At 37.6% G+C, this 144,179-nt stretch overlaps 8 protein-coding genes and 1 long non-coding RNA gene across 12 annotated transcripts; 5 read left to right on the top strand and 4 right to left on the bottom strand.

Annotated features, from left to right (window-relative positions):
• The first annotated feature begins 1,329 nt into the window (after nucleotides 1–1,329).
• On the top strand, nucleotides 1,330–40,641 carry pkn1b (protein kinase N1b). Of its 3 annotated transcripts, none has more exons than XM_051886665.1 (22): nucleotides 1,330–1,853; nucleotides 20,044–20,341; nucleotides 20,598–20,743; nucleotides 20,835–20,955; nucleotides 25,451–25,599; nucleotides 25,706–25,919; nucleotides 28,616–28,801; nucleotides 28,904–29,013; nucleotides 31,252–31,395; nucleotides 31,612–31,687; nucleotides 31,864–31,993; nucleotides 32,077–32,158; nucleotides 32,946–33,040; nucleotides 33,218–33,290; nucleotides 34,255–34,346; nucleotides 34,814–34,990; nucleotides 35,245–35,307; nucleotides 35,398–35,474; nucleotides 36,073–36,215; nucleotides 36,822–36,929; nucleotides 37,074–37,154; nucleotides 38,045–40,641. In XM_051886665.1, the coding sequence occupies exons 1-22, from the start codon at nucleotides 1,824–1,826 to the stop codon at nucleotides 38,246–38,248; spliced, it is 2,799 nt and encodes a 932-aa protein (XP_051742625.1). In that variant the 5' UTR covers nucleotides 1,330–1,823; the 3' UTR covers nucleotides 38,249–40,641. The 3 variants fall into 3 exon arrangements, with proteins under 3 accessions (XP_051742625.1, XP_051742624.1, XP_051742623.1); XM_051886664.1 differs by lacking the exon at nucleotides 1,330–1,853 and adding an exon at nucleotides 15,393–15,668 and having other exon boundaries at nucleotides 25,454–25,599; XM_051886663.1 differs by lacking the exon at nucleotides 1,330–1,853 and adding an exon at nucleotides 15,394–15,668.
• Nucleotides 40,642–48,386: 7,745 nt separating this feature from the next.
• On the top strand, nucleotides 48,387–65,828 carry engl (endoglin, like). The gene is given in 18 exon segments (XM_051886666.1): nucleotides 48,387–49,505; nucleotides 50,699–50,809; nucleotides 52,237–52,319; nucleotides 52,321–52,398; nucleotides 52,469–52,606; nucleotides 53,114–53,288; nucleotides 53,366–53,534; nucleotides 54,805–54,949; nucleotides 55,039–55,234; nucleotides 56,208–56,338; nucleotides 57,361–57,510; nucleotides 57,920–58,009; nucleotides 59,530–59,754; nucleotides 62,235–62,798; nucleotides 63,153–63,222; nucleotides 63,327–63,368; nucleotides 65,084–65,179; nucleotides 65,271–65,828. Coding segments are annotated over 17 exon segments (2,529 nt in total). The 5' UTR covers nucleotides 48,387–49,505; nucleotides 50,699–50,748; the 3' UTR covers nucleotides 65,387–65,828.
• Nucleotides 65,829–67,496: 1,668 nt separating this feature from the next.
• On the bottom strand, nucleotides 67,497–75,835 carry LOC127508580 (uncharacterized). 2 transcript variants are annotated; one of them, XR_007928842.1, is made up of 7 exons: nucleotides 75,748–75,835; nucleotides 70,140–70,251; nucleotides 69,600–69,742; nucleotides 69,331–69,487; nucleotides 68,227–68,341; nucleotides 68,060–68,133; nucleotides 67,497–67,894 (listed from the first exon to the last, which is right to left on the bottom strand). It is a non-coding gene; the product is annotated as an uncharacterized LOC127508580 (long non-coding RNA). The 2 variants fall into 2 exon arrangements; XR_007928841.1 differs by lacking the exon at nucleotides 75,748–75,835 and adding an exon at nucleotides 72,689–73,074.
• Nucleotides 75,836–80,092: 4,257 nt separating this feature from the next.
• LOC127509123 (zinc finger protein Gfi-1b-like) lies at nucleotides 80,093–88,633 on the bottom strand. The gene is made up of 7 exons (XM_051887618.1): nucleotides 88,445–88,633; nucleotides 86,771–86,926; nucleotides 84,614–84,816; nucleotides 82,830–82,981; nucleotides 81,760–81,894; nucleotides 81,129–81,294; nucleotides 80,093–80,606 (listed from the first exon to the last, which is right to left on the bottom strand). The coding sequence occupies exons 3-7, from the start codon at nucleotides 84,801–84,803 to the stop codon at nucleotides 80,407–80,409; spliced, it is 843 nt and encodes a 280-aa protein (XP_051743578.1). The 5' UTR covers nucleotides 84,804–84,816; nucleotides 86,771–86,926; nucleotides 88,445–88,633; the 3' UTR covers nucleotides 80,093–80,406.
• A 1,335-nt stretch (nucleotides 88,634–89,968) lies between these two features.
• Nucleotides 89,969–105,913, top strand: LOC127509826 (volume-regulated anion channel subunit LRRC8D-like). Its single transcript, XM_051888831.1, has 4 exons — nucleotides 89,969–90,180; nucleotides 100,175–100,353; nucleotides 103,158–104,024; nucleotides 104,548–105,913. Exons 3-4 carry the CDS (start codon nucleotides 103,158–103,160, stop codon nucleotides 104,881–104,883), a joined length of 1,203 nt encoding a protein of 400 aa, XP_051744791.1. The 5' UTR covers nucleotides 89,969–90,180; nucleotides 100,175–100,353; the 3' UTR covers nucleotides 104,884–105,913.
• si:ch211-106h11.1 (volume-regulated anion channel subunit LRRC8D) lies at nucleotides 105,897–108,431 on the top strand (the record flags this gene model as incomplete). The annotated part of the gene is made up of 2 exons (XM_051889675.1): nucleotides 105,897–106,291; nucleotides 107,016–108,431. Coding segments are annotated over 2 exons (1,503 nt in total), but the record flags the coding sequence as incomplete, so codon positions are not given.
• A 2,055-nt stretch (nucleotides 108,432–110,486) lies between these two features.
• ddx39ab (DEAD (Asp-Glu-Ala-Asp) box polypeptide 39Ab) lies at nucleotides 110,487–116,641 on the top strand. The gene is made up of 10 exons (XM_051887626.1): nucleotides 110,487–110,654; nucleotides 111,567–111,775; nucleotides 111,863–111,990; nucleotides 113,373–113,649; nucleotides 113,732–113,850; nucleotides 114,151–114,282; nucleotides 114,562–114,671; nucleotides 115,702–115,846; nucleotides 115,924–116,071; nucleotides 116,437–116,641. The coding sequence occupies exons 2-10, from the start codon at nucleotides 111,568–111,570 to the stop codon at nucleotides 116,451–116,453; spliced, it is 1,284 nt and encodes a 427-aa protein (XP_051743586.1). The 5' UTR covers nucleotides 110,487–110,654; nucleotide 111,567; the 3' UTR covers nucleotides 116,454–116,641.
• A 409-nt stretch (nucleotides 116,642–117,050) lies between these two features.
• Nucleotides 117,051–127,953, bottom strand: si:ch211-106h11.3 (CCN family member 1). Its single transcript, XM_051887627.1, has 5 exons — nucleotides 127,730–127,953; nucleotides 125,464–125,677; nucleotides 123,973–124,377; nucleotides 122,091–122,269; nucleotides 117,051–119,113 (listed from the first exon to the last, which is right to left on the bottom strand). Exons 1-5 carry the CDS (start codon nucleotides 127,778–127,780, stop codon nucleotides 118,808–118,810), a joined length of 1,155 nt encoding a protein of 384 aa, XP_051743587.1. The 5' UTR covers nucleotides 127,781–127,953; the 3' UTR covers nucleotides 117,051–118,807.
• Nucleotides 127,954–136,922: 8,969 nt separating this feature from the next.
• Nucleotides 136,923–142,258, bottom strand: LOC127509259 (von Willebrand factor A domain-containing protein 7-like). Its single transcript, XM_051887843.1, has 6 exons — nucleotides 142,047–142,258; nucleotides 141,027–141,299; nucleotides 140,793–140,886; nucleotides 140,408–140,530; nucleotides 140,079–140,262; nucleotides 136,923–137,153 (listed from the first exon to the last, which is right to left on the bottom strand). Exons 1-6 carry the CDS (start codon nucleotides 142,200–142,202, stop codon nucleotides 137,033–137,035), a joined length of 951 nt encoding a protein of 316 aa, XP_051743803.1. The 5' UTR covers nucleotides 142,203–142,258; the 3' UTR covers nucleotides 136,923–137,032.
• Between the last annotated feature and the right edge of the window lie 1,921 nt (nucleotides 142,259–144,179).

Genomic DNA, 144,179 nt, shown 5'->3' with positions numbered 1-144,179 from the left:
ATTCTGCTAAATCAGCCACAGCTGTGCTAAAATTACCTTTCTCGAGCGTCTTGACTTTGCTGGTCGGTGTAATAGTCACACTAGATATGAATAACCCAAAACTGTACTTTCTTTGAACAAACATAAAGCATAACCGATTTTCACACAATTGTTTCAGTGGGTCAGACGTCTCTGCAGCGTGTAGACCTACTTACAAGCCCGCGCGCGCCAAACTGCACTTGACAAGAACGGTTAACCAATCAGCTGCGCCTCTGTCTGATGTATTTTATTTAGCCTACTGATTATCCTATTTAATATATTTTAAACAGCTGCATTAACACGTATGCTTCTTTAATTTTTTTTTTTTTTTTCAAATACATTGTATTATCTCTTACATTGATAAAATGCACGAATTTGGATATTTGACTTTCAGTTTGAGCTACATATTTATAATAAAAAAATAAATAAATAAAAATGTTTAACCGTTTTAAACGGTCAGTTTTATATCTGACTGACCAAAGGATGAATTTTGTTTGGATAGTGGTGTCAATAATTAACACATGCTAATAAAATGCATAGAAACGTTCACCCATATTCTGAAGATGTGATTAATGTACCTGAAAAAATATTAACGGCACCTTCTTATGTGGGAATTTTAAAGCGCTTTAAATAAATAAATAAATAAAATAAAATTTTACGACGATGGTGTCGTCATTGTGATCCACAGGGGGGCGCATTTTCCAACTTTAACTCAAAGTAAATGCTCATCAGTGTGTAAGATTAAAACGTTAGCGAGTAGCATACCATCTCTGTTCTAATCCTGGATTGTACTTCAGCACTACATCTGACTGGGAGTTGCGTATAAAACCATTGCAAAGGGACATTCAATGCGTCAAGGCCTTATGACTGACCTTATAATCTGATCTAGTGTTTATTCAACCACGATAGTACAGGTGTATTTCAACCAGATTTTATTGGACAATATGTAATGTTGTGAAATGTTGAGTTTGAACGAATAAATACAATGACATAAAGGCTATAAAGGCCTATAAGTAAAACAATATTTTGTAGGCTACTGCAGTAATGTTATGGCGAGTGACATGTCGAGTCATTGTTTACAAAAAAAAAAAAAAATGTAATTAATTGTAGGGTTTTATATTTCTAGAGCATGTGAATTTCACTTTGCCCAAAGCTCAACACGTGTTTTAAAACGATTAGCGTGAAAACGAAAGCGCTCTCTTCTATGGCGGACACAAACGTCCATCACATGACCGCGCTCTGGTGCGCGCAGGCGGCTGGTCGGGCACCAGAGCGCGCACCATCAGAGCGCGAGATCACCGGGTGACGGTTACTGCGCGTGCTTTAGTCTCATCACAGAATGACAGCGGCAGGACGGATAATTGTGCGCTCCTGGTGACTCTCTATTAATCCGGACTGGGAGTCTGCGGAGTCCGAAGATGCACTTTAGGGTCTAATTTTGGACTTCATTTAGCCTACCCAGTGTACCAGTGATGAATATCTGTCCCAAACGCATGGAAAATAACTTCCCTTTATTCATTTGTATGCTGCACGTTTATGAATACGATCCAATCTAAACTGAACGACTAAAAAAACTTGTATCTTTGCCTCATCAAAAGGGAGTTCACGCGGGTTTTCGCAGAAATGGCTCCGTGGATTTGATCTTTATGACCGAACAGGGCAGCGCAACAGGACGCAGTTCATCGCATCTGCTTCATCACAATATCGAGTGTTTAACGCTTCATTGCCGTTATGATGTGACTCGTTAGTGAAACTGAAGCTGCTCAGGTGAGAAGCATCGGCATCTCCGCTCCCTGTCACCTGAGATGGCCATCAACATCACCGGCTCCATGCGTGTAAGTTTAGACCATCTGTCGCTCCTGTGAATGAGCTGTGGTGCTCTAATGCACTTCACATAATCCATATTTTATTTGTGTGCGTGCGTGTGTGTGCTATCTTAAAAGCTACTCGAATACGCATGTAAAATGATACTCAACAAATAGAATGAACATATTTCTCTTAAAACCTTAAGACAGGCAATCGAGATTCACTTCATTCAGTTTTTTTTTTTTCTCTCTTGCAAACGGTCTACCAAAGCTTTTCCATCACTATTGGCCAGAAAACTATATATATATATATATATAGGTATTATGGCAGAAAACACATTTGTGTGACTGGACTGACCAGAGTTATTTTAATAGTTTTTACAATTATAGTATGTACTAGTATTTTGAATTTGCTTTTCTTTTTATATTTGCAGTTTTCAGTTTAGTTTACGTTTTAGTAATTTTATGTGCTTTTTATTTCTTTTTAAACATTCTATTTAGCTTTCGTTTATTTATTTTTAGTACTTCAGCTCAAACCTATGTCAGTTTGTTGCCAATGCAACATTTCTCACTTTTGTTTAAGTTTTTCATCTAATTTTTATATTCTGTTTTAATTCAGTGGACGAAAACTTTTACCCTAGTCTTCCATATAACAGAAAATAAGTATACAATTTAACATTTAGTGTTTATAGTGACTTTTTAGTGCGTAGTATTAAACATTATTGTGATATGTTTGCATTAACCCTTATTTTTGCTGGATTATAGACTGTAAATAAGCACAAACATGAGTAGGTGAATGTCAGGCTATCAGGGTTTATCTGTGTTTGCTTTGGTTTTGTTCATGTTTAGTTTCCTTGGTTTTTCATTGTTTAATTTGGCACACCTAGTATTCATTGCGTTGATTGGTTTGGTCTGTGTATTTAAGTTCTGTGTTTTTTTTCAGTTCATTGTCTGTCTTTGTTAGATATTATTGTGTTGTTCTGTTCTAGTTTTAATAGTTCCTGTATTCAGAGTATGAATGCATCCCAGAGTATGAACTTGTTATTTTGAGTTTTTGCTGTATTAAAGAATGGCTGCACCTAGATCTTGACTTTTTCATCATTACCTGCAACCAGCGCTTACAAACAAGAGAACTCTTCTTTGCCCTCATTTAACCTCTTGAGGATTTACTACAGAGTTGCAGTTATATAATGAGCTCTGTGAAAAATGATTTCTTTATTTAGCATTTGGATTGGAGTATAATCCTGTTGCTGGCGTAATTTAGGATAAATTACCTGGATTTACTCTTTTTGTAATCTTTGTTCTAGATTAGGATGTTTCAGCAGGTTTGTCATTTGAAGTGAAGGTGGTCAACAGCTGTTTCAGTCCTCTGTCACTTTTTTGTACATGAAACCTGTAAATATGGTGCATAATGATAATGATAATCTTGTCAACAAATTCAGAGTTTCAAGAGAATCTCTCAGGAATAATTAAACTGGTTTTTCAGGTGGTCATCAGTTTTGCAGAAAGCTTTGGATTTTGCATGTTTGGGGTGATGTAGAGTTTGGACTGTCTGTTGTGTTCTTTGTGATGTTCACTGTAGGAAAAATACAGGCTGAATTATACAAACCACAATAATGAAGCGTTAGATTGGGGGGAAGGTCTCATATGCCAACTAATTATTTCTTTAAATTAACAGACCTCATGTTTTGTGTCTTTTTTTCCATCTTTGTTGTATTTGAGGTCAACTATATGTAATACATTTAAAAGAATAGCAGAGTCCACACCACACATATAACAATAATGGCACAGAAAAACAATATAATTGGAATCGCTTTCAGAATGATGTTTTCCAGCTGACGAATGATTAAAACATTGGCAGCCAATCAGAATCCACCAGACTTTAAAGAGTTTGAGCATTTAAAACAGCAGACGACAAAACCGCAGTGTGTGCTTAATAAACAGTCCATTGGTGTGGACACTAAAAGTTTTTGTTCATGGTGTGAACCTTTGCTGCTTTATGCAGCAAAAAAAAATCAGAGAGGCTCTCTGTCGCATCGATGTTTCAGCTTCGTCCAGGGAAGAATTAAAAATTAAACAGCTTTTCTTACAGAACTGAGCCTGTCTTGCTGTACTGTGGACGAGAAACTGCCTCAGCTGTTTTTTGTCAATACGGTACGTCTGCCAGTGAGATCTCAGACTCGTTTGTAATGTTTCAACACAAACTGAACTAATGGTCACAGGCAAAATTAGGCCCAGAACATACAAAATTGGAGTAGGATGTACTTGAAAAAGCTATTTTCACTCTGTAAGTGCTTCAATGCTTAAAATTGAAATTTTAAAGTAGAAAGACTCAAAAAGTTAACTTATGCTATTGGGTATGTAGGCATTATTTAAAGGGGTGGTTGATTATGATTTCACTTTTTTAACTTTAGTTAGTGTGTAATTAGTTGCTGTTTGAGCATAAACAACATCTGCAAAGTTACGACACTCAAAGTTCAATGCAAAGGGAGATATTTTCTTTTATAGAATTTGCTGTTTAAGGACTACAACAAATGGCTGGTAGGGACTACAACAAGCTTCTTCCCGGGTTGGTGACGTCACAAACCCTAAAATTTACATAAACCCTGCCCCCGAGAACACGCAACAAATGGGGTGAGGCCATGTTGGGCTGCTTTAGAGAAGAGGAAGAGTTGTTGTAATAGAGTGTTGTTGCCATCCCGTCATTTTACGCCGGACTGCTTCACAAACGAGGATCAATTCAACACTGGATTTGCACAAAAGATTAACATGACGGCACATGCTAGTCGATGAGTTGAATCAACTCCAGAGCAACTACATAAATTTATCCACTAACCATTCAGAAACATCCAGTTGAGTTCTAAAAGTTGTAACTTCTTCCTGAGTCTCTCCATCAGTGTCCGACTCCGGTTTGAACAATGTAAGGCTTTTGTTTTGGCTGCGTGAGATTCTCCAGCTTTGTTGTTGTTGAGCAACTGAAGCACAAGCTGTTAAAGACCCACCCTCTTCTGGAAAGGGGGCCGGGAACAGCAGCTCATTTGCATTTAAAGGGACACACACAAAAACAGCGTGTTTTTGCTCACACCCAAATAGGGGCAAATTTGTCAAGCTGTAATAAATGATCTGTGGAGTATTTTGAGATGAAACTTCACAGACACATTCTGGGGACACCAGAGACTTATATTACATCTGTGAAAGGGGCATTATAGGTCCCCATTAAAGTTTAAATTTTTGAGCGCATTTCATTAGATGCAATATGGTAAATACCTCGCTATAAATAGACTCAGGTGTGATATTGTCTATTGTGACACTAATGACGATGTGAATCAAAAATGTTTCGTGTTTGCACTGAGCACATTGCACTTTTTTGGCCTCCGAATAAAAGCATTTTGTTAGAAATTTTCTACGCTTATGTGTGCAAGCTTCTGCCCTTGTTGGACTTGGTTGTTATTTTTTGAGCTTACGCAAGAAAGTATTTCCCATTTACAAATTTCTTCAGTACTATGTTTGTTGCATTCTGAAATTTCATAGTGCAATCTGAAATGCAGGTACACGTGACTTTTTTTCCACATTGTGGTCATGCATTCAGTTATGCTTTCATATACTTGCACAGTATGTTTATTCCAATGAGATTTGTCTGCAAGGTGTTTGTGTAACTGTCCCGCTCGCTGGAGAAAGATCCATCCCATGATACTTTTAGCCTGGCCGTGTCCCCCTTCACCCCCTGCTTTTGCAGCCCATTAGATGCATTAAAGCTCATTGCACAAAATCAATAACCTGCTGCGGGTCGTTTGCTAAAACAATTGTCTAAATGTTTTTCTTCTGTGAGGAGAGCAGAAACCAGCCCTAAAGTGTCACAGCTGGTAATGTGAGCGCTCCAGTTATGAGCTTTCTGTCCATCGTGACTAGAGCGAAACGCCTTCAGACGGCTTGAAGGGCCCTTGTGGTGAAATTCACCAGCATCTGTTTACATAAAAGAGAACATGAGCGCCATCAAAACATAATGTGAGACGGGGATGTTTTGACAACACTAGAAGACATTTTGACCACCTCATTTGGAAGATTTGTGCATGAAAGCTTGATGCAAATGTCCTCGTCTGTAACCTCACCCTAGTGTAGTGTTTATGACAGATGAAAACGTTGTGACAAAATAGACTCCTGCTTTTTAATGCAAGGCACCACAGGTGAATAGGGTAAAAATCATACTTTCCAAGTTTCCAAGTTATTGTAATTGAAATCTACAGACGCAAATATATAAAGTGCAAAATAATAAACACTTGTATGTGTATTTTGGATGTTTTCTTTCCATTAGTCTAAACGAAATAAAAGCAAAATAGACCAAAATCTCAATGTTTGGCTTCTAGAGTCTTGCCTTAAAGGGATAGTTCACCCAAAAATGAAAATTCGGTCATCATTTACTCACCCTCAAGTAGTTCCAAACCTGTATGAATTTCTTTGTTCTGCTGAACACAAAGGATGATATTTGGAAAATTTGTCAGTAACCAAACAGATCTCACCCCCATTTACTACCATAGTATTTATTTTTCCTACTATGGTAGTAAATAGGGGGCGAGATCTGTTAGGTGCAACATAAAGGTGAGTAAATGACAGAATTGTAATTTTGGGGTGAACTACGCCTTTAAAACAATCTCAGTAGTGACTATAACTCAACCAAAAAGGAAAAGCATCATTTAAAACAAATATTCATCATGAACTGGGTCAGAGATGATGTAAATCTAATCAGCTTTTCTTTTAATAGAATTCAGTGAATTATTATCCCTTCCTGTTCTGCAGTAAATCCTGACAAATTCCAGAAATATACAGACAGTCTTTCAGTGAGTGATCCATCATTAGGACTAAATGTGAAAAACCATTAGAATATTTATAACGGCAGGATAGGCGCTATACGCACAGGAAGTGATGTCAGTATAGATGCTGTACACACAGGAAGTGATGTCAGGTCCTGCACCACCTCATTGTTTCACCCCAATGTTGTTGAACCCATTTTTATTCACTAGCTATGTTTCCATCCCCATATTTTTGTGCAAATTTTATGTAACATATTAAAATAGGCATAAAAAGATTTTAAAATGCAATCAATTGAGATGGATATTGTTTTTATTCGGTAAGCTAACATACGCATAAATTATGATGGAAACTACAACTTTTTTAATTATTATATTAACCGATACTTTGCAAGTTTCACAGGAAGTGAAAATTTTGTTCCCTTGTACACATGGGATAGAAACGGTTTAGTCGCAAATATAATAGAAATATTCAAATTTTTCTCACAAGTTTTGCAATATAGCTACTGTCTGCCCTCCTGTTTATCCACAGATTCCAGAACTTTTTAAAAAGAGCTCAACATAAAATAAGTTAGGGAAAAGCTTAGTCTATGGCTATTTTTGAGTCTTTGCTGTACTCACAGTTTAATGTTTAAAGCACATGACATCCTCAAGAATTATATCAGGAAGGAATTCGGCAAATGAGACACAGAGAGCCAATATATGAGCAATTAATCTGCAGATGTTTTCTACACTAAAAAAGAATTGTTGGTTTAACTTAAAATAGTAAGGTTACCTGGTTGCCTTAAAATTTTGAGTTCATTCACATTAAAAATTTGAGTTAATACAATGAAGATGATTGTTTTAATCAACAGAAACTCAAAATATTATATTATCTGAAACACATTAATTAATGAGGTGTTACAAACTGTGTTGCTGCAGCAGGGATGAGTCAGAAATGGACTTCTATGAAAATAGGGTATTTATTCAACAAGGGATCAGAACAGCGAACACGTTAAACAACCATACAAACAACAAGAACGGACCAGGAGTGCAAGGAGTGAGTCCAACATAAAGGGTGTGCTTATGACGATGAACAGGTGCAGGGAATCCAGGGAGAGCGGGAGAGATGATGAGGAAGTGCATTCAGGTGTGGAACAAGGAGGAACATGGGAAATGGAGTCCGGGACAGGTGTGACTGTAACATTACCTCCCCCTCCCTGGTAGGCGCGTCCTCGCGCCGTAGGGGGGGTGGGCACCCTGGAGACCTACACGCAGGTGCGGGGGGCGGGGTGCAGATGGGTACGGAGATCTCCAGGGCGGGTCTGGGAGCTCGGGCAGTCATGGCAGGTCAGGAGCCTTGGGTGGCCATGGCGGGTCAGGAGCCGTGGGCGGCCATGGTGGTTCTAGAGCCCCACCCACATGTGTTTCACCCACATGTTCCCCACCCATGGGTACATATCCCCCCCAAAAAAAATTTTTTCGGGGGTTTTAGGGATGGCAGGAAGGGCTCATGGATTGGAGCGGGCTCGCGGGCTGCTGGAGCGGGCTCGGGGGCTGCTGGAGAGGGCTCAGGGGCTGCTGGAGAGGGCTCGGGGGCTACTGGAGCAGGCTCGTGGAGGACTGGAGCGGGCTCGTGGAGGACTGGAGCTGGCTCTTGAAAACTTGGAGTGGATTCTGGGAAACTTGGAGCGGACTCTGGGAAACTTGGAGCGGGTTCGAGGAGAAACGAAACGGGCTCATGAAGGACTGGATCAGGCTCTTGGAGACTTGGAGCGGCAAGCTCAGTCCAAAAGTCAATCAACCACTCTTTCTCCTCTGGTGAGGGTTGATGGCCTCTTCCGCCATGCACTGGAGGTCTGGGCGGTTCAGCGGCAGGCTTCACTGGAAGCTTGGGCAGCTCGGTGGCAGGCGTCACTGGAAGCTTGGGCAGCTCGGCGGCAGGCTTCACTGGAGGCTCTGCCGCGGCAGCGGCCATTTTCTTCGGCCGTTTGGGCTTCACGGTGGCCATCCTCTTGGGCGGTTTGGGCTCTGGGAAAGGCAGGACAACATGGGCAGACCCACTGGAGGGATACGTGGAGGAAACAGGTAATTGGCGAACTGGCCAGGCCGCCCATGTTTCTGAGGGGACCGGACGAGGAAGATACGATTTTTCTTGAACCTCTTCAATTTAGAAATCAGAACCATTTAGAAAGAGAATCAGATTATTAGACTCGACTAGGGAAAAGAAACTGGCAGGTTCACTATAACGAATCGTATCCTCGTCCAGGCCCTTCAGAAAACAGGCGTTAAGTGGAGCATCTGGCCAGTTCACCAGGCAAGAAAGCTCAGAAAATCCACGTACCTCTCCAGCGGGCGACCGTCCTGTTGAAGGGACCAGGAATAATCCCATGCTGTAGAAGTCCTTGTAGTTTGGTCCGTTCTTCTGTTACAAACTGTGTTGCTGCAGCAGGGATGAGTCAGAAACGGACTTCTACGAAAATAGGGTATTTATTCAACAAGGGATCAGAACAGCGAATACGTTAAAGATTTTTTTGAGGTATTTTTTTCTAGTTTTTATTTTTCTAAATTTAAATGAATTTAACAGTGTGACGTGCTATACTCCATTTAAAATATAAAAAACTACATTTTTATAACCCTTGTATAATTCTTATACAAGCAGGTTCTATAACATCATTAGCTGAGTCACTAATAACTAATCTGCAGGACTATTTAAGTCTGCAGTATGTATATTTGCAAAAATGGAAGATGTCTGTTAGCCGGGTGACGGTGGCCGCACAAAGATGATTCTGAAGTGACTCTTAAAGTGACTCTCACATGGCTGAATAATACATCTGTGTGTGGCAGAGATTCATCTGAAATGTCAGTGTGATTTCACAGACAGTCGTGATTGTGTCTGATTGCTTACTGAACGCTGATATTCTGTGTCAGAGATATATGTGTCAGAGATAACCATAGAGTTCAGGACTCAGATCTTAAAACTCTAGAGATGATTGGAGATGTGTGCTCAAACGTAACATCAAAATTGTCGACATTAAAATAATTAAAAGGTTTGAAGCTTCATGGTGAGCTTAGACAAACACACATCTGTATTGATCTGCGTTTCTAAGCTCATGTATGAATTGAATGATAGTGTTTCCTCACAATGATCTCTGTCTCCTGGAGTCTGTTTAAACAGAGCTGCATGACTGTTAAAGAAAACGCATAACGACTGGTGTAAGAAGTGCTTCAGAAGTGCGCGGTGAGGGTGATTTGGTTTGTTTTCTGAGATCCGTTCACAAGATTTTTGTCTTTCTCAGGAGTCTTGCAGCAGCATGAATCCCTCTGCTAATTCAATTTTTATTAGTGCTCGTTTTTTCTGCCAAAGCACTAAGAGAAATGGATCAGTCCACTCAAAGCTCACTAATGACTTCCTGTCTCTCTCTCTCTCTCTCTCTCTCTCTCTCTGTCTCACGTCCATAAGCGTCTGTGCGGGTCTGTCATTGATCAGTTGTGGAGATGTTTAGAGCGCTCAGGTGTAGTTTTCACTCAGTGTCAGTGAGACAGAGACTTGTGGACTGGTAATCGCTCAGATCTCTTGAAATATGATCTCACGCAAAACCCAAGATACATGATATAATAAACGGTAAAATAAACACTGATATATGATATATGCATGTAAGTCACTTCTGCTCATCAAGGCTGTATTTATTTGATCAAAATACAGCAAAACAGTAATATTGTGAAACATTTTACATTTTAAAATCATAGCAGCAAGCGCAGTTACTACAAATAATCGTATCAAACCTTCATAGACATGCTCTACGTGTTGCATCTCTTAATAATTTAATAGCGATGTCTTCAGGAATCTGTTCAATAACGTGACAGTCTCATACATATAAAACTCTGATGTGTGTGTGTGTGTGTGTGTGGTCCTGGTATTTTTTTGTTCCCCATGAGGAAACAAGCTTATAAATCATACAGAATGGTCTTCTTTGAAAATCTAAAATAGCATAAAGTTTTTTTGTGATAGGTAGGTTTAGGGGTAGGGTTAGTGTAAGGGGGGATAAAAGTTTGTACAGTATAAAAACCATTACATCTATGAAATGTCCCCATAAAACATGGAAACCTAACATTGTGTGTGTGTGTGTGTGTGTATGTGTGTGTGCTTGTTTATATGATTTATGAGGACACAAATTTGTATAATGACATGGGTATTACACTGGTATTACAACATAAATGTGGTTTATGATGACACTATAAGTCCTTGTAATTAAAATAGCTTAAAAAACATACTAAACAATGTTTTATTAAAAATGTAAAAATGCAGAATGTTTTCTGTGACGGGTAGGTTTAGGGGTAGGGGTAGTGTAGATGGATAAAATATATAGTTTGTACAGTATAAAAACCATTACGCCTATGGAATGTGTGTGTGCTTGTGTGTGTTCTCAAACTCAATCTACTAAACTAAAGACCTACTTTAGTTCTTCTGTAAGTTTGTTATGTAACTAAAAAACGTCTCACAGACATGATTGAACTCTTGCTAACATACAGTAAGGCCATTAGAGCAAAGATAAGCCAAAACACACGCTCAGTGTTTCCAGTGCTCTAGTTTATGTTCACACACACACGCACACATGCTAGCTGATGTAACTGAGGATAATGATCATGTTTATCAGGCCGCCTCTCAGAACCATTTATAATCCGCTTTCAATCTCCATTAATATCTGTTGGACATTTATTTATATATTTCTGTGAGTTCCCTGTTGTGTGTGAAGATGACCATCATATAGAAGCATTTAAAGCCTGGACCACACCAACCCGACTTCAAAGAACTAATGGCGTCGAAAACCAATGGTGTTTCTTTATTTTAAGTGGCTCATGTTGTTATGAAAATATTCACATTTTGTAACACTTGGGTAGGATAACATAACATTAGACCAGCCTTCTGTCTGTGCCGTCTTGGCTTACTTGCTCTTTCATCTCTTTCACTTTAATTCTTGTGCACTGACTCATTCTATAAACTGAACATCCAATCAGAGTTTCCACTCTCACCAACAGACCGACGCTTATTCAACATGCTGAATAGGGCAAACTGCCGGCATCGTGAACCCGACGAGAGCCAACGTGTGGAAAATACCGCAAAAACAAGCCAAACAGATGCTCGCCGAAGGCCCAACGTTGGCTTGGTGTGTCCCAGCCTTAAGAGCCAAGCAATATAACAGAATGCATGCATATATATATATATATATATATATATATATATATATATATATATATACACACTACATTGCCAAGTATTGGGACAAATCATTGAATTCAGGTGTTCCAATCACTTCCATGGCCACAGGTGTATAAAATCAAGCACCTAGGCATGCAGACTGCTTCTAAGAACATTTATGAAAGAATGGGTCGCTCTCAGGAGCTCAGTGAATTCAAGCGTGGTACCGTGATAGGTTGCCACCTGTGCAATAAGTCCATTCGTGAAATTTCCTCACTACTAAATATTCCACGGTCAACTGTTAGTGGTGTCATAACAAAGTGGAAGCAATTGGGAACAACAGCAACTCAGCCACAAAGTGGTAGGCCACGTAAAATCACAGAGTGGGGTCAGCGCATGCTGAGGCGCACAGTGTACAGAAGTCACCAACTTTCTGCAGAGTCAATAGCTACAGACCTCCAAACTTTGTGTGGCCTTCAGATTAGCTCAAGAACAGTGCGTAGAGAGCTTCATGGAATGGGTTTCCAAGGCCGAGCAGGTGCATCCAAGCCTTACATCACCAAGTGCAATGCAAAGCGTCGGATGCAGTGGTGTAAAGCACGCCGCCACTGGACTCTAGAGCAGTGGAGACGTGTTCTCTGGAGTGACGAATCACGTTTCTCTGTCTGGCAATCCGATGGATGAGTCTGGGTTTGGCGGTTGCCAGGAGAACGGCACTTGTCTGACTGCATTGTGCCAAGTATAAAGTTTGGTGGAGGGGGGATTATGGTGTGGGGTTGTTTTTCAGGGGTTGGGCTTGGCTTAGAGCGGAGACTGCGAGCCAGGCCTTCTCGCCAACATCACTGTCTGACCTCACAAATGCGCTTCTAGAAGAATGGTCAAAAATTCCCATAAACACACTCCTAAACCTTGTGGAAAGCCTTCCCAGAAGAGCTGAAGCTGTTATAGCTGCAAAGGGTGGGCCAAATCCATATTAAACCCTACAGATTAAGAATGGGATGTCATTAAAGTTCATGTGCACATAAAGGCAGGCGTCCCAAAACTTTTGGCAATATAGTGTGTATATTTATATATATAGTTTCACAAATGAGGGGCAGCATAACTAAAAGCCCTAGACCCCATACTGTTCAGGCGGATGTGTGGTAAGACTGAAAAGATTGATTAAGAGGATCTGAGGGTACAAGCAAGAATATAAATTTGAAGAAGATCAGAGAAATATGAAGGAGCAAGATTATTAAGAGCCTTGTAGGTAAGGATCAAGATTTTGAAATCAATTTGATATTTCACCGGAAACCAGTGCAAGTGTTGAAGAACAGGAGAAATGTGCTCTATGGGAGAGGTTCTAGAAAGAATTTGTGCAGCTGAATTCTTGACCAGTTTTAGTTTACAGGTATGTACAGTAGAAATTTAGAAGGAAGACCAAAGAGTAGAGAAGTGCAATAATCTATATGCAGGGTAACTAGGGCATGTACAAGGATAGCAATAATGTTCGTTGTCAGAGAAGGACGAATACAGTTTTTTTCATAAATGAAAATATGCAGAAAGAATAATATTATTAATGTGGCTTCAAAAAGATAGAGCGCTATCAAGGACGACACCCAGACTTTTAACCTGCATGGACGAAAAAACTATGGACTGGTCAATAGTCACAGAGAAGCTATCAGATTTTGTCAGAGTAGATTTTGTACCTACCAGGAGAATCTCAGTTTTACCACTATTGAGTTTAAGGAAATTAGATGAAAACCAGTTTTTAATTTCAGCTAAACAGCTGAACAGAGAAAGTGGAGGAAAGAGGTAGGCATGGAAGACAGGTAAAGCTTGGCATAGTAGTGGAAATGAATATTGTACTTCCTAAAAATATGTCCAAGGGACAGTAAATAAATAATAAATAAGACTGAGCCTTGGGAAACACCAGTGGTAACTTGCGATGGCTTAGAGTTGTACGAACTGAGTGCGACCAGAAAGATACGATCTAAACAAAGACAGACAGGTGCCCATAACTCCAGGCCAGCCTGTCTAGGAGGATGATATTAATATTAATAGAATAACTTTAAACTTTAAAGAAATATTTAGAATTATAATGGAAGTTTAAAAGAATATTTTACAAAAAAAAAGTTTCTAGGGTGTTCTAGGTGGTTGCTAAGGCATTGCTAGGGTGTTCTGTGTGGTTGCTTGGGTGTTTTTGGGGGTAGCTAGGCAGTTGGTAGGTGTTACAGGTGGTTGCTAGGGCATTGCTAGTGTGGTCAGGTGGTTTCTAAGGCATTGCTGTGTGGCTGCTAGGCAGTTCCCAGGGTGTTCTTGTGGCTGCTAGACACTTGATAGGTTTATAGATGGTTGATAGGGCATTGCTAGGTGGTTGTTAAAATGGCCAAGGTTTCTAAAGAATTGTTATATAGTTGCTACGCATTTGATAAGGTATTCTTATGGTTGCTAGGTGTTACAGATTATTGCTATGGCATTGCTTGGGTGCCCCATGTCTTTCACTCAGATATTAAGGCTCAATTTTGTGAGGTAGCTGTAGTTCTGGGTAACACTTTAGTTTACAGTGTCCTTGTTATTTAGATTACTATAATAATAACTATAAATTATGCATAATTACATGCAACTAACCCTAAACCAAACTTAATCTTAATACTAACCCTGTAGTAAGTACATGTAGTTAATATTACTCAGTACTTAAATGTATAATTACACTGTAACAAGAACACCTTAAAATAAAGTGTAACCTAGTTCTGTAATAATTTTCTTTGGTTAAACTTTTTTAGTTTTACAGTTGCAGAAACAGTTAAAAATATAGTGAAGTGTTAAATTGTTTGAATAGATGCTTTTAAGACCATGTACCTTAGTGGCTTTGCATCACTCAATGTGTGATTCAGAGATGTGAACTTGTCATTCAGGTTTTGTGTGAAATGTTGTCTGTAAACACAGTGGTCAGATGGCTGAGCTTTATGCTGTCAGTCTGAGTTGTGGGTGGGGCGTAACGAGTGGGATGTGTTGTGGGCGGGGCGTCAGGGATGGGGTGGAGTTTTGGGCGTGGTATCAAGGGTGGGGTGGGGCATCAAGGGCAAGTCTTATAGACCCTGTGAAACATCACAGGAAGGTTTCCACTGTCATTTAGGAATGTAGTCGCTCTGTTTAACCTGGTCAAATTTGGACCTGAGATGAAAGATGCATGACGTTATAAATCAGATCATGTTTAGATTCAGCACATACACCATTCTTTCTTTAGACTAGCTTGATACAGTAATAACTCACTTCTCTGCTTTGCATCACTAGATCTTGTCTGAGGACAGCAGAGACCACGACTCCTGTGCCTTTATATGGACAAACACACAATTTAAGAACATTATTCTTTGTTATTTATTCTAGAAACCCAATTTTAGTTGCTGTTAAGCCTTACAGAGCATTTAAGTCAATGTTGCACTTGTGTAAATGTGTTTTTTTTTTTTTGGACAGTTTCATTTCCTCTTTGGCAATCAAAAGAGTTCAAGAATGCCACACACATGTAATGGTGCCTCACTGAAATGCTCGTCTCTGAACCGGAAGTTGGTTGAGAGATTTCAAAAGCCATCCATCCACGTGCCAGTGTATAAGTGTGTGTGTGTGTGTGTGTGTATTTCTGTGCAAACGGCAAACGTTTCTCTTGTGTGTCGCGTCGACATGAACAGGAAGCTCTTGCTGTCGTTCTCTCTATGAGCGGAAGCTGATGCTGTTTATGGTGTCAGAGGTTTTGATAGCAGACCGAACAGCGTTCCATCAGAGGAGAGCGGGAGAGGAGCGGAGGCGATGGACAGTGAAGGAGATGTGGGAGATTGTTCTCTGGAGGACTTTCCTTCCAGCCCGGTGGAGGCCGAACATGTGGTAGGATCTCAAAACCTGCTCAATGTCACTGTTCTTCAGTCTGGCCCAAAACTCACCTTTATGTCGTTCCAAACCTCTATGACTTTCTTTTTCTGTGAAACAGAAGAGAAGATATTTTGAAGAACGTTGGGGTTATTTTAGTATCATTAATATACTATTGTAGTATTTATTCGAATTTTTAATGTTTTAGTTTTTAAACTTTCCATTATATGCTAATTTTAGTTTGTTTTAGCAATTTTGTTGTGTGTTTTTTTTTTTTTTACTGTTATTACTTTTACTAAGAACAAATTAAGCTTTTATGGAAACACTTTACATTAAGGTTCCTATACTAGTTAACATGAACTAACAATAATACAATACTTCTAAAGCTTTTATTAATCTTAGTTTGTTAATTTGGTAACCCTTTCCAGTAAGGTTCATTTGTTAACATTAGTTAATGTATTAACTAACATGAACTAACCATGAGCAATACATTAGTTACTGTATTTGTTAATCTTTGTTAACATTAGTTGATGAAAATACAGTTGTTCATAGTTTGTTCTTGTTAGTTCACAGTGCATTAACTAATGTTAACAAGATTTTAATAATGTATTAGTAAATGTTGAAATTAACATTAACAAAGATTAATAAATGCTGTAGAAGTGCAGTTCATTATTAGTTCATGTTAACTAATGAAGTTAACTAATGTTAATTGTAAATTTCAACATTTACTAATACATTATTAAAATCAAACTTTATATGTGTTAATATTATTTAAGGAAACAGTTGTATTTTTATTAACTGAAGTTCACAAAGATTAATAAATACTGTAACAAATGAATTGCTCATTGTTAGTAAATGCATTAACTGATGATAACAAATGGATCCTTATTGTAAATTGTTACAATTTTTGTTCATTATTTTACTATTTTATTTAAATTAAATGGAAATTTTAATTGTTGCCTTGGTAGCTGAAATAAAATCTTTAAGATTCCTTTTATATTTTATTTCAATTAACTTGTTTAAATAACTATGTTTCTTAACATTTTTAGTTTTAGTTAACAGTTACCACACTGGGCCAAACATCATTGTACCCCATTGACTTGACATTGAAAAACAAATTTATCAAAATATCTTCTTTTATGTAATTTAAGTCATACAACTTTGAAATGACATGAGTTAATGATTTTAAATTTTCAGCTGAGCTACCCCTTCAAGGCCTGAACTAAACCCTTGTGAGCTAAAGATGATGATGATAATGGTTTACAGGTGTCATGTTTTGTTTCTGATGTTTCTGAACTGTGATTGTAGTGAAACTAATGCAGCTCAGAGCTTTAGTTTCAACCCATCTTACTTCCGTGATGTGACGTGTTTCTGAGTAAACTGGATATGCAGTGAGATCAAATGAGGACGGGGCCTGAATTGATTGGATAGTGAAAGTGTCTCTGTGTGAAGGTGTTTGATGAATAAGAGGGATTGATGAATTCAGAAAAATGTGCAGTGCATGAATCATTTGCAAGCGACCATGAAATGTGTATTTAAAAACATAATTCATTTATAATTTCTTTTGAGAAGAATAAAGACCCAAATGTATAGTATACACTAAGAAAACGGTGTTGGATTTACTTTGAAACTCAAGAAATTGCTTGTAAATTTCACAAATAATTACAAAGAATCGACAATTAACACATTGAAATGTGACATTTTCTCAAACATTTTCTTATTTGATGAAGTTTACATTGAGATCTCTGACTTTGATGTCTTGGCAAGTTGGAGACATTGTTGAGATCTGATCTGAAACTCTAGAGGAGACAGATGTGAGATTTCTTGGGCTTTTATAAAAGGAGAAACCATTTCAGAGAAACAATTGAGACTTTAAAGAGATTTCTTTGAGATTCCTCTTTCCTACAGGTTGTTGTGATATATGTATATGTGTTGCTTTTCCTGTGTGTTTTTTTCTTGTGTGCTCACAGCAGAACTTCCTTATTGAGTCACAATGTTCATGTGTGCCTGTTTGCTCTAAAATATAATGTAGCTGAATGTTCCTGTGGCGTCTTGAGTTTGGTACCTGCTCTATTTACACTGTCAGACGTGTGTTTATTCTTTAAATGGCTGTGTGAAGTGTTATATTTCAACTCGGGGATGTCTGACTGCAGTTTAGCTCAGTCGCTTGTGTCAGTATCTGAACAAAAACAAAAGGCAAAAGAGAAGTTCTGCAAGTTGACGATCAGTTTACAGTTCATATCCATGATTATAAAGTTTCTCTTGATGTTGTTGACTTCCTCTGCATGAGCGCTGAACCGCAGAGCTGCCCTTTGCTTCTGCTGACTCATTTCAGATCATTGACAAACAAGTGATAGAATAGATCGAATTAGACTAAATTTAAGCTTGTTGTACTTAATTGACTCAAACTATAATATATCCTCTGTAGAGCTGTTTTGTTCTACTTGTACTTGATGATATACTAGAAATTGAAAAGCTGCTTTGAAGCAATTTGTATTGTATAAAGTGCTATATAAATTAAAAAAAAAAAGACTTCATATACATGCACTTAAAATCACAGATAGACCCTTGATCTAATGAATGATCTTCACAACTCAAACACACTCAGAAACCAGTCTGGTCTGTCAGGTTGAGACATCCGTTTGCTTGTTCTAAGAACAGGTGGCGTGTTTCTGTCCTGCTGTGGTGAAGTTATTTATGGTCGTACTGAATCAATGTACAGCAGAGCACCGTCACTGACCCTGGATCTGTTGAGATGTCTCAGACTCTTCATTTTAGTCTTAAGCAATCAATGTGGACTGTTTTATATCAGTCCACCAGGAAAAACGTTTTGTTTACTGCTACTGTGAGTTTGCGAGATTCAAGTCATTAATATGTGTTTTCTTTAGTAACTTAGTAGCAAGTAAACTAGATAATCACAAGCAGAACTGTTTATTCCACATTTGAAATCATTGTTATCATTGGATGGAAATTCAGATTACGAAGACAGTCTATCATTCTGTCTGTTCTGTCATTCTTTCTCTCGTTCTGTCCATCATTCTATCTATCATTCTATCTGTCATAGGGCTACACCATTATGACAAAAATCATAATTGATGATCATTCCCTTGAAATTGTAATTGCGATTATTGATTGTTTGAAGCAACTGCATGCCATATTTTTATATAAAAATAACAAACAAGCTGAAAATACTCTTCCAGAATTTTTTTATTGCTTTTCTAATAATAATAGGGGCTTTCGCGCCATGTTGTTCAAGGAACTTAGTTATAGGAACTAGCCACCAGGGTGGTTCCCCGAGAATTAAGGTCCCCCTAGGGCCATTTTCCTGGTTGCATTTGCACCACCAGTAGGAACTCTGAAATGACGTAAACTGTGCTTGTTGTTGTGACTTTTATTTTGATGGCGCAGCGGACTTTTATTTTGACGGCGCAGAGGATAGCTTAGCCAGAGGCTGAGCACACAGCGCTCACATTCTCTGTCTTCATTAGTTTATGATCTGTTTAACAGTCCTGTCCAATACATTACAGGGTATATGAAAAGTATTAGCTTTTGTTTGCTTGTTTCGCTTGGTTCGCTCAAAGTCGCACTGGATTTTCTCCTTAGCATACGGTTGAGAGGTCCATCTATCAAAACCATCCATCACAGTTTTCCATGTTTGTAGAGTTAGTTTGTGGAGTAAATATATAGGCTGTGTACGCGGCTTTTTAAAAATGGCGGGTGCTGATGTTTCGTGTGCGTTCGACCAATCAGCGTACAATTACATCACTGGTACTGTAGTTCCTATTGTTCTGGGTTATGGTGCGTTCAAGTCCTCTTGGGAAGTTCGTATTTACGAGGTGGGAAGTTGCGTTTATGACAGCTGGTGTGTTCAAGTCCCTTTCATCGGAGTACGATGGCGGTGCCTTCTCTTAATTAATTACACAAAAATACAGCGCATCTACTTCTAGAAAATTAAGAACAAAGAATGTGCATGAGGTGTATTTTGCTTTTTTTATGTTTTTAATTAATATATGAAGCCACTGGTAAACTTTATCGTTACATATTATATTGTTATATTATAATGCTACCATATTTTGTGCAGGAAATTTGCTTACTTCGTTGTAAATAGAAAAGCCTGACTATGTCACTGCTAAAGACATAAGTATTGTGGTATTCCTCCATAATTCTCACTGACACACCCCCAACTCATACAGATCGGGGTTTAAAGCAAATCCTGAACTTCCCACTCGTATTTACCACATTGTGGTGGCGTTCTCTCTCTGTCTGTCTGTCGTTCTATCTATCTATCTGACTATCTGTCATTCTGTCTGCCATTATATCTATCCATCCATCCATCAATCTATCTGTCTGTCTATCTATCCCGAGCTGACCCTTGACGACCTCTTTCTTGTAGGATTCAGATGGTTTGTCCGTCCTGGAGCAGCTGGGTCTGGACCAGAACTCAGATTTCTCAGACTCCAGCGTGCAGCAGCGGTTGGACGAGCAGCGCGAGAAGATCCGGAGGGAGATCCGGAAAGAGCTGAAGATAAAAGCGGGTGCGGAGAACCTGCGGCGGGCCACAACTGACAAACGCAATGCCCATCAGGTGGAGAGCCAATTACGCAGCTCCAGCCGCAAGCTGGACTCACTCCACACTCAGCTGCAAGAGCTGGACGCCCACATCGTGATCAAGGGTCACGATGACAGCAAAGGTCAGGGGTCACCATTATTATCTAACCTTTAAACGGCCAGTACTCCAGTTTTATCAAAGCACTATGTTATTTCACTTTGAATGTTTAAGAATTATGAGTTTAGTATAAAATTAATCATTATTAATGAGTGAATATGAATCTTCAGGGATGATGTGATTGGTTGTGAACATACTGCAAACTGTACATATTTAGAGTCCTCATAATCCTGTTAGACCATGACCCCATTTGAATGTTTGACCCTGTCTTTGACCCCCAGATGACCTTCAGTCTGTCAGGACACCAAGTCGCTCCTCAGCCAATCAGGACAGGATTAAGGCTTTGGAGCGACAGCTCAACATCGAACTGAAGGTCAAACAGGGGGCAGAGAACATGATCCCCATCTACGCCAATGGGGTTACCAAGGTAAAGAACATCCATTCAGCCATCTTTCTATCTATCTGTCTGTCTATCTATCCAACTATCTATCTCATCTGTCCATCTCTCGGTCCTCCAGGATAAGAAGCTGCTTCAGTCGGCTCAGCAGATGCTGCAGGACAGTAAGACGAAAATCGACATTATCCGTATGCAGATCCGTAAAGCCATACAGGCCACCGAACAGACAGATGACACACAAGGTACTTTATGTGTTAGTGCTACAAAGATATTTTGTCTTATTTCTCACTCAGAGAAATGAGCGTTTACACATTTAACATCATCATAGAGATCCTTTGACATCACTTTTCTCTGTTTGACTCTATGGAAGAAGTCTTCATCAGAAGTCTTTAAGACTTCATCAGCATTAGTCTTGTCCACACTGCAGCTCAGGTTCCCTTAAAGGAACACGCCACTATTTTTGAAAATAGGCTCATTTTCCAACTGCCCTAGAGTTAAACAGTTGAGTTTTACCGTTTTCGAAACAATTCAGCCGATCTCCGGGTCAGTCGGTACCACTTTTAGCTGCAGCTTAGCATAGATCATTGAATCTGATTAGACCGTTAGCATCTCCCGCAAAAATGACCAAAGAGTTTCGATATTTTCCCTATTTAAAACTTGACTCTTCTGTAGTTACATTGTGTACTAAGACCGACAGAAAATGAAAAGATGCGATTTTCTAGGCCGATATGGCTAGAAACTATACTCTCATTCCGGCGTAATAATCAAGGAACTTTGCTGCTGTACCATGGGTGCAGCAGGCGCAATGATATTACGCAGCGTCTGAAAATATGCTAACTTCTGTCAACATAACCAACGTGGTTATTTTAAATAGGAAATGTTTTAAATAGGAAAAATATTGAAACTCTTTGGTCATTTTTGAGCAAGATGCTAACGGTCTAATCAGATTCAATGATCTATGCTAAGCTGCAGCTAAAAGTGGTACCGTAGTGGTAGTGGCATGTTCCTTTAATAGTGATGTTGTGATATAAGACAACTAATATGATTTCCATCCTCACAAATTGTAAGTATAATATTTCATATAGGGTGAGGACATGAACTCGTGGAATGTTTGGCATACCAGGAATGGTGCAATTGTGGATGTTTGTGTGAAATGGTTGGTTCATAAACAGAACTGCCTGACTGCTGTCTTTTCATCAGACAGTCTAATTCTGGCGAGTGACACAATCGTCTGTCTTTCCTGACTGCTGCTGTTTGTCTGTTTAAAAGTCAGAGCGTCTCAGAGACATCAACATTAATACATTAACATGCTCAACATTATTAAAGGAATAGTTCACAAAAACAAAAATGTTCATTATTTATTTCAATCCTGTACGACTTTCCAATGGAGCGCAAAAGGACACATTGTGGAGAATGTTTAAACTCGTCTATACTGCCCTACAAAGGCAAAGTGCAGTAACTACGCAATACCAGCCAGTCAAACATGTTGTGGGTAGATTAGTGGTAATGCATTCATGTAATGCCTTCTTAGGAAGAAATTTTTTATAGATAAAAACCATGACCACTAATGTGACCTTTGACCCCCGAAAATGTAGATACTGCACTCAGCCTTTGGATGACCTTAAACAACTAAAACACTATTGCAAAAGCAAAGTGCAGTATCTACAAACTAAATGTGTTCATCCAACTTTCTTGTTGTGTTTCTTGACAACTGACATTTTATGGAATAGAGGTCCAATTGTGGAAAAGAGTGTAAAAATTCTTATGTTTATGAAAAATACAGCATAATAGAATGATTTCTGAAGGATCACGTGACTGAGGACTGGAGTAATGATGCTGAAAATTCAGCTTTGATCAGATGAATAAATTACATTTTACAATAAATCCACATAGAAAACAGCTATTTGACTGTATTTTCGATCAAATAAATTCCGCCTTCCTCTTTCAAAAACATTAAAGAAGTCTTATTTCAAACTTTTGATCACTAGTGTGTAAAATAATGCATGTGAACTAATTAGAAAATTATATATTTTAGACACTTTCCTAACACAGGACATAGGCTACTTGAATATGAAAGTTGCCGGTTTTGCCATGTTTAGTATAAGTTTGAGAATGATATTTCGAGTTTTATGAATAATTTTCAAATGATTGTTAAATTACTGAAGAAATCCTGACAACAGATACACAAACATTCACTCTTATCTGACGTGCTGAAAACTATAGACTACGTTAATGTTTCTTTGTGCATTGTGTGACGAATAACGTCATTAAAATATGAAAAATCCAAAAAGGTCAGAAGTGCATACCTGGAAATGAATGTCCGTCGTTTAACTTTTTTTTTTTTTCAATCAAACAGTAGGCAAATATTGCTGTAAATTGTCTCGTCATGTTCTGCTGCCCATCTTACCTCTGCTCGCATTCTTCAAGCATTACAAAGTGCCGCGCTGCTCGGTTTCTGTGGACAGTAAATTAAACATTTTGACGAGCGCTAGACAGACGGAGCACACTAAGTTTTTTGCCTGAAGTGGGCCGCGCCCGCGGGAACAATTCGTCTGGGCTGACGGAGGATACAGACTACGTAAATTTGCTTTAATTTATTCTTCACATATATTTACATTGTAACGGGCCAGCCCACATTGTCCAGCGGCCCACCGGGAAAACTCCCGGTACTCCCGATGGCCAGTCCTCCTGATGGCCAGTAACATCACTTACTGCGGTTTGCCTTGGTATTAGCTTCGATTTTGTAGTTACTGCAATTTTGACACCCTCGTTTCTCAGAAACGGGACAAATTTGAACCAGGAGACTTTGTCACAAGAAAGAACAGATGTCACAAAGCCCATTTCAAGCCTTTAACTCAATTTTGATCAAATGTGTAGTTACTGCGCTTTGCCTTTGGGCAGTATACAGTGATGACATCTATCATAATGGATGAAAAGTATCATAAAGTATACTATAATCCAAGTCTTGAGATCTTTGTCAAGTCACATTTATTTATATTTATCTATATATAATATAGATTGTTTCAAAGCAGCTTTACAGTAATAACAGAAAATGTTGCAAATGTTGTTAATGTTGCAAAATTCATTAAATATGAAACAAATACATTTTCAGCTGTAAAGCAGCTCAACAGAAAACTATAGTGACAAAAGGAAAAATGCTGCACAAAATCAAATCAGATTATATTTGAATAGGATTGCAAACCACATAGCTTGAAACAGATTTATAAAAATCAGATTTAATGCGATTTTTTATTTATTTATTTTTTTCTTTTTGCAATTTACACATTCCAAATGGATATACACAAATCTTCCATCCATCCATCCATCCATCCATCGTATTACGAAGCGACTTATATGATGCAATTAACAGCAAGCACATTTGGATTTGGATGAATGAGAGAGTTTATTTGTATAGCGCATTTCCCACACACCAGTAGTTTCAGTTTCACTTTAAATAAATTCGTTTAGGCTTGCCATTTATAATAATTATTAACCTCAAACAAAGCATCAAAAGACTTCAGAAGACTTATACATATGCACTGCTTTATGGTACTTTTACAGTGTTTCCTTTGGTTTTTGGAGCTTGATATTTGGAGTTCTTTTTGGCTGTTGTATAGAAAAGATCTGTGCGAAAAATCTCCTTTTGTGTTCCACAAAAAATAGCAGCAAGTGTGTTTGGTACGATATGAGGGGGGTGAGTAAGTAATGACAGAATTTAAACTTTTGGATAAACTATCCTTTAGCAAAACTATATCTGAATGCTGTTATATTGACGGAGAGCAAAAAATTTAAAGACAGACATGAGGAAAAGGTAATCGGAAAGATGAGCGCTGCAGAAGGTTTGTAGAGGGAGGAAATGGGCGGCGAGCTGAAGCTGCGTCTCTAATGGACTCTAATGGCGTGTTTCGGCGCTGATGTCTCATGTGTCCTGAGGCTGGATGGCAGCGGCTGGTTAAGAATAGATTTATTAATGCTGCTCCGCCCTCGGCCATCACTGAGCTTCACAGGACGCTCGGGGAATGACGTCTGACGTCCCGTGAGGGGATTTAAGGACGAGTTTCTCCATTAGCAGGAACTGCAATTACACTTTTTTACGTTTTAGTAATTTTAGTTCTTGTCTACAGTTGTTTTTATATCTTATTTAATTTCAGTTAATGTGTATTTTAATTTTAATTTGTTTTAGTAATTTTATTGTAATTTTTTTAGTTTTTGTTTTTCAAGGGTATTTTTTTTATTTCAGTTTGTTTAGTTTTAGTGATTTTTGTTCTTTGGTTCTGTATTTTGTTTTAATTTCAGTAAATGTTAATTTAAATTTTAGTTTTAGTATTATTTTTTTTTAATTAATTTTAATTTTTAATTTTCATTTTTACTTAAACCAAATGAAAATTAAAAATGTTGCCTAGATATCTAACTGAAATAAAATAAGTTTAGGTTTTATATATATATATATATATATATAATTTCAGTTAATGTTTATTATATTCCAAATAATGTAAATGTTTATTTTACCAATGTTAGTTCATGTTCACTGGTCTAGTGAGATGATTGTGTCTTCAGAACATTCATGTTTAAAAGTCAAAGGTGTTAAATATTCCTAATTACAATCAAACAAACATAAACTTATCACAGATTTTCATTTAGTGATAGAGGACTTGTAAATAGTATGTATGTGTGTGTGTGTGTCTATGTATAGCATCGCCCAGAAGGATCTAACCTGTGTGTGTGTCTGTGTCTCAGCAGGTAAGCCGGATCTGTGCGGGATGGAGCTGCGTATCGAGGAGCTCTGGCATCATTACCGAGTGGAGCACGCCATGGCCGAGGGCGCCAAAAACATGATGAGACTTCTAGGAGCTGGAAAAGCACAGGACAAGAAAGCCATCGCTGAGGTGTGAGAAACATATGTGCACATCATAAAACTCTTTAGGAGAAATCAAAATGGACATTTGTTTGCGTCCTGTCGTAGGTTCGTTAAGTGTTTGTTTGTGTATCTAGGCTCAGAGTCGTCTGAGTGAAGCGTCCCAGCGGTTGGATCTTCTGCGAGTGTCGTTGGAGCAGCGGTTGGTGGATCTACCGGAAGAACATCCGAAAGCGTGCCTGATTAAAGAGGAGTTGGTGTTGGCGTCGTCCTCGGCCTTCAGCTCCCATCACAGCGCCCCCTACGTTCACAATCAGTACAGCACCCTCAGCAAACCCTCGCCGCTCACCGGTACGTCAGTAACAACGACACAAGTGTTGAATGCTGCTGGGTGAATTTTACAGAACATGTCAATAAAATAATTTATGTAATTTAAAATGTAATTTAAAATCACAAAAATAATCATTTTTACTATAATTTTAAATAATTAATCCTAATAATGATTGTAGTAATGGTGATATTTTAAGTAATAATAATAATTATTATTATTAAAAACTATTAAAATTATTACAATTGGCAATACGATTAATTATTTAGGAAAAAATAATTGCTTGCGTCTAATATAGTATTATTAAAGGTGGGGTATCCATTTTTTCAACTACACTGTTGGACATTGTTGATATTTGAAATCAACCCACCCCTCTCTTCATTGCTCCGACCTCCAAAACTCACACTCCAATCCTAACCACCCTGCTCCGAGTCGGTTTCAAACCCCGGCCCGATCACTACTGGCATGCGAGGCGAGTGCGTTAACAATGACGCTACACACCGCATTCTCTAGCATCTATATGCAGTATGCAGTGGTTTACCTGCACAACTCTCACTATCTGGCCTCTGTTACACATGCAATACAAGAGTGGATGTCTGTTTATAACAGCTGATGTGCAACAAAATGCTTCATGAAAAATAAGGCGCAGTTGATGAACGAATGACAAGGAAGCACAAAAAATGAACGTACAGTACACAAGAGTCTAAATACAAACAAGAGTTTGTTGTTAATCGCCAACAGCACAGTAGCTCCAGACAATCAAAACCCAGTGTTACTTACATGAGAAGGAATTTTAGGCCTTCCCGCGTAGTTCTCTCCAGCGCTGGAAAGCTTTTCTAATATAAGCGCGGGTCCTAAAGCACTTGCCCATTCATAAACCTTCATTCCAGTGATATTCTTTTGAGATGTTTTGTATTGTGTCTCATCATTTCTCTTTCTGCGTTTTTTCTTTTTTTTCTTTTTCAAATCTCCCTCTTGCTCGTTCTGTCTCCACGACCGTCATACGCCCCCTAATGCAGATTGGTTAGACGTTTGTTGTTGGTATCGCCCGACTAACTTCCAAACAGTGTAGTTGAAAAAACGGATACCCCACCTTTAATATAATTTAATAATATTCTTAAATATTACAATTATTAGTAGAATAATTATTATTTAGGACAAAATATATGTGTTAAAAATATTAATTATTATTAGTATTATTATTAAAATATTAGGTAACACTTTACAATAAGGTTTCATTAGTTAATATTAGTAAACTAAATTAGTTAACATAAACTATGAAACATTTCTAAAGCATTAAGTAATCTTAGTTAATGTTAATTTCAGAACATTATTTAAATCAAAAGCTGTATCTTTTAATATTATTTAAGGACCTGAGCTGAACTAACACTGAACAGCTGTATTTTTAACAAAGATTAATAAATACTGTAACAAATGAATTGCTTATTGTTAGTTAACGTTAGCCAATGGGGCCTTATCATAAAGTGTTACCAATTATTATTATTATTAGCTTTTTTTATTATTAATTTTAGAATTTTTTTGCATTGTGATATTATAGATAATTATGATAATTGTATCATAATAATGATAATTAAAGGATTAGTTCACTTTTAAATAAACTTTTGCTGATAATTTACTCACCCCCATGTCATCCAAGATGTCCATGTCTTTCTTTCTTCAGTCGAAAAAAAATTAAGGTTTTTGATGAAAACATTCCAGGATTTTTCTCCATATAATGGACTTCAATGGTCTCCAAACGGTTGAAGGTCAAAATTACAGTTTCAGTGCAGCTTCAAATGGCGTTAAACGATACCAGACGAGGAATAAGTGTCTTATCTAGCGAAACGATAAAAATACAACTGTATATGCTTTATATAAACAAACGTTCGCCTTCTAATTGCTTCCGCAAAAACCGCATTTCTGTATTCTCCAAAAAGCTTACGCTGCATGTCCTACGCCTTCCCTATTCTACTTACGGAAAAAAATTTAACTGCGTTCGTTCCGTAAGTTGAATAGGGAAGGCGTAGGACATACAGCGTAAGCTTTTTGGAGAATACAGAAATGCGGTTTTGGCGGAGGCACTTAGAAGGCGAACGTTTGTCTATATAAAGCATATACAATTGTATTTTTTTCAAAAAAGGCCTATCGTTTCGCTAGATAAGACCCTTAATCATCGTCTGGTATCGTTTAAAGCCCTTTGAAGCTGCACTGAAACTGTCATTTGGACCTTGAACCGTTTGGTGTCCTTTGAAGTCCATTATATGGAGAAAAATCCTGGAATGTTTTCATCAAAAACATTTTTTTTTTTCGACTAAAGAAAGAAAGACATGGGCATCTTGGATGACATGGGGGTGAGTAAATTAACAGCAAAAGTTTATTTAAAAGTGAACTAATCCTTTAAGTTTTACCTGTAATTATCATCACTGCATAATGTTAAAAAGTCAGTTGTAAAAACAATGATATAATGATTAAACTGTTAAGTATTTATACATCATGGTACTATTTTAATTCTTATTAAAATCAAAAGAAAGAAATATTATTACGGAAATGAGAATTAGGAGTAAAATCTCACAATGCAACAGGCTCCTAATGTTCCATTTTTTAATGCTGTGTAGATTTTATTTTGGGTGAAATGTTACTGTAAATGTTTTTGAGATTTTTAGTTTTAGTGTGTCATCACCTAGACAAATAGAAATGTTGTTGTGTCCGTCCCGTGCAGGGACGCTGCAGGTGCGTCTGCTGGGGTGTGTGGGGCTGCTGGAGGTCGTCCCGGGTCGTAATCGTACGTCTCCTGTCGCCCTGCCTCACTTCAATCCAGGAGACGGACGACCGTTCAAACTCACTCTGAGCAGCAGAAGCACCAGCTTCAGCCTGAAGAGTCCCAGCAAGTGCGAAGATCTGTCCTGTGAGTTTATTCTTTTAATGAACTCTGTATTTAGGGTCAGGATGTTTTTTAGTTTACTAATTGAATCTACATGATGGTCTGATGTTGTGTTGGTGTTTGTAGCGGAGGTGAGCGCTGTGTTGAAGCTGGAGAACTGTGTGGTGGGTCAGACGTGTTGGAAAAGTGTTGGTGAACAGACGTGGAATCAGAGCTTCACTTTGGAGCTGGAGAGGGTGAGTAACACATGATATAAGCAAAAACAAAGAACGAACTGGTGTGACGTCATTTTGAACAAAATCAGGTCAAAGCTGTTAGTCAATGTGGCCTTTAATCTTACACCTTTAACCCTAGAATTATTAGTCAAATCTAACCTAGTACTCACCTGCCCGCAGGTTGAAATTCTTCAGTAATGACGTAGAAGACTCCTTGTGCTTGTTCTTTTTTGAGGCTCGGTTAGTAAAGTCTCAAGGGAGGCAAAGCAGTTAATGCAAAATAAAAATTAAAATCAGCTAGACTAAAAGCTCTAAACAACAATATTGGAGATGCTGTTAAGTGTCTCTCATTAGGGTATCAGGTTTCCTTATTCACTGATGAGGCCTTTACTCAGACTTTTTATATAGCTTTTTGGGAAATACTAATCATCAATGTCTTGTATGACCCAGACTTCCTGTTGTAATCGTATCAGTCTCTGCAACTCTTGCTTAATAAGCCAACGCTGTTGTCTTTTTCTAGCACTCTTCCTCTTCCTCACTGAAGCCTTTGTCTGACTCACCTCCGCTTGAGGTTGAAACATGCTCTCTTCACCCGTGTACCCTCTTGTTAACCTATGTGGTTGGTTACAAAAGTACCAAACTCAAGAACCTAATTTTCCCAACTGTTGCTTATTCATCCTATCTTATAATAAACAAAGGAAGTATTGCAGGTACTTTCCAATTTCATAATCATTCAACATTGAAACAGGTTAACAGCAATATCAATATCCAAAACAAAGCGAAGTTCGTTTGGAAGCTTGTTTCTTCCAGGGAATTAATGTTATTAAGACTTTTTATTTCACAATTCAGACTTTTTTTGACTGATTCAGAATTCTGAGATATAAACATAGGCACATATTTTCTTTTAAAGGATTCTATTTAAGGACTACAACAAGCTTCGTCCCGGGTTGGTGACATCACAAACCCTAAAATTTACATAAACCCTGCCCCCAAGAACACGCAACAAAGGGGGTGAGGCCATGTTGGGCTGCTTTAGAGAAGAGGAAGAGTTGTTGTAGTAGAGTGTTGTTGCCATCCCGTCATTTTACGCCGGACTGCTTCACAAACGAGGGTCAATTCAACGCTGGATTTACACAAAAGATTAACATGATGGCACATGCTAGTCGATGAGTTTAATCAACTCCAGAGCAACTACATAAATTTATCCACTAACCATTCAGAAGCATCCAGATGCATTCTAAAAGTTCTAACTACTTCCTGAGTCTCTCCATCAGTGTCCGACTCCGGTTTGACCAATGTAAGGCTGAGCACCATTACTGACAATCCTCATTTTGGCTGCGTGAGATTCTCCAGCTTTGTTGTTATTGAGCAATCGAAGCGCGAGCTGTTAAAGCTCCGCCCTCTTCTGGAAAGCAGCTCATTTGGATTTTAAGGGACACACACAAAAACAGCGTGTTTTTGCTCACACCCAAATAGGGGCAAATTTGACAAGCTATAATAAATGATCTGTGGGGTATTTTGAGATGAAACTTCACAGACACATTTCTGGTGTCAAAAACACTGTCAAAAACAGTTTCAGTACTTCTTTCAATTAGAAATAAAAATTCACACGCTATGGGAATTATTATAAATACAGAGCATGAACGTCCTCTCAGGTCGTATTTACCACTGGAAAACTCCAAGATAATTTTGATACCCGAGTTTCCAAGTTGGGCGTGCCAAAAACTTTAAACATGGCTGAGGGGAGAACGATAGCTGCTGTGACTGCTATTCTTTATTATTTTTTTCCACAACAGCTACATCGCCTTGTCTTGTCGTTAGAGTAGTGCATATTCACATACATGAATAATCATTTGAAGCATACTGTGGAAAAATAGCATGTATTTGACAAAAATTCCAGAATCGTCAGCAAACTGACTATTTAGATAAACTCATAATTACGACTTCAGAAGCGAGAAGGAGGACATTTCTGATAGGCAGCATTAGTCACGGACACCTATCGTTTACAAAACAGAACAGATAAAAAAAATAAACCGGACACACAGACTAATGTTAGTTCGAAGGTGTTTACAAGATTTTTCTGGAAACTTCGCTTTAAAATGCTCTTTTGAAGTCTCGAAACAAAGTCCAAACGAACATTGGTTTGGCTTGATTTTTTATTTGAAATGACGTCACACCAGTTTGTTCTTTGATTTTGTTGAAGTAAATATCGGGTCCTTAAGTACATACTCAGGTGTTTGTCTAATGTACTGCGTTCAGTCCAGAGAGATGGAGATCGCGGTGTACTGGAGGGACTATCGCTCGCTCTGCGCTCTGAAGTATTTGAAGCTGGAGGACTTTCTGGACAATCAGAGACACCGAATACAGCTAGAGCTGGAACCGCAGGGACTGCTGCTGGCCGAGGTACACAAAAACACCCCTAAAGTGTTGTTTATTTGCACACCGTGTTGTTTTAGCATCCGTCTAACTAGTAATTTTGAATATTAGGCACAAATATGACACGTAAATGTGTTTTGGTTTGCACCAAAACAATGACAGTCAAAATTGATCCTATTTACTTTGTTATCACACATTTACTAGCCTGTTACTAAGCAGTTTGTGTTGGCGTGTTTGTTACAGGTGATGTTCATCAACCCTGTGATAGAGAGAGGCCCACGTTTACAGCGCCAGAGGAAGGTGTTTTCTAAACAGCAGGGTAAAAATGAAGCCAATCACATTCACTGGGAAAGAAAACACAGCACACAAGAGCTGAATCTCATGCTATATGCACTTGTGAACTCTTTCTAAATGGCATGAGTATGTATAATATGATATAATATTGTGAAGTAGTTTTTACAGTATTTAACTTCTGTTCCATTTGTTGTGACTCAGGGAAAGCATTCCTGCGCGCTAAACAGTTGAACGTTGACATGGCGACTTGGGTTCGTCTGCTGAAGAACGCCATTCCCATGAGCTCCTCCACACACAGCTACACACAACACACCGGCACACACAACAGCAGGTAACACACATCACACACACACACACCTGTTCAGCTGTGATTTATCCTGACCAACATGACGAACTTCGAACTTTCCTCCGCAGCGAGATTTCCATTCAGAAGATCCAACTGGACGGCGACTCTCCTCCGTCTGTGACGAGGAGAAACACACAGACGTCTGAAACGGTAAATAAGAAAGAAAGACACAGAATATGACTGTTCACAAACGGTGTTATATATATATGGATCTTTAACTGAAGTGGTTCAGTAACATTTTCTGGACTCACTACATAATTTAAAGGAAAATCGATGAAGTAACTCATATCAGTGATATGATGAAGTAACATACATCATATCAGTGAATATCTGAGCGGCGCTTGTAACAAAAAGGACAATATGATCCTCAATATTTCAATCCCAAAAATTGTGTAATTGTAGCCATAGACATATTCTTCATAATTAATCCAGCTTAATTAATTCTGGGTGCTAGTCATAGTAGGATTACAGCTTACAAATGGTTTGTTGAAGCTTCTGCTTGGTCCTAATGTTTTATGCATCGATTTATGCAGCTGACTTTTTTTTGTACAACCAAGTAAAACTGAAAATCTTAAAATATACAATATTTTAAGTTTATTTGGCAAACCATTTTTTTAATATAGAATTTTATATTTTATCTTCTATATTTTATGTGTAGCAGCACAATAAGACTTAACATTTGTAAACATCGTAACAGCACTTTTTTAAATTTATTTATTCATTTATTTATTTGAGTGAAAATCATTTACAATGAATATAAACCCTCTCTCAAATCTAACTGCAATGTGCTTTATTGGCATAAATTATTATGCAAATTATGCAATGTGCAAAATAAAGTAAAAAAGTTGAAAAATTACATGAAAAAATGTAAACTAAGATAATAGCGATGAATACCTTTTATAAACGAATAATAATGTTAATACTAATAATTTGTCAGGTGGACATTGGCCCAGCGATGGAGCCGGCCTCTCTTCCTGATCCTGCTCCTCCTGAGAAGGCTGTCAGGATCAGTTCCCATAATTCCCAGCGCAGGTACATGTCCTACCAGCACACAATATGTTTTCCAGTCCAGGCCAAGAGACAGCATGAAACACACACACACACTCATGTACACGATGCCAGTGATGTAGTTTCTGACCTCACACCAGCTTTTACCTTCAGTTTAATTACATCCGGCCTTTGTGTGTGTGTGTGTGTGTGTGTGTGCAGGTCGTCCAAAAGCTCTCTGTGTCTTCAGGATTTCCGAATGATCGCAGTGCTCGGCCGGGGACATTTTGGCAAGGTAACTGGAATATGTTCAGTCTCAAAAGTATTAACTGCAGCCAGCTAGTCAGCAGAATCGCCACACACAGAAAAATCCTACATATTATACTGTATTTGTATTAGTATTTGGATTAGTTAACTTCAGAATTAAAATTTCCTGATGATTTACTTACCCTCATCCAAGATGTTTATGTCTTTCTTTCTTCAGTCGAAAAGAAAAGGTTTTTGAGGAAAACATTCTAGGATTTTTCTCCATATAGTGGACTTCAACGGCTACCAACGGGTTGAAAGTCCAAACTGCAGTTTCAATGCAGCTTCAAAGGGCTCTACATGATCCCAGACAAGGAATAAGGGTCTTATCTAGCAAACAATTGGTCATTTTCTAAAAAAAATTAAAATGTATATAATTTTTAACCACAAATGCTCGTCTTGCACTAGCTCTGCGATGCGCCACGCATTACTTAATCACTTTGGAAAGGTCACACGTGACATAGGCAGAAGTACCGATCCAGTGTCTACAAAGTGAACGTCAAAGACTAGTCAAAAAAAAGGTAAAACAACAATGTCAGATGATTTTGAAGTTGGAGGAGATAATGAGATGGAGTTTTTCACCAACATGATTACGTAATGTGTGGCGCATTGCAGAGCAGTGCAAGATGAGCATTTGTGGTTAAAAAGTATATAATTTTTATTTTTTTAGAAAATGACCGATTTTTTTCACTAGATAAGACTCTTACTCCTCATCTGGGATCGTGTAGAGCACTCTGAAGCTGCACTGAAACTGCAATTTGGACCTTCCACCCGTTGAACCCCAGTGAAGTCCACTATATGGAGAAAAATCCTGGAATGTTTTCCTCAAAAACCTTAATTTCTTTTCAAATGAAGAAAGACATAAACATCTTGGATGACATGGGGGAACACAGTTGAGAAACACTGTTTTTTTTTTTTTTTTTACAGCATCTGATATGTGTATGTGTTTCCAGGTACTTCTGTCTGAATACAGACGCTCAGGAAAGATGTACGCCATCAAGGCTCTGAAGAAAGGGGACATTGTGGCGCGGGATGAGGTAGAGAGGTGAGCGTTCAATTTAGGATGTACACACTTCATGAAAATACATTTTGTCACTGGGTTGACTTGTATTTTTATTGAAATCCTTTTCCATAGAGCTGCATATTAAACATCGCATTAATCATGCACAGAATTTTTGGCAACCGAAATTATTAGTCTGAAAATGAATTTTCGGTTTTGGCCGAACAGTAAGATAAGCAGTGACGTTTTATTAGCACTTCTCCAATGGTGCATTTTAAATGTGTCAGAGATTTTGAGTGTTGATTATTAAATAAACTTTATTTTCAGTTTCACTTTTGGCTGAATGAAAACTTTCAGTTTCGTTATAAAATGAATTTCAGTGCATCACTAGATTACATGTTTTCTGACTGTCTTCACAGCACATAGAATCTTTGTTTTCATAAAGACAAAAAATAGCTTGATCTGGTTAAGACACATATTACAGTCAGATTCATTTTCAACTTCTCTCCCAGTTTGATGTGTGAAAAGCGAATCTTCGAGACGGTGAACAGCGCGCAGCATCCGTTCCTGGTGAACCTGTTTGCATGTTTTCAGACACCAGAACATGTGTGTTTTGTCATGGAGTACACGGCCGGCGGTGACCTGATGATGCACATACACGCCGACGTCTTCTCTGAAACTCGCTCCGTGTAAGTGTGTTTAATTAGTCTAGTTTATGTACAACACTAGTAGTTGTTAAGTGTGCGCTTTGGATGTGTTGTTCCTGGAATTGTGTTTACACTCCTAAAAATGAATGTTCCAAATGGGGGTTCTCACAGTGATGCAATAGAAGAACCCTTTTTGGAAATATCAATCCCAATAAAGAGCCTTTATTTTTAAGAATGTTTTTCATTAGGATTTACTGTAGTCTTCATATATGTGTGTGTGTTTGTGTGTGATGCAGGTTTTATTCTGCCTGTGTTGTTTCGGGGCTTCAGTTTCTTCATGATAATAAGATTGTTTATCGGTGAGTACACACAAATATAACATAAAATTATATACTAGCACTGTTTTCAAAAACTATTCAAATTAATGTTTGCGTCTATGTATGTGTTAGAGATCTGAAGCTGGATAACCTGCTGCTGGATACTGAAGGTTACGTGAAAATTGCAGACTTCGGTCTCTGTAAAGAGGGTGAGTCACAGACTGTACCTACTGTACTGATATTAATGGAGTTAATGGAGTAAGAGCATGATGTTTGTTCACTGCTGGATCAGAGCAATCTGGAAATGACAGTAGGTAGAACAGATTACAAGCATACTGCTAACTGCATACCATTTTTAATAGAAGTTTGGGGTCGGTAAGATTTTTTTAATGTTTTTAAAAGAAGTGTCCTCTGCTCACCAAGACTGCATTTATTTGATCAAAATACAGTAAAAAAAATTGTGAAATATTATAATTCAAAAATGACTGTTTTCTATATTTTAAAATGTAGTTTATTCCTGTGATCAAAGCTGAATTTTCAGCATCATTACTCCAGTCTTCAATGTCACACGATCCTTCAGAAATCATTCTAATATGATTTGATGATCAAGAAACATTTATGATTATTATCAATGTTGAAAACATTTGTGCTGCTTCATATTTCTCAGGATTCTTTGATGAATAGAAGGTTCAAAAGAACAGCATTTATTTAAAGTGATAAATGTCTTTACTGTAACTTTTGATCAATTTAATGCATCCTTGCTGAATAAAAATGCCTTGTTTTTTTCCCACTCTCTCTGTCCTGTAGGAATGGGTCATGGGGACAGAACCAGCACATTTTGTGGGACTCCAGAGTTTCTTGCTCCTGAGGTTTTGACGGACACGTCCTACACAAGAGCCGTGGACTGGTGGGGTCTCGGCGTGCTCATTTACGAGATGCTGGTCGGAGAGGTGTGTGTTTGCGCACTTTTTGCTTAGTATTTTTATATTGTTTCCCAGTAAAATTATTTTTTTCTTGCTTTAAGCATAAATCCAACAAGTTCACCACAAAATGTGATTTTCCTCCTCAGTATTTTTGTCTTGTTTTCTAGACATTCTTAAATAAAGGTATATTTACTTGATGCAAAATGGCATAAGATGTAAAGTCTTGTTTTTTGAGAAGCGGATAAAAATTGAGTTTGTTTAAAATAAGGAAAAAATGTGCCAATTAAATTTTGAATTGTTTATTTTACTGACTCCAAAGGCATTGGTATTTTTTCTAATTTTAAGCAGAAACTCAAGCAGAAAACAAGACGTCATATTCTGTCATTTTGCATCTCAAGTAAATGTATCTTGATTTAAGAATGTTTAGATATTTGTACTGGAAACAAGACCAAAATACTAAGAAAGAGCATCATTTTCTACAGTGTTTGCTAAAACAAGAAACCAATTTGCCAGAAAAATAAGCTACATTCAAACTGTATTCTCTGAAAACAAACTTTAATACCTTGTGCAGTTTTGCTTCTTAAGTAAAGACTTAAGGATTAGACAAAAACCTGATACATAATCTGTGTTCAGTCACCGTTCCCAGGTGACGATGAAGAGGAGGTGTTCGACAGCATTGTAAATGATGAAGTACGTTACCCAAGATTCCTCTCCACCGAGGCTATTGGCATCATGAGACGGGTAAGTCCCTGCCTTTTCACACAAAAAATTAAAAATATTCAGGCCTTAATTTAAGATTTATCTATTTGAATTTCATATAAAATTTCCCATACACGGTTTTAACATAAACTATAATGTAAATGTTTTCTTGTTTTCCATTGGTAGCTGCTGAGGCGCAATCCTGAGAGACGGCTGGGCTCCGGTGAAAGAGATGCAGAGGAAATAAAGAAACAACCATTCTTTAGAGTATGAAGAATTCTTTGTCTTTTTGGCTCAACTTGCCACAATAATATGGAGACAAAAAAAAATGAAATGAGAGAAAAAATTATATTTCTATACTTTTGTGTTCGCTCACAAAACTATTGCGTTCCCCAGAGAAACTTTGCGTTGACTTTCGAAACATTTGCATTCTCTTGCAATACATTTGTTTTCTCAAAAAAACATTTGAGTTCTCTCACAAAACATTTGCATTTGCTTGCAAAATTGTTGTGTTCCCCCAATCATTTTTTGTTTGCTCGCACAACATATGCATTCTCTCGTAAAACTACCGCATTCCCCAGAAGAACTTTGCATTAGTTCAAGAAATATTTGCATTCAATAACCAAACATTTGTGTTCACCGATTGTGTTTCTTCACAAAACTATTGCAGTCCCCAAAGAAACTTTGCGGTCGCTTTTAAATCAGTTGTGTTCGCTCACAAAACGATTGCATTTTTCCCCAAAAACTTTACATTCGCTCACAAATCATGTTCTTTTGCAAAACATTGTCCCTCTTTCGCAAAACTATTGCATTTCCCAGAGAAACTTTGCGTTTGCTCACAAAGCTTTTGTAATGGAAATAATATGAGATCGGAGGAAAAACTGTATTTCAGTGCTTTTCAAAAACTTTTTCAAACTGTATTTCAGTGCAAGTTTCTCGGAGGAAAGCGATACTTTTATGAGAGATCGCAAATGCTTTGCAAGAGAATGCAGTGTTTCTCGGGGAACGGAAATGTTTTGAGAGAACACAAATGCATTAAAATGTAATTTTTCCTCCCATCTCTTATTTTTCTCCATAACCATGTCCCTTTAGGGGCTCCATACAATAAAGCCAAAGTTGCGATCTTAGTGACAATGTGACTCTCTTTTTCTCTGTAGAATATGGACTGGGATGCGCTTTTGCAGCGGAAAGTTCCACCTCCATTTGTTCCCGCTTTGACAGGAAAAGAAGACGTCAGTAACTTCGACGCCGAGTTCACAAATGAGGCTCCAACACTGACACCTCCTCGTGAGCGCCGGACCCTCTCACGCAAAGACCAAGACTACTTCAGGGACTTCGACTATGTCTCGGACTTCTGCTAGGGTACAAGGGTGCATATTGAAGCTGCTAGGTGTGGGAGATGTGGACCATTGTAACGTCCTAGCATGGTTCTCGCACCCTAGTTCCCATCTAGGGTGATAATCATGAGGATTCACGCACCTCCCAGTGAAACAGGGAATGCTGACAGGCTATACGCCTCTGATGACTGTAGAAGGTACATCAAACATGAAGAGATTCAAGAATCCAGATAATGTGAAGCTCTGTGGTGTATCTGAAAGCTGGTGGTCAAGAAGTTTTCTTGTCCTATTTGGCAGGATTTTCAATCAGACTTGTTCATGACATGACCCAAAATCCTTAGCACCAGACGTCCAAGTAGTCAACTGGAATCTCATGAATAGAGTGCTGCAGGGATAATGTATTTTTGGAGGCCAAAACCCAGAAATGAGCATTTTAGCACTTTCAGTTCCATCACCTTGAAGTCAATGGGTTTTTTGAATGGGTTTTTGGTTAAATGCCTGAAATAAGGTCTGTGCACAGTAAACTCCCCGGTGTTAAATTAACTCTGTGTTCATATGGGAACCACCAGCAGGGTGTTAAAAGTAACATCGAAGCAGAGTTAATTAGATAGTTAAGTGATTGACTGAGTGATGATTGTTTGATTATTGAACACACCTGATGAAAACGAGCAGAATCACTTTGTAAACACTGATACAAAGACTACAAACTGACATAAAAACACCAATCACCATAATGGTGACCAAATATTTTCAATAAAACATCAACATCTAAATCTATCAATTCACAAAAAGAACTGTAGACAAATGACAGAAATAAAGTCAGTCTGGTTTGTAATAAGAGAGATTTAATGTGTTTTCAGTTGATTTCGTCTAAGGCTGTGGCTGGAAGTCAGTTGTAGTGCTTGTGTTTCTCTTTCCTTCAGTGATTGTGCTCATTATCATCAGGTGTCCTCAATAATCAAACAATCATCACTCAATTAATCACTTAAGTATCTAATTAACTGCTTCGGTGGTTCCCATATGAACACCGAACAGTGTTAATTTAACACAGGGTAATTTACTGTGTGGTAAATACAAGCCCAATATTTTCAAAGATACTTTCACTTTTTATGCTGCAATATAAAATACATCAATAATACCCCCTTGTGATTTTTTAAAAAGCTTTTACTTGTCTTGAAAAAGGCAGTTGCTAACAAGTGTCTAGAGGTTGTCGTGACATTAAACGGCATAACATTAAACAGGTAATCTCATCTACTCGCTAATCCGCGCTCTTGCAAACTATTCTAACCAAACTTTCAAGGACAATGTTTTTAAATAAACCTGAAAAAGTTGTCGGAAGCTTAACTCTTTTCCCGCTAGCGTTTTTTTAAAAAGTTGCCAGCCAGTGCTAGCTATTTTGATCATTTTCACAAAATTTTCATGCCCCCCAGAATATTTTGTTGTAGGAATATCTGAACATACAATATATAAAAATAAATAACAGAGCCTCTGCTTTTAAACAAAAAAAAGCATTTTATTCTACCTTTATGCATTTAAGTTTCATGTACCGTTAAGTTTCATTTAAAAAAAAAAAAAAAAGCAAAAAAGCTTTTGTCAAAGACTACGTCCAGAACGGATTCAGAACGGATCGAAATGTAGATGGAGGAAATCGATCACCCCCAAAGCTTCACAGTCCTAAACCTCTTCATGGGTCGACATTTCATTCGGTAACATCAGGCAGTTTTGATTAATATGCCGTTTAATGTTTGATGATTGCGTTAGCTTACTTGTGAGTAAGCAATGCTTCTATCACTTGTTTCTGCTTCTTTGTCACTTGTGTTTTGTTCTGGAGATTCTGTACTCTTTCAAAGTTGCGTAAAAGCGTATAACCGTGAAAACGTGGATTGCCGGAAAAACTTGTCAATGGTGGGTAAGCGTTGTGTCATAAATGATGGCAAATCCAAAAGCCAATGGAACCAGGGTGATGCAAACTACAAAAATATGTCATCACTGCAGTGCTCTGTGGGAGCTTGTTGACTAGTGGAGTCATTTCATGGTACTGACCCCAGTAAAATGTCTTACTGAATTCTCCCTTCATCTCTCTCTCTCTGTCTTTTTTTTCTACCAGTGTTTCTGACTAACACACATGACTCAGTGAATGTTTACTTATGTAATACACTTATTTAACCACACAAGGGCGCCAGAGAGTTTGAAAGAAATGTGGAAACACTGTTGTGTCAGGTGGGATCTTTGAGTTTGTATGAGTTCACTCTGTTATGAGCATGCCCATTAATGAAATGAGAGTCTGCAGCATCATTGACTTCTAGATTTGTATTTTTAGAGATTATTTAGTTGTTGTTTTTTTCTTTGTCACTGAAACTTGACTAATTATGAAAATGCTACGCCTGAAAATTACTATATTAAACAACTCAACTCTTTTGGATTTTTGGGATTAATATTCCACTACACATGCACACATTCATGTAAAAGAGTAGATGAGATGAGGTTTAATTTTAATGTGAAGAAAAAATTTACATTCTGGGATTTAATTTACAATGGAGGTTGCACAATTAATTTTTCTGATAGTTTCTTTTATATAATTAAACAGAAAAGAGAGAGGAAAGAATTAACAAATTAGTGACCCGAGAAAGGTAATTCAATTAAGGGAAACCTCAATTAAGCAGGACAAAACCTGAAGTTTATGAGTGTTGCAAGATGAAAATTAATGAAAGCTGAAAGAGACCAGTCTCGCAAAGGCATCTACATAAGAAAGGTAAGATCTGAAACTGTATTACTAGCACTTCTTGGGTTTATTGCCTCTTTAAGATGAATCGCGTTTGTATTCCTTATTTGTAAGTCACCTTAAAAGTGTCTGCTAAATAAATAAATGTAAATGTAAAAGAGATATGTACACACCCCAACGCACACGCTCACATTTGCATGAACTGTCAAGTAATTCACTCCAACTCCATTAATTTATTTCCAAAACGGCAATGTGAACATGGCAGTACCATCAGCAAGAATAAACCAGAGAGTACTGAAACTGTGCTGTGACGAACTTCACTGCTTAAAACATGATAAAGGGATGGTTTGAGATAATGTCTTATTATTGCCAAACGAGAAAGGGAGAAAGTATCCATGGAGACCAAAATATGGAGCTGTAAACAAGAAGGTCATGATGTCCTGTGGAACAAACTACACTTCTATATCTTATTCTCTCGGATGGACTATGGCTATTATCAGACTGCAGGCATATCAGGTTTTTCTCAAATCAGATCTTTTCAGGCAGACTGTCCGCACTATTAATTGCAAGTGTTACGGAATTGTGTAATTCTGTATATTATGTTTTGATTCTGTATATTGCGTTTATTTGGTTTATTTTGTTTGTTTTCTGTTATTGCTATTTCTGTGTGTGTGTGTGTGTGTGTGTTCTCTTTGCTCAGCTGGTGTTAAGTAGGATATCCTGTAATCAGTTGCGCCTCTCTCTGCCGGGATTGGATTATGACGATTGATTGAGGGTTTAAAACCATCTTTTCCGCTTCCTGAAGTAGGAGCTGTTGCAATTCCGGGCCGGTCGCACTTCTCCTGTCTCCTCTCCAGCCGCCAGACCACCATAACACGTGCATTATTTTCGATTCCGTTAAATTCTTTTCTTTACAGTGATGGTGTTCTGTAGGGTTGACCTGCCCTTTTCTTTGAAATTACGTTCACTCTGTTTTTGTTAGTGTAGTTAGAGTAATTTGTTGTATTTTGATTTTGATATTTTGAGGGAAGTTATTTTGCATATTTTTTTGTTTATTACCCGTTTTGTTTGTTATTTTGGGCCTTGGGTCTTCCTGAAGTTTATGCACCCACTGGTTTATGTTATCCTGGAAATTCTCAAATGTTTATTTACTTAATATCTTCTTTTCTTTAATCTTAATAAAACGTTAATCATTTTTCTTGAACCTTGAATTCAGTGGTTTATTTTTGGTCTGACGACTGGGCGGGGGGAGGCATTTTTCTTTCTTTTTTTATTTATTGCGATTTAACCTAGACGGATCGTAATACAAGTGATCAAATTAGATTTGTGTGTCCAGACATAACCAACCTATCTGCATGGGTTGCTTTGGTAATGACGTAGGCATACCCACATATGTGATGAGGCTTTCAAAACGGATGCAGAAAAAATGGAGGTGCATCATCTCGTTCTCCAAATTAGCGCCTTGTTGAGTTGTGATGCAGAACTCCTTCATCACAAGGGAAAATGCTGAAATCTTTGGACCATTTAATTTTTTTGTGTCACGTTAAAAGTGACGCAAAAGACAGTTCTGATTTCAAGCAGCCAATGTCCAGCAGCCACTGGAATTGCATTTTAATCTACATCCGTATGTGGTTTGAAACAGATTTTAAATAAAATAAGATTTCATGTGTTTATTTTTGTTTGTTTGTTTGCTCTTCAGACTTTTAAAAGACCATATTGACAGATTTTTTCTGGCAGTCTGAACATGGCCTAAATGACTAATTGTTTATCTGATCTTGATATTGCTCCTGTTCTTTGTGTTTCCATAATTTGGCTTTTTCCAAGCAAGTCACGTTTCATTAAACTCTAGTAACATGGCATTTTTATGGCCAACAGTGCATTAATTTCAGTTGCTTTGGGGTTAAGTATCTTGCTCTGGTGCAATGGCCCCTTTTTACACCTGGTTTTAACAAGATAAATACAGTAAAAAGCAGTTTCCAGTTCATCTTGAAGGTCCTTTTTGATTTGATTACTCAAACACAAGGGGTCATGAAGGATACCCTTCAAAAAAGTTTGAGAAATCTTATAGAGAATGTGAGAGTAGAAAGAGAGTAGGGAACATTTATCTTTCAACTTTCCACTCGCTGTTTTTCCAGGTAGTTTACAATGAATCAATGCAGAGAAGCCACTCAGACAGAATGAAAAAGCACAGTTCAAATGATCTCGCTCCAGACTAGCCAAAACATCTGACATGCGATAATTGAACATCATCAGACAGACTATTTTACCGCAGAAGTAATTAAATTGCATGCTTTTTTAAAATATCTCTCAATGATTGCAACAGCTGGTTCAGATTCCCGCATTGGGTCATGTGGGTCGGATTCGTTCACAAGGCTCAGGTGTGTTTTGGTCTCATCACATAAAATGTTTTGTGGAGTTTGTAGAGTTTTTCCAAACAGTTGATCCCTGATTTGATGGGAGTGTCTTTGCAGAACTCATAACAAATATTGTACTCTTTGTCTGAACATCTTCTTGAACTTTAAATGTTTGAAAATATGCTCTTGTTTTCACAGCATTGCCATAGGACAGGGGTACTCAAGTTCGGAGGCCAAGAGGGCTGCATTTAAACCACATAAAATGCAAAGGGCCACAAACTACAACTTGGATCGCAAAACTTTTATTTAGGCCTAGTTAAGACAATATTTGTAGTATTTACAAGTACTTACAAGTACTTACTTGTCCTTTAATGGTTGCCCTACTTATAGTGTCACTGAACATGAAAAAAAATGTCATTAAAAAGGATTAATAGTTTGTCTTGCTGTACTCTTAATGCAACAATGCATTCACTCTGAGTATGAAAAAAAGGCTCAAATGCATAAGGAAAAACATTACTGAGCAAATAAACTTAAGAACTGATGAAAAGAAGTCCTTTTTCCTAGTGAAAAGTCTGCATTGTTATCACAAGTAATTTCAGGTCTGGCTGTTGCTCAATTTTTTGATACTTTTTATACTCCATTGCACCGTTTGAATACTTTTTATAGTGCCTATTTATACTCAGGCTCGCTTTACAAAAGTTTCATTATTATTATTATTATTAATTTAAACTAAGACAGAATCCAGAATCCTTTTTTGTTCAGAACAGTCTCGCAAATGAGAATGGGAGCGCTTGCTTTACATTGACATTACGTTTTACATGACATTAAGAATAAAAGTTTCTTTTTTCATGCTGCTAAGAAGACCATCGGGCACTTACACATTGCAAAGATTCAGGAGTGTCAACCGCATTAAATGATGCAGAAATAAAGTTATTTATTTTGTTGTTGTTTTTTAAGAACACGCACAGTCTCAAGCATTTGATAGCGTGCGCGAAAACAGGTGTTCAACACGTGCGCACTAGAAAGATTCATTCTTGTCCAGTCTCTGAGCTTTTTCGCTCCAAAAACATATATAAAATGTCTTTGTAGAGTTGCTGGTATCTTTAATTCCCTCACACGAGCGCTCATCAACACGGGTGGCTATTGTGTTTGTTGTAGTTCCGTTTTCTCCGTTTCTTTTCACACTGTGAAACAATGGCCTGTTTCAGTGTTGACACCTTGTGGACAACTAAATTAGTGCACAAACTATTCAAAGCGCACGTGCAAAATGCATCATGTGCAGTGTACACGGAAGAACCGAAGTAATATTAACGGTCAGTTTGAATGGTTTGAATGCAAATTATAATAACAATACATTAATATTTAGCATGACGTGGGCCAAAAATTTAATGCTGACGGGCCGGATGTGGCCCGTGGGCCGCCTGTTGAGTACCCTTGCCATAGAAGAACCATTTTTGGTTCCCCAAAGAACCTTTCAGTGAAGGTCACCATTTTAATAATATAAAGAACCATTTTCCACTATAAAGAACCTTTTGTGCATTTGAAAGGTTCCATAGTTGTTAAAGGTTCTTCGTAGAACCATCAAAGGGAATAAAGATCTTTATTTTTAAGAGTGTAGATTTTTACAATCCCAAGTTAAAACAATTCGGCTTAAGTGTTTGTTCATATACTTAACCCTAAGTAAGAGCAACAGTAATATCAATGCTTGTTTTAGCAAACACTGTGAATGAGAAACAGTTTTTCCTTGAGATGCTTTTCAAAACAATGTGTGTTTGAGTTTTTGACAATCAAGATGTTTAACTTGTGACAGTAATAATCTGTTCATCTGCAAATGGGAGCTCACTGTTCCACCATGTTTTTGCTCAAGGTGAAGATAACAACCATGTCTGTCTTTTGCTGACTCCAAAAAAAAATGACCACTTTGTTATATCTGGTAAAGCTGTTTACAATCCTCACAATATCTCTTGTTGTTTGTGTCTTTTTTTGTGTGTGTTTACATCATTTATGTCTTTAACTTTTAGACTGAGTCCTCCAAAGCCAATCAGCAATCAGATTCCCTCAGAGTGTTGACTTTAGGGAGAAACTGTGGCCATGATCCTAAATGACTGCTGCTTAATCTAATGGTAAAACACACTTTTTGGAAACTAATACTAATTTTCGGCAGTAACAGTTTCTTGTCTTTACATTGTAAAATCTCTGTGATTATGCGTAAGTAGAAAACTGGGTTTATAATTCAGTTTTCATATTTCTTTTAATTAATGAATGTGACTAAATTGTTTTCTTATCCAGAAACAATATAACAGAATTCCATTAAGAATAAAAATAAAGGTTCTTTATTGGCATTGATGGTTTCATGAAGAACTTTTAACTAACTCCACAAAAGGTTCTTTATTGGGGAAAAGTTTCTTTAGATTATTAAAATGTTCTTCACACTGAGAAAAAAACGGTTCTTTTAAAGGGGACCTATTATGCCCTATTTCACAAGATGTAATATAAATCTTTGGTGTCCCCAGAATGTGTCTGTGAAGTTTCAGCTCAAAATACCCCACAGATCATTTATTATAGCTTGTCAAATTTGCCCCTATTTGGGTGTGAGCAAAAACACGCAGTTTTTGCATGTGTCCCTTTAAATGCAAATGAGCTGCTGCTCCTGGCCGCTTTCCAGAAGAGGGCAGAGCTTTAACAGCTCGCGCTTCGGTTTCTCAACAACAACAAAGCTGGAGAATCTCACGCAGCCAAAATGATGATTGTCAGTAACGGTGTTTAGCCTTACATTGTTGACTCAGGAAGAAGCTACAACTTTTAGAATGCAACTGGAAGTTTCTGAATGGTTAGTGGATAAATTTATGTAATTGATGTGGAGTTGATTAAACTCATCGACTAGCATGGGCCGTCATGTTAATCTTTTGTGCAAATCCAGTGTTGAATTGACCCTTGTTTGTGAAGCAGTCCGGCGTAAAATGACGGCATGATAACAACACTCTACTACAACAAATCTTCCTCTTTTCTAAAGCAGCCCAACATGGCCTCACCCCCTTTTTTTTGCATGTTCCCGGCGGCAGGGTTTATGTAAATTTTGGGGTTTGTGATGTCACCCGGGAAGAAGCTTGTTGTAGTCCCTACCAGCCATTTGTTGTAGTCCTTAAAAAGAGATTTCTGTAAAAGAAAATATCTCCCTTTGCATTGAACTTTGAGTGTCGTAACTTTGCAGATGTTGTTTATGCTCAAACTCTAACTAAAGTTAAAAAAGTGAAATTATAATCAAGGACCCCTTTAAGAACTGTTCACTTATACCCCTTTTCCACCAGCACAAACCGGGTGCTAGTTCAGAGCTAGTGCTAGTGCCAGTTCGGAGTTGGTTCAACTGACGAGCCTTTTAAGAACCGGTTTGCTTTTCCACGGGCTAGAGAGCCAGCACAGAGCCAGGTCTTTTGCCACTGTATACGTCTCATTTTTCACAGCAAAGCTAGCGTGCCAGCGCCAAACACACCAAGCTTGTTCGAGATGCATCAGCTTCTCGCAGAGCGATCGGCGCATGACATCAAAGCACCGCGAGAACAATCCAAAAGCACAAGGAATCGTATGCTCTACAAACGCTCCCGCAGACCCGCGGCACTCAGATGTCACCCGCCAATGGGTCCACGCTGCTCCGATGCATCTCGAACAAGCCTTCCATCAACAATGGCGGACGTTTCGCTACTATTGACGCTCATGGCTTTGCGAACCTACATCGGCATCCAAACACGGCTCGCCGTAATTTGTATATAGGCAGAGATTACAATCAAGCTGCTATTAGCCCCTGACACAAACAGTTCTTACTTCTAGACCAGCAATGTTATGGTGCTACTTACGAACCACTTTTCCTGGTTTGGAGCTGGTGCTTTGGGTGTCAAAAGACAAGAAAAACTGATTTGAAACTAGGCTCTGGCTCCGAACCAGCACTTAAACTGCCTTGGTGGAAAAGGGGTATTAAAGGTTCTTTGAGGAACTCAAAAAGGTTCTTCTATTGCATCACTGTGAAATCCCCCCCCCCTTTTATAACCTTTTATTTTAAGAGTGCAGCAACAAGCAATGGCCGTTTCCATTGAACAAGAAAATGCTGCGTTACGAAATGCAATCAATCGCAAATCACAGGCAATTAGAATCAGTTTGGATGAGATCTCTGAAAACACGTAAAACACTGACAGTAGGCTACCTTATATTTTCATGACGTCCGTGATGCTTTTCCAGAATGAAACCCACAGTGTTGTTTTTTCTGCATGCAGAGACATGAAAAAAAACAAAGAGACAGAAAGAGGTGTTAAAATCCACGAACTTTTTTTTTCTTTTTTTTTTATGCATCATAGAGATTTGTGTGTGTAAAATGAACACCAGTGTTTATGTCTATAAATAACTGAAAACAAAGAAGACTTTCTTCACACAACTTTACTCATTCAGTATGAGTATTGGTTCAGAATTACCATTTCTGTTCTTAAGAAACCATATAATACAGAAGTCATAATCTATCTCTGATTCTATATTCAGTATTGTCTAATAATTTCAACGACTTATAAGATGGAATTACCTTGTCTGGTGGCATTTTTTCATTTTTTTCATGTTGGAAAGACTCCTAGGGACAAAAAAAAAAAAGATGATTCACTTTAGTTCTACTTTATAACAAGCAATTTAACTTTAACTATAAAACTTACTGTTTTATTTGTTTCAGGTCCCAGAATCTCAGAGTAAAAAGTAAAAATAGTAATAGTCATTTTAAATAAATCTCTTATCTTCCCCTCAGATTCTTTTAATTTGTTCCTCTGATATAACCCAAACCCTGTAGGCAGATATTATTAAAACTTTAGCCATCTGTTTCTCTCACAAAGTAGATGAACTTTTCAGAAATCTGATTATTCAGTTTAGTAAGGTGGTTTTGTGTATTTCTACAGTGTTCATTCAAACTTAGCATGTAAAAATGAAAACAATGCATTATATTTATGTTGATGTCTGAAAACCCCAAACAGAATTAAACATTTTCATGGAGGACATTTGATGCATGTTATCAAGTTTAAAACTTTTTTTATATAATCTGTTGCCATACGATTAGGAAAAATCATGAAGCATCAATCTGACACATCAGTGTTAAGTGTTTTAAACTACTAAAAGGGGTCTTGAGAGGGGTCAAACAGAACAGACGTTTGGTGTTATTTTCAATGACGGACATAGTTGGTTGTGATTACATTTATTTGACTAATGCATTTATCGAAGTTACTGATAACGTGGTGCTTCAGTTTTATACAGTTGCCATGGAGATAAGGGCAGGCAGTATTGTGGTAAAAGGTTCACTTTTGGAAATTTTAGCGGCGCCCAAACCTCACCTGCTCTTCTGTGAAACAAATATTTAATCCAAAGAAATGGTCACTATGACCAAAAACAAAATAATAACTAAAAACACTGGTTTAATTTTAAAAAAAGTACATTGCTAAATGCAGTCAATATATTTCTTTCTGTCAGCATCAAACCAAGTTGATTAAGCCAAGTGTTTAGCTGTATTATTATGAACACCTTGAGCATCAACAAAATTGTTTCCATCAGTGTGTGGATAAACAATTAGCCAAATTAATGGTTCGTAGATTTAACAAAATACCAAGGCCTACCATTACCATAATGTTTTGGATATGGTACAACAGTAATGATTTGGCATAGACCTATATCAAAATACGCCGTTACCATCTGACACTCTATTACTGTACTGTGCGGTACAGCACTTTTTGTCAGGGAAAAAAACGTTATTGTCTTACGACTTTTCTCTCACTTTTGGTTTCTAAGTTGTCCTGTTCAAAAGTTTTCTGGTTTTATTTAAAATCTCGCCAAATTTAATCGCTCTGTGTCTTTGTCTACCTGTTCTTCGACGCTCGCATCTTCTTAATCTTTCGCTCCCTCAGACAGTTCAGCGCGCGGGAACTCTCTCCTCCCGCCTCCAGCACGCGCGTCTCCCCACCGCTCGGCCCCGCCCCCCTCCGCACTACATCAGCTGACCCGAACTTTTCTCACCCGATCAGAAGACAACGGATCAACCTATACGAACTCTTCCGCGGGTCTAAACTGTCCATTCAAGGGTCCCTCCTCGAGCTGATACCGCTGTCCTGTCCTCTAGCTGCTGGGGGTTTCGGGTGAGCGAGCAAACGGGCGCGTCGGTGATGTCATTTAGGTCCAAGACTTGCTGCAGGTGGGTTTTTGGAGAAACCAGTAATGCATTTATTAGCGAAAATATATAAAGCTATGAGTCAAAAAGAAGTTAAATTAAAATGTATTTTGCTGGCGTATTCAGATTATTTTATAGTGTTGTGTGTAGAATTGTTTTGTTTACAAAAACAATAAATTATTAAAGCCCACACCTCAATTTTTTAATGACTTAAAGGGTTAGTTCACCCAAAAATGAAAATTCTGTCATCATTTACTCACCCTCAAGTTGTTCCAAACCTGTATGAATTTCTGTCTTCTGCTGAACACAAAATACGATATTTTGAAGAATACGGGTTACAAAACAATACCCATTGACCTCCATTGAAAAAAAGAAAAGAAAAAGGAAATTAATACAGGTTTTGGAACAACTTGAGGGTGAGGAAATGATGACAGAATTTTAATTTTCATGTGAACTAACCCTTTAAGTCGTTAAAAAAAATTGAAGTGTGGGCTTTAATAATTTATTGTTTTTGTATCTGTCTCACTTGGTCTTGCTATACTGAAAATGCTTTAAGCTACTTTATGACTATTATGAGCTTATGAGTTTAAAAAAAATGAAAAGCTGAAATCGTTAAAAAAAAAAAAAAATCTGAATATTGCACTCTAAAAAATGCTGGGTTAAAAACAACCCAAGTTGGGTTGAAAATGGACAAACCCAGCAATTGGGTTGTTTTAAGCCAGCGGTTGGGTTAAATGTTTGACAAACCTGCTGGGTAGTTTTATTTAACTCAACTATTTTTCAAAAATTACTGTACTGTACAAAGTGTGTTGGAAATGAACATTTATTAATAGGCTATGTTTAATAAATGAACATTTTATTAATACATTTAATGAATAATAATTAAACAATAAGCATTTTTTAAATTGCTTATTAATAAATGTTCACCTTTTGATTATTATTGTTGCCTCTAGTAACTATGTATCTGATTTTTAATTTCCAACCTATTTTAGGTTCATTTTAAGCCATCCATATAGTAATTTTTAAACAGTAGTTGGGTTAAATAAAACTGCCCAGCAAACATTTGGTCAAACATTTAACCCAACCGCTGGGTTAAAACAACCCAATTGCTGGGTTTGTCCATTTTCAATCCAACGTGGTTTGTTTTTAACCCAGCAGTTTTTAGAGTTTTCTTCCCTGTCTTTCTCTCTCTTCACATCCCTCCATTTATCTCTTAGTATGTCGGTGTAAGACTCTTCTGTGTCTAAAATCTGTCAAGTGCTGAAGGATGATGCCCTCGACGGTCGGTGTTCTACTCTGCCTCCTTCTGGCTGTGGTCAGAACTGCAGGTAAAACCCTCTTGAAAATGTCCACTGGGTAACACAGAGTACAAAAGATTATAAAGCTGTGATTATTTCAGTTGTTTCTGTAATGCAGGTGAAAGAGAGAGCAGCCAGACACATTTCTCAAGGGTGCATGTGAAAGATTGAGTAGACGTGTGGTGATTGTGTGTGTGAGTGTGTGAATGCATTAACAGTGTCCTGCGCTGTGTATGACAGGACTGTGAGTTTCATTTGCGTCTCTGAGTTGGACGTAAGCTGTTACGTTAAATAAGTGTGAGTGAGTATTAGCATGAGTGTGTTTTGGTGTACAGTGGTGGTACCATGGTACAGTATCAGAGGTAATACCATGCTACTGTATAATTATCATTTTAATAATTACATATCATTGTACTGTAACGATATTGTAAGAATGGTACTAGTATAATAGTATATAAAATAACACTGCTGTTACCAATGATACCAAATTCTCTGGTTTCAATGAAAGAAAATACATCACCAGAATATTTATCTGAAACTTTTTGCAGACATGCAGGGGAAAAAAGTAGGCTAAATTGTGCTCACAATCTACTAATTCATTCCCTCGATTTGCTAAATCATGCGCACGATTTAGCAAATCGAGGGAACTAAATAGTAAATCATGCGCACGATTTAGCAAATCCAGAGAATGAAATAGTAAATCATGCACATGATTTTGTAAATAGAGGGAATGAATTAGTAAAACGTGTGCACTATTTAGCAAAACGAGGGAACAAAATAGTAAATTGTGCACACGATTTAGTAAATCGAGGTAACGAAATAGTAAATCATGCACACGATTTAGCAAATCGAGGGAACGAAATAGTAAATCGTGTGCATGATTTAGTAAATAGAGGGAAGGAAATAGTAAATCATGCGCACGATTTAGCAAATCCAGAGAATGAAATAGTAAATCATGCACACGATTTTGTAAATAGAGGGAACGAATTAGTAAAACGTGTGTACTATTTAGCAAAACGAGGGAACAAAATAGTAAATTGTGCACATGATTTAGTAAATCGAGGGAACGAAATAGTAAATCATGCGCGTGATTTAGCAAATCGAGGGAACAAAATAGTAAATCGTGTGCAGAATTTAGCAAACCGAGGGAACGAAATAGTAAATCGTGCGCACGATTTAGCAAATCCAGAGAACGAATTAGTAAAACGTGCACACGATTTAGCAAATCGATGGAAATAAGTAGTAAATCGTGCGCACGATTTAGTAAATAGAAGGAACGTATTAGTAGAACGTGCTCACGATTTAGCAAATCGAGGGAACAAAACAGTAAATAGTGCGCACGATTTAGCAAATCTAGGGAATGAAATAGTAAATTGTGTGCACGACGTAGTAAAAAATTATTAAAACATACACACAATTTAGCAAATCGAGTATCTTCAGTAATCTGTGTGTGTCAGTGTCCAGCAGGGAGTTGCAGTGCTCCATGTGGCCTGTGGGGGCGCTGCATCCTGTGAAGGCTCATCTGGAGCGCTTTGAGGCAGGGAACGGGCTGTGCGGCCAGAGAGGGCGGAGCTAAAGAGACCCATGTGATTTCCGTAGGAGAAGCCTCCAATAAACAGGTATAAGACGTCTGTCCGCTCATTGCTCCTGTTGATGTGCACACGTCCCGCTCAGGTGTCCTGTCTACAGGTGACGGTGGTGTTGAGACCTTTGACCGTCTCTCAGCCCATCAACCGGCCGGTGATCCTGGTGCTGAGCTCCCAGCATGCCATGCGCTGGGTGTTGGAAAATGAGGGACTGCCTCACAACATCAATGTACTGGTGCAGGTGTGTGTCAATTCACTTGATCACATGACTATTATAGTTTTTTTAATTAATATTTAATACTAATACTATTTATTATTAATGCTATTTGTATTAATACTTTTACTGTTTATTAATTTTTTTAATGTAAAACAATTTACAAGAAAATGCTATTGCAGTCTTTCTACTTTTTTAAAACAGAATGGCAGCACAGCTGAAAGGTTTGTTTGAGCTGCGCCCTCTACTGTACAGGCGTAAATATGCATTTCCTTCAGAGTGAGGCTTATTCATTTCACTATTGTTGTGAAAGGGACTTTATATTTGCCAAAAACAGAATTTTTTTTATTAAAAAACAAATAAGCAAGCCCAGCCCAGGTGAGAAAAAGTAATGCAAAAGTAACGTAACACATTACTTTCCATAGAAAGTAACTAAGTAACACAATTAGTTTCTTTTTTAGGGAGTAACAATATTGTAACACATTACTTTAACAGTAACTTTTCCCAACACTAGATGTTTACCTGCTCTCCCAGGTGTCTCTCAACTCCACGGCCGAGTCTTCGAGTATGTCCATCCGCGTGACGCAGGTTCCGTCTCTGCCGCGGCGGCCTCGAGTCCTGCTGCGCTGGATTCTCCAGCGACAAGCCACCGTCTCGTCGCTCACGCACACTGTACGCGCAAACCGTGTTTACCTTCGTCTGGGAGAGGGTGAGAACAAACACAGACATGCAGGATGATACTTTGCGATAATATTCATCCTAATGCTGTTCCCAAACCGTCTGCAGATCCCAGCATGCCGAGCGAGTGCCGCCTGCGATCTCTCTTTCTGTCGCAGAACTATTTGGCCTCAGAGATGCAGGAGCAGGACGTTCATGGCTGCACGTTGTCACACGAGCCCGCAGAGATTGAGGTCCACATCATCCGGCTGTGGTCGTCAGGCTCCAGTCTGTGCGGGTGAGTTCAGATCTCAAGCCTGTGTGGAAAAACTCTCAAAATGAGATGAGAAGCAGAAACTAAAAGAGTGCAGGAGGTTCATGGGAAAGATTTTTCTTAAATAAAATAATAGTAGAAGTAGTAAAAAAAATAAATAAATAAATAAATAAAGTGAAATATAAATAATAATAATAAAGTGACTAATAATAATATAATAAAATTGTTTTAATAAAATACAATTGTATATATGTATATATATATATAGGTAATTCAATGTTCTTTACATAAATATTTACATACAATTATTTTATGTATTCTCTTATTTAAATTGTACTTAATTTATACGTAAAATTTCCATAAAATTAAAAAATAGTAGTCATAAAAAGGTACATAAGAAAAAAAAAACAATAAAATAAGGAAAATTATAATAAAACAAATGTTTTATAAAATAATATATAAATAATAATAATAATATAGTATTTCATACATAATGATTTTATGTAGTTTACATACATTTTTTATGTACATTTATTATTTCAAATTTATGTAAAATGTACATAAAATTAGTATTGACAAAGTACATACAAAATAAAAATAACAATAAAAAGTAAGAAATACAATTGGAAGTAATTGATAAATTAATTAAAATTAAATAAAGGTATACACTAAAAGAAAATTAACAGGCATACATAAAAAGGACAATAATAAATAAATAAAAATAAATGTTTTAATAAGATAATATATAAAAATTAATAATATAACACATTTGGACATGATGGCAATTCAAAGTACTTTACATAAAAAAATTGACAAAATTATGTGATTAACATAATTGATTGATTAGCATAAAATATATAAAAATTGTATGTAAAATAAAATATTGTAAACAAATTTGTACTCATAAAAGGGTACATAAGAAATAAATAACAATTAAAATTTAATAAATACAAATTAAAGGAATTGATAAATGTATTAAAATTAAATAAGGGTATACTCTGAAAGGAAAATAAGAAGCATATATAAAAATGACAATAATAATAACTTGTATGTTTTATTATAATAATCCAAATAATGCATTGCATTTCTATTCATTTGAATACAAATGCAAGCTTCTTTTTTCTACATTTAAACCTTTTGATTCCCTACCAACGCTCCATCATAACAGCATTGCTGTTTTCTTATTATTTATCAAACTCACAATGATTCTCTGTCATAATCGTCATCCCGTCACAGATGCTGTGAAAAATAAATCGATGATCAAAGCCTGAAAACAATGTCATCTCTGTCTCAGCTCTTTGCAGGTGGAGGTGTCCATCTCTCTGCTGCCCCCAGTGGCTTGTTCAGGTTACCACAGGATTGTTCTGATCCTCAGCAGTGCGGTTTCAGTCAACTGGGCTTTGGTTGCTTCAGAGGTCAGAGGTCACGTCAGGGTCTATGTAAGGCAGGACTCAGAACTTCATCAATGTGTATTTCTAAACTGTACGCTTTTCCAAACACTATCTTAAGTTGTGTCTCTCTCTTTCAGTCATCCAACAGCGTTAGTCTACCGTACCGAACTCAAGCCCCCGACCTCAGCATGACCAGCACCGTGACCTCTGACCTCCACAGCACCCCCGACCTTCTAGAATGGGCCAATCAAAATGGCTTTCCCAAAGTGACCTCATACTCCGAGGCTGATCTGGCCAATCGCTTCGTGATCAAGTTAAGAGGAGATGGAAAAAGTGGGTGACATTTTTTTTGTGCAGTATAAATGTGCACTGTGTGAGATGTTGTATCCCGCAATGCAATGCATGAAGGTGATTTTGTGCTATTTGGCTTTTCATGATGTGTTGTTTCAGACTAGTAGAAAGAAAACACTTACAATGCTTACACTTTTTTTAAATGTTTATTTTATTAGATTTTTCAATTTCAATACATATCTTTAAAGCCTGTGAGTTTTTTTCCCCCACTTCAGCATCACTCACACACACCAAAACTTACAGTTTTATTCATATCTATATTCTGAAGGTTTTTACTGAGGGGTTTGTTCATATATCATTCCCACTGATTTATAGAACATTTTATTCCTAAAAACTTGGAGAAAATGTGTTTTACTGTCTGTTGACAGTATTTTCTGATTTATAGAGTGATGAAAAGAGATATCAAAAATCCCTTCTGTAAAAACCTTTAACTCTAATATGTCAACAAAATCAAACAAGAATTTTGAACCAGGCTTTTTCCAGTGTTCAGATTTATCTTTCTGGAAATGTGTGCAAATCGGTGCATAGGTATTTGCATATTTAAACATAACATTTCAGAAAACTTGTAATACAAATTTTTTTTGCAATTCTTAATAGAATCAATCAACTGCAGATATATAGTGATGTCTAATAGCTATTTAAATGACCCTATTCACCTGTGATTTCTTTAATTTAATATTTTATTTCCAGTGTGATGCATGAACCAGCCTTTTTCTTGACTCAGATTATTTGATCAAAGTTTCCAGACAAAATCACATTCAAATGCAAAATAACTATTTCTGACATGATAACTGGACTCCACTTGCACAACATAATGAGCTCATGTGACAAGAATGGTACATACTGCTGTTTTAAATGTTTATCAAATATTGTTTAAAAGAAAGTATTCAGCTGCCTATGTAGACAGTGAGGTCGCTCACTGAGGTTTGTGACAAAGCATTTTTGTGATGCTCAGGCCCTGAGGTGAGGCCTTCAGATGAGCGGCAGCAGGACAATGTCATCAGGATGGACAGAAGCAGAGAGGCGCTCAGCTGGCAGTGTGAGGACGGAGCTCTTTCTGTTACCGTGGATACACAGATGCTGCAGGTAACCATGTTCTAAAGCGGTGAAAAAATTCCTTCTTTCTTTCTTTATGCTTATAAAAGTGAAAAAAAAGTGCTTGTTCCACAAAACATGTTAAAGCTATTTAAGGTCAGTAAGATTTGTTTTTTACTTTTATTCATCAAGGATGCATTAAATTGATAAAAAGTGACAGGAAACTATGGAAACTTGTTTCCGCTATGGAATACAAAAATAAAAAAAGGCTCTTTATCCCACAATTCTGACATATTATTCTCACAGTTCTCACAGTCTTTTTTCTCTGAATTCTTTTTTGTTGTTGTTTGAAACCATGGAACATAAAAATAAGAAAGTTTATTATTAGGTTTTTTATTTGTATTAAAAAATAATTGTATTTTAATAATGAGATTTTACTTCGTAATTGCCTAGTGCATATCTTGCAATTCTATGTTTATATCTCAAAATTCTTTTATATATATTTTATATCTGGAATTTCTGAAAAAATATCAATTACTTTTTTTATTTTTTTTATTCCATATTGGAAACAAGCTTCCATAGTAAAGACATCTAAAATGTATAGATTTCTATTTCAAATAAATGAACTTTCTATTCATCAAAGAATCCTGAACAAGTGTATCACTGTTTCTACAAAAATATAAAGCAGCCCAACTGTTTTCAACATTGATAATAATCAGAAATGTTTCTTGAGCAGCAAATCAGCATATTAGAATGATTTCTGAAGGATCATGTGACACTGAAGACTGGAGTAATGATGCTGAAATTCAGCTTTGATCACAGGAATAAATTACATTTTAAATTATATTCACATAGAAAACAGCTATTTTAAATTGTAAAACTATTTCACTGTTTTTACTTGTTTGTTTTTTTTTTGCTTTTTTTTTTGTTAAAATAAATGCAGCCTTGGTGAGGATGAGATACTTCTTTCAAAAATATTAGAATCTTTTATTGAGCTAAAACTTTATAACTGGTGTGTATTACTCATATTTTATATCACCAAGTTTGACTAATTGAATTGTTCGAATACACAGATTTCGCCAGTGACGACAGTGACCCTTCGAGATCGTGACTGCAAGGCTGAATTTAACGGAAGCCATTTCCTGTTGGTTTTCCCGGTCATTTCCTGTGGGACGGAAGGAGAAATGGATGGAGTGAATGGAAGAGTTCATTACACAAACACGGTGAGAGAGAGACATTATTAAACTTAATAATAATAAATATGATTATATAAATTTTAAAATTACAGGAAAAACTAATTCAGTTTAATCCAGCGTCAGTTCATAGTTACTACTGATTTGTCAAGATCCATAAAATGATCATAAAATGGCACTTCAGTATGATTTTTATGATTGTTTCTGTAACTAAAACTGACCTGGGTCACACCGTCTCGCTGTCTCTTGTTAGTTTGTGTGGTTGTATATGAAGGCATCAACGTGTCAGCTGTAACCACAAACCAAAAACAGATGACCCAGGTCACACCGTACCTAATCCAGCAAAGCATTATCAGATTTGGAGATGGGAACATCTTCAAAAGAAAAAGGGAAGAAAGGTGCATTTCTTACTTGTATATACTTGAATTGTGTTTTTAAGGTGTTCCTGTGGAAACAAAAACCATCTGAGGGCTTGAACAATGAGACGGACTGGGAGGGTTTGGATGTGACAAGTCCGCTGACTGTTCATGTGAGTGTGTTTCAAACCCTAGTGCACAGCCTCTCTGTCTAAATGAGGAGCATTCAAACTGTGATGGAAACTGGAAGCTCATAATTGACTAAATTGTAACATTAGATGGACAGAGTGTTTTGGGTTACTTTTATCAAATGTTTGGGGTTGATAAGATTTTTTTATGTTTTTGAAGGAAGCCTCTTCTGCTCAGCAAAGCAAAGCATTTATTCAAAAAATACAGTAAAAACAGTAATATTGTGAAATAGTTTTCAGTGTCACATGATCCTTCAGAAATAATTCTAATATGCTGATTTGATTATCAAGAAATAGTTTTGATTATTAGTGATGCAATAACAGGTTAACCTAGTGATGAACAGGTTAAGTAAAAATATAATGCTTATGTAAAACAATGCAATGTGCTGCTTAAAATTGATCACATTCCACAAAAATATATTTATTAGAAATGTTTCCCTTTTTTATTTTCTTAATATTTTGGTCTTGTCTTCCAGTACAAATATCTAAACATTCTTACATAAAGATACATGAACTTGAGAAGAAAAATGACTTAAGATATTAAAGGGTTAGTTCACTCAAAAATGAAATTTCTGTCATTAATTACTCACCCTCATGTCGTTCCAAACCCGTAAGACCTTCGCAACCATTGAAACAATGTTAAATCAATGGTAATGTGTCAGTGTTAACCGCATTAAATCAACATCACTTTTGCACCCGCAATTAATGTTGAAATGTCAACAAAAACTCAATGGTAATGGCATTGAATCAATGTTACAATGTTACATCATGCTTGCACCTGAAATCAACTGAAAATAAAAGAAGACATAAATCTCTCAGGATCTCAGCAGAGGATGATTAAACAACTCCAAAAACAGCATTACCAGCTTCACTTCTATTTCTGTCATTCATCTACAGAAATTCTTTTTGAGAATTAACAGATTAGATGTTTAGATGTTTATGTTTTTTTTTTTTTATTTAGTGTTTCATTTAGTTAGGCAGTTCAACTATTGGCTTTTTATGTGAGTGTTTACCAAAACACATAAATTGTTGCAAAGAAAGCCAGAAACAAAGATGATCAGGTAAAAAATTTAGAAAGAAAAAAATCTGAAAGCTTTTTAAATTAAGTTTATTTTTCTGACCCTACTGGTAGATATTTGTTGTCTTAAGCTTAAACTCACTTTTTTTTTCTTTTTTTTTTCAGAAAACAAGACTTAATATCTTATGTCATTTTGCTTTTGAAGTAAATTTATGTTGATTCAACAATGTTTAGATATCTGTACTCGAATCAAGACAAAAATTCTTAGGAAGAAAATCACAACTTTTGTAGTGTTTGTGACATTATAAATGTCTTTACTGTCACTTTTGATTAATTTAAGGCATCCTTGCTGAATAAAAGTATTAATTTCTTTCAAGACCAGTTTGTATTTCATTTTGATTGGCTGATTTGTACATTTCTTTTCCTAAAAGCCGCTGCACTAAATGTGTGTGTATCATGATGTTTCCTCTGGTGTGTTTCTGCTCAGATCAGCTGTGATTTGTCTCTGTCCATTCACACGAGTCCAGCAGACATGACTCCGTCTGTCAGGCCCGAGGAAGCACTGCGTCTTAGTCCGGCAGCGGCCCCTCCCTGGCTGCCGAGAGCCCATGCATCTCCGCTGCTGTCCATGGAGCTGTTTGTGAGCGAGGCCTACGAGAAGAGACCCGTGGGGCCCTGCGTGATCAGCGCGTACGACCGGCTCTATGTGCAGGTCAGTGCTTTCAGCTGCGGCACTTCTTGAAGGTCAGAGCAGATGATAGATGGCACTGGAGTTGATAACGTGATTAAACCAACTCAAGGACCCCAGACTGCTGTCGCCATGTGGAGCTTCCTCTCGTTTATATGTGAATGAAGGCCACCAATGGACAACTGCAAACATTCCTGGAATAACAAACTGTTTGTGTGCAGCTGAGTTTCTGTGAAAAAAACTCATATAAAGTCAAATGATAACAAATAATGCCAACAAATCAAAAATATTAGTTCAGAGTCGGCTAAGACTGTAGACAACCAGCACTTAGCAACTAAAAATTATGAAGTTACAGACAATAATTAAATATGAGTAATTAAGAATAGTAAAGATAAAAACTAAACCTAAAAATGATGTACCGATAGTGTTTTATTTTTAAATTTTCTATGGAAAAAGTGAGATTGACAAGGTGGGTTTTAGCACGTTGCTATGTGGTTGCTAGGGTGTTGTGGGAGGTTGTTAGGCTGTTACTCTGGGGTTTCTAGGGTGTTGTGGAAGATTGCTGGGCTGTTGTTATGTGATTGTTCTGGGTGGTTGTAAGGCTGTTTTCTATTATTTCTAAAATTTTTGTCTGAAGAATAAGTGAGGTTTCTAAGATTGCTAAGGTGGGTTTTAGCATATTGCTATGTGGTTGCTAGGGTGTTGTGGGAGGTTGTTTGGCTGTTGCTATGTGGTTGCTGGAGTGTTCTTGGTGGTTGCTAGGCTGTTGCTATGTGGTTGCTGGGATGTTCCTGGTGGTCGCTAGGCTACTATGTCGTTGCTAGGGTGTTGTGGGGGGTTGCTAGGCTGTTTCTTTGTGGTTGCTAGGGTGTTACTGGAGGTTGCTGGGCTGTTGCTATGTGATTGTTCTCGGTGGTTGCAAGGCTGTATTCTATAATTTCTACATTTTTTTCTGAAGAAAAAGTGAGGTTTCTAAGATCGCTAAATGTGGGTTTTGCATGTTGCACTGTGGTTGCTAGGGTATTCTGGGTGATTGCTAGTCTGTTGTTATGTGGTTTCTAGGCTGTTACTATGTGTTTGCTAGCGTGCTGTGGATGGTTGCTGCTAGTCTCTTGCTATGTGGTTGCTAGGCATTTGGTATATGATTTCTGAGTGTTTGGGTGGTTGCTAGGCTGTTGTGGGAGGTTGCTAGGGTAATAGGGGAGGTTGCTCAGCTGTTGCTATGTTGTTTCTATGTGATATCTGGGGTGTTCTGGGTGGTTTCCAGTTTTCTATTATTAAGTAGTATTTTCTGAAGAAGTGAGGTTCCTGAGATTGTTAAGGTAGGTTTTAACATGTTGTCATGTGGTTGCTAGGCTGTTCTGGGTAATTAAGAATGATAAAGAAAAAACTAAAACCAAAAACTAAAAATAATAAAAATACTACAAATAATAATGTTTGATTTGTACTATTTCCTGAGTACTAGTGTGGTTTCTAAGATAGCTAAGGTGGGTTTTCGCATGTTACTATGTAGTTGCTAGGGTATTCTGTGTGATTGGTAGACTGTTGCTATGTGGCAGCTGGGGTGTTCTGAGTGGTTTCTAGGTTGCTGCTATTTGGTTGCTAGGGTGTTCTGGCGGTTTCTAGGCTGTTGCTATGTGGTTGCTAGGGTGTTCTGAGTGGTTTCTAGGCTGTTGCTGGGATGTTCTGGGGGGGTTTCTAGACTGTTGCTATGTGGCTGCTAGGGTGTTCTGGGGGGTTTCTAGTAGGGCTGCGCGATTTATCGCACAATACGAAAAATAACATTGAACTTTAATGCGATTATCGCTTAAACACGATTTTTAGTGCGATTATGAAATCGCAAAGGCTGCGATTATTTATTTATTTTTATGCGCAGCTTGTCAATGAAGTATGGCTCCAAATGCTAATCCATCTGAAAGCACTGCGAGTTTGAATCGCTTATAATGTACATTTGAAAAAGCAACACGCGTCAAACATCTTTCCAGACATGAGAAGCATTTATTAACATCTTGTCCAACAAAAGACAGCATTTAATAACATGTTTTTACTCCAAACTCACTTCATAACGACAGTTGAGCGTCCTTCTGTGAGATGATGTGGCTTCTTACACAGAATAAGGCAGTCGTGTGTTTATTAGTCATGTTTAATCAATCAAAGCGTTTAAATCTTCTGTCTATTCAGCTACAGCAACATGATGCTTATCTTCTTCTGCGGCAGGGCATATTTTGAGTTTCTGCGCAAGAGCACCCTCCAGCTTTCAGATCGAGAAGCATTTACTACTGATCAAAGAGCCGTACAGATCTTACAAGCTGCGCATTAAATAATCGCAGCCTTTGCCAAATCACGTGCGATTTAATCGCGATAAATCGCACAGCCCTAGTTTCTAGGCTGTTGCTATGTGGTTGCTAGGGTGTTCTGGGCAGTTTCAAGTTGCTTTCTTCCTGTCTAGTGTAAAAACAGTCCTGCAGTGTTTGATTAACATCATTTCTCTGTCTCTCTGTCAGATCTCAGTGGGTTCTGGTGCTGCAGAGGCTGTGGAGCTCCAGTCGTGTCTGGTCTCTCCTCTCTCAGATCCACAGGCTCACAACGGCTGGTCCATCATCAAAGACTCCTGCCCGTCCGACCCCTCCTTCACACTTCCCGACAATGAAGCCCAGGAAACAACAGACAGCCCAGAAACTGACCAAGAAGAGAGCGATGGAGATGAAGATGAAAAGACAGACAGGAAAGACGTCAGAAGACAGTCTCGGCCGCTCTCTCGCTGGAGACAGACAGGGAGCCGCAGCGGAGACGAGAGAGCGAGACGGTTTAAAGACAAGAGACCCGACAGATTCAGAGCCAGGAAACCTGAGGAACGCAGACGGAGGAGAAGGGATGATGAACGCGAGAGCGCAAACACGCTGCGCTTCAGTTTCGTCCTGCGGCCGGTCTATAATAACTCCATTCAGTTCCTGCACTGCCGGCTGCGTCTGTGTGCGGCAGTCGAGGGGCCCTCAGGGGCCGCTGCTCGGATCTGTGCACAGGGGCCTCAGATACCTGCTCTGACACACACACATGCTTCTCAACAGGTACTGTTTGTGTCATTACTTTATATGGGACATGACTGTAATACAAGACAGTCTGCTGTGAATAATTGCTAGTCTGATTCATGAATAAATGACTCTCATGACTCTTTTCTTTTAATGACTCCCGAAACAGTCTAATAACCCATGAGATTTGAATCACCAAACTACTCTCTTAAAACTCACTGAAAATAAATCAATACTGACGGGTTGTTCATATGACAATGTTTTATTATACAAATTCAGAAGTTTTGTTGTATTCAATTATACAAATAAAATATGTTACCAATTTGGTATTGTTTAGTACATAATTAGACCAATAGACCAATGAAATTAGACCAATTTCTCTTTCTCCTACAGTGTGAGTACAGAAATCTGTCTCGGCCCGTATTGGTCACGTATCCTGTTGGGTTTCTGGCTCCCCCTGCTGGTTTGTGGACATCAATGCAGCACTGTATTTTCATTCACACAAACCTTTTGCATTAATTGAAGTAACACTTGTGTTTGTTCTATTTGTGTGTGTGTGTGTTTCAGGTAAACTCGCTGAGATGTCGAGACAGACTCCCACACACAGCGGTGCGTTACACTTGCTTCATTCTGTTACTTATGTCACATTTACACTGCAAAGGTGGTACAGAAGCACTTCAAAAATGGCATTTAGGTTTCTTTACACAGGTTGTTTAATGATGCTCAGAGGTGCCAAAAATGCATTTACACAGCAATTGTAACTGTATACTTTGGTACTAGGAGCTGGGGTGGGTCAGAGCAGGCATAATTTAGTCTGACTTTTATGCAGCATTGCATCTTTAACTTTAACTTAAGCAGCCTTAACTTGGCTGTGTAAAGATGCCTTTACACTCTTCAAATAAAAGTTCTTTATGGCATAATTTCTCTAAAAACGTTCTTTGGGGAACCAAAAATTGTTATTCTATGGCACTGCTGTGAAAAAAATTCATTTATATATTTTAAGTCAATTCTGAGAATTGTTTCTAAACATATTCTAAATGTTAGAAATGTATTGCTGAAACACATTACAAAGACTGTGAGCTAAGCAGTACTGAATTGTGGAGTTAGACTGTTAAACAGTTTTTCACCAATTCTGTGTTCAGGATTTTTTGGGCAGGGCTAAAACGGTGGTTCGATGACGCACTGGAGCCACCGAGCATGGCCCCGCCCCTAACACGATAATAATTACAGTGTATTAGCATCAGTGGCTCGCCTGTTCAGTCACGAGTTACTGTCATTACCCTTAGTTACTACAGCCTACATTTTGCGATCTTTAGCCTCCTTGTTAGAGCGCCCGCCTCCCATGGCAGCGGACCCGGGTTTGAGTCCTGCTTAGAGTGAGCAGTTCAAAAAGGAGGGGTTAAATATGCATCAGTATGTTGTTCGACTCAGACAAGTAAGTTGAGAGAGACGGCATTTTTCTCGCGAGTGGGCGTGGTTTCAGCGCCAACAGCGGACATGCCCCCAGCATTTGAGAGCAAAGAATACTGCTTATTTTTTTAAGATTTTAATAAATTATTTCATTTATTTGGCCTTTTTTTTATCATTCAAATTTGGCTGGGTGGTTAATAACACATTTTTCTGTAACAAACTCAGAACACATTTTAATATTGCTTTTCACAAACTTTAAAGAGTATTATAATTTGTCATTTTGGCTAATAATTCCCTCTTCAATTAAATTGTCATAGACTATATTATCCACTTTATTTCGCAAAGCGTATATTTCCTGTGAATATGCAAGACTTCTGATTAATTTGCTGCTATCGTTAACTAAAGCTTGGTCCACATGTACACAGGTATTTTTATAATAACGTTTTTCCTCTGTTTAAAAAAAAAATCACGTCCATATGAGAATGCAAAAACACGCTATGAAATGCTGTCAAGAGCATTCTAACCAACAGGTGGCAGTATAACCCTAACTGTAAAGCCATGCTGACCAATCAGAAGCCTGGAAAAAAGGATATTACTGGTTCTGGTTCCGACGTCACAAGCCAAAATATCTGGTTTCACCGTCTACACGTCAACACTGCAACCGGAGTTTCTAAAAATCATGTGGACGAACGGTTAAACCGCATAGAAAAGGCTGTGGTTTTGATACCCGTGTTTGTGTGGACAGGGCCTAAGAATAACAGTAGACAACTATTTGAGTACCAAACCAGTGTATTTAGCCTATACATTGAAATAATGTGATAACAAACAGTAGTTTGAAGTATCAAGCAGTATAACAGACAGATGAAAAATGTCTTTATACAGAACGTTTTACATTGTGGTTTGTTTGTGTTAAGGAGCAGACGAGGGTCCTGTGCTGGTGGTCATGTTCGCGGCGTTTGTGCTGGGTTTGTTCCTGATGGGGGGGCTGTGGTGTATCTACAGTCAGACTGGTACAAATGTGCAAACCCTAACATGAAATGATTGTCTAACGTTTTTCTACATGATATCTGGTTATTAAAAAACATGTTTGTTGGTTGTCAGGGAGGCGTGATTTGACCCAGAGAGATGGTATTGTAGAGACCACGGGACAGAACACCAGCTTCGGAAACCGTCCGACACTGACGAAGCAAACCAGCAGTTTCCACGAGGCGAACTAAAGATACAATACAATTGTCAATGTGACAGAATGAACTATCATGTGATTTCTGCTTTTGTTTAAAGCTGAATTTGTGTATCACTGTTCTGAGGTGCTTGTAGCCTAACTATGGGACCTTGTTTTGGCCACGGAATAAAATAATAAAAAGGTAATTGCGACTCACAATCTGTAGATAAATAAACTCTGAATTGATATAAACGCACAATTACATTTTTTATTTCGTGGCAGAAACAAGTTTCCATTTGTAGGCCTAATGATTTTTACTTGCTGCTTTTGTTTTGCTGCTAATGTAACAAGTTATGTAAAACAAAGATCTTATAGATTTGTGCTCCTTAAATGTTCTTTATTTAATTTTCACTCCTTTAATTGTTTTAATGTAGTGTATTGTAGTCCTTACGTAAGTGTCAGTATTAAAGAAATAAACTCGGACACGCAGACAGTAAGGGTTGGGAAGGATCTTAATTATCATTTGTACTTGGACAGTTCTGGACATCACTTAAAAACAAAATATAAACTTCTGCTGAGATCTTGAGAATACAGAAAAACCTGTTGAAGTACTGTCACAAAGCTGAAATTTTACAGTTGATTTTCTCATAAACCTGTTGCATTACTGTATTTGTTATTGAAAGTCATATCATGAATATCAGGACGATTCTTGATCATTTGAAATCAGTTTGAGTTCTGTGTGACATACTTGAATTTAAAACTATATATACAGTGGTGGTCAGAATTATTTGCACCCTTGGTAAATATGATCAAAGATGACTATAAAAATAAATCTGCATTGTTTATCCTTTTGATCTTTAATTCATAAAATTAGCAAAAATCTAACCTTTTATTGAAGGAAAAGAATTTAAAGTGGGGGGAAAATCACATTATGAAATAAATGTTTTTCTCCAAAACACAATGGCCACAATTATTGGCACCCCTAGAATTTTCTATGAGTAAAATATCTCTGAAGTATATTCCCATTCATATTTACATTTTTTTTAGCACACCAGGGTGATCATGAACATGAAATTGTCCAGCCATGATTTCTTGTTCCACAGCAGTATAAACATGAGGAAACACAGAGGCCAAATTCGTGTAATCATTCATTACAATGATAAAAACCAAAGAATATAGTTCTGATGTGCAGCAAAAGATTGTTGAGCTTCACAAAATAGAAAATGGCTGTAAGAAAATAGCTGAAGCATTGAAAATCCCCATTTCCACCATCAGGGCAATAATTAAGACGTTCCAATCAACTAAAGATGTTACAAATCTGCCTGGAAGAGGACGTGTGTCTAAATCGTCCTAATGCGCGGTGAGGAGGAAAGTTTGAGTGGCCAAAGACTCCAAGGATCGCAGCTGGAGAATTGCAGAGATTAGTTGAGCCTTGAGTCTCAGCCTAAAAAAAAATTATCAAACAGCACCTACATCCCCACAAGTTGTTCAGGAGGGTTTCAAGAAAAATCCCCTGCTCTCATCCAGAAACAATCTCCAGCATATCCAGTTGTCAGACACGACTGGAACTTCAAACATGACCAGCTTCTATGTTCAGATGAAACTAAAAAAAGAGCTTTTTGGCAGCAAACCCACCAGATGGGTTTGGTGCACACATGGATAAAAAGTACCCCATGCCCACGGTTAAATATGCTGCTAGATCTTTAATGTTGTGGGCCTATTTTTCTGCTGGAGGTCCTGGACATCTTATTCAGATACATGGCATCATGGATTCTATCAAATACCAACAGATAAAAAATCAAAACCTGACCGCTTCTGCTAGAAATCCAATAAGGGGCCATGATTAGATCTTCCATCAGGACAATGATCCAAAACAAACATCAAAACCAACACAAAAATGTGTCACTGAACACAAAATGAAGCTTCTGCCATGGTCGTCCCAGACTCCTGACCTGAACCCTAAAGAAAATGAGTTTATTATTAATTTTATTATTTAAAGATCAAAAGGATAAATAATGCAGATTTATTTCTATAGTCATCTTTGATCATATTTACCAAGGTGCCAATAATTCTGACCACCACTGTATATATATATATATATATGTATATGTATATAAACAAAGTCCATTATGCATCAACTATGGAGGGTCCAACAAAAACTGCTCTGCAATAGAAGAACCATTTTTATTTCACCAAAACAACAAGGGTACAGTTCATAAAAAAACATTATTTTTTCCTTAGTTTGAAGAACGTTTTTTTTTTTTTTTTTTTTAAGTCTAAAAAAACCTTTTTCCACTATAAAGAACCTTTTGTGCAATGGAAAGGTTAAAGGTTATTGGTATCAATGCCAATACAGAAACTTTATTTTTAAGAGTGCACCCACTCAAATAAGCTGAAAAATCACTCTTGTCACCTTCGGATCAGATAGCTGTATGATGGCAGGTACATGAGAGATGGCGATCAACGCCAAGAAGCAGCTGGCAGATTGTTCAGGGCGTCTGAGGGCACGAGGGTCCGCAGGCATCAAGGGACTGGGCAGGTGCAGTGAGCATGATGTGTGTTTCTTCATAAAGACAGAAATGCAGATATCTGACCACAGTTTGCTGTTCTCAGGACTTTTAGGATCATAGATTATGACAATAATCACACACGGGACATTGAGCACTTCTTGCTTGTTTAATCTTGCATAACATCAAGTGAAGCAATAAGACAGGGCAAACCGAATTACCTCTTTCGCCCTGTGGATTCGTGCGAGAGTTGCTTTCGGCAGCGGGATGTTTTGCTGTGAAGTAGCCTTTTATACTGGGTGAGAAAACAATTAGTACATTTGTTAAAAAAAAAAAAAAAAAACTTCTTGTGGATTTTAAAATGAGATTTAAAAAAAAAAACACTCACTGCATTCTCCATAGCAAGACCCCCAAAATGATGATGAGCAGCAGAAAGACGGAGAAGCCGATGGTGATGTGAAGTGATGATCGTGACGTGATCTTTAGAAGCTCAGTTCTGTTTGCTTTGATAGTAAATGTAGAACATGTGTCATCATTTACATCACCACAATTAATCAGACATGATTAAATTGTATGTTTTCCAAATTGTCTCAAACCCAAAGCTATTTGATTCTTCACCTACCAGTTATGTGCATTAAAAAGCTTCTGGTCAGTTATGAGATTCATCTATCTCTTTCTTTTTTTTTTTTTTTTTTTACAATGAGTAAAACCAGTGTTGGGTGTAACGCGTTACTGTAATTAAATTACTTATCCACTGAAAAAGTAAAGTAAGGGATTACTGTTCATTTTTAGGTAATTTAATTACAGTTACTTATAATGTACTTGCGTAGAAAAGTATTTTAAATACAACATTGATGATGTAATTAGTAATTTCGTAATTAATTACTTTTTTGAAGTAACTTACCCAACACTGATTAAAACTTTATCACATGATCATCTTTGTTTATGGTTTCCTTTGCAACAAATTATATTTAAACAAACACTGTTACAAAGACCACAAACCGACATAAAAAGTCAAGCCCAACTAAATGAAACACTGATCACCATAATGGCAATCAAACATTTTCAATAAAACATCAACATCTAAACCTGTTAATTCCTGAAAACAAATGTAGACGAAGGACAGAAATAAAATCAGTCTGGTTTGTAATAAGAGAGATTTAATGTCTTTTCAGTTGATTTCATCTAAGGCTGTGGCTGGAGGTTAGTTGTAGTTCTTGTGTTTCTCGTTTCTTCAGTGATTCAGTTCGTTATCATCAGGTGTTTTCAATAATCAAACAACCATCACTCAATTAATCACTTAATTATCCAATTAACTCTAACACTGCTTCTGTGTTACTTTTAACACCCTGCAGGTGGTTCCCATATGAACACCAAGCAGTGTTGATTTAACACCGGGGAATTTACTGTGTAGTATGCAGCATTCACTCATAACCCTATTGGCTTATTGTATACTCTCATGTAACTGACATTTGATCAATGATCCACTCACTTTTTATAGTGAAACTGGCAATTGAGCTCCACTCACTCCAGTCGCCTTCAAAGAAATCCATAGGTTTTGCTCTAACACGTGTATAGTAAACACCATCTCTACCGAGTCTGTCCCTGCTGATACTTAAGTTCCTGTATGTAATAATAAGGCTGATGGACTGTAAAGAAAGAAAACACATGTGTTGTTTATTTGTTAAATGAACTCCAAATGATTCCATCTTAATTTGTAAGAAAGGTCAAGTTTTACAAACTAATAGTTGGAAGAAACACCTTGTTTGCTAGTTTGTCCCCCCAGATTTCCACTTGAAAGGTAGGGTTGAAAACATAGTCATGTCTGTGTTCAAACCATATGAAAACTTCTTCTGTGTCTTCCATGTAAGTGGCAAGCTTTATTTTAGGAGCTGGGATTTTGACTGCAAGGACAAAGACAGATTGAACGGACGGACAGACGGGCAGACGAGATGACAGATAGATAGATAGATAGATAGATAGACTTGCCAATTTTTAAGCAGGTCGATGACTTTTTCAATAACCTCATCTCCTAAGTGTACTTCAAGCTTGTATCTATTTATTAGCATCACACTCTCAAAAGTAAAGTCTTCTGGTCCTACAGTAGCATGTTTACACTTTTTTTCCTCTCTCATATGGCTAAACAGGAAAGAAAAAACTGTCATTTCCAGTTCAACATCAGTGCTTAGAGCAAACATTGATGCACATTATATTCAAACATACTCTATATTGACAAAAGCATTTTTTTAGATATTCAGTTAAATATTCCACACCCATTTATAGCCATGTCTAGGTAAATACCAGAGTTTTGCGAATATGACCTCCTCGTTGGGTTCATCATTTAGCGAACAGGTGAGGTTGCTCTGTTTGATGGTCAATATGGATGTGCAGGTCACTTCTTTCTCAGACCAATCTAAAATGAATCCAGAGGGGAAAAACATGAATTTTTCTAGTCACCCTTAAGTCCTTGTTAGGGCCGGTTCACACAGAACGTGTTTTTGCTGTTAAAAAAGCGAGATGAGGTCAGTGTAAGGAAAAAAAGTGCAAGGTCTAGAGACATGTTTTTTAAAAGTTGAATGTTTAAAATTGTAATATGTACGTAAAAAAATAGGTACGTATTTTTGAACGCTGTGTCACGTGCGAGACATGAGAGCAATGGTTAAAGACGTCCATCTAGCACGTGTTTACATTGAAAAACATTGGGAAAGTAGTGCAGTAGAATGGAAAAACGCATTCTTTGTGAATGGCCCGTCAGTGTGCTTCAATGAAAACCAGCTTAAATGGGCCAAAAGCATCTCTTTAAGATCATATCATAAACCACTACACACAATCTAGATACATAATCATAGGCGGTGTGCCCACCAAAGTGTTTTAGCCAGTTGAAAACACCAGGCGCTCTGCTGCAAACGCCTAGCTGTGGCTGCGCAGTGGTTTTTTTTTCTTTTTTCAGTTTGCTGCTTGCTATGGAATATCTGCGGAAGTAGTATCTCATTTCACAGATAGTTTGTTTCTGTATTGTTTCTATATAAAAATGTCAATACCATGTAAAGTAGTCTCATGTTTTATTTTATTACAGTGAAGATAATCAGAGTACATGCACATACTGTATTGCCTGAACCACATTAATATGTCTCATACTTTTAAAATGTAAACGAAAAGGCTGTGTTGTGTTTAATATTTCATTTAGTTATAAACATGCAGTGAGGATAATCAATGTAGCCTACGCGTTGTATAAACCACATTTGTGTGGCTATTAATATGTTTAAGATTTTTGAAATGAAAACAAAAAGAGGCAGGGTGGTGTTTTTTAACATGGTAATAAAAAACACCTTAAAAGGTTAGTTCACCCAAAAATGAAAATTCTGTCATTTATTACTTACCCTCATGTCATTCCACACCCGTAAGACCTTCGTTCATCTTCAGAACACAAATTAAGATATTTTTGATAAAATCCGATGGCTCAGTGAGGCCTCCATTGACAGCAAGATAATTAACACTTTCAATGTCCAGAAAGCTACTAAAGACATTTAAAACAGTTCATGTGACTACAGTGGTTCAACCTTAATGCTATGAAGCGACGAGAATACTTTTTGTGTGCCAAAAAACATAATAACGACTTTATTCAACAATTACTAGTGATGGGTGATTTCAAAACACTGCTTCATGAAGCTTTCAAGCTTTACAAATCTTTTGTTTTGAATCAGTGGTTCAGAGCATGTATCAAACTTCCAAAGTTTGACAAACACTTATGACGAAATCACATGACTTTGACTTTTCTGTCAATGGAGGCCTCACTGAGCCATTGGATTTCATCAAAAATATCTTAATTTGTGTTCTGAAGTTGAACAAAGGTTTTATGGGTGTAGAACGACGTGAGGGTGAGTAATAAATGATAGAATTTTCATTTTTGGAAGAACTAGCCCTTTAGGTTTTGTCATGCTGGCATTTGTGGAAACTTTTAAACCATGTGTGTTACAATTAGCCCCGTGTTAGGTTGTATCCCGCTCACCCCTACCTCAATGCCAGCACCTGTTCGAGTCAGACAACGTCTCAACCTTTTTGAACACTATTCATAGTAGTAAGATCTCTATAGTATCTAGCCTGCGGCGTAGCATTAGACAGACTCCAGACAATGCCTTGATTATGCTTTAATCTCGGCTGGAGGACCTTGAATCAATCGCAGAGAATCCCACCAGCAAGAAGAGTACAATAGTTTGTATAAAATAGGAGCATGTGACATGATTCATTACATAATTGTTCTACTATATAATTGGTTCTCCATATGTATATTTCAGCAAACCCTTCTGGTAAAAGCAAATCTGGATTTCTTGATTACTTCTGCTTATTATAGTCATGAGTTTATATATTTAGACAGCTGTCTAGTTTCATTACCCTTTTTGTTAGAACTCATGTTTAACGAGATAGTTTCATCCTTACATCTACTATAATACAATATATTGTTAGTCTCGAGAGTATTAAGAATTCGTTTGTTCTAATGGAATGGAATTTTTGTTAAGCGTGTCAGAGGTTCTATATTCTAATCCACCCTCGTATAGTTAATTTCATTTTATTTTTCTCATTAAAACCAAATATGTACATCAGTGATTGTATATCAAGAGCAGGGACAAGCTTGTGTGCATTTTGTTTTGTTATTCAACAGGAACGAATAGCTATAGTCTCCGCAACAGCATTAAGCGATAGATGGACGCGCTCGTCTGTGTGAAGAAGACTACGCGTGCACGAGCACCAAGAGACCAACGTTTGGCCACTTAAAACGGCGGCAACGAGCACTCAACATGATTTGTCCCACCCGCAAATGACTCTTATATACAGTCTCAAATCTCACTTACCATCATCTCCGCTCTCAGACAGAACCAATAAAGGACAGAACACAACAAAAAGCATCTGTAAAACATTCGCCATCTCTCATCCAGCAATACAGGCATATATCAAGAGCAGGACCGTCGCTAGTGGGGTAAAAGGAGTTGAGGCTTCTCAGAGAACAGCTGATGTAAAGTGAAAGTGAGACTGACTGGAAATTGTGGGAGAAAAAATTCTGGGACAGGTCCCTTGATACAGCCCGCTGTCGTTCTCTGAGGGTGTGTTCGGTTCGCTTGGTTCGTTTGGTCCGGACGAAAAAAACCAAGCGCACCGAACATGTGTGAACACACCCTCAGAGAATTGATTATCCTGTCATAATTATCCGCTCAAATGCTTTGGTATTACCACACACACACAAAAAAAAAAAAAAAAAAAAAAATAGAAAAACATTAGGTGCCATATGTGGTTTTCTGTTGTTTTTTTGTGTGGTAATATTAAAGCATTTGAGCAGATAATTATGACAGGATAATCACAGCACTTCCTAAGCCCCATGATGTTTTGCACAAATTATGGGTGTAACTTCCGTTAAATCAGTCAAATTTCACTGATTGTTTCACTGAAATACTTGCAGTACTACCACAGGATTTTGTTGTACAGTATGTAAAATTGCTGTGATATTCTTGTTTTACTACAGTCATATTTCTGCAGTAATACTTGGAAATAAGCCTTAATTGTGTTATATTTTCGTATGTCTATAACCTTTTATACCAAAAATGTTATGGTAACATTCTATGGTATTCCTGCAAGAAAAATGTTGTTTGTCCATGATAAACCTGTGATATTACTTACATACTATCTAAAAATACATGTAGTACACATGCAAGACAAGTCTTTAGTGGTCACATGTTGATATACAAGGTAAATTGCTACAATAGGTCATGTCAGAATGTGACATACCATAAACACTTGTGGTATTGTGTTGTAAGAATTAACTCAGATCAATTATAACTCAAAGGTAATTAAATTACAGTGAATAAGAACCTAATTAAACTGTAAATGATTCAGAATTAATATTTAAAGGGTTAGTTCACCCAAAAATGAAAATAATGTCATTAATTACTCACCCTCATGTCGTTCTACACCTGTAAGACCTTCGTTCATCTTCGGAACACAAATTAAGATATTTTTGTTGAAATCCGATGGCTCCGTGAGGCCTGCATATGGAGCAATGACATTTCCTCTCTCAAGAGCCATTAATGTACTAAAAACATATTTAAATCAGTTCATGTGAGTACAGTGGTTCAATATTAATATTATAAAGCGACGAGAATATTTTTGGTGCGCCAAAAAAACAAAACAACGACTTATATAGTGATGGCCGATTTCAAAACACTGCTTCCTGAAGCTTTGGAGCGTAATGAATCAGCGTGTCGAATCATGATTTGGATCGCATGTCAAACCGCCAAACTGCTGAAATCATGTGACTTTGGCGCTCCGAACCGCTGATTCGACACGTTGATTCGACACTCTGATTCATAACGCTCCGAAGCTTCCTGAAGCAGTGTTTTGAAATCGGCCATTCGGCAATTTGCGTTCTGAAGATTAACGAAGGTTTGTAGGGAATGTAGATGTTAGTGAACAGTCATGGTATGTGTTGTGAATACATGTTAAAATGTAATACCACAAGTGTTTATGGTATGTCACATTCTGACATGACCTACTGTAGCAATTTACCTTGTATATCAACATGTGACCACTAAAGCCTTGTCTTGCATGTGTACTACATGTATTTTCAGATTATGACTAGTATGTAAGTAATATCACAGGTTTATCATGGACAAACAACGTTTTTCTTGCAGGAATACCATAGAATGTTACCATAACATTCTTCAAATAAAAGGTTATAGACATACTAAAATATAACACAATTAAGGACCACAGGTTTATTACAGGAAATTCCAAGTATTACTGCAGAAATATGATAGTAGTACCACAAGAATGTCACAAGTATATTGTCACTTGCTGCAGAAATATGACTGTATAACAAGAATATCACAGCAATATTACTGTACAACAAAATGCTGTGGTAAATCGTCCCAAAAAACACCACAATACTACGCAATTACCACAACAGTTTTGTGTGGTACTTTTGATGTTTTATCACGTGGAATACCACAGGATATTTTTGTAAGGGAAAAAAAAGAAAGAAGGGAAAAAAAAAACATTTAGCCCTGGTCCGCTTAGCGTTCAGGGGGCGTATTCACAAAACATTTTATATTACCACTAAGAGTTCTCCTAAATAGCAGTAAAAGTTCTTAGCTAAGAGTTTTCTCTTAAAACCTATTCACAAATCTGCTGAGACCAACTTTTACTAAGGAATAGACAGGGGATTAAAACGTACAATATATATTTCAGACCTAGTGGAGTGATAGTAATAGTAATTAGGTCTGAAATATATATTGTACGTTTTAATCACCTGAATCACGCTACAAACATAATGATCTTATAGAACATGATGCATTGCTGTGTCTGTTATCCCATAATGCCTATTTTTGGCGGAAGCGTGGGGCTGCTGCTGGGCGCTGGTGTTGCAATGGATTGAGTTTCACTTCTTGTCAGTTCTTTGCTTGCAGTCTTGGCCACTTGAGAGCGCGTGCACGCGACAGGAAGTAAGTGTGCAAGACTGTCCAATGTCTTAAAGTGGCTATATGTAATATTTTTACTTTAATAAAGCATAAAAATACCCCAATATGTTTGCAGATATTTAGGAAACATGCTAAGTTCACCTACTTGTTTCTCGGAAAAACAATGCTACAGCCAGATATTCTACTTTGAAATGTGTGTTCAGTGTAGGAATGTCTGTCTTTGTTTTGGTCTGTGCAAAACCGCGTGCTGCCAGTTTATCCAATAGTATTTCGACATCACAGGTTGCCAGTTGGCGGAAAACACCGTATTGCAGACATGGAAACCAGCAAACAGTGTCAGAGAATCGCAGATTCTACCTGACTTAAAAAGCCTCTGCATCCATCTAAAAATCTCTATGAATGACAGCATATTAAAACACAGATAAATCAACTCATCAGCTTACAGTGTGTAAGTCTCCTCAGCTTTCATTGTCAATTGTGCTCCCTCTTGTTGCGTGTCCTCAAGCTGGTCACCCGCGTCTTTGAACGAGGGGGCGGGGCAAACAATATTTTTAATTTGGACTGCAGTATCTATTTCGACCACTGGGTGTCATTCCTACATAGAGCCCCTTTAAAAATGCCCATGTGCAGTACCCTTAATGCACACTAAACCCACACTATTGCTGAATCCCAAATGGCACACTTCATAGCACTTTCTGTCTTGTGGACTACAATGGCTGCCGCATGCACGTGTCCGTTAAGTCCACGAGAGCATAGGGTGTCCCATTCATCAATTTAGGTTTCAGAAGGGTGCTCGCGAGCGCCCCCTATGCGGCCGCTATGCGCACTTCAGCTGAGCCCGCAAGTTCACGAGCTATGCAGAGGACTTTACCCGGCAGTCAAAGCGGCATTACGTCTCGAAAGTGCCGACTCAGAGGAAAACTGAGGGTTTAGGGTACCATTTGGGATCCAGCCTATCTTGAACATCTTGAATACCGCTTCGGTGAGGCGCCGGACTGAACAAAAGCGAAGTGAAGCGAACGCTGCGAGCGAGCGACACTGCGCGAGAGAGACCGAGTGTGCGCGCGCGAGAGATTGTCTGAACCACATATGAATATGTTTAATACTTTTAAAATTTAAACAAAAAGAGGCAAGGTTGTGTTTTATATTTTGTTTTGTTATAGATACTATACATGCAGTGAAGATAATCAATGAACGCGTTGCCTGAACCACATTTGTGATGTTTAAGATTTTTTAAAATGAAAACTAAAAGAGTCAGAGTGGTGTTTTATAACATATTTCGTTTTATTGTTGCCTAAAATATACATAGAGAGATAACTTGCCAAGTCCGAACTACTAAGGATGCAAGGCCGAACTGTGCGTACTTTAAGCTAAGAGGGGTTGACCTTGTTGCTATGGATGATGTCAACACGCTTACTAACTATGCACACAGTGATTGGCTGATGGGGGAGGAGTCTCTGTCAGCGATTTAATCATAGAAATATTGTTGAACGAGGTATCATGTTTCCATATTAAAATAAAAGTTTTAAAAGTCTATCTAATCAGCTCTTGTGGAGTTATACACAGACAAGTGCCGACTCACATATAGCCTAGTTACCTCGACAGTTTTCCGCATCCCTCCGCCACCCCGTTCCTCACTCTCATCTGGGGATACAGGCAGTAGCCCCTCACTGGGGAGAACTCTGGGTTTGGGCTAAATTCTAAGCTCGGAGCCCTCGATCCCCTTGGATAGCACCCCAAATACGCTTATTAATTTTTTTTTTTACACTATTCGATCATTTGTAAGTGTGAACTTGTGAAAACAACTGTCACAAATAATCTGACATTATTTATTTATTTATTTATTTATTAGATATTTATTTTGGCTGTTTTATCGTAGATTCAAATCTATAAATCAAAATATGTATTGCATTTATGAAGAAAAGGCTCAGCACCCAAGGCTCTATTGCTATTGCCTCAATGGTGAGGGCCTGAGGCGGATTGGCAGCAACGGCCATTAGGATTGTTTGTGAATTTGTCTTAGTGAGTTAGGTGTCCTCTTGACTACTCCTAACGTTTCACAGATTTAGGAGCTAATTTTAGCGCTAAAATGCTTTGTGAAATACTCTTAGAGCAAAAATGTAGGAGTCCTAACATTAGGACTGGCTCGCCCATAACTTTTAAGATTTTCTCCTAAATCGGCAAGTTAGGAGCTACTTTTAGCCTTAAGATGTTTTGTGAATACGGCCCCAGATTAGAATTTTTATCACAGAACCAAAAGATACCAAACCTAAAGGCACAGGGACACGTTCACAATGTGATTGGTCGGTGTTTATGACGTATTGCCTATTGTGAGACGGAACTTAATTAGTAAAGGAGTCAAAACAGCGGCAGGAATCTCTGTCACAAACACAAACAATCTGCTACAAGAAGACGTGGTTCTGACGCCTGTACCGAACTGTGATGGCCTGATGGGAAACATCACGACTACGTCGAGAAAAAAAAACTATATGCGTGAGCATTCTGTCCTTTTTAGGGTCTCATCTTGCTGTTTTTGGTTCGTTTCAATCCAAACATGCTAAGTGTGAACGCACCCTGAGTGTGTCTGTAGGTGGCGCTGTAGGTCCATTCTCCTCTCCTCAGGGGCATTTCCTCCAAGGAGGCAAGGGAGGCAGTGCCTCCTCAAAACATAGGATGAGAAAATAAATCATATTACAAAAATTAAAACAACACAAATAGGTATAACAAAATGTGATATTAAAAAGTGTACAAGTCACTCATTTTTCTAAAGGAACACTGTCCAACAGCGACACCCGCAGGTGAAGTTACAGCGGGAGTCTGCGTCTCTGGTGCCTCCTCTCAGCTCATAGAAAATCAACAGACTCCCTAAAGCGTGCGGTGGGTTTAGTGGGGGGTAACTGAGAATGAATGGGGGAAAATCATGTGAGAGGAGGCAATGCCTCCATCGCACTATGATTGGTTTGTGTGATAAATCCCGCCTATTGTTTACGTGCATGTTCCACGCATCAGTCTGAATAAAATGATGGTGTCAATGGGAGGAATAATTAAAAAGTAAGTAAACAGCTCACCCAGATATCACCGCTTTATGTCATGTCAAAATCAAACTTGAAAGGGCCTGAAAACATGATGACTGTGAGGGTTTTTAGTGAGCAATCAGCTTGGTGAAATTAAAGATACACTGGTGTCTGTGACTAGGGTTGGGAACCGAGAACCGGTTCTTATCCGGAACCGGTAGTGTTTTTTGAAAAGAACCGGAACCGTGCAAGATTTCGGTTCCGAAAACGGTTCTGGTGTGATGGGTGGACAAGTGCGGGGAGCGTATCCTTTAATAGAGACAAATCACATCATGAATATTATAGCAATGAATGCACTGAAAAGCCCTCGCGCTACTCATATACGTCAGATTTCAATGCAGAGAGAGAGAGAGAGAGAGAGAGAGAGAGAGGTGCCCAAAGCTGCACGATTAATCTTTAAAAGATCGCGTTCTCGATTTCATCACCCACATGATCTAATTCCTAAATGACAACGATTCGCCCGTGTATAATAAACCTTTGACAAAAATAAAATCGCGACATTCAAATCTGCGTTCGCGTTACCGTTGATCTAAAGAGAGTTGTCATGTGTAGATATAAACAGCTTAACAAACAATCTTTTCAAACGCACAGTATCATTATTTCTGTGTGACAAATAGGCCTATTCCAATTATAACAGAAGTATACAAAAGTTTATTATTCAGATAGAAAAGCTGATGTTTATGTATAATAAATTACCTTCTGAAAGTAACTGGACTTCAAATAACGACTGTATCGAATGCATTGTTACGCCACTAGGTGGCAACAAATTTACTGTTAAAAATGTGTCTATCACTGAATCATTCTTTCAGAAACAAGTCTTTATGAATCCAACTTACAAAAATATTCCGTTTCACCTGTCTGGATCTTACATGCGTGTTCAAGCATCTTATCTAATTTGTGGTAACATTTTAGGTTAATTTATGAACCATGAGTAATACATTTGTTACTGTATTTGTTAATCTTTGTTAATGTTAGTTAATAAAAATACAGCTGTTCTTAGTTTGATCATGTTACTTCACAGTGCATTAACTAATGTTAACAAATACAGCTCTTGAATTTAATAATGTATTAGTAAATGTTGAAATTAACATTAACAAAGATTAATAAATGCTGTAGAAATGCAGTTCATTATTAGTTCATGTTAATGTAGTTAACTTATGTTAACTAATGAACCTTATTGTAAAGTGTTAGCGAATTTGTTGAGATTAACAGTCTGTTAAATTCATTTTACTAGAATAATAAACACAAAAAGGACTGTTTGAGTCTAGTATTGTGCATTTTTCCCTTACTACTATTTTTTATTAGTTGTTTAATTATTTTAATGGAACCGGAACCGGAATCGTTAGGCAGAACCGGAATCGGAACCGGAAAATTTCTCACGATTCCCAACCCTATCTGTGACAGAGTGTTTGCCGAGCATAACTGATATCCGATTGAGCTCTAGTCTGGAGTTTTTTGTCTACTGAAACTTCTTGGAAAGATATTTTCGCAGTGTTTCGTATTAAATAACAGCACAACCCACCGAAGAGATGTATATCTAATCTATCCCTCACAGCCTCGCTTTCATGACGCTGCTGTGAATAAGGTCTACAGTCTGATTCATGAACAAATGACTTTTATGACTATTTCTCTTAATGACTCATTAATCAGTCTATAAACCTCTGAGATTTGAATCACCAAATTACTGTCGCATTCATTAAATCACTCACTGAAGTACTGAAATACATGTTTTATTATACATTCAGAAGTTTTTGTGTTAAATTTTATATATATATATATGTTACCAAACTGGAATTATTTAGTATATAATTAAGATCAATGGACATATTACGTATAACTGTCAACCACAACTAATTATATCGTAAGAGCCACGAAGAGCCAATTGTAACAGGTCTTAAACACAGTGCAACAACATGTACAGTTAGACAGAAGAAAAAGTTTTGTAGGCTAAAACAACATTAGACATTGAACTTTAGCAGACAAAAATATATGATCCCTGCAAGGTGTTTTGTATACAGCCGGTCTCTCTCAGGTCCCGTGATACAGTAAGCTGTCATTCTCTGAGTGTGTCTGTAGGTGTCGCTGTAGGTCCATTCTCCTCTGGAAGCCGAGCGAGCAGTGCGGACAGCTGAATGGCTGGTAGCTGCTGTGCTTCCTGCTGTGTGTGATCAGATTGGAGCTCTGACTGAATGCTTTACCGCACACCACGCACACATGAGGCTTCTCACCTGAGAGATGACAGCGATCACACACACATTAGCTCTGTCTACTTTCTAGACAGGTAGCTAATCGTTAACAACATCGCGTTACATAACCAGAAGCCATGCGATAAGATCCAGCGACAAGAAATGTGTCTGTCCACACCAGACGCGATAAAATCAGTCAAAAAATCACAGCCAATCAGAAGTGCGTGTGGGCGGGCTCTCTCTCTATGCAAGCATATTGCACTCACAACGAAACGGATAAGTAATTAATCAAATTCATACATATTACACTATTTTAACATTATTACTGAGTGTCTGAAACAACATTTGTCGTAAAATACACTTGTTTGTTCACATTGTGTTCACAGTTGGAACGTTTTTGTTTCCTTTAATTCATTTTCAAGATCTGAGGTGAATTATCTGCCTGCCGTTAAATACCATCGTTATCACTGCGACCTCACAGAAATAGAAACCGTTAAATAGCGTCGCGTCTGGTTAGGACATGACATGAACAACATTTCGTTATTTTTTATATATATATTTTACCAGTGTGTATAAACGTATGTTTCTTCATATCAGATTTCTGGTGGAATCTCTTTCCGCAGTAGGGACACGGGAACGGCCGCGTGTCCGAGTGAATGAGCAGGTGTGTGGAGAGAGTCGACGACCTCTTAAATACCTTCCCACAAACCTTACAGCCAAAACTCCGCTCCTGAAACACACATTCACTGATGAAGCATAAACACAGTTTACATTCTTCTCATAATATGCAGTAGCCTATATATATATATATAATTTTTCTGTATGAATGATATCTGGATGACCTACTACATCTTAATATTTATTATTCGCTTTACAAAAAAAAAGATTAAAAATAAATAACTATTATTTTTTTATTTCTGAGATAACTAGATGCTTACTGAATTAAACTGTATGCGGCACACGACTTAATGTACTTTAAAAAAGTACATTTTCCATTTTCATTTTAAGTTTATTTAAGTATAAATATTAAATAGTTCTTATTCGTTTAAGTTAAAGTTGAATGACAAATGTTTCCTGGGTAACTAGCTGAAATAAAATAAGTTGAAGTTTTGTGTATTCCATTTTATTTCAGTTAATTTTTATTTTATTAGATAACTATAATAACCCTTGTACACAGCCAGGGTTCAGTACTCACCCTTACCCTGATTCCTGTAGGTCTGTACCCATAGTGCTGCTGCGCGTGGCTCGTGGTGCCAGCCAATGGGAGAGCAGCCTTGTGGACATGTGACTTGCACAAGTGAGACGTCAAACCCACAGCAGAGGACAGGAGCTACAGAAGACATATTAATATTAATATCACACAATATCACCAGCAAGGGAACTAACATTGTGTTTCACATTGTTCTGATGTGTTTTTGATGTGATCATATGCAAATCAAGTGTGGGGTTTAAAACGTGCAAGTGCACATGAAATGTTCCAAAACCACACAAAAACCACATATGATTTTGTGTAAATTGTAAATGTGTGAAAATCATGTCAGGTGATCAGATCAGGACTAGAGCATCATCAAATTAGAACTATCTTATGAGAAAATCATTTTCTATACATAAATCTTTATATTTTACTCTATTATTGTTTATTTATTTGCTTTCTAAAATATAATTTAGTGTTCTAGCAATACTTTCTTTCTCTGATTTAATCCCTTCTGCTTGTATATTTTTAATTTGTGAGCCACTTTCAATTAAAGCTTCTGCTGAATAAATAAATATTTCAGCCGAGGTCCAATCTACCCCTTAGAAAGTGCTACCTTTTGAACATGGATTTCGAAGTGCACTTAATTGACATGACAACGATGTACTAAAAACAGAAAATTTTTCCTTTGCGTTTTTTGAAAAGTTTTGCGTACAGACGACAACATTGTCAAAATGATCCTTGTTCCCACGATCTGCAAAAAACGACTAAAATCGCTTATTTCTGCTGCCAGCCAGTAGATGGCGATGTCACTTTGTAAAGAAACACTACGCACTATAGACTGAACATGTAATACGTATGCACACGACGTCACCGATTTCACAAGTTCTCTAATACGCAAAACTTTTCAAAAACGCAAAGGAAAAACTTTTCCGTTTTTAGCACATCATTGTCATGTAAACACCCTAAATGCCTTTGTTCATTTGTTCTCTGCTGACGAGCTGATGATTTCCGTCAGGTGTGTTCAATAAAGGACACATACACGTGTGCAGGACCAGGACTGAGCTCCTCACCTTCTCACAGAGTGGACACTCACACAGCGGCGTCTGGACATTGGTCAGCTGATGGTGACTGAGTAAAGCCTGAATCAGACGCTCAAGATCGGTCTGTCTCTCCACCGCAGCAGAAGACGACAGGTCAGACGAATAAACACCAGGCTGCTTCACTGCCATCACACATAATAGAACATTACGTATATTTTCTTCTTAGCATGCAATAATGGTGATTAATGACTTTTCTTTGAATTTACACCATGTGACCAGCAGGTGCTGCCAGAGTTTCTGATTTAGAGTTTCGAAAAGCTTAGGGTCTTATATTAACGATCTAAGCACATGGTCTAAAGCGCATGGCGCAAGTTTTTGAAACCTCTTTTGCTATTTTAACAACAGGAAAAATGGTTGGCCCGCCCGGCACATGGCCTAAAAGGGTTGGCCCTATTCTCTTAATGAGTAATGGGTGTGTTTTGGGCGTAACATGCAATAAACCAATCAGAGTCTCATCTCCCATTCCCTTTAAAAGCCAGTTGCGCAATGGCGGATTCGCTATTTACGAGGCGGAATTTGCAAGCAGAAAAACCGAACGCTTCTCTAGTGAGGAAACGGATCTGCTTGTGCGCGAGGTTAAAGCGTGCAAGTCGACCATCTACGGGACAAACCGGATTCCACCAAAGCATTTTTATCTTTATGCACTCAATAATAATCTTTTACATTGTAATCCTTTTATTTTTAATTTTTGGCATGTTTGTGTGCTGTTGCGCACAGTGTACGCGCGTTCTGCACCCGCATGTAGGTGCATATTACTAACGTGCCCTTTAAATAACAAAAAAATAAATAAAAAAAATACAGCACCATTGACTTTAGACCAGGTTTCAGTTGGTCAATGGTGCAGTCTGTTTATATTGTCTCAAAATAGCAACACGCCAACAATGCACCTGAACACACCTCTTTTTTAGACCAGCACGCCCATGGGCGCACAAATGGGCACAAATGCATTTGCTATTTAAACAACGTTGCACAGGATGTGAAAACGATAACTGCGTCGGCCTAAAACTAGCAAAAAACACTTGCATCGAGCCTGGCGCCACATTGCGGCGGGTGTATGATAGGACCCTTAGTTTCTGCTATCACTGTTTACAGAAGTTTTGAGCAGTATTATACCGGGATTAAATTATATAGCGCATAGGCTCACTCTCTGCAAAGCATTATGGGAAATTTATTCTTAAAGATGAACAGCATAATATCAAGTATCAAGGTGTCACACTGCACTGCAACTACTTGAGGCTGTCCATGCTGGACGCGTCAACGCGGCCATAGCAAAGCCATTTGTTTTTCGTGTCAGATGTAGCGCAAGCGCTTAGAGTACATCAGAAATAGAACATCAGTTTACTTTGTGGAATTTGTCATGTCGCAATCACTGATAATAATAGGATCAATTGTTTTGTTTTTTTTGTCGCTCGCATCCAGTCTAGACATGGTGTCATTTATTCACGGTAGAATAGAATAGTTGGTGGTGGGGTATTTAGTTAGGCTAATGGAAAAAAATCATAATGACTCATTCAAGTTGTCATGATTTTATCAATTCAAGGGAGTTGTTTATGGGAGTTTTGTTTCATTTAAGTTCTCATGAGCTGCGAGTGCTCATGTTCTCATGAATAAAGGTGGTAATACAGACCCTATTTTCTATATGAGTGTCTTTAGGTGTCATGAGAAACCTCCCACAATTGCAAGTATTTCATATCATGCTCAGTCTGTCACAATATTCCAGTCCCTATACTGGTGTTAAACTGTTCTTTGTGTACCTGCTGTGGGTTCAGCTCCAGCTCCATCAGGGCTGTTATCGGTCCAGCTGCTGTTGGTGGATGTACAGGGCAGCAGCTCCAGAGCCTGGGAGCAACTGTTAGATGCCCATCCGTCATGACGCTGAGAGTGGGCGGAACGTGTGGAGTGATGCCCCGCCCTCTTGCTTTTCACTAAAAATGATCGGGGCATTTTAGATTACAATCTGAAATGAAAGAACAATAAATCCCAAATGTTTTATTATTATGAATACATTAGTAAGTTAATTAGTTCAGTATAATATAATAGAACACATTATAATATAGGCCTAGTATAAATTTATTCATAATATTATATAATAATTAGCATCCGTATTGTTATTTTGATTAATTCTCCACATCTATAGATAAATAAAGGTAAATACTTTAAAAATATCATAGGAAATATATGAATATATAATATTAAACATAATATACATAATATTAAACATAATATACATTTATTCAAAATATAATCTTTTAATCAATATATCGGTACTGTTATTTTGATTAATTCTCCACATTAGAAGATAAATTAACCAATAAATGAAGGTAAATACACTGTAAAAAAAAAAAAAAAAAGGATAATGTTCTGGCAGAAAATAACCAGGACTTTATCCAGTAATTTTACAGACATTTCCATTAACCCTAAAACACCACGTTCAAAATTCAAAATACAGGTAAAACACCTGTAAAATAAAATACGGAAATGTAAATACTGAAAATTCTGTCAAATTAATTACAGTACATTCTGCCCTATTTTTACGGATTTTTTTAGAGTGTACTTTAAAAATATCATATGAATATATAATATGAATATACAGAAATTATTCATAACATTAAACATAATATACATTTATTCAAAATATAATCTTTTAATTAATAGCAGTACTTTTATTTTGATTATTTCTCCAACTTGAGTAATGAACCAATAAATGAAGGTAAATACTATAAAAAAATATAGTATAATGTAATACATATATCAATGTTAATATATAAATATAAATGATCATTATATAGAAAGTATAATAAATTTAATATAAATAAAATTTAATATAATTAGTAATGTTATAGTAATTAATGTTTGCTTCATTCTACACATCATAAAATATACAAAATATATATAAAATATATATTATATGAATATATAAAAATTATCATATATATATATAACGAGGACAAAAGTTTAAAAAAATGTTTATAGATAATATATGAATCTATAGAAATTATCATAATGAACAATCTAAAATACATTTAGGCCTATTTAAAATATAATAATTACTATCAGTATTGTTATTTTGCTTAATTCTTCAAATCAATGAACGTAAATACTATTATATTTTATTTAATAAGAAAAAAATATATATACATATTAATACATAATATATGAAAATATGTCAGAATAAAATATAATGTATACATTTATTAATATAATTAGTATCAGCATATTATTTAGATTAATTCGTCACATCAGAAGAAACATGAAAGAGTAAACGAAAGGAAATAGTGAATTATTGTGAGAATATAATAATATATAACATGAATATATGATTCTGATATAGATGTAGGCTTGTTTTGCTCTGACAGATATAATCTAGTGAAACTGATTGAATGTTTTGTGCAGTGAGCATATGTGGTTGATTGTGCTGCAGCTGTTGAAGAGTGAATTCAGTTAGGACGACAGAATCTGAGGTTTAGAGACGTGAAACACCTGCACCGACTCACCTGCAGCTCCAAACGTCTCTAAATCATCATATCAATCATTGTTCTCTGTCATAAATGTGTTCAGGACATATTGAAACTCTTCCACAGAATTTATTTAACTTTCATGTCATTAATTCACTACCTTTTAACAAATTTGCTCTGAACAGGTGCCTTACGTAGAGTGTTTAAATGCATAAATTGAATCTTAATTATGACAAAAAAATTAAGACATGATTCATGATAAAACTATACTAAATGAAACCAATAAGCATATATTAAAAGTTGTTTTTGATACGCTAATGCGACTAATCTTAAACAAGATTTAATCTTAAACAACGAGGAAAAACTCTTTAGAGTTTAGAAGCACAACCAAGACAAATCTGCTCATTTCTTTCTATATTTCTGAGTAATAGCTATATCTGTGGGTGTCAGACTCACCATCGATGAAGACGTGTCTGCTTGATTGAGTTGTGATTCGGTTCTGAAGTTTCTTCAGACTCAGGCGAGAGAAACGGCCACACAGGAAGTATGAAAGTTTTCTGATGTGTCCTCACGAGACTCGCTTCAGACGTCAAATCAGGACGCCTGGTAAATCTGCTCGTTTTTCATCACAGCCATCCATAATAAAAGAGCATAATGTGGCAATCCATGTCAGTGTCATTCTGCATCATAACTGATTAGGTTTCATGATGTAGGAGGTGTAATTTAGATCTCTGTTATGTTTGAAAGTATCAGAAGTTTCTCCAACAGTTCCTCAGGAGAAATAAAACAGACTCAAGTGAGTCATTCAGTAAGAATCTACACACTGTAAAAAAATTATTGTTGGATTAACTTAAAAAAAAAAGTAAGTAACCTGGTTGCCTTAAAATTTTGAGTTCATTGAAATAAAAAAATTTGAGTTAATACAATGAAGGAGATTGGTTTAATCAACAGAAACTCAAAATAGTACACTCTAAAAAATGCTGGGTTAAAAACAATCCAAGTTGGGTTGAAAATTGACAAACCCAGCGGTTGGGTTAAATGTTTGCACAACCTGCTGGGTAGATTTATTTGACTCAACTATTGTTTAATAATTACTGTATTGCTTGCTTAAAATGAACCCAAAGTATGTTGGAAATTAACATTTATTAAATTGCTTATTAATAAATGTTCATCTTTTGATTATTAGTGTTGCCTCTAGTAATTATGTGTCTGATTTTTAATTTCCAAACTACTTTGGATTCATTTTAAGCCAGCCATATAGTCATTTTTGAACAATAGTTGAGTTAAATAAAACTGCACAGCACGTTGGGCAAACATTTAACCCAACCACTGGGTTAAAACAACCCACTGTCCATTTTCAACCCAAATATGGTTGTTTTAAACCCAGTATTTTTTAGTGTATGTTATCTGAACCACATAAATTATCTAAGCAACAACAACAACAACAAAAATGCTGTGATAAATCAGGAAAATATATTTTTTACAGTGCAGCTATAAAATGAATGTGAAAAGCAGCTCAGATCAAGATCAGATTTGAAATTGACTTTTGGTTACAGAGTCGCCGAATCTGACCACAGTTTGAGACTTTGTTGAGATCTCTTCTGATACTATATAATCCAAATTCAGATGCAAAAAGTGATGTTTCCTCAGTTTTTAATGTCTTGTTTTCCTTGTTTAAACATCCTTAAATCAAGATACATTTGCTTGAGAAGCAACATGACAGTTGATAAGAAAATATTATCATATTATTATCATATTAATATTATTGAATTAAGTTCTTTTCTGACCCCACTGGCAGGTATTTGTTCTCATTTTAAGCATAAACTCACTTCATGTTGATCGATTTCTCAGAAAACAAGACTTATCTTGTGTCATTTTACACCTCAAGTAAATGTGTCTTAATGTAAGGATGTTTAAACATGGAAAACAAGACAAAAATACCAAGAAAATCACTTTTTGCAGTGAATATGAGTGCAACACTCAATCTGAGCTGCTCTCCACATTTATTTTATAGCTATTTACTCTTACTGGAGACTATTGACCCATTTTGGTCATATTGAGGAAAAAAAAACCAAACATCTGAGACTAAGTTGATACTCCAATGAAACTCCATTAAGATGAAAGACTAACCTCTGATCAATACAATGCTCTTCTGGGAGATCATTTGAATTCTCCAGGACTTCATACGAGCTTCAACTCCTCTCTGTGTTTATTTGACTATACTAATGACAAAAACGCTGAATATTTAGCAGTTGTGAGAGATGCTGGGTTAAAGAAACGCTTCAGGAGTTCATGAGACCACAGAGATGTGAACGCTGCGCCCACAACGACCCACTGTGTGATTTGTCAACTGGTTTGGTTTGTGATTTCATTGTATACAGATGGCTGAGGGACATTACCCAGGGACAAAACCATTTTAGGTTTACTTTTTCAGGTTTTAGCAGAACATTTTCAGAAGAACAACTAAACTACTTTGTTGTTAGACTATTATTAATAATAATTATTTTTGTGTTACCCAGATCCTGGGTCAGATGTAATAACCCAGTGTTTGGGTAGTTTTTTTGTTACCCAGATCCTGGGTCAGACGTAACAACTCAGTGTTTGGGTAGTTTTTGTGTTACCCAGATCCTGGGTCAGATGTAATAACCCAGGGGTTGAGTTATTTATCGCTGGCTTTTTGCACCCTCTTCAGGAGAGAGCAGTACAGCTCAGTCAAATTGGTGCATGTCTTCGGCAAAATACAGGTTTGTGTACGTTTTATTTTATCTACAAATTTGTTATTGTTCTCTATATTGTTTCATTTTATGTAAATCAACATATAGGGGCGCGATGTGTGTCACCTAAATGAGTGTCACATCTGTGTTTTCGCGTGATGCCTTGTATAAAATTTAGTGTTTTTATTCAAAAAGAATAAATACTAATATAAATACTTGGGATGTTAAAATATGTTCTCAGAACTGTACACTGATTATTTATGGAAAGATTATGGAGTCAGTCACGGCATTTTTTGGCTACGAGTGAAACGCAGGACGGCGGTCTGAAGTTAGAAGTTCCCCTGCCGAACACGAGCAATACGGTGGAAACAGGACAATAGAGACTGGTCGATTACACTTGAATTACTTCTAAATGTTTACTTTTTACTTCTAATTTTGGTTAAACAAGCTTAAATGTATTAAAACGATATATAAAATATGCTATACTATAAAATATGATCGAAAACAGATTAATCCGTAAACATTAACTCATGTCTGAAGTAAAACACAACATAATTTAGTATTATAGTAAAAATGAATCAACCCAATTTGCTTGGTATTATCCCAACATGTGTTCTGTCCTATATTTACCCAGCCCTTGGGTTGAAAACAACCCAATTTGGGGTTTTTTAACCCAGTGTTTTTTAGAGTGTAGCTATAGGCCTAATATAATACAAAAGGTGAGAGGAACATTGAAATATCATTGTACATTGTAAAGATGTTCCTTCACCTCACTTTACATTCGTTTTCACTTGCAAACACTTTCCTACCAAAGCCACTTTCAAGAAAGCGCACGCAGTGCGTTCTTTCGAGTTCCTAGAAAGATGCAAAGAAGACAACGCTGAAAAACGAAGAGATCAATGCGAACAAAGAAGCCCACCGGGCCCTCCGTCTCCCCCTAGAGCTCCTGCTCGTTTTTACCCACAAGCCCACTGCTTCACCTGCTCCATCTGCAGACGCGCCGCCCTCACCGCAGAGCGACGCTCCTAACACACGGAGGGAAGGAGTTCGCGATAAGCATCTCGAGTCTCTGAGGGTTTGTGGCTCGGGGGATTGAACACTGAAGTGTCATCTAGTTCAGCTTCATCTGAGTGAGATTCACCAGCTGTGCAGGTCAGGAAAGAAAAACACAAAGCGTTTACATGTGTTTTAAATTCATATATGATCTTGAATGATTTTGAAACACCTGGGTTAAAATACACAGTAAAATGACCTACATAAACGTGAATAGAGGACCCACAATAAGGTCGATAAACAATAACGATAAAGTTTTAATCGTTCAAGTGTGTGGTCACATTAGATAAATTTCTCGGGCAAAATGTCCATTAACAACAGCGTTAAGAATTCGCGTGAACTTGAATACGAGCGAAATCTGAGGAAATCTCTCCCCCTCACGCAAAATTATCAATCGCGTGGATTCTCCATTGAACGGCCAATTAGAATCCATCTGACTTGAAAGAGCGCGAGCATTTAAAGCGGCAGACTCTAAACAAAACATCCGTTATAGTCCGTTGGTGTGGACGCTAATATACTTATCGTTATTGTTATTTTTATAGTTTGTCCGTTAGTGTAGTAGACCAGTGGTTCTCAACCAGTGGGCCTTTAAAAAACATCATTTAATATAAGACAGAACAAGTAGGTCTATTTAAAAAAAAAAAAAAAAAAAAAAAAACAACAACTAAAAATCAAGATATTTATTATTTTTATTTACTGCCTTATGGTTGTTGTTTTTCTTTCTTTTTTTTCTTTGAAGAACCAGGGTTTCCATAATTTTGGAAAACCTGGATATATGTGACCCTGTACCACAAAACCAGTCAAAAGTGTCAATTTTTTTGAATAAATCAGCTTTCCATTTGTGTATGGTTTGTTAGGATAGGACAATATTTGGCCGAGATACAACTATTTGAAAATCTGGAATCCGTGGGTGCAAAAAATCAAAATACTGAGAAAATCGTCAAAGTCCTCAGCAATGCATATTACTTACAAAAATAAATTCTGATATATTTATGGTAGGAAATTTACAAAATATCTCCATGAAACATGATCTTTACTTAATATCCTGATGATTTTTGGCATAAAAGAAAAATCGATAATTTTGACTGGTTTTGTGGTCTAGGGTCACATATGAGGTTGCCTGATTTTGCAATTTCTAGTTTCTGAGAGAAAAAAATTTAACATATTAAAACTCAATGGGCATTTTTATAATGAACATGCATATAGAGACATTTTTAGCCAAGCTATAAAATATTTTATCAGGTAGAAATATTTAGTAAAAAATATTTTACAAAATCCTTATTCTTAATTGTTACCCATTAAATCAAGAACAACTGGCCTTAATGTTGTTGCTAATATAGCTTGTTGTTGTTGTAGCTATCAAAACTATTGTACATTGGTGTGGACGCTAATGTAGTTATCGTTTCATTATAGTTATTGTTCTTGAAATGAACTGGCACTTCTGCTGAAAAAACAATGTTTAGGACAGAAATATGATTTCCACTAGCACAAAATCAAATCATGTTCAACCTCATCAAACTGCGAGAGTTAGAGATAGAAATTAGTTTATAAAACCTTTGCCCTTCTGGACTGTATAATATTATTCCATCATTATCTCTCTAGCTTTGCATTACAACTTGTTTGTGGTTGCAGTGAGAAAACAAAGAGGAAGCGTGACAAGCAAACGTGTCACTTTCTCACGACCCACCTCTCTCGGTTTTATAAAGTCCATCGCTGTCAGTGGCCTATAGCATGCTGACTAAACAACAGCCTTAAAAATACAGATGAGAGAGTATGATAATCAGATGATAGCAGTCACAGTTTAAAATAGCACATTTTATCACCAAAAGTGTTGTTTTTTGTGAAGAAAGAAGCACAAACACGGTTTACAAGCAAACCGTTTGTTGATTTGATGTGCTAAAACAATAGATGTTGAATTGAAGACAGTCAGTATTGTCTTTGTTTTTGTGGTTAGTTGATGTTGATAGTGATTCTTTACACCTGAACTGACTTCATACATGCTGTGCAGATAGAGATGCCTGATGTGATTAAGAGAGTTCAGGTGCAGATTTCAGTATCTAAATAATTATGTTTTAGGAGCACTGTATGACGTATATGAAACCTTTATTTTGTAACAAAAAAAACAACAACAACAGCCAAACAGATGATAACTTGGTGAATGGAACGAAAGATGACATATATCATGAAAACACTTTTATAAGAACTTCCATAAATACACTTTAATTTGTCTGAAAAACCCCCGTGTGTGTTCATGGCGTGTCATCCAGTCAGAATGATCTGAGTCTGTATCTGAATGCCCTTTCCATGACCCGCGATCTCTTCAGCCTGGCATTACTTCACACCATCTCGCTCTCTGTCTTTTGGACTTTCTGTTGTCTGCCAAGTGCACTAGAGTAGGTGTGTATGGAGGTGTGTGAATCACACAGTTCGACCGTACTCAAGACGCTTACAGTTTCACTACAGGCACCAGGCCATGATGTCATCACCAAGTGGAACGTCTCTGTCTCAAAAACAAAATTAAGAAAGTAGATGATTCTTTCATAGACATTTTAGATGTTTTTCCATGTGATAAGCAGAAGAAATTCAATGTGTCAGTGTTATTTTATTTGATCATATTGAGACTATTATAGTGTGTATATATATACATATATATACATAAATACATATATGTATATATATATATAATTTAAAAAGCATTTAAGTATTCACATTTAGATGTTTAAGATCTATTATCTATTGAATCCCACAATAATATTTAAAATATCAGTAAGCTTATCAATATAAAATCAGCATTTTTTGGGTACTTTCAATTGGGAGGTGGCTGTCCTAAACCCTAACCTCTACATTTCAACTTGAAATAATTTTTGCAATTTTTTCCATTGTTGTTTTTTAAAATATATATTAAAAAATATATATATATATTTTTAAATCATGAAACTTTCCCGCATTTCCCACATTTTCGTGTCACTACCAAAACAGTGTATGTTTTAGTCCATTGGCTGAGACTGATTTTAACCACTACATTTTCTACATCAGAGGCTTCTCATAGCCTCTCTTTCATAGCAGATAGGTACCTTCATTTTGAGTTAAATGTGTTCAAAAGTGTAAAAAAACTGGTGTAACTGGAACGTCACTACCGAACACCTTTTTTTTCAATTAAACAAACTTTTTTTGAGTGTTATTCCATAAAATGTATTTTTTATTTGTTTACAACTGTTCAGAACTGTGCTAGCTAAACATGATTAGCTGATTAGCATCTTTGAGCTAGGCTCAAAAACATCTAAAACTGTCACTACGAAACAGTCATGAACGAAACATGTGGTGAAGTTTCAGTTGTGACATCATTGTTTTGTTTTTTGAGTGTTATTCGATACAATTTTTTTTTTTCTGTGTACAACTGTTAAGAACTGTGCTAGATAACCATGTGCTGATTAGCATCTTTGAGCTAGGCTCAAAAGTCATTAGTATTTTATATACACTGATCAGGCATAACATTATGAGCACTGACAGGTGAAGTGAATAACACTGATTATCTCTTCATCACGGCACCTGTTAGTGGGTGGGATATATTAGGCAGCAAGGGAACATTTTGTCCTCAAAGTTGATGTGTTAGAAGCAGGAAAAATGGGCAAGTGTAAGGATTTGAGCGAGTTATGGAGCTACATTGCCGCAGACCAGTCAGGGTGCCCGTGCTGACCCCTGTCCACCACCGAAAGCGCCAACAGTGGGCACGTGAGCATCAGAACTGGACCACAGAGCAATAGAAGAAGGTGAACTATGGGAAGAAGGCAAGCCGGCGGAGGCAGTGTGATGCTTTGTGCAATGTTCTGCTGGGAAACCTTGGGTCCTGCCATCCATGTGGATGTTACTTTGACACGTACCACCTACCTAAGCATTGTTGCAGACCATGTACACCCTTTCATGGAAACTGTATTCCCTGGTGACTGTGGCCTCTTTCAGCAGGATAATGCGCCCTGCCACAAAGCAAAAGTGGTTCTTGAATGGTTTGAGGAGCACAACAATGAGTTTGAGGTCGACTTGGCCTCCAAATTCTCCAGATCTCAATCCGATCGAGCATCTGTGGGATGTGCTGAACAAAAAAGTCTGATCCATGGAAGCTCCACCTCACAACTTACAGGACTTAAAGGATCTGCTGCTAACATCTTGGTGCAGATACCACAGCACACCTTCAGGGGTCTAGTGGAGTCCATGCCTCGACGGGTCAGGGCTGTTTTGGTCATAATGATCATAATGATCATAATGTTGTGCCTGATTGGTGTGTATATATATATATATATATATATATATACACACACATATACACACATACACACATATACACACACACACACACACATATACACACATACACACATACACACATATACACACACACACACACACATATATACACACACACATATATACACACACACATATATACACACACATATATATATATATATATGTGTGTGTGTGTGTATATGTGTGTGTGTGTGTGTGTATATATATATATATTCACATTTTTTTGTGCAGTTTGTTTCATTTTTTTTAATGTCTAGTTTTTATTCATTTTTATTTAAATTGTAATTAGTTATTTATGTAAAATTAGTTATTTTACAACAAGTTAAACTAAATGAAAATTAGAAATGTTGCTTTGTCAACTAGCTGAAATAAAATGTATATTTTTATGTTTTATTTTATATCATATTTATTTTATTTATATATTTTATTAATATATTTATATTTATTTTATAATATTTATATTAATTCAAGTAACAAAAATTATGGTTATGGTCTAGTCTGATTTTTAATTTTTTGCATCTTGCTACTTAAATCCAACCAGTAAAAAATATACTAAATATATAAAGTATAATATAATAAAAATATAAAATAAAGCCAGTTAAATAAAGACAATTTCAAGTGTTCAAAATCAAATTACAAAAGCAAAATGTATCATGTTTTAATTAAAAATGTCAGGCGAATGAAAGTAGAAAACATTCGGAAAAGTATCACACACAGAACGATTTGTGTTCTGAATTGAGCCGTTGATGAATTCATGGTTTTGACGTGTGTGATTGTGAGTTTACGTTCTTCAAAGCATCACGGCCAAAGATCATCTTAATATGCAAGCGCAAATCTGAATTCTTTCTTAAAGAACTTCTATATTTCTATGTAGGATTGTTGTGAATCTCAGGCAGTGAGTTTGAACGTAGGTTTTGCGCTGGAAACCACAGGCCTGCGCTATTAATAGAGGAGCTTCTTCTAAAACCCCCAGTGGACTGGAGCAGGGTGTGTGCAGTCCTGCATATTCACACAAACACACCCTGCTGTTTAGAGGGCGAGATTGAGTCGAAAGGTGTGAAACCACACGTCCGAGAGGGATGGCGATGAAAGCTTTTTCTGTCACACAAACATGAGTTGCTTGAAATGAACACGAGCAGATGATTTCTCACAGATACAAGCAAAAACATGAGAATGCAGCGCTGAGACATTAATGTGTCTGTGACTGATCATTTAATTCAGTCCTCATGAATCTGTGCTGAACTGAAGCCGAAAGTAAACGGCTTGTCGACTCAGGCTTTTTCAAGTAGGCCTAATGGCAATCGGATGAATGTGTTTACACGATTGATTTTTAAACAGAACGTAACCAAATGTGAATGGATGCTTCTGTAATGAGTCTAAATTCATAAATCAATAAGAAAGTTGTAATTGTAGTGCTTAAGTGTAGAGGTTCTACTTCACTAGAAGTGAAAAAAGAGAATTATATATCTAAGGTATAATGCAAAAACGGAAATATTCAACTGCATGAATTTGAATATTAAATGGAGTGTTCACACAAAAATAAAAATTACCACCTTCATGTCTTTCCAAACTGGTTTTGAAACATTTGGAGTGATGCAGAAAGAATTATAATTTTTCATTCATTATCACTTTGAATATTTAACACGAAAACTTCCAGCAGATGAGTGTGAAATTAGTACACAGAACCTTATAGAAAGCCTATAACCTCTATAGAAAGAAAAAGGTTATGGGGTTCTATATAGAACACTGTATGCCATAAAGGTTCTATATTAGGAGAAATTTCTTAAATTATTGCATAATTCTTTCATGTTTAACAGGTTATTTCATTTTTTTCTAGTTATGCAGCATGTTTATGACCTTATTAATTCATAAAATTTAATTTAAACGAAAATAACTAAAACTAAATCCATAAAATGGAACCTCTAGAAGTAGAGATGCACCGATTGCAATTTTCTTGGCCAATTCCGATTTCCGATTTTTTTGTAAGTGTGATCTGCCGATACCGATTTTGTGCCGATTCCGATTTTCTTTCTAAGAACTATAATACAAAAATCTACTATTCTTCAAAGCAAAGTTTTATTTTCATAAAAAAAACAAAAAAAAAACAAGTAAAAAGTCAGTAATAAAATAAGAACAAATAAAAAAATTGCAAACAACAGCACAAATAAATGCCATAGAATAGAGAGCTATGAAACCAAGTTTTTCAGGTTAAGTAGGTTTTTATTCAGGTAAGAAAGACTACAGAAATTAAAGTAACCAAATGTAAAGTAACACATTCAGTGTTATTTTACATTGGTTACCTTTTCTATAGTCTTTATTGTAAATATTAAATACAGATTCATTCTTACCATTAAAATTATAAAACGTATTCAGTCAAGAGCAGAAAGTGATTTTCTTTGTCTTTTGTTCTTTGATTGACATGACAGACAGCAGCAGGAATATTGGACTGCTGTCCCTTTAAGAGTTCATGAACGGACCCAATACTGTTACACAACACGCGTTCTCTTTCTCACCTATAACGATCTAAAACTGACTGTGTTTATCTGAATAATCACCAAGACGGGCATTTTGACATAATTTTGTGTGTATTTGACCATTTAAGCACTCATTTTGGTACTTGTTGTGACTCTATTTTACTTCTGTCTCTGTTTGAGACTGAGCATGGCTTCTGCGCTCCACTGATATAGATCAGTGGTGCACACGCTTTTGGTGTGAGCGCGAAGCCTGCGGGAATTACTAAAATTATGCGCAACACAAGCACCATTAACCGGAGCGAATGAGACGAGTGAGTGAGAGGAGGCGCCCGCGCGGGTGTGTGTCACTTCACCGTCGGAGAGAAGAGAGCGAGAACGCGCAGCTGACGTTATTGCCTGTGCCGTAACAAAACGGACGTCGCGGAATCGGTAAGAAGTGAGACTGATCGGCCGATCATGAGGAAAATCGTCCGATTCCAATCCCTGGCCAATCGATCGGTGCATCTCTGCCTAGAAGGTTCTATATATGATGCGTCTGACAGAACCCTTTAAGGTTCTCTATAGAACCTTCCCTTCAGAGAGTTTGAGAACTAAACAGAAAAAGATCTAACAATTCACGACAGTGTTTCCATCATTAACGTGAGCTCATCAAATCTAAAATTATCCTCAAATTTAAGTCTATTTGTTCTATTAATGAAATATGACAGCATGTTCTGCAGCATCCACTCAAAACCAGCCTTTGTCTTTGTATCTTTGAACTGTCCTTTAATTTAAAGAAGCGACAAAACGCTTTTCATGAATATTGACTATAAAACTACATCATTCATTTATTTGCTGAAAATCCTTCTACTTTTCACACAAATCTTTCAGCGAATGTGCGTGGGCTTTTTTGTAAATCCCCAGTGCAAGACGACAATAAATGTGCGACATGATGATATTCGGGGAAACGGGGGTTTCCTGCACAACTACATTATTTGCATATGTATACACTGCTCAAAAAAAATTAAAGGAACAATTTTTAATCAGAGAATAGCATCAAGTCAGTTAAACTCCTGGGATATTGATCTGGTCAGTTAAGTAGTAGAGGGGGTTGTTAATCAGTTTCAGCTGCTTTTGTGTTAATGAAATTAGCAACAGGTGCACTAGATGGGCAACAATGAGATGGCCCCCAAAACAGGAATGGTTTTATAGGTGTAGGCCACTGACATTTTTTCCCTACTCATCTTTTCTGACTGTTTTTCACTAGTTTTGCATTTGGCTCGGGTCAGTGTCACTACTGGTAGCATGAGGCGATACCTGGACCCTACAGAGTTTGCACAGGCAGTCCAACTCCTCCAGGATGGCACATCAATACGTGCCATTGCCAGAAGGTTTGCTGTGTCTCCCAGCACAGTCTCAAGAGCATGGAGGAGATTCCAGGAGACAGTCAGTTACCCTAGGAGAGCTGGACAGGGCCGTAGAAGGTCCTTAACCCATCAGCAGGACCGGTATCTGCTCCTTTGTGCAAGGAGGAACAGGATGAGCACTGCCAGAGCCCTACAAAATGACCTCCAGCAGGCCACTGGTGTGAATGTCTCTGACCAAACAATCAAAAACAGACTTCATGAGGGTGGCCTGAGGGCCTGACATCCTCTAGCGGGCCCTGTGCTCACTGCCCGGCACCGTGGAGCTCAATTGGCATTTGCCATTGAACACCAGAATTGGCAGGTCTGCCACTGGCACCCTGTGCTTTTCACAGATGAGAGCAGGTTCACTCTGAGCACATGTGACAGATGTGAAAGGGTCTGGAGAAGCCGTGGAGAACGTTATACTGCCTGTAACATCGTTCAGCATGACCAGTTTGGTGGTGGGTCAGGGATGGTCTGGGGAGGCATATCCATGGAGGGACGCACAGACCTCTACAGGCTAGACAACAGCACCCTGACTGCCATTAGGTATTGGGATGAAATCCTTGGACCCATTGTCAGACCCTACGCTGGTGCAGTGGGTCCTGGGTTCCTCCTGGTGCACGACAATGCCCGGCCTCATGTGGCGAGAGTATGCAGGCAGTTCCTGGAGGATGAAGGAATTGATACCATTGAATGGCTCCCACGCTCGCCTGACCTGAATCCAATAGAACGCTTCTGGGATATTATGTTTCGGTCCATCCGATGCTGCCAGGTTGCACCTCAGACTGCCCAGGAGCTCAGTGATGCCCTGTTCCAGATCTGGGAGGAAACACTCCAGGACACCATCCGTCGTCTCATTAGGAGCATGCCCCGATGTTGTCAGGCATGCATACAAGCACGTGTGGGCCATACAAACTAATGAGTACCATTTTGAGTTGCTGCAATGAAATTTCAGCAAAATGGACTAGCCTGCTGCATCATTTTTTCACATTGATTTTCAGGGTGTCTTTGAATTTAGTCCTTTGTAGGTTGATAATTTTCATTTCCATCAAACGATGTGACATCTTTTTGTTCCTAACACATTACCCAGTCCATATCAGTATAGATATCCAGCATGATATTTTTCCCCATTGAGATCTGATGTTTTCAAAGTGTTCCTTTTATTTTTTGAGCAGTGTGTGTTTATATATATATATATATATAAAATGTATTTTTTATTCATATTTAATTAATTATTTAAGTTTTCAGGTTGCTTCTACACTGTAAAAAAGACTAGTTGGTTTAACATAAAAAAGTAACCTGGTTGCCTTGAAATGTTGAGTTCATTGAAATAAATTAAGTTAATACAATGAAGGCAATTGGTTTAATAATCAGAAACTCAAAATATTATGTTATTTGAACCACATTAATTATATTAATTATAGATGATTTGACGAAAGAAAAAAAAATGTGATAAATCATGAAAATAATTTTTACATTGTAAAAAATGTGCAAGTTTAACTTTCAAAAGTGGTCTTGTGATTGAAATTACACACAAATATCTGTAATTTTAACAAATGCAACACTTTATTCTGATTATAAGCACAATTCAAAAGTAAACTTGGCTGAATGTTGTACAGGACATAATTTTAGCTTTCCAAATAAAAGCCTACACTAAAAACTACACTAAATCAATTTCTCAATGCTTTCATGTGTCCAAACTCACTGCATCATGTGAAGTGGCTAATTAGCGCCATCTGCTGTTCACATTTGCTGCACTGCTTTGAGAGGAAAATGATCTTTCTCAAAGATATGACAAAGGGTACTGTGTAAATATAGAAAACCTGACACTTACATATAAATGTTATGTTACGTGTTTCTGTGTATTACTTACAAACCCAGCAGCTTGCTGACGTTTTATAATGTGAATGAGCCTATTGTGTGCAGGTTGCCATGGAGACTTCAAAGCTGCTTTTGGGGCCCCTCTGTGTCTGTAAACAGGGGCAAAGTAAGTGAAGTTGGACAAGAACAAACCGGCCTGCACCAGACTTGTGTGCGAGAAAACCGAGGTTTTCAAGACCTCATGCAAGTGTGGTTTGGGGTTGAAAACGTTACAGAATATCACAGTAAGTGCATTTCTCTTCTTTTCGTATTTGTGCATTAGGTATAGATGATGTGCTGTATGAGATTTTGGAGGATTTTGGTTTCTAGATTCATGCGCTCAGCTGACCGTCAGCTTAATGTGCCACATCAAATCTCATTATAAATGCATTAGTAGAAAACATATAGTCTGCAGCAAACTAAACATAAACATAACTTGGGACGCTCCTTTTAGAGGTGTTTGCTAAGTTAAATTGCACTAATATGATCACTATGTGTGCTGTTACTTTACTAATTGGTCAGATGCACCACTTTCACTTGCTGGACGAGAAAACGGGTGAAAAACCCCACAGATGCACATTAAAGAAGGGACTCTATCTAGAGACCAAAATATGACAGATAGCAACACACTAACACCCTAGTAACCCCATTGCAACGCACTAACAACCACCCAGAACATTTAAGCAACTGCATAGCAACATGCTAACACCCTAGTAACCACATAGCAATGCACTAACAACCATCCAGAACATGAAAGCAACTGCATAGTGACATGCTAACACCCTAGTAACCCCATAGCAACGCACTAACAACCATCCAGAACATGAAAGCAACTGCATAGTGACATGCTAACACGCTAGTAACCCCATAGCAACACACTAACAACCATCCAGAACATCAAGGCAACTGCATAGCAACACGCTAACACCTTAGTAACCACACAGCAATGCATTAACACCCCAGTAACCACATAGCAATGCACTAACAACCATCCAGAACATCAAGGCAACTGCATAGCAACAAACAAACAGTCTAGTAACCACACAGCAATACATTAACACCCCAGTAACCACATTGCAACGCACTAACAACCATCCAGAACATAAAAGCAACTGCATAGTGATATGCTAACACCCTAGTAACCCCATAGCAACGCAGTAACAACCACCCAGAACATTGAAGCAACTGCATAGCAACATGCTAACACCCTAGTAACCACATAGCAATGCACTAACAACCACCCAGAAAATTGAAGCAACTGCATAGCAACATGCTAACACCCTAGTAACCACGGTCACCGTGATTTTACCAAGTAAGACATGTTCATGGATCAACATCTTTGTTGATCCTGGAACAACAGTCCAATCAACCAATCAGATTTCAGGGACAAGTTTACCGTTTATGTCAAGTTTAGGCTTGCAACCAGGGTTAGGTATTCTACATCAATGTTATTCACCTATCTTTCCCCTCTGATTTTAGGAATAAGTTATGGGTAGGATTAGGTGTAGGGGTAGAAATAGGGTTAAGACTAAATTTTCAGACTGGAATGTTGTTCCAGGATCAACAAAATATGTTGATCCAGGAACATGTCTTACTTGGCAAAATCACGGTGACCTAGTAACCACATAGCAACGCACTAACAACCATCCAGAACATCAAAGCAACTGCATAGCAACACACTAACACCTTAGTAACCACAGAGCAACACACTAACACCCTAGTAACCACACAACAATGCATTAACACCCTAGTAACCACATAGCAATGCACTAACAACCATCCAGAACATCAAAGCAATTGCATAGCAACACACTATCACCCTAGTAACCACATAGAAACTCACTAAAAACCACCCAGAATACTAAAGCAACACACTAACAACCAATCAGAACACCCTGGCAACCACATAACAATGTAATAACAACTACCCAGGACACTGAAGAAACTACATAGCAACACACTAACAACCTAGTAACAGCATAGCAACGCGCTAACAACCACCCAGAACACTGAAGTAGAGGTCTGCATTCCCGCAGCTCTCCCGTGGCAACCGCGGGAGCCGATAAGATTTCTTGCTGCGCGGGATTCAATTTTGAATGAAAGGCAGATTGTGGTGGGTAACTTTAGTGTACTTCAGGCGGGAGCGGGCGGTCCCGAGATGCTTTGACATCTGCGCATCTGTACTTGAACTTGAAGTGAACAAAACTTTCTGCAGTGGTGGCGTTCACACAGTCCCCAGTTCCCTGTCCTGAGAAACCTGACAAGATATGTTATTTGCATTAGAGGTCTGCGCGAGTGCACCTTCAGAGAACATTCAACCTTTGTGATCGGATTTTGGAGGAGAGACTTTCTGAAACGGTCGTCAGTCAGCGTCATTCTGTTCTTGCGTTTATGTTAAAAAAGATTTCATTTTGCAGTATAGCTAGTAAGCCAACAGTTTTCATTAACATGTATTTTTGGCTTAGCCTATAGTTTTGAGGGACATGTTGTAGGCTATTTAATTTAGCCTATTTTCCTCTGTGATATTTAGCATAATATTCTTTGTGACATTTTTTCTCTGACATTTTTTAGGGTGTTGACAGCATCATAGACAAATAACAAATACAAATCTTGTATATGCAACATTTTATATTTGTTATCTCCAATCACTCTCTTTCTTTAGGGGAAGTTTAAATGCGAGATTCTGGAACCGGGAAAACAGTCCCGCGCAGACCTCTACATTGAAGCAACTGCATAACAACATGCTTACTTCCTAGTAGCCACATAGCAATGCACTAACAACCACCCAGAACATTGAAGCGACTGCACAGCAACACACTAACACCCTAGTAACAACACAACAACACACTAAAACCCAACCAGAACATCGAAACAACTGCATAGCAACACATTAACACCCAGAACCATTGAATAGCAATGCCCCAGCAACCACTAACAAAACCTGAGCATCAAGTTTTGCATGTAACATTTGAAACAAACAGCTGCTGTGTGCTTTTAGATTTTTAGTGTTGAAATGATTAAATGGTGTTTCTTCACTCTCCAACTGAAGATGTTCACGCTGTCCGAGCTGTGGTCAGGCGGCGAGCGTCAGGGCAGTTATAAGCTGCTGAAGCCATGGTGGGAAGTCTTCATGGACTACCTGCTGGTGCTCATGCTGATGGTGTCCATCCTCGCTGGGACTCTTCTGCTGTCCCGGGACGGAGTCGTGTGCGTCCCCGTACACTCCTTCTCCACAAACAACACCTCTCCCACGGAGCCCATGTCTGATTCTGTTTTTACAGGTACAAAACAGTCACCCGGGAGTCCGGCAAAAGGGCGACGTACTAACTTGGACTTCCAGCAGTACATCTACATCAGCCAGGTTTGCTATCACGAGGCGCTGCCCTGGTACTCGCGCTTTCTACCGTACGTGACGCTGCTCCACACGCTGATTCTGCTGGCCAGCGGCTGCTTCTGGTTCCACTTCCCACTTACGTCCGCTCGTATCGAGCACTTCCTGTCGCTCCTCGCCAAATGTTGTGAATCACCCTGGACGACAAGGGCGCTGTCGCACACAGCCAAACTGGACACTCGCTTTTCGGAGGCGGAACAAGTGGCGCGACCGAAAGTTCAGGTAACATCTTTGTACAAAACACGCAAGTCGAGTCTGGACTCGGGGACGGATAGCCCTCTGCTGGCAGGGACTGATAGTGCATCCACTACAACACAACCGTCTCCATGTCCCTCCACGTTATCCCACTGCTCGACGCTGTCCGCTCTGTCGATCAAGGAGCCGGTTCTGCCGGCGCAAGTCGTACCGGACGGTTCCAGACCGGGAGCCACGTTGGACCGCAGTGACAGGGAGCAGGCCAGAGCACTGTTCGAGAGAGTGCGCAGGTTTCGCGCTCACTGCGAGAGCTCGGATGTTATCTTTAAGGTAACATACAAGTCAGTTCATCACGTTTACAGATTTGTCTTTTTTATCGAATATCTATAGAGTGAAGAAAAGACTAATTTGCTTGTGTTTCCTTCAAGATTTTCCTTTAATGAGGGGTTTTTCAATTTATGAGTAAAATAAGGTCTGTGGTAATCATAACTTGATGATACTTGGACATTTTGTATTACAACGTAGACTGCGAGTTTATATCTCGCCATTCGGACTTTATAACGCACAGTTGCACATTTATAACTCAGAATTCTAGAACTTAACAATTCTCACAATTCTGGGTTTATAAGTGGTATTTCTGACTATTTTTTCTTGCAATTGCGAGTTTAGATATATATAAAAAAAGAAAAAAGTCCGAACTCTGAGATAAAACATCGCAATTACATTATTATTCCATCATAGAAACAAGCTTCCATAGTTTAAAGAATGTTAAGACTGATTAAAAAAAATAATAATACAAATACTGGATTAACAACAAGTAGCTTCACATGTGTTTTAACAACTCTTCCTGTAGGTGTACACTGCTCAGGCGGTGTTCAAGGTCATGAAGTTCATTCTGATCGTGAGCTACACTACTCCTCTCCTGGGCTCAATCTCTTTCAGTCACGTCTGCCAGCCTCGCTCTCACGCTCTGACCGGCTACAGCGTCTTCCAGTGCAGTCACTCGCTGTCCTCCGTCCTGCGCAAGCTGATGCAGGCCTACGTCTCGCTGCTCTTTCTGTTCGGCCTGCTGGGCGTCTACGCCCTCTTCTGGATCTTCCACAAGTATGGGCGTCCCGAGACAGGAGAGGACTTTGTCCATGTAGTCTGTAGTCTGTCTCCATGTGTGAGTGTCGAGAGATTCTGGTGACTGAACTAACGTGTCTGTCTTCTAAGAACTAAATGCAAATAGAGTGTGTTAGTCCCACCCACTTTTTCAGCATTGTCGGTTCCAGAAGTATTTTTCTCATTCATTTTAAAAAAGTCTTTAAAGTCCCTGTGAACCAGAAGTTGCAAATGACTTTTCTCCAGTGTTGTGACGTATTACCAAGTGAAACGGAATATTGAATAGAGGGCAGGGTTTTACTTTAGCGCTCCTCCTCTCCATCTCTCGCTCATAGCAGACTAACGGTTGGAGAGGAGTGGTTTAAGCGTCAAACTGACGTCATCAGAGAAGGAACGTCATTCCAGACCGGAAGTAACTTTTCAGATTTTGATTAAAGATTACCATGACAAACAATTTTTTTCTGTGTATTAACTTGCACAAATTAATTGTTTACCACAAGACTAGTAATATGCACTGGCAAAGTAAATAGGGTCAATTTTGATTTCATTACGACTTTAAAGAGTTTTAAAACATGAATCAAACCAAACAGCTACGAGGTGAATCACATTATAAACTTTTATTTGAAGCAAAAAAGTAATAGAAAATCAGACAGTAAGACTGTGAACTTAACTGCTTTAATGAGGAAACGAACTACAATCCCATGACATACCAATATTTTAAGTATTTTGACAGCATAGCAAGACCGACTAGATTACATCATTCACAGTGCTTAATGGGAGTGGGCGGGGCTAAAGAGCTTTTTTGGCATAATTTGCTGGCTGCGACTCGTTGGTGGAATTTTCTGTACCGCATCATGGGTAATGTAGGATTTCACAATGGATTCAGCTTTTGAACATGATTATTTTAAAACTAAGTTGAAATAATGTGTGGGCTGACGGCTTCAACAAAAACAAAAACTTGTAGCTCACAGTAGTTCTGTCTTTAAAGGTTTATACTGTAAGTTATCCTTAAAAATAAATTTCCCATTTTTACTTCCGGAACCCAACTGTCACACTCTATAAAAGTTGAAGATGAAGCTATGATGAAAATCTGATTAAATATGCCTAATCCTCAGGTCTTTGAGGCAGTACTCCTTCCAGAGTCTACGTGAGAAAGGATCCATGCTTGACGCACCTGACCTTCATAATGACCTGGCCTTCCTCTTGCACATGGCAGACCAGTACGACCCTCTGCTGGCCCAGCGCCTGTCTGTCTTTCTGTCGCCTGTCAGTGAGACTCGACTGCTGGAGGAAAGTCTGGAGCGGCGCTGGGGAGCTGAGCGCTTGAGATCAATGACCACGTGTGACCAGCAGGGCCGCTTTCTGCTGCAGCTCGTGGCTCTTCCTCACCTGCCACCGGCCCTGTTCACCCTCAGCCAGTTAGAGGTGTTGAAGCTGGAACTGATTGGAGATGCCAAACTCACAGCACAAATATCTAACATGACCGCACTCAGGTAGGTATTTACATTACTACATGACTGCCTTTAGCTTTATAAACAGAACAATGTCAAGTTAAAGGATTAGTTCACTTTCAAATTAAAATTTCCATATCATTTACTCACCCCCATGTCATCCAAGATGTTTATGTCTTTCTTTCTTCAGTCGAAAAGAAATTAGCATTCCAGGATTTTTCTTGGGCAGGCAGTAATACACTTAGCAGTGTCTACATTGCCAGAACCTTAATTTCTTTTCGACTGAAGAAAGAAAGACATAAACATCTTGGATGACATGGGGGTGAGTAAATTATCAGGAAATTTGAATTCTGAAGTGAACTAATCCTTTAAAGAGTGCACATATACATAATCAAGCTGATATCAGGGTTTTTCAGGCACTTTAAAGAGTTCACCCAAAAATGAAAATTCTGTTATTAATTACTCACCCTCACGTCGTTCCAAACCCATAAGACTTTTGTTCATCATTGGAACACAAATAAAGATCTTTTTAATGAAATCTGAGAGCTTCAGTCTCTCCATTGAGAGACTAAAATAATTCAGACTTCCCAAAGCTAAATACAAATACTTCAGAGGAGGCTGTTTGATTACTGCCTCAGTTTGCACTAGGACTAGCTTAAGCCTTGTCTGTGAAACCGGGGGTAAAGGTGTTTATACCACACGCACAGACTATTTAATAAAGATAAGAGATTGTTTGATGAGTTAATCTTGATTGTCTTCTCATCAGGGAGATGCACCTTTACCACTGCACTGCATCAGTGGAGCCTGGAGCGCTGCAGCACCTTCAAGAACATCTGGAGACTTTGCATCTCACCTTCACTCAAGCTACCGAGATCCCGGTCTGGGTTTATTCCCTCCGCGGCCTTCAAGAGCTGCACCTGACCGGGAGGTTGAGCAGCGAGGGCGGGATGGGGCGCGGCTGGGCCCTCGGCAGCCTCCGACAGCTACGTCACCTCCGTGTCTTGGTGCTGCGTGGAACGCTGCAGAAAGTCCCGGGGGAGCTGAGCGAATTAGCGGGGAGTCTGCTAAAACTGGAGATACACAATGAGGGCACCAGGTTGTTGGTACTTACGGGACTGAGGCGCTTGACCGGACTGGCAGAGGTGCAGCTGCAAGGATGCCAGTTGGAGAGGTTGCCATCAGCTCTGCTGGCGCTTACAGGCCTACGCAGTTTAGACCTGCAACACAACAGTCTGCGTACTCTAGAGGAACTGTTGGGATTGCAGCATCTGCGCCGTCTGTCCTGTCTACGACTTGCATGTAATCACGTGTTGGCTCTGCCAGCCAGTGTAGGAGTGCTGCGCTCACTGGAGCTCTTGGATTTGGCACACAACCAGCTGCAAAACCTACCGTCGGCTCTCTTCACGCTGCGCAAACTGAGACGCCTCCTCCTGGCCGGAAACCTTCTGGAAGAACTGCCGGCCGAGGTCGGAGCCCTGGTGCTCCTTAGCGAACTGGATCTAAGCGCCAACAGGCTGGAACGCCTTCCCAAAGAGCTGTTTGGAAGTTGCGTAGAACTTCGCTGCTTGAATGTCGCAAATAACTCGCTGGGCTCTTTGCCGGCTGGTCTGGGCAGCCTGACTCAGCTGTCTCGTCTGGATGTGCGGGGAAACAGTTTGGAGGAGCTGCCCGTTGAGCTGGGCTGCTGTTTTGGGCTCCGTGGAGGCGGTTTGCTGGCGGAAAACTGGCTGATGCACACCCTACCTCGGCAGGTCAGGGACATCCTGCAGCAGCCCAGCTCTTCAGAACCTCCATCACGACCCAATTCGGACTGCTTTCCTAACTTTTCAACTGCACAGTGGAGCTTCCACTCCGCACTGGAATCTCGGATATAAAACATCAGCTTCAAAGTGAACCTACAGACTCTGGGGCCTGTTATTTTATAAACAATATTTAACTACCCATGTGAAAAAAAGAAGTACACTTTAGAAGTACTCCTTTACTTAAGGAAATAATTTACTTTAAAAGAATATACATGAGTGTGAAATGAATGTGCACTTAGAAGAAAAGGAACCTATATGGAACCTTGAAGGATTCTGTCAGGCGCATCTGCCGCATCATATTTGGAACCATTTATGGGGTCCTATCATAGGATCATTTTATGGATTAATTTTTATTTTATTCATTCAATTTTTAATTTTAATTACATTTTTTTTAAATTAAACAGCTCTTAAACATACTTTATCACCAGATAAATTAACTTAGTAAATGTAATATCAAAAACCATCCCGCAGTTATAAGTACTTCAACTGTTTTAATACATTAATCAGCACATCAAAATAAGTGTATTTTGTTAAGCATGACAAGATCATTAAAACATAATGATTTAAAATGTACTTTGAACTAAAACTTTATGAAAATGTAGTCTTTTTGACCACACTTAAGCGACCTTTTATTTCATTAATTTTACATTACCAGTACAGTTTAAAAAGAACATGCTTTTAAGATTATAATATTACTATGTTATTATTTTGATGATAATATTACTAAAATGAGGCTGAAAGAGCCAGTCTCTTTCCTAGAAGACTGCTATGGATAAACTGATGTGACGACTGACAAAATTAAAAACAATTTACTTTAACTGGTTGACTTCACTGACCCAGTGTGTGAGGCCCAATTAACCCATTGTGAACCTTTCTAATCTTGACAAACTGTATAGGCTATCATTTTAAGGCTCTTAAGACCCGTTTTCATATTTGGTGACTGTTTTTCAATAGACATGACATAGCAAAAGTATTTTAAAGAGTTAGTTCACCCAAAAATGAAAATAATGTAATTTATTACTCACCCTCATGTTGTTGTACACCCGTAAGACCTTCGTTCATCTTCTGAACACAAATTAAGATATTTTTGATGAAATCCGATGGCTCATTGAGGCCTCCATTGAGAGCAAAGCCACTGAACCTCTCAAGATCCATAAAGGCCTAAACATATTTAAAACAGTTCATGTGATTACAGTGGTTCTACCTTAATATTATAAAGCGACAAGAATAGTTTTTGTGCGCCAAAAAAACAAAGCGACTTTTCAACAATATCTCGTGATGGCTGATTTCAAGACACTGCTTCTGAGCTTTACAAATCTTTTGTTTCGAATCAGTGATTCGGACCTCCTATCAAATGGCTAAGCTGCTGAAATCACACGACTTTGGTGCTCCAAATCACTGATTCAATTTGTAAAGCTCCGAAGCAGTGTTTTGAAATCGGCCATCACTAGATATTGTTGAAAAGTCGTTAAATTTTTTTTTTGGCGCACAAAAAGTATTCTCGTCGCTTTATAATATTAAGGTAGAACCACTGAAGTCACATGAACTGTTTTAAATAAGTTTTTAGTACCTTTATGGATCTTGAGAGGTTCAGTGGCTTTGCTCTCAATAGAGGCCTCACTGAGTCATCATATTTTATCAAAAAATATCTTAATTTGTGTTCCGAAGATAAACAAAGGTCTTACAGGTGTGGAACGACATGAGGGTGAGTAATAAATAGCATTATTTTCATTTTTGGGTGAACTATCCCTTTAATTATTTGTGATAAGTACACATCAGAGTTATGAGTTCAGACCTTTTTTTATTAAAGTGATATACATTCTAGTTTTGTGTCTACAAATTTTTTAAATATAAAGAAATACTGACAGACATTTCATTTATAATGCATTGTGTCTTCAATACAAGCATGTCTGGTTGCTTTCCACATGTCCTTTTATTTGTTTGTTAGGGGTTGAATTCAAATAAAATACAGTAATACTGCCCATACTATTTGTTAATACAATGTCTTCATAAATAGTAGTATGTTAATAGTATTGGAAATATGGTTTAGATCTTGGCTAAGAAATGAAGATGCTGTTTATTTTTAATGGGATGATCCTTACACTGTCAATTAACACACTAAACATCTGATACGGTTTTATGTACAGTATACAACCTAAAATATTATCTCGACTTTAAAATTTCGACTTTTTATATCACAATTATGATTTACAAAAGCGTTATTTTTCTTATGTAGCGGAAATGGGCTTCCATAATATGGCGCAAGATATAAATCATTTAATATTCCTTCATAAACCACTAGAAAACGTAAATCTAACGTTTCAGTCACCCTCACAAACTCCAGAAAAGCTACAAAAATCCCGCCTACCTCAAATGCGCCCAACGCGAGCACGACTTCAACGCCCCAAGTTCCAGTTCCAACATCCAATCACGATACGGTTACATTTAATACGTCTGAAATTGACGCGTTCGCAAGCCAATGAGCGCGCGCGTTCTTCAGGAGGCTGGATTTCCGGGCGGTAGTATAAACTGAGGCCTGGCGCGTGCGGTTTTGAGACAGCGGCTCTTGTTCATACATATTCCTTACGTACCGTCTCCTACAGGTAATGAAGAATTATTTCTTAATTAAGTATACCAGGTTTTACCTCATTGATTTATTTATTATATATGTACCTCAGTGTGTTGTATTTATCAGGAAAGTTTAATAGGAGTTCAAAGCGTTATGTCATTGGCGCGTTAGCTGCGCGTGCTAACAACAGCGCACGAGAGAGAGAGAGGTAGAGCGCGCGTGTTTATTTTTCGTTTTTAAAATCTATTTAAGTATTTCGCGGCGTCAGTGCTGGTAAGCCGTGTAACCCATACGCTCGTGTGGGAGTTTTAATTTATATTTTAAGCGTCTCCGTCATTCATAACGTTCACTATACGTCGGTCTATTGTCCGTCGCGAGTTTGCGACGAAACGTTTGTTACAGTTCTGCACCTAGACTAGTTTCTCTGTTGAACCGTCATTGCGTTGAATACCGCATATAATTTCATCTGATTCCGTACAAAACGTATATGAAACGTTTATTACACGAACCTTTACGGCCTACAGTTTCTATTGGCTGTTTGCAAAGCCAACCCAACCCCCCAGGCGCGCGCACACATGCACGTCTGAATGGCTTTTTCATTGGCCAAGCGTTTAGTTCAAAGTGTTGAACATTTGTTTTAGCATTTGGTAACAGTCCTATTATTAAGTTGTGAAAACATTATTTTTGAACGTTTAAAACCTCCAGTTGTGTACATTTGTGACTCTTGAAGTGCATCAGTAGTGATCAGGCTGGTTTCTGGGTTTGTTTACATGGTTTCTGTCCTATGTGGGTTTCAGTGGGCTTTATTTATGAAGATGTCGACTTAGTAGTGACTTTCTCAATGGTTCTCGCTCCTTTTGAACCATGAAAGTGTGAATCTGGTGAAGGTGTGATTCATTTGCTCTGCTGCTTTTATAATCGGTCTTCTCATTACTTTTGTCTCCAGAATGGCTGAGAATGACGTTGAAAACGAGCTGCTGGATTATGAAGAGGACGAGGAGCCTCAAGGAGCCCCAGAGAGTGTTGCTCCAGTGGGCAAGAAGGAGGTGAAGGGCTCGTACGTGTCCATCCACAGCTCTGGCTTCAGAGACTTCCTGCTCAAACCGGAGCTGCTGAGGGCCATCGTGGACTGCGGTTTTGAGCACCCGTCTGAAGGTGAGAGACATGAGATGCTGGTTCTGCTGATACCGCTGTATATGTTGAGATTAGTCTGGAGAGTAAAAGTCATGTTTGTGTTTTTAGTGCAGCACGAGTGCATCCCGCAGGCCATCCTCGGCATGGATATCCTGTGTCAGGCCAAGTCCGGTATGGGAAAGACAGCCGTGTTTGTGCTCGCTACACTACAGCAGATCGAGCCGGTGGACGGACAGGTTAGTGTGACTTTTGTTTATTGATGAAACTGTTAGGGCTGAGAGGTACTTTACTCAGGGGATTCCCAAACTTGTGTTTGTGAGCTGATGAAACATTAACTTAATTGTAATGCAAAAAAAAAGTTAATAAAGAAACTTTGTAATTTTTATCATTCATATCAAATTTAGATGACATGAGATAGCTTTGAATGTACACCTGTTACATAATTAAATTGGTTGCCTGAATGTCAAGTGACCATTAACCGACATTAGAGAACTGTGAACATGTAAATGTTAAATTATTGAAATATCAATGTGAACTTTAAATAAATGTCTATTTTAAACTGTTAATTAACATTTAAAGTGTTTTGTTTTGTTTATCTGCATCTGATGTGCGTAAGTTATTGAAATTGTTAAATCAATAAAATCAAAATGAATTATTTTGAAATAAAATGATCAACTTACTAAAATGAACTTAAAACACTAAAAGATGAACTTTTGTTTCTGTATGTCATGTGACCAATAACCAATGTCAGAACCATAAATGTGATTTGTGGTGGTAAATAATTGAAATGAATAGGCCTATTTTAAAACTAACTTTTAAAAAATGTTTTTGTTTACCTGCATCTCATGTGTGTTAGTGTTAATTGAAATATTAGTTAAATTGATGTAAAATTAAAAAAAAAAATGATTTTGAAATAAAATTATCAAAATAAAACTTACTAAAATGAACTTAAAACACTAAAAGATGAACTTTTGTTTGTCACATGACCATTAATCAATTTCAGAACCATGAACATGATTTGTGGTGTTAAATAATAGAAATTAAATCATAATGTGAAGTTAATGAATAACTTTTAATTTATTTTAGTAAGGTTTTTTTTTTTTAAATCTGCATTTTATGTGACCATTAACCTAAAGAACTGTCAGAGTTTATTGGTGTTAAGTTATTTAAATATTAAATCATAATGTAAAATTTAAATTGAATAAATCATCATTAAATTTTAGTAAATTCTTTTTAACTGCCTGTCTCATCCAACAGAGAAATGTCACCCTGATTTGTGGTATTAAATTCTTTAGATATTCATTTTATTTTTACACTATGATTGAATAGTCATTTTAAAATAACCCTTACTAAAAAAAAAAGAGCATTTTAATTGATGTCAGTTAATGGTCATGTGATCTGCAGATACACAGAACCGTGAACATGCAAGTGTTAAGTTATTGAAATATTGAATGAATCTTACTTTAAGTGAATGTTTTATTTCAAAGTTGTTTGGCAGCTTTTCATAACTGTTCAGCACAGTTATTAACATGTTACAGATCTGTAAAACTGCAATATTCAAAACTCAAGACTGTGGAAGGTTAGTTTGACCCTGATCCTGACTGTTCCTGTGATTCAGGTGTCGGTGCTGGTCATGTGTCACACGCGTGAGCTGGCCTTTCAGATCAGTAAGGAGTATGAGCGCTTCTCCAAGTACATGCCCACGGTCAAGGTGGCAGTGTTCTTCGGCGGCATGTCTATCAAGAAGGACGAGGATGTCCTGAAGAAGAGCTGCCCTCACATTGTGGTGGGGACACCGGGCCGAATCCTCGCCCTGGTCCGCAACAAAACCCTCAACCTGAAGAATGTCAAGCACTTTGTCCTGGACGAGTGTGATAAGATGCTGGAGCAGCTGGGTGAGCATCTGAATGAAGTTTGCTTGATGTTCGTTTGTCAAGCCGAGCCTGTGATGATTAAAATGACGTGTTTCTCTGTCAGATATGAGGCGTGACGTTCAGGACATCTTCAGACTGACACCTCATGAGAAGCAGTGCATGATGTTCAGCGCCACCCTCAGCAAAGAGATCCGTCCCGTCTGCCGCAAGTTCATGCAGGACGTGAGTACCGTCTGTTCATTTTAAAGGGGACACATCATAAAAATCTGACTTTTTTTTCATGTTTAAGTGCTATAATTGGGTCCCCATTTTGAAAATTGAGTCTCTTGGGTGCAGTGGAAGTTTTATTTTATATATATATATATATATATATATATATATATATATATATATATATATATATATTATATATATATAAAATGTGTGATGTCAGGCTGTAATTGTACATCTATTAATCTTTGATCATTAAGACTAATGCATGAAGAAGAGTGTCCAGTCTGAAGGTTTGGGGTTTGTTTTCAGCCGATGGAGGTGTTTGTGGACGATGAGACGAAACTGACCCTTCACGGTCTGCAGCAGTACTACTGCAAACTGAAGGACAGCGAGAAGAACCGCAAACTCTTCGACCTGCTCGACGTCCTGGAGTTCAACCAGGTGAGAGTTTGGCTTAATGCTCATTTGAGTCTTCACATTTTGTCCAAAGTGACCAAGGAATGTACAACAAGCAAAAACTGAAGATGACATGATCAAACTTGACCCCATTTACTCCAGTTTTGCTGCATTTCTGGTTTAGGAAGTTTTTTGTTTTTGTCCATCTAAATGCATTGACTTTCCCTGCCTCTGCATTTGTCTTTATATTATGGTTTCTGTCAGAAATGCTTGAGCTCATTGACATTTCATGTTCTTGAGGGTAATTCTGTGTTCTTCCTGCAGGTGGTGATCTTCGTGAAGTCTGTTCAGCGTTGTGTGGCTCTTTCACAGTTACTGGTGGAGCAGAACTTCCCCGCCATCGCCATCCACAGAGGAATGGCACAGGAAGAAAGGTGTGTGTGTGTGCTTCACTGGTTATTGACACATGAAACCAGAGATTCACAAATGTTTGTCAGCCCAAAACCCTTTAATCACTAATTGTTCTTTCAGTTTAACAGTATTAGCATGGCATGTTCACAGTTCTCTGATGTTGATAAATGGTCATGTAACTTTTTTTTTTAAATAATTAAATTAATTTAATTTAGTTTATATTTTTCTTTTATTTAATCTTAGTTTGTGGGTTATAATATAATTTTAAAACATTTTAGTTTTTATTCTGTGTATTTGTGTGTTTTTTTTTTTTTTTTTTTTTTTTTTTTTTTTTTGTGGGTTACAATGTACTGTATTTAATCTTGTGACATTGACAAGTTACGTTTACCTCATGTAGACTGAACAGGACTACTTTTTGTATTTTTAAATGTAACACAAAAGGTAAGTGACATTTGTAGAATATTTACAGTAGCATCTATATAAATTGTTTTCATGCCAAATTATCAAATGTCCATGGTTAGAGTTCACAGATCCTCATTTTAATAGTTTCAGCCAACAAATAACAAGTACAATCTCTAGTATAGTTCAATGGCAAAAATAAACATTTTCATTCATGGCAAACTGTTTTTTAGGACCATAAATTGTATATATTTTTTTTAATGTATTTTAATTTAGCTTTATGAACTTATGGACCCCAGTTTTGTGAAACCTTTGTTTTCATCCCTGAAAGACACAACACATGTGATTAGACTCCTCTGTTTAATTGCTTGCTACGTCTCTTTATATAAGTATTACATACTCGCTATGATTATGAAATCAGCATTTACCCTCAAGCTTTTTCTTTCAGCAACAATTCCTGTAATAATTCCTCATACGTTTGTGATCGGCCCTCCTTCAGTGTAGTTAATGGATGTTGCAATGACTTTGTCTCCTTATGTTCTTTATGAGCTCCAAAAATTTAACCATTTTCTTACAGCTTGTAAAAGCGAGGGTCTGCTGAGACACTTCAAGCACTGGATGTTTTAATGCTTTTGTTTGAATCTTTCCTCGCAGGTTGTCTCGGTATCAGCAGTTCAAAGACTTTCAGAGGAGGATCCTAGTGGCCACAAATCTGTTCGGTCGAGGGATGGACATCGAGAGGGTCAACATCGTCTTCAACTACGACATGCCAGAGGACTCAGACACGTACCTCCACAGGGTATGAATGCAGCCGTGTGCATGAATGTTTCAGAGCTCTGAAGGGTCGCGTCTCACACTGTCCCGTCCCATTCTCAGGTGGCTCGTGCTGGTCGCTTCGGCACCAAGGGTTTGGCCATCACATTTGTGTCAGATGAAACGGATGCCAAAATCCTGAATGATGTGCAGGACCGGTTTGAGGTCAATGTGGCTGAGTTACCTGAGGAGATTGACATTTCCACTTACAGTGAGTCTTCGGTCTTGTGCATTTTGAGCATGAAGGAATGAACCCTGATTAAAATCTGCTTCCAAATTTAATGCAACATGAGCGCTGTGATGAATTAATAACCGTAATATTGGTGGACACTGTGGTTGGTAAAGCAAGACTAATTAATTGGATAGTCTGAGTTATTGGTGGTGTTGGTTTTCCAGAATATGAGTCATCAGTGGATTGGTCAAATTTAAGTGTTAAACTAGACCAAAAATCAAACCATTATCCCAGGTTTATCGTCTTTCACAATCCCCCCCCAAACTCTCATAAATACAGTGACTGGTTGAAAGAATACGGTGTCTCTTGCATTTTAAGTGACGTTTATCTCTTTCTTTGTACAGTTGAACAGTCCAGATGAAGGTCTTGATGTTTCTAGAACCGCGGCAGGACGACGAACCTCCGTTTTTAAAGCCTCCTTTTTACCTCAAACCCGCAATTGTTTTTACCGCTTCTCTCGGAGGATCGGGGGAGATGTCTGTTTTGATTTTGTCATAAAATCATGTTTTTGTTTTGGGTTTTAATGAAATTAAAACTTTTTATATACTACACCTTGGCTGGCTGTGTTTGTCTTCTGAAACGTATCATTTTGAAAGTGGTTATTGGGTTTCCAAATTGCTTTGTTTCTAGTAATGCTTTGCTCTGAAATTTTTCATCTGGATGTTGTGAAACTTGCAGGCCAGTGTCATAACCTCCATTTTATTTGAGGTTAACTGATTGTTTTACTCCTGTTGTGTCTGGGTCATGTCAACCCAAAATAAAAACAATTGTTTTGCAAAGAAAATGAACCTTTCTTATTTCCAAAGTCATCTTTGTAAAAACTGTCCTAACAGGAGGATTTGAAAGTCAAATCATGATTGTTGTTTAACATCTAAGCAACATTCAATTAAAGCTATTATGCAACCTAACAAACTATATGTTCTGCAATATAATAGAACAAATGATCACACACCTGCAGTAAGTTTTTACAAGCCAGTTTATTTGATACATGGTGAGTGGTTGTCCTCTGTCTTTAGAGGTAAAACACAAGTGAGATGAACATCCTAAAGCAAACCTGAACCAAACCCAGACAAGTCTTGTTTTTAATAGTATCAAAGTGTGCAGCATGATGGATGTATTTATGAAGCATTTAATAAAATGTTGGCTACTCGGTGTCATTTGATTAAAACTCAGACTGTTTAAAAGGATGTACAAAAATGTTTTAAAAAAGGATACAAACATCAGTTAAAATTAAATCAGACTGCATGATGCGGTTTGTAATCGTTTTACAATTTTCACTTAGACGATAAAACGTTAAAATCGACGTAACTGCTAAACTACCATATGATGCATCCGAGAAATTAGCTAGCTAACGTTAGTTGCGTCTGGTCGCACCTCCGTCATTTGAACCGCGTTGATTCAACAATATTTCTGTGGGTTAACGCGGCGAATTTACGTGATCAACTGAACCTTACGCGAAATCTGCAGAGAAATATTTCGCCCTCACGCGAAATTCCCGAACGCATAGATTCCTGACTGGATTTCGCCCGCGAAAATTCGCTGAACGGTAAATGTTACCGCACCTTAATAACTTATGCTAATTAATTGATCGATTCGAGAAGGCAGTTAGTCAAACACGAAACAACAGAAAGCCGTTCAATTTAATCACTTTACATGCAGTATATTGATGTACTCCCAGTTCATAACGAATACGATATCGGACGTGTAAAATGTAAAAAATGTAGTTTTACTTAATTGAGGTATGATTGGGAAACATAACTTAGCAAAAAATATCACAATCATTCTATGATAACATGGCTTCTCACTTTCAGAAGTTTGGCTATTTGTGTCTCAAAGCCTGTTCAAACCCTTGTTCTTCAGGGCAGATGGCACGACGTCACCTCCGTCAGTTCATGTACCAATGCCAGGCAAAAATAGAGACCGCTGCATCATAAAACACACCGACAACAGTGCCGTTTGCCATCACGTGGTAGATTAAAGACCAGACTAGAGCAGCATTTGAGAGAACCGTCCCACCCATTACTTTCAAATTACATGTTTACATCAGATGCTGGTGTTTTAAACATATTTTTATTGCAAACCAGAGGGTTACTGGGTTTCTTTCTGCCCCCATAGAAGAGGATTGTAATTAGCCGGGAGCAGAGGAGCCGACGTTTTGACGCCAGGGAGCTGCGGCGCTTGGCAGATATCCCTCGGTGAGTTGATGGAGTCATGCGCTCACAAAATGGCTCAGCGTTGAGTCCACAAGCAGCTGAGCCAAAGCTTACAACGACTTCCCATTGAGTTTCCCTTGTATTTGCCGGCTGTTCTTTGAACGTCAAGGCAAAGCAATCACTACAAAAGAAGTAAAGACCAGCCCTTATGAAGCTGAGAGTCTGTCCCACCATGTTTAAGTGTCTAATCTCGTCTTGTTTTTTTTTTCTCTCCAAACCTGCTTAAAGTCTAGATTGTGCAGGTGCCCCATAATGCATCACTGTTCATGATGAGGACCAAAAAATCCATTTGTATATATTCACGACTGGGACAAGTCCCGTCCTGGATCCTCACGGAAAGCGCATCTACTCTAAGGCTCTTGGTACAAGGGATCGGAAACCAAAACGTCCCTTTTTTCCATGTGGATTTGCGTTATAATGAGGCCTTGGCCTGGCGTCTACACTTCGAAACGCTACTCTATTGGATGGGGAAGGACACGGGGGCAGGTCTTCAGAGGAACCCTTAATCAATGAACTTGTGCATGTCACCGTACAGCCAGTGCTGAGGTGGGAGCGCTGCATCATTCAGGTGGCCACATTCGTCGTTGCACTTGCAGGACTGCACGAACATGACGGCCCGCTCAAAGCGCTCACCATCTGGACAGGCGAAGAGCACGGGGGCCGTTCGTGTGCGACGGGGAGAGCAGCATCTCCCATCCAGACACATCCCGCAGTAGTTGGGTCGATAGAGACGCGTGCTGCGGCAGCCGGCGTAGCGCAGACGCAGAGGTTCGGGAGACTTCTGCGTACGAGAGCACTTCCTCCCCTTCTGTTGGACAAACACAAGGCAGTTACAGTCACATCTGCACTGGAAAACAAGCATGCAGCAATGACTTCAGTGGGTTAAGACAATGCAGAGTCACGAGGAAACGTCAGATTAGCAGCGTGCACCGTATTTTTGAAACACTAAGAGCCTGTCCCAATACCCACACTTGTGGTCTTTGCACTTGACCACTTATTTACTTACATGACGTACGTCCGGAGTTTGGCCAAAGTGGCCGTGAAGATTGCAAGTGTTTTAAGACTTTTGTTTACTCAATGGGGCACACTTAATCACTGCCTGATTGTGGTGCTTCTTTTGGAACAACCAAATTATATGTAACATCTAATTAATTTAACTTTCACTGGAAAGTTTTCCTAGACATGATGTGAAATCGAGGCACTTAAGTTCCTGATCGTGATGAATGACTGGATACACTCAGTCTCAGAGACCGCTCCAAAGTGCTATTAGAGATATAGTGTGAATTTAGTGTGCATTAAAGGATTAGTTCACTTCAGAATTAAAATTTCCTGATAATTTATTCACCCCCATGTCACCCAAGATGTTTATGTCTTTCTTTCTTCAGTCGAAAAGAAATTAAGGTTTTTGAGGAAAACATTCCAGGATTTTTCTCCATATAGTGGACTTCAACAGCTACCAATGGGTTGAAGGTCCAAACTGCAGTTTCAGTGCAGCTTCAAAGAGCTCTACACGATCCCAGCTGAGGAATAAGGGTCTTAACTACCGAAACAATCGGCCATTTTCTAAAAAATAAAATAAAAATTTATATGCTTTTTAACCACAAATGCTCATCTTGCACCAAGCATTATGTAATCACGTTGGAAAGCTCACTCGTGACGTAGGCAGACTTCACAATTGTCTGACATTGTTGTTTTACCTTTTTTTGTAAAGCCCGTTTGACTAAAGGCTGATTTATACTTCTGCGTCGGACCTACGCCTAGCCTCTGCGGTGTAGCCTCTGCGCCTATAGGCTACGCGTCGGTTTTCATTTATACTTCTGCGTCGTTGTCCACGTAGACATGCAATTACAAATGCAGGGAGAGGTTCTAACTCCCGTGTAGAATTGACATATTGTTATATCCTACAACGTAGCTACAGTGTAGTTTCGACGCAGAGGTATAAATCAGCCTTTGCACGTTTGCTTTGTAAACACTTGCTCGGTATTTCCGCCTGTACTTCCTCGTGATCTTTCCAACATGATTTAGTAATTCGTGGCGCATTGCAGAGCTAGTGCAAGATGAGCATTTGTGGTTAAAAAGTATATACATTTTTATTTTTTTTTAGAAAATGACTGATTGTTTCGCTAGATAAGACCCTTATTTCTCATCTGGGATCGTGTAGAGCACTTTGAAGCTGCATTGAAACTACAATTTGGACCATTAAAGTCTATATGAAGAAAAATCCTGGAAAGTTTTCTTTAAGAACCTTAATTTCTCTTTGACTGAAGAAAGAAAGACATAAACATGGTTGTGGTTGACATGGGGGTGAGTAAATTATCAGGAAATTTTAATTCTGAAGTGAACTAATCCTTTAGGTGCACTGCACTTTGGCATTTTTCAGACCTGGGACAGTCTTGCGCACTTATGCCGCCTTCACGTGTTATCGGAAATGTCCTACTTCCCACTTCTGAAGTCGTGATTATGAGCTTGCATTCAAATTCTTTATTGTCGGAAAGAACAGGAATCGTGTAGGACACCAGGTTTATTCTTACCGATTTATTGGGAAAATCTTATTAAAGCCAAATCGCCCCATTCATTGACAACCATACAAACATTGACAGTGCTGTCTAGATAGTCGGCTTGCTTACAATTCTGGAATTTCGGTCAAATATAGGCTATTTTTCCGCTGTGTATAAAACATACAATACGCTTCAAACGATTATTCATAAATGTTAATATGCACTACTTTAACGACAAGACAAGGTGATGTAGCTGTTGTGGAAAAAACTAAAAAAAAAAAACTAATAAAGCATACCAGTCACAGCAAGTTTAAATTTATTGGCATGCCCAGTTTGGGAACTTGGGTATCAAGTTTTTCCCAGAGATTCCCAGACTGGTAAATACGACTTGCAAGGACGTTCATGTCCAATATTTTACTAGGAAACTCGTATTTACAATAATTCTGATAGCACATGAAGGCAACATTCCTTCCTGTTGCGTAAAACGTGAAAAAGCATCTAGTGCAGAAAGACAAAATACACTTTTGTAGATGAAAACAAGTCCTAAAAATGTTGCTTCTTTAGTCGGTTTATTTACTTTAGTGCTAAAGTACTGCTAATGTGACTCTTGCTGTATTTTGCTTCCTTCTAATACCTTATACCTAATAATATTCAAAGACAAGCATGGTTTTAAAAACAATCCTCCAAAATAATTGTGGAGAAACATTTTGCTTACCCACTGGAAAAATTGCAAGAGCAACACTTCCATTGTGAGACTGTGCAAGTTACGAAAATACAATAACTAGAAAAAGAGTTATTACTACTGCAGGGGCAACTAAAATCAAGATGGTAAACAACAGTTGGGCTTCCTTTTTTACTTTAAGCTGATGTTTATGATTTTGGTCTTCTCCCGCAAGAAAGAGCCAAAGGCCAAAAAATGATTGCATGGGATTTTTGGATTTCATTTAATTAATGTTTTCAGTTGGTTAGTACAAGTTTGGTGCTGCTGTAGGTGGCGGACCAAGATACACTGCAAAAAATGAATTTCTTCCTCAGTATTATTCTCTCTTTTCTTTCATTAAACAACTTATGTAATTTTGCATCTCAAGTAATTGTATCTTAATTTAAGAATGTTTAGATATTTGTACTGGAAAACAAGACAAATATTGCAGTGTAAACATGTTGTTCAGAAGCTGATTGGTGTTTTTGTAAAGCTTTAAAGATTTTTAAAGCTATTTATGCAGAGATATAATGGTCTATTTAGCAGGATCATGTGGTAAATCTGCAGATAATTTCTGAGATCTTTACCTTTATAGGCACAGCCACAGAACTACATGGGCGAATGTTGCAGAGTCTGGTTTCCTTCAGCAGTTTGCACTGAGCGTTCTCATTGGTGACCCGAGACGACACACCCATCCCGCAGCTGCGCGAACAAGGTGTCCAGCTTGTCGTCTGAGCGACACATTGCCGTCCGGCTTGCTTCCACACTAGGGAGAGTGAGAGAGACAGGGTAAGTTAGTACACAGGCACCATTCACCCAACAGGGAACACTGACGCACAGAGAAAGTGATTACGGAGCATGTGTGGGGCTGGTTCACAAGGATCTACTGGAAAAGAAGCGGCAGGCTGCTAAACACAAGCACTCACACAGAAGTAAACAGCCACAGCTCACATTGGGACTGATTGTTAATTGAACCGAAACCCAAAGGGGGGCGTTCACACAGGACACATTCTTGCACTTTGCTGCAATAATTGTTGGTTTATGTAAACATATGCTAAACAGAGGTCTTTGACGGCAGCAATGCATCTCATACCCTGAGCCAGGGTTATTATATTGAAATAAAATATATAAAAAACTTAATTCATTTCAGTTAGTTGCCAACATTCTTTATCTGCATTTAAATAACTAAAATACTAAAATAACACCAATAAAATAAATAATAAAATAAAACTAAAACTGAAATAAGAAATAATAAAAACTATATAGACATGTTTAAAAAAACTCTAACTTAAAAAAAAAAAAAAAAAAAAAACTATTATAGAGAAGAAGCCACAGCAATGCATCTCACACCCTGAGCCAGGGTTATTATATTGAAATAAAATTATATATATATAATATTTTTTAATATAAAAAAGAACATTTTTCATTTTTTTTTTTTAGATTAAATTGATGTAATAAAATAAAACCAATAATAATAATATAAATAAAATAAAAATAAAACTGAAATAAGAAATATTAAAAACTATATAGACATATTTAAAAAAAAACAATAACTAATAAAAATGTAAACATAAAAAATAAAAAAAACACTTTAAATAAAATTAAAATGAAACAGAAAATGAAAAAACAAAAGTTTTAAAAAAAACTATAGTAAAAATTTTAACCAATAGAATTCATGATACTTGATTAATCACAGTTCATTAAAAAGTTTTTGTTGTACAATTTTTTTTTGAAATGTCTAAAAATGCATGAGGCATTTTCTAATTAAATTTAGACTAATTCGCAAAAAATTCCAGAAGATAAATCTGAACACTGGATAAAGCCAGATTTAAAGTTCTTGTTTTATTTCATTGACATATTAGAGTTAAAGGTTTTTACAGAAGGGATTTTGAATTTCTGTTTTTATCAATCCATAAATCAGAAAATACTGTCAACCAACAGAAGAAAATACATTTTTACCATGTTTTAGGAATAAAATGTTATACAAATCAGTGCGAATCATAAACCCCTCAGTAAAAATCTTCAGAATACAGATAGGAATAAAACTGTAAGTTTAGGTGTGTGTAAGTGATGCTGAACTGGAGGAAAAAACTCACAGGCTTTAAAGATATGTACTGAAATTGACACAAATAGATAAAGTGTATGAAAATAAACATTTAAATGTGTGTTTTGGATGTTTTCTTTCCACTAGTCTAAAAAGAAGACAAGTTATGGAAGCAAAATAGCCCAAAATCACAAAATTGAGCAGTGCATGAAAAAACAAAACAAAACAAAAAAACGTTTTTTTTTCTGTAGTGTTTTGTCTTAACAATTTTGCCTCTTAAATATGCCTACATTTACATGCTGATCCACACTGTTTTATGCTGGTTTGGTGCAAGTCTAGCATGATTCTGATATGTGAATGGTCTGACCAAGGAATCTAGTGCAAGTTACAAAACTTGGGGACACCGAACAGAACAGCGCCCTCACCTGGCAGGTGTTTTCGACTGCGTGGTTTGTCCCACTTTTGCTCCACCTCTGTGAGCTCATTGCTCAGGGAGTCTTTGGGCTTGTAGGGGTATGGCTTCGGTCGGGGCTTCTTGAAGGTGTGCAGGTCAGGGAACAGGTAGGGAGGCGGCTGCGGGCGTCTGAACACAGGCGGCAGGACAGAGGACCCATCGTGACAGTCCACACTGAGGCAGCACTGGCCGGGGATTTTAACCAGCCGAGGTGCGGGACAGGATGGCGATGCCAGGGGAATGTCTGTGGGGCAAAGGGGGACGCAGCCCACTGCCCCATCGATACAGGTGCACTGGTGTTTGCAGCCTGCTCGGAAGTTTTCTCCATTTAGATACATCCGGCCGTTATATTCACAAGAGCGACCTTCCAGTTTAGCTGTAAGACAGGGAAGGCAGGAGCAGAGCTCAACAGTAGGGTCCTGGAAATTACTATTACATTCAGTCTCTCCCCCCCAAAAAAGAGAAGTTTAAGTATTGCTCATTGTTAGTTCTAATGTAGTTAAAGGGTTAGTTCACCCAAAAACGATAATTTACTCATGGGATAAATTTTTGTTAGCTTGGGTCAGTTTTTTTGTGTTGTTTTCCAGTAAAAATATCTAAACACCCTTTAGATAAACTGGCATTTGTTTTGACCTCCTTCAGGGTGTTCAAGCTTGAATGATTTGCATTTAATTATTATCCAGAAAGAAGACAGTGACAGTAAGGGGTTAAACAGAGATTGACACTCTATCCTTTGCTTTTATGAGAGAGGCTCTATGTTTAGGGCCGAGTGGAATTTTGACTTGTTTACAATGTCGTTGAGCGTCAGATAGTCTTTGGGTGTGCTGAGACGCCCCCTAAAACCCCCCTTTAGTCCAACTCAAATAACTTCCTTAATATAGCAACTAGCCCAGTGCACAAAATATCCTCTGTATGTGAGGAAATGAATGTGCATGTCTTAATAAAGATAAAACCTGAAGCCGAGGGCAAGCAAACTACACCAGTCCTCTATGTAACATAAGTTAGAATTAAATTATTCAAAAATTAGTCATTAAATTTATTACTCATGATAATTATTCAAAGGTTCAGACATTATGTGAATGCATTCACACCGTTGAATAAATATAAACATTTTTCAATTTTTCATTTTGTGTGTGTGTGTGTGTGTTTGTGTTTGTGAATGTGTGTGTATTTATACTATATATACATACACACACACACACACACACATATATTATGTAAACAAACTTTTTTGTTGCGATTAATCACGATTAATCGATTTGACAGAACTAATATAGATAGATAGATGATAGTGAAAATGTATTTAAAATGTATAAAATTTTTAAACAGTTTAGTATTAGTATTAGTTATATCAGTATTAGTTTGAATTAGCATATATTGTGATTTATTTAAATGTATAAAATGTATGATTTTTAAAGACCCCAAAATTCAACAATGGAGTTGTGTTGTTTTGTTGACTCACCCCGGCAGATACCGTGGATACTGGCCACATCGTTGCCATAGTTACACTCCAGGCCCTTGTGATGGTCGCAGGGTCTGTCGTCATGGCAGTTGTCGTTCAGCTGGGCGGCACAAACCTTACAGCAGCCGCATTTGTCGGGCACCGCACTGACACCCGGTGGGCACACGAGCCGCTCCACCGGACACTTGCAGACCTTAGGACACCTCGCCCCAACCTGCAGACGGGACACAGACAGACAGTGAGTTCAGTTTGAGTTCATTGCAACTGAATATGGCCACATACATCTAATGATCGGTTCTTACCACTTTAGTAAAAAATATATGAATATAATTGTGGTTAATCTGAATAAAATGCATCAGGATGGCTGACCGATAGAAATGAAATCACCTCTCGTACAGTTAAGATGTCTGTTCATTTAAATGTAGAAAATGTTTGATTTCTTGTAAATTTGCATTGTCACAATGTATGATAATGCAAATTGAATTAATTTTATAAAAAAACAATTTTGTATAAATTTAAATTAATTTGCATAAGCTTATGCTGTGTTAAAATTAATTTAAATATATAAAATGTATGATTTTAATGCTAAAGCTAATGAAAATGTATTTAAATGAGTGCTGTCAAATCGATTAATCGCATCTACATAAGTTTATATTTACATCTTAGATGCGAATAATTGCTATTAATCGATTTGACAGCACTAATTTAAGTGTATAATTTATTTGCATAGGATATATTGTGATAGAAACATTTATTCAAATATATATTTTTTACATTTAAATTAATTTTCATTTAAAATGTATGACTTACACATTACACTAATGAAAATGTATTTAAACTAGTGCTGTCAAATCGATTAATTGTAATCGCATCTAACATAAAAGTTTGTAAATTATATATATATACACATATACATTTACACTTTTATATTAGATGCGAATAATCACGATTAATCGATTTGACAGCACTAATTTAAATGTATAATTTATTTGCATTAGCATATATTGAGAACATTTATTTAAATATATAATATAATTACATTTAGAATTTACATTTATAAATAATACATTTGTGTTATTTACATTAGCATATTTAAAATGTATTATTTTATATATTGAAATATTCTAATGGAAATTTATTTAAATGTGTTTGCATTAGCATATATTGATATAAAAACTGAAATATATAATATATTTTTAACACATTTAAATACATTTTCATTAGCATATTTAAATTGCATGATTTTATACATTTACATATGCTAATGAAAGTGAATTTAAATGTATAATTAATATGCATTAGAATACACTGTGAAATGGCTGACAGCTAGAAATTAGATCCCCTCTCATAAAGTGAAGATGAATCGGGTTCGAAAGAGTGTTTCCCTGCCCGGGATCAACGTCATTCCGAAGGGTTTTTCCATTGAAGCCAATTTCCATTGGATCACTTCCTAAAGCGCTGCACCTGTTTCCCCGGCATCCCAATGGCTCTATGAAATACCCAGCCGAGTCCTCTGAGAACGCCCGCCACGCCTGGCATCTTAAAACCAGAGGAGATGAGCTCTTGAGTCACTCAGGACCCATATGTGGAGCTGAGATCAAAGCATAAGTCGGGCCCCTCCCGGTCGGGGCCAGTTCTGGACTGCGGGGTTAATGGAGCGGGATGTGAGGCTAGATTGTTGTGCTCAAGGTTATTTTGAGCCTGTGCTCATCTATTTCTGATCCACAGGAGCCATGAGGATGGCCCGACTCTCTCAGGTGTGCAGATCGCCCGTGAGTCTCATTAAGAAGGCCAGAACTTCTGAGCGGCTCCTGGTGTCATCGTGCTGCTTTCATACTCGATAAAGAGAATAAGATGTGTACAGGCAACAGCCCCAGCCTCAAAAACACAAGACTAGACTAATCCAAGTCAAAATGTTTACTAATTATAATGAATCACAGACTGTGTCTTGTGTGGGACATTTAAACTGCATTTATTTTGCACTAAAATGGGCTAAAGAAGTAAAACAACAACAAGGGAACTAAAAAAAAAAACTATATAAAAATAAATATTATAAAATAAAACATAATATTAAAATAAAATTATAATTATTATTATATTATACCAGCATTATTGTGTGAATATATATATATATATATATATATATATATATATATATATACACACTTACAATATATGACAATGCAAAAATGTAATGAGTTTTCATTAAAAAACATACATTTTATCAATTTAATTTTTTTGTTTACATTACACTATTGTGACTTACCGACGTGCAGATGATCAGTACAAACACCAACAGAGACATTAAATCCCTCATCTTCTCAATAAACCATTCAATGTCCACGGATGATGTTTTAGTGAAACTGTAAACGCAATAAAACAGTTCAACTCTCACAGACAAGCGTTAATAATCCAGACAGGCGCGTTTATTCCAGCACGATACAGTGAGTCGGCGCAGATTCGAGCACAGAAGTTTCTAACACTTGTTTTCATACTGCAGCGAGTCTTTATACGGCTGTGCTGTGATTTCATCCGCAGTCCCGCCCTCTCGGCCAATCAGAACGCGACTGTGCGGATAGGCTTCTGAAGGGGCGTGGCTTAGCCATCCAGGCGGAGTTCTGCGAGCTGGGGGGCGTGGCCAGCGATGAATGCAGTCATTCATAAAAACTACTCCATTCCAGAGAAGAGCTGCTGTCTGCTGTTTATTGACTTAAGTTTTAATAAAAATATTATGGATGCTTTAAAGTCTCTTTCACACGCACAGCTCTGTCCGCTGTGTGCTTTGTGCAGGGCAAGATAAATATACTCAGCTGTGTGATGTTTGCTGCGTTAATAGAGCAGATTTCCTGCATGAAAAGACTGATGGAGAGATGGATCAGATGAATCAAACACAGTCACAGCGAAGCCTGCTGATTCATCACATTATTTCCACATACTCTTCCTCACTTTCAGTTTTATCCATTTTCAATTTGAATTTAAACATACTTTATTGGCATGATTGTGTTTACATACAATATTGCCAAAACGTTATGCACAAAACAAGTCATGACAAGAAAAAAACAACAATATAACAATAACAAAGAACAATAAAAATTAAAATAAGATGCTTGAATAGTTAAAAAAAAATAAATAAATAAGAGAATATATTTTCTCAGATTGTCGTAGGACAGCATTCCTTGCTGATGTTGTCAACAGATACTTAGACTAGAATCTAAAATAGACATTTGAATAGAAATAATCCGCACTAGGGTTCAGGTTTGAATGTTTTTGAGGTATTTCAGGTCAGGTGGTGTTTTCAGTCTTTTCCTCAGGAGTGGAAAAGCTCAGCATGACCAACACACTGCACATGGAGAAAGAGATGGATGGAGTGATGTGGAAAAAGGTGTGGGTGGAGGAATGTGAGGACCAGATCAAACAGACTACGCTCAAAAACATGTCTGTGGAAGAGAGAGAGAGAGAGAGATGGAGGGCAGAGGTTGAGCGTATAAGAACCGGAGGGAAAGACTGAGCAAAAATACAAACACAGAGAGACAGAAAGAAAGACATTCAGACTTTTGAAGGTCATTACCGGGAAAGAAAGTGTCTGAAGTCCTTCCGTATGGGTAGTCATCACGTAAACACCTCAAATGCGAAACAGTATTATACTATGGTCACCGTGATTTTGCCAAGTAAGACATGTTCCTGGATCAACATATTTTGTTGATCCTGGAATAACATTCCAGTCTTAAAATTAAGTCTTAACCCTATTCCTACCCCTAAACCTAATCCTACCCATAATTTATCCCTAAAATCATAGGGGAAAGATGAATAACATTGATGTAGAAGCACCTAACCCTGGTTGCAAATTTATACATAAGTCTTCTACTTAAGCCAGATGTGCATTAGTTTAACTCAACTCATTAATTTTTCTACAATTAATGTGGTCGTAGCATGAGAAATCCAATTTGCCTTGATCTTTTGACATATAAGAGGTCTTTGTACCATTAAAACATCCTGCAAGTTTCATAGCTTAAAACATCTCCTCATTATAAACAGCATTTATTTGATCAAGCTCCAAAAACTGCTTGTTTTAATATTGCAGGATCTGTGACATCACAAGGGCAAATACATTTGCATATGACTGCCTCCAGACCAAGGCACTGATAAATACATTATCACATCATAGGCCCCGCCCACTGGCGTTCAGTCGCTTGACGGCCGACAATTGCCTACACTGGATGTGAGCTTCGCATCAAAAGCAAACAGCCCATTATAATCACAGATGCTGTCTACACTGGATACAGTAAATGATTGTTCAGTTTTTGACAGTTTCTGCACTTGAGTCTGTCGACAACAGAACAAATGGAAGAGTGGAAGAATGTTCGTTTTGACGCATCCAGTTTAAGCAGCTTGTTTGCATCTCTGTACAGACTTCTGAAGCATCCCAGAGTTGGAAAGAACTGGATGGTTAATTTTAATGGCATCCTGGACAGCATCGGAGGATTATATATTTGTTCAGAGCATTTTACTTTGTAAACAGTGTAATTTGAGTTAACTAAAACACTAATCTGAAGAGTATGAAATGAAATATCCACATATCCATATCCAGTGTTGGGGAAAGTTACTTTTAAATGTAATGCATTACAATATTGTGTTACTCCCTAAAAAAGTAACTAATTGTGTTACTTAGTTACTTTTTATGGAAAGTAATGTGTTACTTTTACGTTGCTTTTTCTCATCTGGGCTAATGAATGATTTGCTAAATGGTGCGCATGATTTACTCAATTGTTCCCTCGATTTGCTAAATCGTGTGCACGATTTACTATTCTGTTCCCTCGATTTGCTAAATTGTGCGCACGATTTATCCTACTACTTTTTTTCCTGCATGTCATGTGCGGGGCTCCGTACCTTTCACACCAAAAGTGAAATGAATAAGCCTCAGGCTAAAGGAAATGCAAATTCATGTCTGTACAGTAGAGGGTGCAGCTCAAACAAACAAACATCTCAGCTGTACTGCAATTCTGGATCGCAGAAGAATAGGACGCAGAAGAAAAGGACGCAGAAACTTCAACACTCTTAAGCAATATAAACAAAGAAAAGAAACACAAATGTGATGTTTATCTAAAGTCATTTTTGCTTATTAGTATTGTTGAATTGAATAATCAAAGGTCAGCACCAAAAACATAGCTTAATAAAGTGAGATTAAATGCATAAAGTTTATTTCTATTATTTAACATTAATTATTGCAGGTTTGCGAAATATTCTGAGTTTGCATTTGACTTTTTATTCATTTTGAGGAATACGGAATCTGTTTTTTGTGCAAGTGAGATGAGTAAATGTATGCTCACATTTAGTCTAAAACTACAATAACCATCATGTTTACACAGTACACACAAAGCTTACCGTCGATTTCGCTCAACATGGGAACAGGAGAGGTGTCAATAAATGGGAAAACAAAGTAACTTGCGTTACTTATTTGAAAAAGTAACTCAAATATTTTGTTGTAAATATAAAAGTAATGCGTTACTTTACTAATTACTTGAAAAAAGTAATCTGATTATGTAACTCACGTTACTTGTATTGCATCACCCCAACACTCTCCATATCACATCTCAAGAATGCTATGAAGCAACTCTATATATTGTTGTTAATATGAAGAGGGTTCTGCTGGCCCTAAAGAATAACTGAAAAGGCTTTATTTTAGAGGTTGTGTAACACACTGACTCACTCCACACCAGCAGAGACGGACAGAGATAAAGAGAGAGAGGAATTTTAGTCTCTGAGGTTATTTTTAACCAAGAACAGGAACTGCTGTGTTGACTCCCCAAACACACACACACACACCTGACAGTGCCGGAAACCCACTAATACACACAGAGTTTCTGCAGAGACAGTCACATGACCTGCGAGGGTCTGATGATTATCGCGACTCCATTCAGGGGTCAATGCCAGTTATGAAGGTCTGAGAAGACGAAAAGAAAAACATTTTGAAAATCATGTTATTAGATACTTATTCTTAACGTTTTTGGCGCTTTTATGTGGTTTAAAAATATGTAAGTACATTTTCATAAAGTCTTATTTTAAGACTGTAACCACCTAGGCTATATTTTTTTTTTATTATGCTACATGAATGTGAGTGTAAAGAAAAATGGTGTAGAAACAATTTTCCTCAGAAAGTGTCTAGTAAATTTCACAATTACAAAAAATGACAAGTATCTCGAAGTAGAAAGGCTTTTTACAGTGTAGTGCTATATTAGTGCTGATATCGTGATTTAAGAAACTATAATGGCTGATTTTCAGATTGCTACAGTTCAAAGGTCATGGTGATCAGCGCTGTCTATCGGTTACAGGTAAAACCTTCCATCCTTTAAACAGACACACCCTCAGTAGTGACCGATCGCTCGCTCACTACATCTGTTTATCCTGTCACACACACGCGCACACACACTCTTCGGCTGATGGTGTCACAGAGAGCCGCCTTGTTCTGCCTCCTTCCCGTCTTTCCACCGGTAGCCCGCAAAAATCCCAGAAATCCCTGTTATTTCCGCACCTGTGTTTGTTTGGCAGGCGCGTGAGCGCGTCAGAGAGCCGCGTAAACACAAGAAACGCCTCAGTACTGAAGCCGTGTGTTCAACGGACAGACCTCAGCTCTGTTCACACACTCACCGGGAGATGGATAACATCACAGCGCCATCTGCTGGTCCTCAGAGATCCTGCACACCCGCTCAGGTTTGTGAAAGAACACGCTTAAAATGAATACGATAGGCCAGTGTTTAATCGTATGAATCGACTACTAACATTATCCGGAACAGCCTTCTGTAATGACCATTACTGAAACCTCACATTAAGGTTCATGTGAAAGATTCAGGGGGTGATACTGCTAATTTGTTGAGTCAACCATACAGTTGAAGACACTACTTGATTCTTTTGTGAAAAAAAGTGTGTTTAGGTAGGCTAACTCTTAAAACCAATGAATATTAACCGATCGTTTTACTACAAAGAAACTAGGCCTACACTAACCATAGTTTAACCATGGTATTGTAGTAAAACGTATTGCTGTTCGGGAAGCAGACACACTCTGTCAGTTTAAATCTAGAATAAAAACACATCTGTTTAAACTTGCATACACATAACACACTATCTAGGCTACTTCTATAATTCATGTAAATTGTTAGGCTGCATAGATTAGGTCAGCCGTAACTGGGAACACTTCACCTGATGTACTCGCTACATCATAAGAAGAATGGCGTCTTCGCTAATAGTCTATCTCTCTTTATCTCAGCCTACCAGATCCAGGCCGTATCCAGATGAGATGAAGGACCTGCATCTAGACATGATGATAACGAAGCCCTGAAGTGTCAACTAAACTATCCCCTGTGAAGGCCTCCTTCCCTTTCCTTTCCTCAGCTTGTGCTATGAAAAGCGTATAAAATAATGAAAATAATTAGTCTATATTAAAATAGTCTTTCACGTGTCATATACTTATTCAATTTGAATAAATGAGTCTGGAAATAAATTGATCTGGGGAAAAAATAGGCAAGCCTGGGCATATATTTATATTATTAAAATAAACGAAGAAGACTGTCATAGAATGGTCAGTTGAAGTACTTATGAACTGGGAATAAATACAAACTGAACATGCACAAAACTACACATGTAAATATTTTTTCTTATTATGATTTTTATTTGAATCAGAAGCAGTCACATGGTTGTGTGCGAAAACGAAGCTTCGGACGTCACAGATCACATGGTTATGGCAAAACGAATCAAGCTCCGGTACAGTGCATCACTGTGAGATGTTTTGTTTCTTTGATACAAGCTTCGAAGCTTTGGTGTCAAATGTCACATCACTATTCATATGTGCCTGATTTCAACGCTGGGGAACTACGTAAAGCAAATTTGCCTGTGAACGCTATATAAATACAATATAGGTAGGTCTAAATTCTGGTGATCACTTAAATCAATGTTATATATATCGTCATGTCATCCAGCCCTGTATAGTTTTTGTCAGTATTTATTTAAAAACATCTAATTATGGAGAATATAAGATGGTAAATATTTAATTGAAGAGTTGTCAATACAATATAACAATATATTACAATATATTGGGTATAATTTTTAGCGTCTATAGACGCTACTTAGGCTGAATCCCAAATGGCACGCTTCTATGCACTTTTGTTCTTGTGAACTTACAATGGCTGTCGCGTGCGCATGTCTGTTAAAGTCCCCGTGAACCGGAAGTTGCAAACGACTTCTCTTCAGTGTTGTGACGTATTTCCAAGTGAAACAGAATATTGAATAGAGGGCAGGGTTTTACTTTATCGCTCCTCCTCTCCATCTCTTACTCATAGCAGACTAACGGTTGGAGGGGAGTGGTTTAAGTGTTTTCAACCCAAGCCGTCAAACTGACGTCATCAGGGAAGGAACGCCATTCCAGACCGGAAGTAACTTTTCAGTTTTTGATTAAAGATTACCACGACAAACTATTTTTCAAATATGTCAAATAACTTGGATGCCCCCTTTATTAAATATGTTAAATGAATGAAATGGACACTAAATAGAAAAAAAAAAATATTGAGACACCTATCAAATTCAATATATTATTGTAATATTATCATTACTATACATGGAACAATAAAACACAATAGATGGTTTAAAACTTTTAATATTTATTGCACAGACCACAACTGGCCGACAAATAAGTCTAAAAATAAATTATACTTGATCCGACTCAACTCATGATCCGCTCTTGCTCACGATATGAAATTTCTCTGTACTGTACTATACGTGTTGGTAGCCATTAAAGAAAACATATTTAGTTTCATATTCATGTTTAAATAGGCCTATTATAATGTTATTTTTTTAATTTAATCTATTTGATTATGAAAAGTGAACAGCATGAATAAGATAGACAAGATGCGCAATATATCGGTAGATGGAGTGGGTCAGACATGATTTTGACCATTAAGTTTTATTTTGTAGAAAGCCTTTCTTTTAAGTGAATTTCGTTTTGTAAAAATTGTGTCTTAATTTTATCAATGTTTAACCAACCAATTGCCTAGATTTAATAAATAAGAAGCAATATAGCAGACAATATAATCATGGCATGGAGGCACCGGCGCGATCACTTGCACGTGAACTGGAGCGCGTCTTAAGGCCGGAACACACCAAGCCGACGCAGACGAACTAGTGGCGACGAAAGCAGACTGCGGGGTTGGCTCACGTCGGCAGTGTCTGTGTCCAAAGTTGCCCTGACACACCAAACCGACACTCGACACCCGACGGCCAAGTAGCACATCATTCTGCGCCTGCGCAAGATGAAATGCATTTCCGTACCAGCAGGTGGCAGTAGCTGAACGGCTAATCAGAATGATCAGATGGCCCGATGGACCGACGAGCTCCGACGCCGATTCAACATTTCGAATCAGCCGAAAAAAAGTCGACGAGGACCAGCTTCAGCTGACGGTGCGGAACACAATGAGAAAACTTAGTCGGCCAACGAACAAAAACTGCCCGACGGCCGACCGTCGGCTTGGTGTGTTCCGGCCTTTATAGGCTAAATGAACCGAAACTCAGCGTAGGCCTAATTGGCTATGTGCACAAGCGTAGTGACGAACTTCCGCTGGCGCCAGAAGTCGGCATACCGGTTTCCGGCTTACTTCCTGTCTTCATCCGCTATAGTAAACAAGCAAGATTGAGTGCTGTTGTTGTACGGAAAAAGAGATATAATGTGCGTGACTCATCTAAGTTTCAAAGAACTGAGGGTGGATCTACGGAGCACTGCTGTGCTGTGTGCCACTTTGCTTGCTTCAAGTCAGTATAAAGGCCAATTCACACCGCACTGACAAACGCCAATGAACAAGTTGGCCGTTGGATTTATAATTCTATGAGAAAAAAACTGTCATGTTCACACTGCCCCAACAAACACCGACAAACGAGTCAAGTCTGACTGGGAAAATTCCATAACTACATAGCCTACGTGTAACCATGTTAACAATATTGGCAGGCAAGTTTATTATATTAATAATATAGTATCATATATATTTTCATTGTATTAAAGTATTGAGGCAAAATAAAAATACAATGACAATGTTTATTGGAGTATAAATAAATACGTTTGTTTTAATTGTATCTACATCAGTCTGCATGCTGTTACACAGTCAAAAACTGCTTCACTGGCTGGATTCGTCGTGGAAATTATTTCAACTTTAATCGTTGGATTCGTTTGGACTCTTTCTTCTCACTTAGTGCATTTGTTGCTGGATTTACACTGTACGCTCGTCTTGCCAGGACTGATCGACTGGAATATGTTTGTTGTTGCAAAATTACAATGGCCATATGAAAGTATGTGTGCACACAATGGGGTCAAATGTAATTCCAGTGCATTGGTTGCAAAAGACTGAGTGATGTTTTTTTAGTATTATATGTTTTTTTCACAATTGTTTGCAAAATGTAAAATGAAGAGTGTACAAATTCTGATGGGGTTATTGAGTCAAAGCAAAGTTTGCCTAGTGTTGAAAAGGAGTATGAAAGAGAAAAGACCAGTTAAATTAGCAGCTAAAGCTATAGACTATGATCATATGCTGTGTCTTCAAGATATGGACTTTGTTTATACATGTATGTGAACAAGGAAAACTTATAACAAGTCATTTTGAGACAATGTTTATTGGAGCATAAAGACGTTTTAATTGCATCTACATCAGTCTGCATGGACTCTTGTCAGTGCCCTGCTCTTTATTAGAAACTGAGGAGATAAATGTAATACAATTGATATCACAATTATCACAAAAAAACGAACAGACTGCGTTTAAAAAAAGCTTCTATACTAAAGTTACACTAAAAATGAACATGTCACTAACTAGCTTAGCCGCTATCTGACGTTACACCACATTAGATTAAACCACTTACCCTCGTAGTTATGCAAATAGCTAGATATGTAGAGTTTAAAACCTTTGTCCCGCTTGCTTGTTGGATCAGGGGACCAGGCATCAATGATGCGATAAACATCGCTGATGCTTATTTTAGGCAAAATCTCAATTTTGAAATTTGGGTCACTGTGACTCATTTTGCTGGATCAGGTCACATATGCTGGGGACATGGCTTTTCAGGACTGACTGCTGGGAACCACAATTACCCTACACTCATTCATTATGTGGAAAATCAAGAGAAATGGCTACTTTTTTTGAGAATTAAAAAATGTGTTCAGAAGAAATTTAATTCCGGTCCATCACTACTGAGACTTTTTAAAAAGCCTTTATTCAGTTTTATTTTCCTTAATATAGCTTTTTAAGTTTTATATCTCACGGTTAACCTAAATATCTACTATATAGACTCCATTTATTTCAAATGTGTCCTGACGTCCCGACTTGGATCCCTTCAGTGAATCTCAGCCATTTCCACCACCACTGGTATACAGCTGGGTTCTTCTGCATTCATATAACCTCTGACCTCTCTATTGTAATCAAAACACATGGCCCTCATTTTGCTGTGCAATTAAGCAGACTTTATTTGACAAATTTTCTTATAAGGGAAATACAAGAAGTGATAGAGATTTCAAAACATAACTTAATGTTTTGCCTATGCAATGCCATTAAACGTCAATAACTTCATTTGAACTCTCACTTGCATCTGAAACTCTTGATTTGGAGCTGAAGAGAGAAAAGTGAGTCTTCCATTCTCCCTTTGGCTTGTCCTTATAAAGCCCAATCAGTCTGAGAAGGAGATTTAAAAAAAAAAAAGGTTAGGACCTTATACTCTGGTTCTCAACTGATGGGGTTGTAACCCAAAAAAACTGGTTGCACATGATATGATAAAACAATTCTGAATGCAAACAATAAAATGAAACTAACTCTACAGTATTTTGGCAAAAATTCATGTCACTTTGTAGATGAAGCTCATCAAATTAGACATTGTAAACATAGAAAGGTTGTGTGATGACTTCATCCTCAAAAACCATGAAGAAAGTGTCTCTCCAGGATTACAGAGAAGAACAGACAGATTTTGGCAATGTTCTAAGAGCTTACCTTTAGAGGAAATTCTCAGAAATCTCTAAAGAGAACCACAGGTAAATTCTGGATAATTTGAGAATCACTTTTTTTTTTTTTTTTTTTTTTTCATTTAAAATAGAGATCACAATTCTACCATGATTCTTACTAGACAACTAAACAAAATAACATGTAATTTACTAGAGGTTCTGACAAAATGTTAATTGCTGCAGTCTATTTTAAAAAAGATATTTAACCCTTAAATGCATACCTCGGGTCTTTATCGACCAGGGACGTCATTCACTACCCTCCTCCTCATTCATTTTTCAAAGTTAGACATCAACCTTCTTAGTATTCCTCAATCAATTCATTATAAAGAATATAACAAGAAAAAAATCATAAAATTATAAAAGGATGCCTATTTTCCTATTCATTTTTTGTAAAAATTGTATAGGGTTGCTAACGACCCGAGGTGTGTATCAGTTTAAGTATTTTTTTTTCTGCACAACAATAATTGAATCTTTGATGACGGAATAAGCGCAAATCACCTTTATTCCACAAGGTGGAAATGTCTGAAACACAATGATGAAGTGACGATTCATTCAGTCAGAAAACTAAAGAATAGGCAAAACGCGATTTACTGCAGATCAAGTACTGAATGCAATCAAAAATGAGTGTCACTGTCACTTGATGGAGGATCTGGTGAAGCTATCATTGATCAAAACATTGATTTTAAAGATGTTGAAAATGATATTCGAAACTATCATTTGCTGAATACTGGGAAATGAGCTCTGACAAGGACAGTGATGATGGCATAAAACATCTGCTCAAAATGAACCCTTACAAGCTCCAAAAGGTAACAAAATATGCTTTATTTTATTCTTCTGTAATTGTTACTCTAATATCAGAGGACTTTCATATTATCGCGACAGGTGGAGATCCATCCATGTTAGATATCCGGGTCGCTAAAGACCCGAATATGTAAGAATGATTGGCGATGGCGAAACATTTATGCATTTAAGGGTTAATTAATTTGCATCTTTTTGAAAAAATGATTCAATGACTCGCTCATAGTAGGCTTGTTTGACTTGAAACAGCACTGCACAGACCGATTGGTGTACGACATCAAAGTAGGCCTACCGCAAGAGTGATCTGAGAGCAGACTGCTCCATACAGTCTAAAAAAATCTTGGGTTATTTTTTCTACCAAAGTCTTTGGTTGAGCCATTTGGGTCCATTTTTTTTGGTTATTTTTCCAGTGTTTGGGTAGCTTTTGTGTTACCCAGATCCTGGGTCAGACATAACCCAGGGGTTGAGTTATTTATCGCGGGCTTTTTGCGCCCTCTTCAGGAGAGAGCAGTGCAGCTCCATCAAATTGGTGCGTGTCTCAGTAAAATACAGGTTTGTCGTTTGCGTACATTTTATTTGATCAAAAAAATTGTTATTGTTCTGTATATTGTTTAATTTTACGCAAAGCAACATACAGGGATGCGATGTGAGTCACCTAAACGAGTGTAGCATCGGTCTTTTCGCGTGATGGAAACGCCGGATGCCTTGCATAAAATTTTATGATTTTATTCAAAAAGATACAGAATATAAATTCTTAGGTTGTTAAAATATGTCCTCAGAATTGTACACTGATTATTTATGGACAGGTTATGGAGTCAGTCACAGCATTTTTCGGCTACGAGTGAAGCGCAGGCCGGCGGTCTGAAGTTAGCAGTTCCCCCGCCGAACGCGAGCCATCTCCGGCACGAGACCCACCGCCGTTACGGTGGAAACAGGACAACAAAGACTGGTTGATTACACTTGAATTACTTCTAAATGTTTACTTTTTACTTATAATATTAGTTAAATGAGCTTAAATGTATAGGCAATATGTGTTAAAAAGATATATACTATACTATAAAATATGATTGAAAATAAAGGAATTATCAATGAAACCAGTGGTTCTGGGTATTTTTAAAAAAAGTTTAGAGGATTTATGTTAATCCGTAAACATAAATTAATGTATTAAGTTAAAAAAAAAAAAAGGCTAGTATTATAGTAAAAATGAATTAACCCATTAACCCATTTTGCTAGGGCTAAAATTGGGTAAAATTGTGTTCTGTCCTATATTTACCCAGCCCTTGGGTTGTTTTTAACCCAGTGTTTTATAGAGCGTATGCTTTTAAAATCGCTGTCATGGTACTTTGATGTCATACACCGATCGGTCTGTGCAGCGCTGCTTCAAGTCCAACAAGCCTAAAGACTTCACTTGTTTAACTACTGGATGAATCAGCACTTTTTAACGAATCTCTTGAATGAATGATTCAATGACAAATACATTTTTTCACCCTACTTTGATACCGTAGACATCAGTGTTTATATCTAAACTATAAACTTTTATCCCAGTACTTATAATTTGAATTATTGTATCACAGAAATAACAATACTGTGTGGTTGAAAAGACTGTTTGTGAAGCCATTTCATAATGTTCACAGTGATCATACTTGTCAAAAGTTTAATACACATATGAAATCATTATCAGTTAGAAATAAGATCGCCTGGGTGTTTGAATCGAGATTGTGATCTTTTAACGATCAATCTTGCAGCTCTATTACTAGGATGATAGGATGACTTTAAATCAATTTAGTAAATGCCCCATGTGTACCTGAAGAAGTCATCATTACTCGTCTGTATCTTCTCCAGCAGTTGCATACTGGCAGCGATGGCCATTTCTGCAGCTTTAAGATGCAGTAAACCGTGACTGGAATCACCGGCATCCTTATTGATACCGTCCCAGCTTCTCCCAATGCCAGTTGAGAGGTCTAGAGTACCTCCATGGCTGCACTTACCTGTCAAGAAATAATAATATTCAGTATGATGATTTGATGTATTAACTGGCTGATGCTAGCTCATAATTGTTCCTGGCTCTGTTTGTATCCCATCTGATGATTTTCAACCTATATATAAATTGATATAAATAATAAAGATTGTTACCCTTCTTTTTGCTTTTTCCAAAGTATCCTGATGTCAGAATCTTATCCTTTAAAATGGTATCCTTTATTTTTGCCCCAGTGTTTGTATTGGGAGTGTCATTATCACAGGTTTCAGTCTTCTCATCTGGAGGGAAGGCAAACGCATAAACCTACCCATCACAGAAAACTTTCGGCATTTTTACATTTTCAAAAAAATCATCATTTAGTATGTTTATTAATCCATTTCCCCCTGCTGGCTGGTCCCCACAATGTAGGTGATTTCAGGTTTTACTATCCTTGTGGGTACCATTTGGTCCCCAGAATGTAACATAAACACACACACACACACACACACACACACACACACACACACACACACACACACACACACACACACACACACTTACCTGCAGGGTTGGGTATGCTCTCTTCTAAATTGATCAGAGCAGTACAGGGTTCCTTGTTTCCCAGCTCAATCCAGTTACTGTGGCTGTAGAAATCCTTTCATTTACCAGATGAAACACATGTGAGTTAGAAGATGTTCAGACTTTCAGTTCATATCATTGATTTAGTATAAATCAATCTTTATCTCTGAGGTTTAACTGAAAGTCATATTGATCGCAGCTTTGCATCGGACTCACCTGTAAAGTGTGCAGGATTTGCCCAAGCCTCTTTCGTGCATCTTCAAAATTCTTTTTTTTCATGTAAGCTGTGATGTCCTCCAGTCCTTTGATTATGAGTGCTTTACCGTCCAAAAATGACTCGCTGTCAAAATGATATTTCTCACTGAAAGGATGGTCAGTGTCTGTTTGTACATTGTAATAGGTAATCATTTTTATGCCCGTTTCAAAGTTACTTGCGAATGCGTCTTTTTTGCAGGACTTTGCCAGTGTCTTTGTATTCAGTGGTTCTGGCTAAGTAAAAACACACACACAAAATGTCCAATTAGTTGTCAAATTGATGTGAACATCGGATGAATTTTAAATAATTGCACTACTTTGTTTGAGCTGATGTCCCCTGCATTAACATATCAAAAACTGGTCATTTATTCAAAAACATTTAAGGTGTTTTTTTTTTAATCAAAATATTTCAATATATATATATATATATATATATATATATATACACAGTAGTCAACATTTGAAGTGGATCAAAAAAGTTAATCAAAGTTGTCCTAAGAAGAAGGTTTTAGGACAACTTTGATGAAAGGTTTTGATCCACTTCAAATGTTGACTACTATATATATATATATATATATATATATATATATACACAGTATATTTTGTTGAATATTGTCTTAAACAGAAAGTTTGATGTTTTAACAATGAGTATATTACAATTATATTATCGATGCCATATATATATATATATATATATATATGGCATCTGTATATATATATATATATATATATTTTTTTTTTTAAATACACCCAACATCATCATGGTCACAGTGTCTGGAGCTATATTTTTATATATTTTTTTAAAGCTGTCAATCACTATTTCCTACACAAATCTATACTTAACATTTGGTTGGTTTACCTAACAAGACCACATAAATATTAAAAGTGTGTAATTGATTTTAAATAATTGCAGCTGAACACAGTATCTAATATGTTAATTCTTCTCTCACACACACAGGTCATACATGTATATATTCATACCTTTTTGAAGCCATCAAGGCTCTCGCAGACCTTTGCAGTAGCACGTAAAATGGCCGTTTTTGTGATATCTTGATGATTTTTTGAATTTGGTTTTTCCTTAATATGAAAGGTGTGAACGCCAAGCAGAAGAGCCAGCAGGAGAAATGCGCTCCTCATTCTCAGATGATTATGAATATGAAGAACGACTCAAAGAGGTCTTGAAACATCAGTTGCCCTCGATCAATCTTGTATAAGCTTAAGCTAGACTGTTGTAAAATATATACATCATCATTTGAATTGATATGAAGAAAATTTACATCATTACCTAAAGATATGAACATTTGTATAGATATCACATTATGACTTACCTATCTAGTTTATAGTACAAAATACAACCTACATTATTTAATCAAATTTTCCTCATCAAAGATGTAAATTACACTTAAAGCACCATGTCTGATACAAATTCTTTGAGTGGTGCAGAAGTTCACAAATTATCTTTCAATGAACAAATGCTTCTCCATCTTAAACACTCATTGATCACCATCACTTCTGGCTGTACAATCAGTCATTTAATTGGTTTAATATTTCTCAACACTCGAATATCATAGAGATGTGCAGGTTGACTCTTTTTTATATATATTTTATTTATAACAGTTTTTATATAAAACAGATTAAGGTCAAAATGTATAAGTGAGTCAGGTAAGTCATACTATAGCGTGACGAGACCAGACAACTGAATGAAAGTTTTAGATCTGGACTTGTAGGAGTCCATAATGAGCTATGACAGGTGATGGTGATTAGAATTCAGAGGATTGGAAACGACTGGGAAGAGCTGAGGGATCTTGGATGTGTTTGTGGGGTCAGTTGTCGGTTATGAGAGTGGACAGGTGCACTCATATTACTTATGAATGGGAGAAAGTGCAGCACGCAGTGTGGCGGAATAAGTCCCACCTTCTAAGTAAAAGAGTCAGTTGTGACCCGTGCTGGCAAAATGAGTCACAATGAGCAAATTTTCAAAAATGAGTTATTTTCACAATCTCTGTTAAAAGACTAAAATGACTGAACTACACATGTTCGAAGTCAATAGAGTCTACAAAATCAATTTTGAGTTAAAGTTTTCTGAAGGTTACAAAACAAAATCACCTAGTAACCATACCTTAAAATCCCTGTTAATGACACCTAATTTGGCACACACCTCATCAAAACCATATATCTATAGGAAAAATATATATTCAACTTTTTTCTATTTATATGTGTATATCGGGATTGTGTGCTGTCTGAGGTGTCTTTGTGCGCATGCTTCGGATCTGTCAGATCGATTTGTTTACATCAGCATGAGTTTGAAAGTCACATTTCATTGGTTCAGACTCTTGCCATCAAAAATTCGCTATTAATATTCACAAAGTTAGAATGCTGCGCTTTACATACCTGCAAACTAGTCGCTTTTCGGCGAAATTTGATGTTTTAAATCAAAATATGTAATTTATGTGAATCGGTGAGGGTGGGGTTATCAGGGTAAAATAAATAAACTTCACAAGAATCGAAAATGGGCTACTTTCCCATAGACTGGAGTGAGATCATAGACGTCACGTCTCTGTCGCGATCTTTCCTGGCGTTCTGTGGCGCGTGACTGACAGCGCCTCAGTTCAAGCACGAGCGCACGAACCGATCATCTTTTCCACTTTACTAGTTACAACATGAAATAAACATGAATGAACCTCTGAAGGTATGTTGAAAGATACAGTACAACTTAATGAAATCCGTATCATGTCACATGTAATCGCTCAATGAGTGTTTCAACCATGGAAATACGACAGATTGTAAAAAATGTCACATTTACCTTCACATTTACCTCAGAAAAGACGTTCAGTGTCCAAAAACATGTTAGTCAGCTACAAAAATGAACTTAGAGAGGAGCATTTTGCTAAATATATGCACTATAGGCTATTGCATATCCCTTGTATTTGTATTTAACATGTGCTTCAATATTCAGTGTTTGTTTGAATAAATCCATTTTATGACAGCCACCATTTAAATGTTTATATAGCCTAAAAAACGAGTAGAAACATAATTATGTCATTAAAAATATATTATAACGTTATTATAAAAACTTTTTTATGGGTAATTTATATGTAAGTAGCTTACAAATCT

The sequence above is a fragment of the Ctenopharyngodon idella genome, chromosome 3, assembly GCF_019924925.1.
Source record: "Ctenopharyngodon idella isolate HZGC_01 chromosome 3, HZGC01, whole genome shotgun sequence".
Lineage (NCBI taxonomy): Eukaryota > Metazoa > Chordata > Actinopteri > Cypriniformes > Xenocyprididae > Ctenopharyngodon > Ctenopharyngodon idella.
The sequence above is the reverse complement of the archived record's forward strand: the minus strand, read 5'-3'. Positions and strand labels throughout refer to the sequence as shown.

Coding starts and splice junctions, on each gene's coding strand:
- LOC127509826 (XM_051888831.1), top strand. CDS start 103,158: ATGTTCACGCTGTCCGAGCTGTGGTCAGGCGGCGAGCGTCAGGGCAGT. Junction 104,025..104,547: donor GCTCGGATGTTATCTTTAAG/GTAACATACAAG, acceptor CTCTTCCTGTAG/GTGTACACTGCTCAGGCGGT.
- LOC127509123 (XM_051887618.1), bottom strand. CDS start 84,803: ATGCCCCGATCATTTTTAGTGAAAAGCAAGAGGGCGGGGCATCACTCC. Junction 82,982..84,613: donor TGGAGCTGAACCCACAGCAG/GTACACAAAGAA, acceptor GTGTGATGGCAG/TGAAGCAGCCTGGTGTTTAT. Junction 80,607..81,128: donor ACATACGTTTATACACACTG/GTAAAATATATA, acceptor GTCATCTCTCAG/GTGAGAAGCCTCATGTGTGC.
- LOC127509259 (XM_051887843.1), bottom strand. CDS start 142,202: ATGAGGAGCGCATTTCTCCTGCTGGCTCTTCTGCTTGGCGTTCACACC. Junction 140,887..141,026: donor AAATCCTGCACACTTTACAG/GTGAGTCCGATG, acceptor GGTAAATGAAAG/GATTTCTACAGCCACAGTAA. Junction 140,531..140,792: donor GAGCATACCCAACCCTGCAG/GTAAGTGTGTGT, acceptor CCTTCCCTCCAG/ATGAGAAGACTGAAACCTGT.
- pkn1b (XM_051886663.1), top strand. CDS start 15,594: ATGGACAGTGAAGGAGATGTGGGAGATTGTTCTCTGGAGGACTTTCCT. Junction 29,014..31,251: donor TCACTTTGGAGCTGGAGAGG/GTGAGTAACACA, acceptor TACTGCGTTCAG/TCCAGAGAGATGGAGATCGC. Junction 36,930..37,073: donor CTATTGGCATCATGAGACGG/GTAAGTCCCTGC, acceptor TTCCATTGGTAG/CTGCTGAGGCGCAATCCTGA.
- si:ch211-106h11.3 (XM_051887627.1), bottom strand. CDS start 127,780: ATGAGGGATTTAATGTCTCTGTTGGTGTTTGTACTGATCATCTGCACG. Junction 122,270..123,972: donor CAGTCGAAAACACCTGCCAG/GTGAGGGCGCTG, acceptor CACTCTCCCTAG/TGTGGAAGCAAGCCGGACGG. Junction 119,114..122,090: donor CTGTGGCTGTGCCTATAAAG/GTAAAGATCTCA, acceptor TTTGTCCAACAG/AAGGGGAGGAAGTGCTCTCG.
- ddx39ab (XM_051887626.1), top strand. CDS start 111,568: ATGGCTGAGAATGACGTTGAAAACGAGCTGCTGGATTATGAAGAGGAC. Junction 113,650..113,731: donor TAAGATGCTGGAGCAGCTGG/GTGAGCATCTGA, acceptor TTTCTCTGTCAG/ATATGAGGCGTGACGTTCAG. Junction 113,851..114,150: donor GCCGCAAGTTCATGCAGGAC/GTGAGTACCGTC, acceptor GTTTGTTTTCAG/CCGATGGAGGTGTTTGTGGA.